Raw genomic sequence first — 114,246 nt, 5'->3', positions numbered from 1 at the left:
CGTAGAAAAGCACTATATAAGTATTCATCTAAACAGTTGTAAAGGCAAAGAGAGAAAACAAGAAAACATTTTAGTATTCACTCATTTGTACTGACTCACATGAATTGAAGTGCCATCCCATTCCTAACCCATATAGTTCAATATGATGTCGGTCCACCAGTGCAGCTGACCTACAGATTGGACATGCTTGAATCTTATGGTGAACACAGTCAAGCTAAAGAGGGAGTCCTTTTTAGTCTGGCTGGCTTGTGGGACTCCTGAGGAAGCTGTGGAGGCAAAAGGTCTGTTCTGGGAGGAGATTGATAAGGCTGTGGACAAGGACGATCAGCCAGCCTCAGACAATACATTGATTGTCCTTACGCGTATCTTTTACTTTAGTGATGGCCTCCTTTGTGTGTGTGGGTGTGCAAGCGTGCATGTGTTTTAGTGACGTACGGTGAGGTTCACGGCTGGTGAAGCACTGACGTCATTAGTCAGATTTACAATCATGAACCCTACAGAGTAGATTATTCACCATTTGATTGGCAACAGTTAAAGTACGTTGTTTGAAATATCATTTCAACATTTCCTTTTATTTACATACTGTGGCATTGAAAAAAAATCACCAAAATTGTCATTATTGACTTATTTTTACTTATAAATGAAGTCCATACACCGCTCCTTTTGAGGAAACACGTGGATAAGCGATTTGTAGACGTCATCCTTTTCTTTCTTCAGTTTTAATAATCTCTCCACTGCCAGAGACGCGTCTAAACAAATTCCTGAGTTTAGACACTAATCCTCCATTCAGAAAATGATGCTAAACAACATTAAAGAATAACTGGACGGCTGCATTTGACTATTACTGCTAGTACTGTTATTCTTTAGTGACGATGTCACAGTCTCTGGGATCACCACCGCCCTCTGCCTTTAGGTATGTGTTCTGCGGGTCTCACCTTGTGTATTTCTAATGCACATTTTTAGCAGATAAAAAAGACTCTGACTCAGTCTACCAGCTGTCCCCAACTTACCCCCTTCCTCATATAACCTCATATTAGGGTGAGGGGGTGGGGGGTCTAGCCTGCGATGCGCCTTGGGGGGGGGCTACTTGGGAGTGGCCCCCCTCCTATGGTTGCCGTATGGAGTGGGCCCCCCCTCTTTCGGTTTTATTTGCACCTTAGACATGTAGGGTCCTTGGTAGGGGGGGTGCTTGGACATCACTGCAAGCAAGCAGCAGATGTCCTCCTGGCACCCTACCCGCCAATTTTAACCGCACCTTAGACATTTAGGGCCCCTTGGTGTGGAGGGTGAGGGGACATCACTGTGAGTAATCAGGAGATGTCCCCTTAGTGCCCTACTCGCCAATTTTAACTGCACCCCCCTTAGTACACACACCCCTCCCCCTTCAATATATACATTCAAACATAAACACACACACATGCACACAAACACCCTCTCAAACACCCATACACGCACACACATTTTACAAGGAAGGTGGGACCTGGGTCCATCTGTCGCGCGCGCACCCCGAGTTGACGGGTGCGTGTTCTGCGGGGCGCGCACCCCGAGTTGACGGGTGCGTGTTCTGCGGGGCGCGCACCCCGAGTTGACGGGTGCGTGTTCTGCGGGGCGCGCACCCCGAGTTGACGGGTGCGTGTCTTGCGGGGCGCGCACCCCGAGTTGACGGGTGCGTGTCCTGCGGGGCGCGCACCCCGAGTTGACGGGTGCGTGTTCTGCGGGGCGCGCACCCCGAGTTGACGGGTGCGTGTTCTGCGGGGCGCGCACCCCGAGTTGACGGGTGCGTGTTCTGCGGGGCGCGCACCCCGAGTTGACGGGTGCGTGTCTTGCGGGGCGCGCACCCCGAGTTGACGGGTGCGTGTTCTGCGGGGTGCGCACTAGAGGGCTGCATTGGGATCGGGTCCCGCCGGGTCCCGCGGGACCCAACCCAAATCTCGCGGGATTGGGCGGTTTGAATTGTGCTGCGGGCGGGAGCGGGCGGCAAAAAATAAACCCCGCGGGATCAGTGCTGCCATGAATATCTCATGAATATATATTAGCAGACTACATTAGACTGTGCGGCTGTTGGATTCTTATGTACTGAAGCTCCGTGAAGGCACCAGGTAGAGACGCCCAAAGGCCTCTGTCATCTAACCTGTTGTTGGGGGTGCGCCCTGCCCCGCCTCTTACTAAGAGCGCGCTTCAGGCCGTCTGTCTGCGCGCGCACACACGCACACTTTTAACCGAACGGGATTTGTAAAAATATATTTAATATTTAAGTTGCACATTACAGTTTTTCTTTCTTTTTTTCTGGCGAAGACGTTGGCATTTGATGTTTGTGACCTGTTTGGCTGTGGAGGCCAATTGCATTTGCAAAGAGCAGTTGTTGTCTGAGCAGGAGTGCTCCAACCCTCAGGTAGACCTTGGCTGGAAACATGTTGGAGGTGGTGTAGGCGACGGTGTGGGAGTTGAAAGCTCCAGCATGTGTTGCCAATGCCACTAACCCGATCGGGCGGCAGCAGGCGCGTAAGTTCCTGCAGCCGTAACCGGTGACAGGGCAGACCCGACTCTTTTGCTCCAGACTGGGGTTGCCACAGAGGCCGTCTACTGCTCAATCAGTTTGTAAGTAAACAATTTCCTCTCATTTAAGTCACCAAATTGGAATAATTAACAGCACTTTTGAGTGCATTGTGGTTTCTTTGGTTTAGCCAAAATTTGTGAGGTTGGTGCATTAAGCACATTAATAACATTTTGTGGGACAAGAAAACTGTTAACCAAACTTGCGTTAAATTTTGTTTGCAACACATTCGTTTTGTATGGCTAATTTTGAGTTGGTGACTAGTGAGACTAGTCTTGACGGGTGCGTGTTCTGCAGGGGGCGCACCCCGAGTTGACGGGTGCGTGTTCTGCGGGGCGCGCACCCCGAGTTGACGGGTGCGTGTCTTAGGGGGCGCACACCCCGAGTTGACGGGTGCGTGTCTTAGGGGGCGCACACCCCGAGTTGACGGGTGCGTGTCTTGCGGGGCGCGCACCCCGAGTTGACGGGTGCGTGTCTTGCGGGGCGCGCACCCCGAGTTGACGGGTGCGTGTCTTGCGGGGCGCGCACCCCGAGTTGACGGGTGCGTGTCTTGCGGGGCGCGCACCCCGAGTTGACGGGTGCGTGTCTTGCGGGGCGCGCACCCCGAGTTGACGGGTGCGTGTCCTGCGGGGCGCGCACCCCGAGTTGACGGGTGCGTGTCCTGCGGGGCGCGCACCCCGAGTTGACGGGTGCGTGTTCTGCGGGGCGCGCACCCCGAGTTGACGGGTGCGTGTTCTGCGGGGCGCGCACCCCGAGTTGACGGGTGCGTGTTCTGCGGGGTGCGCACCCCGAATTGGACGGTCGCGTGCCCAGAGGGGTACGCGTCCCGAGTTGGACGGTCGCGTGCCCAGAGGGGTGCGTGTCCCGAGTTGGACGGTCGCGTGTCCTGCGGGGCGCGCACCCCGAGTTGACGGGTGCGTGTTCTGCGGGGCGCGCACCCCGAGTTGACGGGTGCGTGTTCTGCGGGGCGCGCACCCCGAGTTGACGGGTGCGTGTTCTGCGGGGCGCGCACCCCGAGTTGACGGGTGCGTGTCTTGCGGGGCGCGCACCCCGAGTTGACGGGTGCGTGTCCTGCGGGGCGCGCACCCCGAGTTGACGGGTGCGTGTTCTGCGGGGCGCGCACCCCGAGTTGACGGGTGCGTGTTCTGCGGGGCGCGCACCCCGAGTTGACGGGTGCGTGTTCTGCGGGGTGCGCACTAGAGGGCTGCATTGGGATCGGGTCCCGCCGGGTCCCGCGGGACCCAACCCAAATCTCGCGGGATTGGGCGGTTTGAATTGTGCTGCGGGCGGGAGCGGGCGGCAAAAAATAAACCCCGCGGGATCAGTGCTGCCATGAATATCTCATGAATATATATTAGCAGACTACATTAGACTGTGCGGCTGTTGGATTCTTATGTACTGAAGCTCCGTGAAGGCACCAGGTAGAGACGCCCAAAGGCCTCTGTCATCTAACCTGTTGTTGGGGGTGCGCCCTGCCCCGCCTCTTACTAAGAGCGCGCTTCAGGCCGTCTGTCTGCGCGCGCACACACGCACACTTTTAACCGAACGGGATTTGTAAAAATATATTTAATATTTAAGTTGCACATTACACAAGAGGAATGCATGAAAAGATGAGGCTGGAGGAGGGACATGAATCTCTTTAATAATATCAATAAAAATACGTGTTTTTTTTCCTGGGGGACGGGGGACGATACAAAATCAATGCATCTCTATTACTGTGCGGGACTAAATTCTCTGAGTTTTGCGGGTGCGGGCGGGAGTGGACATGCATATTGCGGGAGCGGGCGGGAGTGTAACGCATACGTTGCGGGAGCGGGCGGGATTGGTCAAAAATTCAGCGGGCGCGGGCGGGAGCGGGATGAAGAAAATAGTCCCGCGCAGGGCTCTAGTGCGCACCCCGAATTGGAGGGTGCGTGTCATGCGGGGTGCGCACCCCGAATTGGACGGTGCGTGTTCTGCGGGGTGCGCACCCCGAATTGGACGGTCGCGTGCCCAGAGGGGTACGCGTCCCGAGTTGGACGGTCGCGTGCCCAGAGGGGTGCGTGTCCCGAGTTGGACGGTCGCGTGCCCAGAGGGGTGCGTGTCCTGAGTTTCTGTGATGCTTTTTGTGTGGCCGGTTAGTTTGTGTTGCGCCTTAGGTTTGTGTTGTGCGTTAGCTTTGTGTGGTGTCCTGAGTTCGTGTGATTCATTCTGTGAGAGCTACCGCTTTGTGTGTGCTCCACTTTGGGTAAAATCTTCTTTTGGAAAGAAGTTTTATCTTGGGTAGGGGGGTGTTACGGCGGTGGCCGTATTAGGTTTTATTTGGTTTTGTTTGGTTCTGTTTGCTCTGTGTTTTGTGTTATTTTTATATCAGAGTGGGACTTCTGTGTTTTTTGTGGATCTTTGTTTGTATGTCTGTGATTATTTTCAGGTGTGCTGGCAAGGGTGTGGCCTCAATTTGGACAAGCTGGTGGAGGCAGCCTTTAAAGCCACCACTTGGACCTCCAGCTGGTGAGAAGGGTGCCTTGCAGCAAAAGCCTCCACTGCAGCTTGGCCCTCTTCTCCATTTTGTTTTGTTCTCCATTTTGTTTATGTCTTCTCCACTTGTTTTAGTTTGTGTTGCACTTTGTAGTTCTTTGTAGTTTGTAGTTTTGTCTGTGCCCACTCTGTTTAGTCCTTTGGTTTATGATTTTGTTTAAGTGAAGCTGTAGGGGTGAACCGCCATTTTGTTTAGTACATGTTTTCTCCTGGTTTTGTTAGGTTAGGGAGGTTAGCGTTCTGTCTTTAATTTCCCTTTTCTTTCTTTGCAGGTAAGATTACATGTTGCAGTTGGGGTTTTGTTTGTTGTTTTGGCCTGGGTTCACCCTGAAGCCTTTTAGTTTCACTTTTAGTTATTGTTGGATTGTTTGTTTATTTGTAAATAAATTTGTCATATTTTATGGAGACATTCGTTTGGTGCTTTTTGTTACACTTAAATTCAGTAGCCAAAACTTTAGTTTTTTATGTTATGCCCCCCCTAGCACCCCTAGACACACAAGGGGGCGTAACAAAGAGCCATACAATAATGTAGTGTCCCTTTCCCACACTGAGGCACTGAGACTTAACCTCTTTTAAGGTTCTTTATTCTGGTTACTGCAGACCTCAACAAACGCCGCACAATTAATTCAGCAACTTCTGAATCTCTCCAGCGAGATAAAAGCGCTTCTCCCAAATTTATATTCCCCTGCTCCCACTCCAGCCCTCCCATTTCCCTTATTCGGCCCATACCTGAACTCCATTGGTCCAAATCACCTAAGAACAGGTGGAGCGACAGAACTAAGGGCAAATCAGATCTCTGCTTGATGCGTTCATTGAATTCCAGAACTTTTAACGTGGCCCAACAGCCACCCAGTCCAAGTCAGTAGCCAACGATATGTTTAAAACTAAATATACAAGTGAATGTGTGCATTTGATGTAATTTCAACATTTTTAAAGTACAATAAGTCTGTGGATTCTTTTTAATAACATTGTTATGCTGTTGCTGATAAATGAGGCGTTGAGTCTTTAAACGTGATCGTAGGTTGGTCTGAATGTTCTTTTTTATGTGAGAGACTGCTCACATGCAGACGCGGAGCCAAACACATACTCACACGCTGTAGTGAGTGACGGGCAGCGGGTTTTACGTTTTTACAATCCCTGCGCGATTCACCTGCTACCTGTGCCCACAACTCCACCCCCCACCTCCACCCTCAGCTTTCTCCCTCACACATCCCGTCCCCGCAACTGCGCGCTCTTTCTCAGAGACGGGAGCGCGCAGTTTCACAGGTTTCCAGCTGGTACAAACTCTGTGAAATAATAGATAATAGTAAAGTGATAATGCTGGCGCAGATTTTTCTCTCCAAGCACCGCTACTACTGCGCGCCTCTGGCATCGCATCGCGCCCGAGAAGGACTGGTCTAATGAAAAAAAAGTATAATTAAAGATTTGTCTGCGAGCCACATGTGACCATCAAAAGAGCCATATATGGCTCGCGAGCCATAGGTTCCCGACCCCTGGTGTAGAGGATGGGACTGAGAACACAGCCCTACCAATGTTCGAGATGATGCTGGCTGAAGTCCTGTTCCCTATTCTGACAGACTGAGGCCTTCCATGTCAGAGAGTCCAGGAGCCAGTCACAGATAATGGGGTGAAGTCCAAGGGAGAACAATTTGTGGGTGAACTTGTGGGGAACAACTGTGTTGAACGCAGAACTGCAGTCAATAAAGAGCATCCTGATGTAGCAGTCTTTATTCTGCAGATGTGAGAGGGAGGTGTGCAGTGCTGCGGCAATGGCATCTGAGGTGGACCTGTTGGGCCGGTATGCGTACTGCAGGGGGTCTAGTGTATCTGGAATGCTGCTCGGAATGTGGGTCAGCATCACTCTCTCAAAACCCTTCATAATGATTGGAGTGAGTGCTACTGGTCTGTAGTCATTCAGGCAGGTGGGAGGGCTCTTCTTGGGGAGGGGGACAATGGTAGTGGTCTTGAAGCAGGAAGGGACGGTTTTCTGGCTGAGGGAGAGGTTGAATATGGAGGTGAGGACGTCTGTCAGCTTGCTGGCACATGTTCTGCTGTCCTGCTGCCGTGGGGGATTGATCCTCCTCAGGGTTTTGCTTACCTTGGCTGACGAGACGACTGGTGGGGGTGAGGGGGGTTTGGTGGTCCAAGAGTGTATTAGTGCCTCTGTGTGGGCACTACACACAGAGCCAAATGCACCCAGAGTCAGCAGTGGAATAGAAGCCATCCAGCTTCTCTCTGTACTGCCTCTTTGCTGCTGTGATGGACTTTCTCAAGCCGTACAACAAGCTTAGTACTCAGTCTCATTGCCAGATGTAAATGCAGTGGAGCGAGCATGCAGCATGTGACGTACATGGCTGTTTATCCGGGGCTCCTGGTTAGGAAACGTCCTGACTTGGATGGTGGACACGATGTTCTCCACATAAGTGCTGATGTACCCAGTCTCATTGTCAGCATAATCCTGTACGCTGACAGAAGAGTCCTTCAGAGTGGCTGCAGCTTTAACCCTTGTGCTATCCTAGGCACTTTAACATTGGGAGTTGGGTCATCTAGACCCACTAGACAGTGCTCTGAACCTTTTTTCTTCAATGATTTGTGATCTTCACTGGTGTCCATGGATTACATGAAATCTTTATCCACTTTTGTCATGGTAGGGAGAACACGTCAATGTAAGGGTGGGGTCATCTAAGATAGCACAAGGGTTAAAAACATCCCAGTCTGTAGTCATGAAGCAGTCCTGCAAAGCGCTCTCAGTCTCAGGTGTCCAGAGCTGAACCTGTTTGGTGACTGGATTAGATCGTTTGAGTTTTTGTCTGTAGGCTGGGCACAGAAGCAAAGACATTTGTTTCTGTACCTTTTTCTTTATAGTCAAATCTCTAGTTGTTCATTATGGAACATTTACTTCCACCCAGTGTTGTTGGTTAGCTTGCTGGTTTCATCGTGGTAAATATAGTTTATGTAAGGAACATTCACTCTGAGGCTCTGTCCAAATTCATCCACTAACCTGCAAAAGCTTTTATAGTGCAGGACTGGGTTTTAATGCTGTTTGAACACTTGCTCACTACTCCATTATATATTTTTTTTAATGAAAAATCATTCAAACACAGATTTGGTTTATATTCACCAATTCACACTGGTTTTCACAGAGACTTTAGGAAATTTCCAGGGCACAGGATTTTTGAATTGTGGGTTGTGTCTGAATTCCTCCCCTACTCAATATAGTGGAATCAAAGAGAAATTGTCAGCAGCTACCTTCATTCTCTGTCTCTTAAACCCTCAAATCAAGTCAGATATCTAGGGGTAATCATGGACTCTGACCTGAACTTTAACAGCCATTTCAAGTCAGTAACATCAGCGGCATTTTACCATCTGAAAAACATTGCCAAAATCAAAAACATAGTGTCAATGCCAGACCTAGAGATACTTTTTCATGCATTTGTCTCCAGTAGGTTAGACTACTGTGACGGCCTGCTCACCGGCCTCTCCAAACGAGCTGTAAAACAGCTTCAGTACATCCAGAATGCTGCTGCTGGAGTCCTGACCAGAACCAGGAAGTATGATCACATTAGTCCTGTGCTCAGGTCTCTGCACTGGCTCCCTGTACCTCAAAGAATAGACTTCAAAGCAGCTCTGCTTGTGTACAAGTTTCTCCATGGCCGAGCACCAAAGTACATCTCTGACATGTTAGTGCCATATGAACCATCTCGTACTCTGAGGACCTCAGGGGCCGGCCTCCTGTTGGTTCCCAGAGTCAGAACTAAACAAGGGGAATCAGCGTTTCAATATTCTGCAGCTAAAATCTGGAACAGCCTCCCTGAAGTCGTAAGACAGGCTTCTTCTGTGTTCATGTTCAAATCTAGACTTAAAACATTTCTGTTTAGCCGTGTATATGACTGAAAGGTCCTATCTGCACTTTTCTTTCCTTTCCTTCCTTTATTTTTAAATCAATTTTCAAATTTTTTCTTTTCTTTTAAAGTAAATTTTACGTTGATTATTTCTATGATGTATTGTGATTTTAATGCATTTTTCTGTTTTGTGAAGCACCTTGAATTACTTTGTGTACGAATTGTGCTATACAAATAAACTTGCCTTGCCCTGCCTTGCCTATATAGTGCGTTCACCCTTTTGTAGTGCTGTCCGAGTCTACCATTCCAAAATCCAGTGCCCTACAAATCAGAAACTAGAAGTCTCTGCGAAAAACCAGTGTACATCAATGCTCACTAGAATGGCAAATATAGACCACAACGCATTGCGTCAGAACAATTTTTGCAAAAGAAATTAGTTAAATGTATTTCTTTAATAAACCATCAACAATTTTATCTTCAGAAAAACAGTGGACTCATAATCGTCGCAAAAAGCTCATATCAAGTAGATCTTAACTACCTGAAATCGATGACGTTGTATCCGCCGTTTAAAAAGAAATGGGAGCATGGTGTCCGAATTGCTTTTAAAATTCATGTCACTATAGTGCTGCATTATATTGTTTTTTGGTAGTTAGGGCTTAAGGTGGGAATTCCGACACAGCTGTAGATTCCAACACCGTTACAAAATGGTGAACAGCTTTTACAGTGCACTAACCATGGTGCAGTGAGGGAATTCGGGTTGACGGGTCGGGGTCTCCGCTGAGGCCATCGGCGGTTTCCCCGGCCGGTTGGCTGCCTCGGTCCCGTCGAGGCCTGACCAGGGCTCTTCTAGGGCCGGCGTTTGGGGGTGGGGGCCTGGGCTTGCTCCGGGGGGGCGACGCTTTCTGGCTCCTCTCTCTCTGTGTGGGGTGGGTGGTGCTGGGCCTGGGGTGTCGGCGCCTCCGGGGGTGGGGCCCCTGGGTTGGGTGGCCCTGGCGCCTTTGCTGGAGGGGGGGCTGGGGGACAGCTGTTTGACCACCGGGGGACAGTCTACCAGCTGTCCCCAACTTACCCCCTTCCTCATATAACCTCATATTAGGGTGAGGGGGTGGGGGGTCTAGCCTGCGATGTGCCTTGGGGGGGGGGCTACTTGGCAGTGGCCCCCCTCCTATGGTTGCCGTATGGAGTGGGCCCCCCCTCTTTCGGTTTTATTTGCACCTTAGACATGTAGGGTCCTTGGTAGGGGGGGTGCTTGGACATCACTGCCAGCAAGCAGCAGATGTCCTCCTGGCACCCTAACCGCCAATTTTAACCGCACCTTAGACATTTAGGGCCCCTTGGTGGGGAGGGTGAGGGGACATCACTGTGAGTAATCAGGAGATGTCCCCTTAGTGCCCTACTCGCCAATTTTAACTGCACCCCCCTTAGTACACACACCCCTCCCCCTTCAATATATACATTCCAACATAAACACACACACATGCACACACACCCTTTCAAACACACATACACGCACACACATTTTGCAAGGAAGGTGGGACCTGGGTCCATCTGTCCCCTACCCCTTCCCTGGTGGGGGGTGCGGGCCCCTTGGCGATGGCGGCCGTGTCCCTTGGGTGCTGGCTCCCTGGGCCCGGCGGTGCTCTCTCCGCGCGGTGGGGGGGTTCATATTACACCTGAGCCGGGGGTGTTCGTGTCCCTGGGGGGTGGGTCCTGGTCCTTGCCCCTGAGCGCTGGGCCCCGCCAAACTTCCAACATGGCCGAGCCTGGTCGGGCCATATTTATAACACCCCTTGTGGGCCCTCTTTTTTTCCCCGGGGTTCCCCCCTCCTGGGCGGGGGCGGCGGGCCCCTGCCTTGCTCCTCCCTGGACCAACCGTGGGCCGGGCGGATGGCTGCCTGGAGTGCGGAGCGGGTCTCCCTTGGGGGGTCCTGGCTGGTACCTGGGGTAGGGGCGGGGGGATGCCCGGAACTCCTGGGTGGTGGTGGGGCGCTCGTCTGGGGCTGTGGGCGTCCTTCTCCGGTGGGGCCCTGCGTTGGGCGCTCCCGGCGCGGCGGGGGGGCTGCTCTCCTGGTTGGGCTGGGGTGGCGCTCTCTTTCCCTCCGTGCCTCCCTGCTCTCTGGCTCTGGGGGCCTTGCGGCGGTCCTGCTGGCCCTGGCCTGGGTGGCGGGCTTGGTCGCCCGGGCGGCGGTTGTTCCCTGCCTGTTCCCGTGTGGCGTTGGGGGGATTTCGGCTGCCGCTGCTGCTGCGGTGGGGGTCTTGGGGTGGGGATGGCTGGGCACTCTCCCTCCTTCTTGTCACGTTCCACCATCCATTTTAGAAGAACATAAACACTCACCTGAGCACAGGTGTTAGCTCACCTTTGCACTAATAGTTTGCATGATTGAATGACTGAAATATTTCACACTAGTTGGTTTTAAGGCATAAGTATGCGTGTGAACACTATCTGTTTTGTGTACATGTCGACAGGTGGACATTTTTGCAGCTAGCAGGTGTGTTTATAACATTTGAATGTGTGTGTGGATAGGCCCCGCCCTTTTTGTACTACATTTGAACCTTACCATAATGATTAACAACCAGTAAACTTGTTGCTTTATGCTGCTTCATGGTCTTACCCCCCTTCCCCTCCTATTATCACCCTCCTACCCCCCCCTCTCTAACGTCCCTCTCTCTTCTTCCCCTCTTTCCTTTTCCGTCCGGTCCAACACCAAAGATTTTCAAACATGATTGAAATTAATAAAGTTTGGCCTCAATTACAAAAGGGGTTTATTCAGACATACCTTTGGTTTGTCTGAAGATTAATAACCCCTCTTGTTAAAGTAAAATATGTCCAACACAAGAGGCCCTCAGCTCTCATCTGTCTGCCTAGCTGTTGGACAGGACAAGTTAAAAAAAAAAAAAAAAGATTTTTAATTTTTTCATCATTCATTTTCTACTGTTATGTCCCTTTTGGGGTCACAGGGCTGCTGGAGCCTATCCCAGCCACTTATGGGCAAAGGCAGGGGGCACCCTGGACTGTTCACCACTTTTGCAGGGCCACGATCAAACACACATTTCCTCTCACATGTAGGGACAATTTAGAGTTTCCAATTGACCTATGGACAGTGGGAGGAAGCCAGAGACCAATGAGTTCAATGTACAATGTACAATGAGTTCTATCGCTACAGGAGACATCCATTGATTCCTCATGGGAGGAGAGCACCGCCATCTTGGTGAGGTCAAGTCACTGCTGCAGTGCATTCATGTCAACACATTTTTTGCAAAATGCCAATTCATTGTGCAGATTTCATCTGCCTTAATCGTAGAAATTAGTCCACGAAGGAGGAAGGCATAACATTTCACAGGTAAGTATTATAATTTTTTCTTTTAATGTTGCAGGGGCTTCATTAATAGTACACATGTTGACATGCATGATGCTGCAGGGCTATTACCAACATGCTGCATGAGGTACGTATAATTTGATGTCGACATAAATGTATATTTTATTTTGTTAAACCTGTATACAGTATACCAATATAAATATAACATTTTGTAAAAAATATTACAAAAAATATAAAAATATGAATATATATAAACATAAATATATATAAATTATATAAATGCTACTTAGATGCCAGCAAAGGCTATAGAAATCATTGTCATGTGGGCGTCGTCGACCTCACCAAGATGGCGTCGCGCTCCGCCACCGCCCGCCAGGCTTCCCAAGCGGCCGTGTCTCCTCTAGCGATAGAACTCAGTGGATATGCCTCTCTCATAGGCTACTGAGGTAACGCGTCATCAGCACGCGACCGACCGATTGACTGTAAGGCGGGAGTTGTTGTCAACAGCTTACAGGTTTATTTGATTCATTTTTCGTTTGGTTTTTCCTTCTGGATTTCCACAAAGTAAACTAATACAAATGTCTTAGTTTGGAGTGGGAGGAGCCTAACCGAGCTGCTGCAGCCATGACTCAGTCAGTTGTTGTACAAGGTGACGTGCAGTAGATCTGTTTGTTTACTGAGCCTCATGTTTCTCTGACGCTGGTGATGATGTGGTTTCCAGTTGGGCAGTGTGGAAACCAGGTGGGCTACAGGTTCTGGGATCTGGCCTTGAGAGAGTACGCCTCCGTCAACAAGGTAAAAGATGATCATGAGTAATCCGATTACTGCTACATTTGGAACTGAAATGATCAATAACCCAATGAGAAACGTTTGCAGCTCATGTAAAAACACCTCATTCATTTTGTTTAACTTTTAAAGATGTAAAAAGTTGAAAAAACATAAAGAAAGTGCGTATTGTTGGTGAATAATCTGGTAGATTGAATGAGATTATGAATATACACAAATGTAATCAGAAACCTCCAGAAATGCTAGGAATAATGTTTCTGTAAGAAAAGGGACATGTCATATTAATGAACATGTAAAATCAAATGTAAATATGCCAGATTTTAGCCACAGACTCATTTTCTCCTGCAGTCCTCTGGCACTTCAATGTCAGATTACAGAAATAAAATAAATGTTTAATAAGAAGAAGAAACGACACAATGAGAATCAAAGGTCAAAGACGATATGCTCTACAAAAACCTTTGTTTAGGTGCAGAAAATTGTTCTGCCTTCATGTGGGGTTAGAAGATTTGCTGTTTTTCTGACATTGATGTGTATTTTCTAAGTCGGATTGACATTTTTCTGACCGTTCCAACACCCCATGAATGCAGCATTTCTGTAAGTTTGCAATTTCCCTGAAGGTCATGAACGTATCGGTGGAACTGACACTAAAAGGAGAAGAAAAGCCACAGTTTTCAAAGAAAAACTACAATGTTCCAAACACTCTGGCCCTTCTGATACATCTTAAGTTTGAACCATTGCATGTCGACATGTGTGTGCTGCTCTATCTGTCAGGAACAGAACCAGGCTCAACCTGTTCTCTGGTTGTTCTCATCATCCTGTTGGTTCATTCTAGCAGCACAAATGATCCATAAGGGACATATCCAACAGCTGCCGGGTTCAGATCCAACGGACCTAATGATACTTTGAAGCATTGCCTTTCTACAGCCAGATTTTAAATGGTCACTTTGTCTTTCAAGAAATGAAGCCTTGAAGAAAAGTACATTTTAGCCAACGCTGCAAAAAAACCAACAATTTTTAGATTAAGCTAATTGACTTTTCTTAAAACATTTTTTGAAAGGAGTGTTTTACTGTTTCAATTTTTGGTTTCAGCTGATGTGTATGCTCAACAAACACATGCATCTGTTGGTGTGCATGTGAATACATTTTTATGCAGCTGTAGAGCTGCATAAAAATGTATTCACATGCACACCAACAGATGCATGTGTTTGTTGAGCATACACATCAGCTGTGTATGCTCAAGAGCTTGTTGCCATTAAGATTTTAAATGAGTTTGACCAAATACAGTCATACTCTTCAAAAAATAGTTTGCTCCTATAGAAAGAGATGCTCCCCACTCCACAAATGACTGACAACGTCTACTGAGAACTTTATCAAAACCACACACATCATAAAAAGCAGCTGCACATTATTCTTTCAGTCTCTGAAGCTCTGAGCTTGTTCTTAGAAACATTTAAAGAAACCAGTTGCTGGTGTTTTCCAGTCCGCTCTGCTTTTCAACCACTGAAGACCATATAGACACTTTTGACTCTTAAGGCCTCCAGAACTTCCTCAAATCATCTGGGTAGCTCGGTTGGTAAGGTGGGAAGCTACCATGCAGGAAACCAGGGTTCGATTCCCGGAGGGGAATGAGCAATGGTACTTGGGGCAATTACCATATCAATGGCGAGCAGTTAACATCACCCAGTGAGGGTCCTTAGGCAAGACCCTTAACGCTACTGCCTCCCGAGCGCGGTTTCGGCTGCAGCTCACCGCTCCCCAGGGGGATGGGTCAAATGCGGAGAAAGAATTTCCCTTCGTGGGATAAAATACAGTGTATAAAAAAAAAAAAATGTACTTTGGTTTCTGGAACAATGAAAGAATTCAACACTTGACCGTGATGTTTAGTTGCATATCTGGATTTATAATGCAACTAAATGGGAGCAAATGTTCTTTAATTGTAAGATGTATTCTTAGTTCTGAACAAGCTTGAAGTTTATTTAGAATGATTGCTTGAATTCTATAAAGCATTCAACCAACAGACAATGTCTGACCAGCCTTCAACTCTTTGTGTTCCTGTTTCTCTTTCTTTATTCTAGCATCTTCCTCCATTTTTGCTGCTAAACTCCTTTTATAATTTTTCAGCTATTTCAACTTTTCAACTATTCAAATGTTCAGCTTTTTCAGCTTTTTCCAGCTGAGACTTTTGGTCCTTCAAATCCTTGAACTTTTCAAAATATTCCAGGATGTTTGCCTCCATTGAAATACATGGGGATTCCTTGGTGTATGAGGTCGCTGGCTCTGGCATTTTTTTCACAAACATCTTTTTTGTTATTTTGCTGTTTTCACTTTACTTATTGTCAACTTTGATCATTTCTCTATTTAATTTTTTTTTTGCCAATTATTAGCCTTTAAATCTAATTTTCACTCAGAAATACAGCATCCAACCCTGCTCTTTCTTCTGGAAACGCGGCTCCTTGTAGTTTCTTTTAAATGTTTGTATGTAAATGTAGAACAGCTATGACATCACAGCTGATGGGAGTCCTGTTGTTCTGCATGGTTGTTTTCAGAGGGGTCTGTACGATGACGCCACCAGCAGTTTCTTTCGAAACGTGGACTGGAGGTGGGATGTTTGTTCTGAAGGTGATCATGGAGTCAGTCAGATGTTGTCTCTTTGTATAATCTACGGTCCATCGCTGTAGGAAAGGTGCTGCCTGCAGCGTCGGAGGCCAAATCCAGCATTTGAAAGCCAGAGTAAGTTCCCCTAACGGAGTCAGGTTGTGTCCGAATTCCCCCACTACGCCATGGTTAGTGCACTGGTTCGCCATTTTGTCGGGCAGGATTTACAAAAATTTCCTTAAGTGTCTGCGAAAACCAGTGTGAATTGGTGAATATAAACCAAATCTCTGTTTCAATGATTTTTCTTTTTTTTTTAAAACGTGTCCATGTATTTATTCATAAATCCTCCAAGTTTCATCATCAGAACACAGTGGAATTTAAAAAGTCTTTGTAAGTTGTTTATATTAATTGATTTCTGCTTGAATAACTTCATATTTGGTGTTTATTAGACAATAATGGAGTAGTGAGCAAGTGTTCAAACAGCATTAAAATCCAGTCCTGCACTATAAAAGCTTTTGCAGGTTAGTGGATGAATTTGGACAGAGCCTCAGACTGATGGTTCCTTACATAAACTATATTTACCACGATGAAACCAGCAAGCCAACCAACAACACTGGGTGGAAGGAAATGTTCCATAATGAACAACTAGAGATTTGAATATAAAGAAAAAGGTTTGAACAATAGAATCAGAAAAGATTTCTAAAAATTTCAGATTTTGTTTGAAAATTGAATTTGGATCAAGAAACTTCTTTACGTTTCGAGATGGATTGTCACCATCTGTGGTGATGAGCTGTAGTCAGAGTACAGTTCCTGCTTCTTTTTTTATTTATTTGTTTAACTCCACCCAGTGTACCAAACGTCTGGAATGCAGGTGGCGCTTTGAGGTTTTAACACCAAAGATAGGAGACTGGAATGCAAAATGCTCTCAATTTATAGTTGTGGTTGGGTAATGTGCAGCCGCAGTTTAAAGGCAGCAACGCTCGGGCCTCCAGAAAACGTGTCAAAAGAAGGAATGTGCTGGCCTCACTCTGGCATATGTGAATCCACAGGCGGTCCTGGTTGACATGGAGGAGGGGGTGATCAGCCAGATCCTGCAGGGCCCCCTGCGGGAGCTGTTTGACAGCGCTCAGCTTCTTACGGACGTGTCGGGTTCAGGGAACAACTGGTAAGAGAAGAGAGCTGCAGCCATGGCACGCCACCTTTTCAGCTCCTTGCAGCTGAACTGGAGTCTTCAGTGTACCTGAAAGCCACTCAACGTCTGATGGTGTGATGCCAGAAACTCTACCTCTTCTCATCTCCAGACCCAATGAGTCAACCACTTCCTTTTCTTGGCATACCTAATACAAAGTTGTCCAGTAGTATAAACTGTCCTGAAACATAAAGTGGTATTCCCTAATTTAACTTTAACAGCATACGACCAAAACTGAAGCTCAAAAAAGTGGATCTTTGATAGAGAATCAATGGAAACGCAGCAGTAAATCTGCACCACAGTGATGTTAAAGTCCCACTCTGATCATCTATTGTAAAATGGTTTCCAGTGGTCTTTTAATTCCAGTGTCACCTCGCTGTCACGGTTCACCGTCTCCATGTCTGCTGTGCAGCTTTCCAGACTTTATTTTCCTCCTACAAAATGCTGAACTCACTTTTCTATGAAGGTTTGCACTTTGAGAGTAATGTGTGGAAATGCTCCTGCCTGTCTGAGCAAATGGTCTAAAAACAGGTAGTGAGGGGTTGTGTGTGGAACGTGTCCCCCACGATAAACCAGGGAACTCCTGTGTCGTTTTCTAGGACTTAGTTTCTGCAGAGCAGCAGGAGTTCATCATACATTCACCTCTGACAAAATTATTTATGAAACTAAATCAATATTAGTGAATGAAAGCATCAACTCTTTGGCTAAAATGGAGATGATTTAAAAATGCGACACATGTTTGACTGTTTTGTTGTGGGGGCTGCACTAACTGTCCCTGCCTTTCCTGTTTCATGGTGAAGGTTCACTCTGCATGAATGCAGTGTTCAGTTTTACAAGCATTATTTTCTGCTTGTGTTAACACATTAGATTCATGTGGGGAAAAAACACTTTTTATGTGGTTGAGCGTGATTTTGCTACCCAAAAAACATGAATGAATGTTTCAAAGATGCATCTGTTTGGATGTTTTTCTGCTGATATTGGTCAGTTTGGAAAAGTCCATTGCTTTCAGCTTGATGGTGAATCACTGCAGGGTTGTGCTCTCACAGCTTCCTGCGCTCATGTCTGTTTGTCTGTAAGTGTGTGAGCCGTCATCAGTAGAAATGGGTCGGGTGTATTTGAACCCTGTGTTCTGTGTGAATTCATTTTATGAACACAGGCCTCCAGCTCTTCTGTGTTTGATGGCAGCTCCACTTTCAGGGCCACCGGACACATGACATACGGATCAGTCTACAGGGAGCTAATTGTAGACAAGCTGAGGAAAGCCGCAGAACTCTGTGACTGTTTGCAGTGCTTCTTCCTCATTCACTCTCTGGGAGGGGGTAAGTCTCAAACGCCACCCAGACTTGCTACTTTCATCATTTAATGCCCAGTGGGCAGGTAGGTAGTTAGAGCTAGAGTTTTAGCCCATAAAACAAAAACAATGAATGACCATAATCTTCATAAATCAGATAACATAGGTCATGTAATCATGACACTCTATGAAGAGTCCCTGTCGTCCTCATAGCATTAAATGATAGTCATATGGTTATAACTGACACACTCGTATGCAGCGTTTGTGAGTCTCTGTTCTAGCTGCACCAACAAAGACTCAGGAGGATCCTCACATAGTTAGGAAACCTTCTGTGATTTTGAGAGAATTGAGTTTATTATCTAGAAAACAGAATCTATTTACACGCCGTCCAGGCACAGACAAATCTATTTCAATGTTTGCAGCTGTAGTAGTAGACATCAATTCATGGAGGTTTATTGCACATTGCTGTTCAGATCTCTCATAGACGACTTTCCCACAGCCAATCGTCCCATCATGCTTTGTAAACAAGCCATTTGGGTTTTCTTACCACCAGGTACAAGACGTCTGTTAGATAATTAATATACATTGTAGATGTCTACCGTACACCTCAGACAACTCCATTACGGTACTCTATTAGAGCTCTCCCAATAGGGTTCTGCTAGATATCTGCACATAGACGTCTCCTACTCGTCTACCTGTAGACATTTTTAGATGTCTACTAGAGGACAATTTTACATCCATCCATTTATCTTCAGTTCCCACTGAATCTCCTTTTGGGATCACAGGATTGCTGGTTCCAACCCAGCTACTGTTGGGCAAAGGCGAGGAACACTCAGAACAAGTCGCCAGTCTGTTGCAGCCTGTTTCTGTTCATATCTGAAAGACCATTTGAGAGCCTCAAAGTTCCACTTCCCTGTTTAGAAAAGCATTTCATTTGTTTCTGTGGTCATTAATCCATTCATTTATAAAAGGTAGCTTTCATATATTTACAATAATAGAAGCATAAAGTGTCTTTTTTTCTCTAAACATAGCAATTTGTACTTATTTACCAGTTTATGTCAAAATGAAATAAACCCAAATATGCATGAAAAATAAGGTCCTCCTGCTGCAGCAGATTTACTTGAAATAAAATAGCTAAAAAAGCCAAATCAAACACATTTCTATCATTGTGACTTTGGTGAGCCATCATCCTTTTTCTCTGTTTACTGTCAAATTTAAGCTTCTAGAATCTTTTACTGTCATTATAGTTCTTTACTGGCATTCACACACATTCATACTGATGGTGGCAGAGCTGTTGTGCCGGGAGCAATGTGCGGTTCAGTGCCTGGCCCAAGAACACTTCAACATCAGGACAGGCAGAGGGGAACTGAACCTGCAACTTGGCAATCTTCTGACCTGCTGATGGGTCACCACAGCCGCCATTAGTCTGAGTGTTAGTCAACAGCGAGTGGCTGCATGCTGTACCAACGACATGATGGTCTCACTTCAATAATGTTGCAGTGAATCAGGGAGAATATCCTAAAACCTCACTGACTCTACGAAGGTTTGAAGCCTGGTTCCGAGTCCTCCTGCTGGTGACACAAACTAAGCTGACCGTCTGTTTCCCCGCTCAGGGACCGGTTCTGGTCTGGGAACCAGAGTGCTCGGCCTGCTGGAGGAAGAATTCCCAGGGGTGTCCCGGATTGTCACTTCCATGTACCCGTCAGCAGAGGATGATGTCATCACGTCTCCCTACAACAGCGTGTTGGCCATGAGAGAGCTGACGGAGCACGCTCACTGTGTGCTGCCTGTGGAGAACCAGGTCTGTGCAGCGGTTCTCACATGATCCACCATCACACCATTGGATGAGCACAACTCAACTACTTCACATTTCTAACACTTCATAAAATAATGAAGCTAAAACTATGATTAGGAGGGACAAATAAACACATCTACATGTTCTACCTGCAGAATCATTTATGAGGATTCAGCATTGATCACTCATGGATGTTTCCATTCCTGTGTGAGACTTAATCTGCTTGAGTTTGAGAAGCTTGGCTCACCTGAGACAACTGGCTGAGTTCATAAAATGCGAAGAGCTTGCAATGTGTTAATCCAAAAAGTCTAAAGTCTCTTTGTCTTCCTCTCAGGAAACAATCATGTCTCAGCAGCAGACTATCTCCCCGTCTCTCATGTTTATAAGTCACAAAAAGAAAATATCTCCAATCTTGGATAAAGAGGGCAGGTTCTTTCCATAGGATTCTGCCAACATCTCCTCTGTAGGCTAGATTAGAGGGGGGGGGGGGCCTGACCAAGGATCTTTCTGCTATTTGCTCTGCACTCTAGGAAAAAGCAATGATTAGAAAGTTTAAAATCCACAAAGTGACTGGAAGCAACAGTGATAAAAACTTGTAAATACAGCAGTGGAAGGACATTTTATTGGACGGGCATGAGCTGGTGCACCCCCCAGCTTTGACGGAAGGAACTAATCTTTAAGAAAATTATGAAAATCAGGATTAAGACTGTTTCTGAGTATTTCTTTTTACAAATCATTATGAATCAGGAGCAAAGATCCCATTTGAAAACGCTAGTGGGAGTGAAGTAGGTGCTACAATCGGCAGTCCACTGCTCCATTCCCAGGCATCAACTTGCCCAAAACTAGATCATCTGCGTCTTTGAGCCAGATACCGAGTCGGCTACCTCGGCCTCCGCACCAACAGTCACAGAGGTGAATTTCTCATAAACTGCCGCTCTGCAGAAACTATGTCCCAGAAAAGGGCACAGGTTTTAAGATTTTGTCCTAAAACAGCATAACCATCATTAAAAGACCACTTGGAACACTTATAATAGAAAATGGAGCCAAAGATGACTGAGGAGGGACTTTAATCCTGTATACACAACATGTAAGCATACGGGGGCGATGACTCTGTCGATAACGCTTCGTTTTCTGTGTTTGGCTGCTTCTTCCAGTCTTTGATGGACATTGTGCAGAAGATTCAGATGGTTGCTCATGGAGCTAAGCCAGAGTTGATGGTCAGAAGGAACGCCACGCTTTCTTCTGGACAGGGTGGAGTTCATGAGGTGGAGAAGCCGTTTGATGCCATGAATAATATTGTGGCTAACCTGCTGCTCAATATGACCAGGTATGGGTTTGTGGTTTCATCTCTAACAAGTGGCTCAGTTGTGCAGAGAACTAATGAGTATTCACTGTTTCTGGCCTTCAGAAAGGTCTCAAATATGTCCTGTGTTTTCTTAGAGGTGATCCATCCATAGAGTTTCAGCATGTTATACATAACTGAGGAGTACAGGATCGTTCAGGTGTCATCACTCATAACCAGGACTGCAGCTTCTGTTTGGTGTCAAATTCAATGTTTACTTACCTCCGGCTGTAAATGCTGTGGCTCCTCTGTGTACTTAAGTCTGCCACAATCGCAGGGCGGTCGACCTCTGATCAGAAAATTTCAGGTTCGATTCTCACCCTGCGTTGAAGTTTCCTTGGGCAAGACACTGAACCTCAGTTTACCGCTGGTGGTTGGCGCCAGAGTTCAGCAGCATAGCCGCTGAATGTGTGTGTGAATGTGTGTGTGAATAGGTGAATGAGAACAGGACTCCAAAGCAAAGACTCTAAAAGCACTATCCATGGTATTTTAATGTTTCTGGGGGAAAAACCCCACCATAATAAATGAGTTTGGTCAAGGTAGATCATTTCCTAAAAGAGCAGATAAAGTACGACTGATGGCTGTGTCCATTATCTGAACCATCACCGTTCCTGTCAGTCTTCTCAGGGCTGCTGTCCAAAAACTTGCTGGAACTGTAGCAGATTCTATTCTGACTAAGCTCACTGAAAATGTGTGAACATTTGGTTCTATGTTTAAAGTGAGAACAAATTAGCCTTAATTTTCTGGTTGATTTTCTTTTTCTTAGTTTCTACACTGAGTATGTCAAGTTATTGTTAGGTTTGCAGAACTTTTCAAAAAGATGTAAACTTACTTAAAAACAAAAAACTCAGCTCTTTGCAGAGCATCACTCAACACACAACTTTCTGTTAAAATGCAGAGGTTTTTTGAGGGTGAGCACTGTGTTTCCATGCATCTGTGTAGCGACTGGGCCTCTGCTTTGCAGTTTCTGTCCAGACAGATCTGCTTTACCAGCTCTAATCAGCAGCTCTCTTCCAAACACACAGGCTGTGCTGCTGGAGCTCCTGCTGCTAACATAGAACAGTTGCAATTCTGTCTCACATTTTGATCAATGTGTTTGCCTGACCCATTTATTTCTGTTTACTCCTCCCAGTGTTTGACATATTCAGCCAAAAACACCCAGATGTTAAATTCATCAAAGGAAAACATACTTCTTCTTTTCCTTTTGTCTATTTCCTTCAGGGCTAGCCACAGCCAGCTTCCTCCATCTAACCCTGTCTTCTGCATCCTCTCCTCTAACATCAGCTACCTTCATGTCCTCCTTCACTGTATCCAGAAACCTCCTCTGGTCTTCCTCTAGACCTCATACCTGGCAGATCTAGACTCAGCAGCCTTCTACCAATATATTCACCGTCTCTCCTCTGGACATGTCTGAACCATCTCAGTCTGACTTTATCTCCAAAACCTCTAACGTGTCCCTCTGATGTCCTCATTCCTGATCCATCCTGGTCCCTTCCAAAGAGAACCTCAGCATCTTTCTCTCTGCTGCCTCCAGCTCTGCTTCCTGTCTTTTCCTCAGTACCACTGTCTCCAGGCTGAATAACATGGCTGCTCTCACCACAGTTTTCTACACCTTTCCTTTCATTTGAGCTGAAACTCTTCATCACACCTGACACTTTTCTCCACCCATTCCAACCTGCCTGCACTCACTTCTTCCCTTCTTTTCTACGCTCTCCAAAGCTGTTCATACTTTTGGCCACTTCTTCCAAACTGTGTTATTTTGGCATTCTTACACAGTTTAACATTCAGATAGTTACTCAGTTTGCTTGAGCAACTATTCAGCTGTAAATCACAATTGAAACTCAATATTTAGTACCAGGAAATGTGTCCTTTTCTGCTCCGTTTTTGAAAGGAGCAGTTTTTCTTTGCTCTTGTTTGGGTTGCAGCTCTGCACGGTTTGAGGGCAGCCTAAATGTGGATCTTAACGAGATCGCCATGAACCTGGTTCCTTTCCCACGCCTTCACTACCTGGTGCCCAGTCTAACACCTCTGTACACGCTGGCAGACGTCAACGCCGTCCCCAGAAGGTCAGCTGTTATTGTCTGTTCGTCGTTTATATGGGATATAAATATCAAATCTTCCTGGTGGAATTCTGCAGCAGGTTCTGCCGACATCATTCTGTCTCCTTATAAAATGTCTTTATACAATTGGTTCCATATCAATCAATTCAACATAAAGCAAAACCATAATGTTTGACCTAGAAGAAAGATTTGAGGATTTTCGTTTCCCTCTCACAGTTGAATGAGAATAGCCTTGATAATATTAGGAAATGCAAGTTAATGTGTTACTGTAGATACTTTTTAAACATAATTTTTACTGAAAACTGCCTTTGATTCTTCTTTTTCTTCTCCAGGCTGGATCAGATGTTCAGCGATGCCTTCAGTAAGGACCATCAGCTTATCCACGCCAACCCAAAGCAAAGCATGTACTTAGCATGTGCTCTCATGGTCAGAGGGAACGTACACGTGTCGGATCTCCGCAGAAACATCGAGAGGTCAGTGCCAGCCGCCCAAACACCTGGACACAACCTGCAGCCTGAGCCTGGTGATAATCCCACGTCCAGCAGCTGGAAGCACATGTCACTGCATCATCCTGCTCCACTGGAACACCACCCAGCCTCTCGTTCACACCCATGTCCTGCTCTGCTCTGACAAGAAGCATCAGATAATGAGATAGCCTATTAGTGCACATTAGCTGCGTTATCATAAAAGGAAATCGATCCATGGAGGACATGTAAGAAATCCATTTTCAATGTAAAAATCTAATATATTGGTCTATTTTCAGTCTCCCTCTGTGAACCGCCACCGTAATGTGGTGTAGTGGTTTAAGGGCTCAAGCTGTCCAGGCCTAACCCTCCTGGTAGGCTCTCCCCTGATAGAGGTCCTAGGTGATGAGCCAGACCGTCCTGCTGGCCCTGGCCTGGGTGGCGGATGTGGTCGCCGGGGGGGCGGTTGTTCTCTGCCTGCTGCCGGTTGGCGTTGGGGGGTTCCGGCTGCCGCTGCTGCTGCGGCGGGGGTCTTGGGGTGGGGATGGCTGGTCACTCTCCCTCCTTCTTGTCACGCTCCACCACCCATTTTAGAAGAACATAAACACTCACCTGAGCACTGGTGTTAGCTCACCTTTGCACTAACAGTTTGCATGATTGAATGACTGAAATATTTCACACTAGTTGGTTTTAAGGCATAAGTATGTGTGTGAACACTATCTGTATTGTGTACATGTTGACATGTGGACATTTTTGCAGCTAACAGGTGTGTTTATAACATTTGAGTGTGTGTGTGGATAGGCCCCGCCCTTTTTTTTACTACATTTGAACCTTACCATAATGATTAACAACCAGTAAACTTGTCTGCTCTATGCTGCTTCATGGTCTTATCCCCCCCCCCTCCTTTTATCACCCTCTTACCCCCCCCCCCAACATCCCTCTCTCTTCTTCCCTTCTTTCCTTTTCCATCCGGTCCAACACAAAAGATTTACAAACATGATTGAAATGAATAAAGTTTGGCCTCAATTACAAAAGGGGTTTATTCAGACATACCTTTGGTTTGTCAGAAGATTAATAACCCCTGTTGTTAAAGTAAAATATGTCCAACACAAGAGGCCCTCAGTTCTCATCTGTCTGCTTAGCTGTTGGACAGGACAATTAAAAAAAAAAAAAAAGAGCGGTTCAGAACCCCTTCATGAGAATAAATAACCATGGTCCAGGTACATCGCCTGGACCCCGCTCTGGACCAAGGTCTTGGTTTGAGGCTCACAGGTGAGTGCCCTGGCAGCTGGGAAATCCCCACAGGCCCAGAATGATGATTTGGGATCACCCCTCCGTGGGCCCATCCCTCTATGGGACCACTACCTACATTAAAGTGGCCGGTGCAATGTGGTTCGGGTGGCAGGCAGGTGCTTTGGCAGCCTAAACCTCAGTTATGGAATTCAGCTTTTAGGGCTTGGAAGGTCACCTCTCTAGGTGAGGGGGAGCCTGAGCTCATGTAGCAGGTTGAAAGGTACCAGCTAAAAACAGCCAGGCTGATCTCAATTTGCAGCCTGGGCTCTGAAACTCAGTTCCTTGTAGCGGTTGGAGTCTCTACCATTGTTACGTTGGTCATGGTGAAAGGCACTGAGCAGGTGTGGGTTAACTCATGAGCCCACAGCTCAACTGCCAAGTGTTGGAGTTTACCCTGATGGACATAAGGGTCCTGTCCCTTTCCCCCTTAGATGGGGCATAGGTCTGTGACTGGTTTCAGTCTACGGGCTGAAAAGCAGCTCCTGGTGTCTCTTGGAGGGGTACCGGAAAGTCCCCTAACATGGGACTCCATTGTTCACCTGGGGGACTTCAGTGCCCATGTGGTCTAGGAGTGTGGAACCCGGGAAGGGCATGGAAGGAATGGCCTCCCTGATCTGAATTGGAGTGGTGTTCAGTTGGTGCTTGTCAAAGTCTGTCTGTAAATAATGTCCAACATCCGGTATAACTTCAAACGGGTAGAGAGGGAGGCTGAAGAGATTGAGTCTGTGGAACCATGTTCTACATTTCAATTGTCTCTGCTGCTCTTAGGAGTTCTGGTCACAAGGTCTCTGGGGCCGGCCACAGTGACAATCCCTGAAGTAAAGGATAGTGTCAACCTGGGGATGGAGTCCTGCCAAGCCCGGCTCACCTGTGAGATTCCTGAGTCTAAGGTAGCTCAGCAGAGATGCTTAGCATTGAGGTCCCGGGACCTGGACAGGTTTAAAAGGTAAAAAATGTCTTGGGCAGACTTTGACTTGGACATGGAGAGAGAGTATCAGTCAACCTCAAAGACACTGGTAATTTGCCTGGCGCCTCAGGAGGAGGAAGCAGTTTTTCATTAGCTCTGTCTTTGGTGGCTAACACAAAATCCCTGCAGCTTCATGTGACAGTCAGGAACCGGACCACTGGACTGGCGGACTGGGGTGGTGATTCCCCTTTTTTTCTTTGAAGGGGGACCTGAGGGTGTGTACCAACTACCGAGAAATCACACTCCTCAGCCTCCCTGGGAAGCTGTATGCTGGAGAGGAGGGTTTGGCCGATAGTTAAACACAGATCCAATTGGGAACAGACCTTGGGGAAGACCCAGGACACGCGGGAGAGACTGCGCCTTCTAGCTGGCCCCAGAATGGATGGACGGATATTTTCTGTCTTTCTCTAAAGTGCCTGTAAAACCTGTTTCTGGTCCTGTTTGCTCCAGACTGAGGCCATCGCTGTCGTTCGTGTCGTGGAACCAGGAAGGCTGGAAAACGGGTCTGTGTTCGGTGCCACCTGTTGGCCACTCCCACTCCCTCCTGGCTCTGGCTAACAACACCTGCATGAAGCTCAACTTCATGGAGCTGAAAGAGCGTTTCACCAAGCTCTACAGGAAGAAGGTGTGTTCATCACTGTCTGACCTGCTGCCTCTTTGTTCTGCCAAGAAAAACGGATTCTTACAGTTGAGTGGTTTGATTGTGTTGCGTGTAAATATTGATGGGTCAGACATGTAAGCTTATAGATACCAGCCTCCTATTCTTTTCAATTTAAAGACTAAATGTCTGATTGTGTTGAAGGATAGCATGGACAAATGTCTCACTCGGAGAAAAGCTTTCTATACACTGAGCTGCTGGTTTGTTTGTTTTTAGGCTCACTTGCATCACTTCCTACACGTGGAGGGGATGGACCTGGGCTGCTTTACGGAGGCCACGTCCTCCCTGGACTCTCTGATCGAGGAGTATGATAGTCTGGACGCCACCAGAGCCCAAGCCACGCCTGACCCTCCCAGACTTAGGATTGCCACTTGAAGGTCTGGAAGACTAAAGACTTTAAAGAAAAAATGGAATCTTTTAAGTAAAAACCAAACATTTTGCTTGTGATCAGGCCAACCACATCTGCTCCAGGAAGCTTTTATTTATTAGTTATTAGGATTTTCCCTCCAAATTCTGTCTGGTCAAGTTAGATGTTTGTCCTTAACTGTTGGTCCAAAGCTCAAAGGGGGTTTGGGGGTCTGGCGTTCCCACGGCTGGCCTCCGTCGCTTTCTTCTTAAAGTAACTGCAAGTCAGAGAACATGTCTCCGGGGTTGGAGCACTTCCTCTGGCACACACAGGAAGTGATCCACTGCATCTTCCATTGTGTGTCGGAGCCCCCCCTGCAGCTGAAGTCCACCCTGATCATGCTGGACTTGTTGGGCACACAGCAGCGCTGGTCTGTGCAGATGCCGCAGTAGGTTGGTCGGAACTTCTTGGTGCTGGTGCAGCCGGAGAGGCTCAGTTTCTCTGCCACTTTGGCCTGGAACTTGGGCTGACACGTCTTTCCTTTGGGCATCTGAAATTCCAAACACACTGGTTTCATCATCCGCTGGCGTCACTTTTGAGAGGAAACACTTGTGGATCAAAGAGTTTCAACCTTCACGCTCTTCAGCAGTCCTTTGTCGCACGGCCGCAGAAGACACAGGCGGCTGTCCTTCCTCATCTCGCACTTCCCGTTGTCGTTAGTGATGCGCACAGAGATGCCCATGCCGCAGGTCTTGGAGCAGGGGCTCCAGGGGGTGGTCTGGATCAAGCAGTTCCTTTTCCAGGTCAAAGGAGGATCCCTGTAAACTTCAAGTGTTAAAGATGTCAGCACAAGTCCTGAAGCTGCTGAGAATCACAGAGCAATCAATCTTTTTTTCATTTTGGATCTGGCAGCATCCTCCAGAAGTCCTGCTCCTGTAGGAGGTTCAGAGAACTTCACCTGAATACTGGTCAGTCGTGTTCCTCTGAAACAGTCTGATCACCGCCTGCGAAGCCTCAAGTGTGTTGTGGCAGCAGTTCAGATGGAGGATTCTGAATGTCCCCATCAAATACTCCAATTCTGGGTTTTTAACACTGAAGAATGTATTTAGACTTTTGGAAAGAGAACCTGAGTTTATTTATTCACAAAATCATCTCTAAATTTCAGCTTAATGATTGTTTTTATTGTAACTTGGTTCTTATAACATGTTGAAGCTTAAGAAGTGATCAAATCAATCATGCAGTAAGTCAATAAAATGCATGGCAGCAGTCAGATGCTTTCATTTACAGCAAAACGAGCAATAAGTTGGGAAGGGAAGATCTAATTCTGCTTTTAATTACAGAATTTGGAATATTTATTAGGAGTTAAAAAGAGAAAAACTTCAAGTAAAAACAGGAATCCGTCAGCTGGTTTCTCTGTTTTAAGTGAGCCTTCTAACATCTATGATAAAAGATCAAATCAGTCCAGCTGACGGCTGTCCTACCCGCTACTTTGATGGAATTTACCAGGATCTACATAGAAGGATTTTACTTTTCTTTTCTTTTTTGATTTTTAGAATTCAGCTGAATGAAAAAATTCTTTGTTTCCATAATTTGAGGATTGTGAAGTATTCTGTATCCGTCAGGCTTGTGGGTGACGGTTATCTATATCAGTGTTTTTCAACCTTTTTTGAGCCAAGCTACATGTTTTCCTTGACAAAAAAATCCCAAAATGTAAAAAACAAAAAGGAGAAACTATAGTCTATATGATCTTGCGTTCATTTTTTGTAATAATTGAGGCAGAAAAAGCTGGAGGTTGCAGCGTTTTTTCTTAAACGTCAAATAAAAGTTGTAATACCGTTAATTAATAATTTTCAAATAAATTAGATATAAATTTGCCCGTGTCGTTGTTTTTCTCTCCAGTTTATTAAAATGCACTTTTATGTTACTTTACAAACACCACATAAAACAATAATATATTCTTTCTAAACAATGATTTACTTATAATTATATGATCACAACATTTTGTAAGCACTCCTGCTGACATCACACTGAATCCAGAGGCATTGAGAGCTTCATTCCTCCAAAATGCTCATGTTGGATAACTAAGCTCAATGATGGAAAAGGGTTTGATGTTTTGTCACAGTGGTTTATGATCAGAATAAGTTCAAACTCATTTGCATTTCATCTTGAGTTTCTGTTCAGAGACAAAGTCTACTGCTGCAGGATCTTTTTTGACACAGGATGCATTTTATTTTGAAAGGAACATGTATGTGCTACTGTCAAAAGGTAGACAATAGCAGAATAACATTGTCATCATTTCATTATTGTAGATATTTAAATACTGCATTTGACAAAGGAACGGTCAAGTGGCCACAAAAATATGAAAGTGTGTTCGTCTAAACGGTGAGGTGGGACTTTGCATTTTTCATTGGGTCTAAATCTGTAAGAAACTGGATCAAATGGCTCTTTTAGTGTTAAAGGTTACAAACCTCAAAGAATAAAGTAACTACGAAACTTCAAACTGTAATCCCTAAATATTAGTATTTATCCTCAGTAAATAGTATTGTTGATAGTAAACTGTAATTAATACCAAATAGTTTTTTGAAAATCCAGTTTATTTAGTGAGCTAAATTTCATAGATTTTTAAAAAAGACACCCAGGCTTGTGTGACAAAAAAGGGGAAAAGAGAAACACTCCAGTCAATGGATCACAGTCAAAGACCAATAAATGGATGTCAAGTTAAGTACAACTTAACCTTAAGCAACAAAAACTAAACGGGTTATTTAACAACAAAAAGCATAAACTGCTTAAAGAAATTAACAGATTTTTGTTGCAGAGTTTAAAGAAATGTTTGGAAAACTGAGCAAAGGACCAAACTTTGACCTTGGGGAATTCAGTGGAGAAATTGAATTGGTTAGTTCAAAAGGGGCCCAAGTCCAAGAGGTTTGTTTTTCCAGGAAATGATTTTAATTGCATAGCTTAAAGGGAGGCTACACCAAATGATTCATACTTTACCCAGATTTAGCACCAGTTCATAGCTTAAAAATGCTATAATATGAAGCACCTCACTTTTATCATTTCAGAGGACTAGCAAACTAAAGTCTCTGGACTTGTGCCCTTCTTGAATTGAACTGGGGTGCTGCCATATTGGATAACTAGTGCTGCCATCTATGGGATAAAGCTAAACCCGTGCAAGAGAGGCCCAAGTCCAGGAATTTTGCACTTAATGCATTTAAATGTCAAGCATTGTCAGTACATTACAACAGACTTGGGACTTTTTTGCACATAAACAGATAGCTTTTCCCTTGAAGACCATAGAACACATAATATCTCTATTTTGAACAATTGTGGACTTGGGCCCTTTATGAACTAAGTGTGTTAGTTCTAAGTTGTGAGCTTCATAGAACACATAGTAATTGATGATCCACTGATGGACTGAAATAACTTTAGTGTGCTTCCCACTGGCTTTATTCATGGTACTCTATGTCCAGAACACATCTGTGGTGACTTAAAGGTGATATTTCAAACATCCTCAGCTGTTTGTGGGAATGAGGACCCAACGAATGCTCAAACCTGGTCTTAAGGTCACACTCTTACTGGAGGATTTCATGTTGTGCTCCAGAGAAATGTCTGCTTCTCAGTCCAGTTAGCCTGGTCACATTTGCAGGATGTGCATTTGGTAAATCATTTCCTTCCTGGATCTTTTTGAAAGCTTGAGAAGCTGTCAGTGTTGGACAGTGATGCTAAAATGTTGTAGTTCTGGTTTAGCTTGTTTCCCCTTTTGGCCGATTTAAAAGTTCAGAAAAACGTCTGGATAGATGAACACTGCTCTCACTTTTTGAAATAAACACCAGATGACTGCAGGCTGTCAGAACAGTAGTTTCCAAATAGATGTGGGGAGTGTAGCTCCGCCCACCAGCTTCCCCAAACACTCACCTGACATGTAGGTGGTGTCCTGCAGGTGCTTTCTGCCCGTCAGAGGACTGGCTCCTAAAATCCCTGCAGGCTTCTGGATGAAGACGGGCATACAGCCAATGGCTCCAGCGATGCAGGTGCAGTTGTAGAGGGGGCTGGGCTGGAACACCTCCCCGTTGTTGTAATGGATGCCGTTCAAGTCACAGCCCACCCCCATCATGTCTGCAGGACCAGGAAGAACATTCTGTGCATGACGTTCATCTGACTGCTGTTCCAAAATGACTCAGACTTTTCCTTTCTTAAAGACTATAATCATAGTTGGGGTTCGTGTCTTCTTCAACTGTCTAACAAGAATGACGGTGAGTAAGACAGGCGTGAAGCTGGGAAGCAGGCCTAAGATGTTTCTCTGCCTAAGTGGACTATAAAGTCTAAACTGTAAAAGGAAAACTTCTCACTTCCATGAACTCGGATCGTTTAGTGGCCAAGCCGGTTTAGAGCAGGTTCTTTTCCCAGATCAGTGGAAACAGTTTCATTCTTGTGAAAAAAAGGTGGGGTTGCTGTCTTCAAAGACCACGTCTGACAACGTTTCAGTGGGTTCAGCTGGACTCTTACATGCACACTTTCCAACCTGGTATCTGGGCTTGTCAGCAGAGAAGTCACAGTACAGGCCTCTGTGGGGGTCGCACACATCCCTCTCGTTGCACGGCTCCCCGAACTGGCGGGCGCAGCTCTTGCAGCAGCCGCAGCCGTCCAGAACAGAGCTCACCCCGGGGGCGCACGCACTCCACTCCGGACAGCTGCAGGGCCACCGGCAGAACTGCAGCCTCTGCTTCTGAGCTCTGCTTATGGGCTGGATTTAAAAAAAAAAAAAAAGGTGCATCACATTGTTGGTTGCAGACATGCATTAGGTTTAAAAATGTCTAAATTGGTCAAACATTTGAAGAGCTTTGATGGTTTTGGCTTCCATAGCACTCCAATCTTTGGTGTTTTAGACCTGCAAAGCTGGATTCATGCTGCTCTGTGCTCTCACTTACAGATAACCAGTTTATGTTCTCATGAATGAACGCAGAAGACGTGCAGACCGTCCAGAAGTGTCATCTGCATCAAACGACCATGATGGAATGGATAGGGACCGTCTCAAAAGTCCTCTTTGCTTAAAAAAGCTCCTCAGAGTGAGAAGAGCTGGAAGCAGTAAAGTTAGGTCCCAGTGGCAAAGGTTTGTTTTAAACCTGAAAAACGAGCTTCCAGTTAAATTTATTGCAGCTTCCTTTGTAAGAACTTCTCCGAGTTCCACTGAAGGAACTCAACAACTTGGAGAACCTCCCTGGCATCTGTGGATTGGATCAGATTGTCCAGCACATCCCACGGATTGTCGATTAGATTGGGACGAGGTCAGCATTGGGACTTGTTGCTCTCTACTGATTTGATTTGATTTGAGCCGGTGTGCTTTATCTGCTGAAGGAGCCATTGAGGAGCAGCGTTTCCACAAATAAGTGTATTTAACAATAATAAAAAAACAGTCTTTAGACGTGAACCTCCTTACTCTGACAAAACAGACATTTTGTCGTGGCATTTTTTTAACAAGCGCAGAGCAGAACATTTACCTCCAGAGGAGGTTCTGCTGTGGTCAGACCTAGAACATGTTCATCAATCCCCCTTTGTTCTGACACCAAAGCTTTAACATGCTCCTGCTGTACATGCATAGTCCCGCAGAAAGGAAATTAAATGAACTTTGGTTCAGACTGTAAGAACCTTAAGGAACCTTTAGCCAAAACATCATGAGGATCAAAGCCTGAAATTCATGAAGCTTTGCTGTCTCAAAGGTCTAAAATACCATGAGCTGTAGTGTCCCTTAAATTGTTTTCTGTACGTTTGAGAAAATATTCTATTGTTAAAGTTGATGTTCAGTCACTCATCTTTATGTAGGGTTTCACACTGACTCTAAAATATGAGTTATCTGAATCATAGGAATGGAAAATTAGGTCCAAACTAACCTAATTTTACAATGAGAATATATGTATATCTCTATATATATGTATATATATATATAGATATAGATATATTTCTATATATATATATATATGAGAATATATAAATGGTGTTTTCTGCTTTCTTTAAAGTAAATAATTTATAACTGTCTTATGTTTTAATGTAGCTGAAAATAAGTATTTGGTCAATAACAAAAGTTCACTTCAATACTTTGTGATGTAACCCTGGCTTCACTGACAAAGGTTTCCTGTAGGTCTTCAGCATGTTTGAACATACTGTTTCAATCCTGTCTTCCATGGAGAAGCTGGGATGCTTTGAAGCTGCTGCTGGAAAACACAGACTTTCAATTCCCTGCATAGATTCTCTTTTGAGGTCCATAGACTGAATGGAACTCTCCAGAACCTTGAAGTGAAGCTTTGGTGCATTTTCAAAAAGGAAGATCTACTTCATCTTCAGGTATGCTGGGTTGCTCATTCATCTCTCCACCTGGCTCATCATTTGGTTCTCACTCAGCCAATAGCTAAAGTACTCACTTTCCTCACAGCCAATCACAATCAAATTCCTGTCTTTCAATTCGTAGAAGTTTGTTTATCGGCATTCCAGACATTTCGTCGGCCCACCTCCGCCCCGTGCTCCTCCTGGCCTTATCCACCATCAGCGTCTGGCCTCTGGGTTCTCTTATTGGTCCAAACATGCAAGATGTCTCAGACCCAGAGCCCAACCGCCGAAGACTACTGACCAGTCATGCTTCTGTTTTGGTTTTATCTGATCATGTGATCTTCTCCTAATCCTCCTTTGGATCATCTAGATGGTCTTGGAGAACTTTAGATGGACTCGTTTAAAGTGCCTATAACATGCAATGTCAGCTTTTTGAGCTTTTAAGTGTATTATAATGTTTATTTCTAATTTAAAAAACAACCCCAAAAGTAGTATTTTGATTCCTTTCTGAGTATTCCTCTAATTACCTGCTCTATGAGCACCAGCTCTTCCCAATCCACGAAAACACCCCCCTACACATATTTGTAAAGTATTCTATGTATGTTATGAGGATATTCATACCTTTTGGTTTCATGGGGGAGGCAGGCTACACTCATCTTACAGTGAGTGTACTTATGAAGCATGTTTTTGGAATGTTGGAAGAAGTCGTCACACCTGGAGAAATGCACGGGATCTAGCTGGGATTTGAACCAGGACTCTCACTGTGAGGCAAGAGTGCTAACCACTGTACCACTGGTGTAATTTCCAGGATACTGTTTTACCTTCTGGGTCTCACAGTAGAAGTGTATTACAGGCCAAACTCACCTTTTTCAGTGGGACAAACTGCAGAATCTGTGACTGATGGATCCTTTTTACCTCACTTTACAAATGCACTTTAAATAAATATCTGCCACGTGTCTAAAGTTAACAGAAGCCCCGTTGTAACGGTAAAAGGACGAGAGGCTCTCAGCGTCTGTTTGCTCAGCTGCTAGAGAGGACAAGTCAAATGAAATAAATATATAGTAGAAGTGTGAGTGTAAAAAGGAGCTGGATCAGTCAGAATGTTCAGATCAGACATTTGTGTAGCAACAAATGAGGTTTGAACAAATGTGTCGTCATTGTTTGATAAATCAAAGCAGTCAATTCAGATTGATGTGTGTAAAACTCAATGCAGGTTTAAGTTTCAGCTCTGTGTCCACAAACCAACAAGCTCTGGTGGATGCACAGATGGACAAAAACAAGCAAACTTTACTGATTACAGAGAAGTGAAAACATCATTTAATGCTGATCCTTTTTCTAACATATCCTCTGAATACTTTGGCCTGTGAACAGACGGTTAAAAATCTCCAACGTTTGGATTTTTTGCCTTCTCTTGACAGATGACAGCCTGTGAACTGAAACTTCATATAAAAATAAAATAAAAGTTCAGTTTTCTATTTAGGGAGTCCCTGGATGTCTGGTCCTAGAAAACCTTCTCAAAGCAACAAAAACGCTTCAGAGCTTCATCTGCATATTCTGTACTCTGATATCTGCCATAGGTTTGGTGCTATAAAACCTGAATATGTAGCTGTTTGTGCTCCAGTTTGCAAAGGTCACTGAAGGTTGTGTCAAAAATGTGAACCCCACCAGTCACTTTTACTGAAAGAGCTCATCTCGTGGTGGGAAAACAGGCCTCCAGCAGCTCCACCAGCTCACAGTTTGGTTGCTCTTTTCACCAGTACAACAAAAAAGCTGAACCAGAATCAATACTGTGCTAGAATCCACAGCGGCAACGGGTTTCTCGCTACAAGCTCTTGCTTGTCCTGCAGCGTTAGAGACAAAACTCCTCTTACCTGATGAGCCAGAATGAGAAGAAGAGTGAGACTGAGGAGCGACAGCATCTCTGCAATCTGGAGGCTTGCTGGAGCTCCAGGAGCCAGAGGGTTGGTTTGCCTGGGAGGGGGAGACAGGAATGAGGTGGGACAGGGTGGGGAGAGACTCCAGGGCTGACCCAGTGGAGAGGGGGACAAAGCAGCTCTGTCTTTTCAGCAAACACAGCTTTCCTTGCCTCACTGATGTAAAGGGGAAATATTTGTCTTCATAAATGCTGGGTGGCTCCGAGAACTTTGAGTCGTGCCCACTTGTTTATTCTCAGCCTGTGAACCTTAGTTTCACCTATTTTTGTGTGACTGAATATAAAATCTATCCTTATTTCTATTTGCTGTTACTAAGGGTTCTTTTAGCAGAAAGCCTCGATTTAGGTGGAAATCATTGACCATAAAGATTCACAATAAGTACGTAGATTTTCATGCTTGGGCTGCATGGGGGTGTGAAGTGGTTGGCAGTCTACAAGATCTCACTAATGGAACCTTACAAGGCTAGAAATGATCAGTAAAAACAAAGATGTCACCTCTGCATGGTGATATACAGAATGTAATGAGAAATACGCACACCATCAGGTGTTGTAAAAAAGGGGTGGGATCTCTTCAACCCACTCCTTTTCAAGCACACGGTCTTGTTTTATGTCTGTTTTAAACTCTTGTGTTTATTTTCATTTGTGTTTTAAATAAAGAAATTGAATTGAAAATTGAACTGTAATGAGGTTGTGGTCCAATGGGTCCTTTTTGTGTAAAGTTTACGTGTTCTTGTCATGCACGTGTGGTTTTTCTCCAGGCACTTAAGCTTCCTCCAACAGTCCAAAACCCGCTGCATACATGAGTTGGGGCTCTAAGATGTCCTAGCAGTGGATGTGAGTGTGTGGCCCTAGAACAGACTGGTCCTCTGTCACCTGTCCAGGGTGTATCCTGGCTTTGCAACACACATGTGATGTCATCAAACACGGATCAGTCCATCAATGTGTGAACAGACTTTGAATAAAGTCATGTGACCATCCAGTGTCTAGAATGTTCTAAGAATGTTCCCTTTGGATTCTTTGGATGTGGAAAAACAACAGTGGTGAACTTTAGGAAACTAACATGTGAATGGATTTGACATTCATTCTAGTTTACTTGTTGGTTTGGACACAGATTTTTCCACCTGATGATCTGGAAGAAATCCAAGAATCTGGAAAACTTATCTGTTGTGTAGCAGGAATTTCTGTCTGAGTCTCACTGCTGGAAGTTTGGATGAAGATGATCTGGATCCATTCTAGGTCAGTGAATCGGATTAAATCAGGTTGTTCAAAATGAACCAGTATTGGCCATGAATCGTATCAGCAAACACAAATCATGATAGGAATCAAATTGTTGGTAAAATGAATCATTATATCCCTCGTCTTAAACCTTCATTCTTTTTCTAAAACTGGTTTTATACCCAGCAGCCCTTACAGCAGAACTTAACCAACCCCTCCATTAACCCTTTTCAGTTTGACTCTATCACTGCTTTAGTTCTGAGGTCATTGTCAGTTTTGGCAGAGTTGTCGCCATAGAGAATTTCACACTGATGTGATCCTCACACAGAAACTGAGTACATTAAACCACATTCTGTCTGTTTTCTGTTTACAGCCACAGCTTTAGCATCTGAAGAATGCATGAGTGAATCCACTCTAACCACAAATAGTTTCTTACTTAAGGATGTTTTGTAAGGAGAGACGAGCCCTGCACATGTCTTTTGTGAAAGTAAACGTTAGGTTTTGTCGGCTTCATCTTTTCACTTTCTTCCACTTAGTTTATGCCTAAGGCGTTTTCTCATCCGCTTTTGTTGAAGTTGGACTGGACTAGTGTTCCTGCACGTGATGTTACGTAGACTCTTTTTCTGTAACTGCCATCTGATGACGCATCCCTGGCTCAGTCTAAGTCTTGGTCTGAGAATCCCTGAACAGTAGCTGCCAAAGCCCTAATGAGAGGAATTCCTCATGTGTGATGTACACTGTACTATGTGGATTCCCAAAACCCGTCAATCATCCTAATTTTCCTGTATTTTTCATCTGTCTGTGTGCAGGTAGATGTTCTGAGCCAGCTGCTGCCTCTTCTCATGCTCCAGGGTTTTTCACACCTTTAAAGATCATAATCGCTCTGTTTTGTGTGATCTTTCATGCTGCCATTTCAGAAGGAGTGTTAAAGGTACATTCCAGCGTAATGAGCCACTTCATGAGCCATGTGAAAGACCATCACATTGACAGCACACGTGTAACCGCCGGCTGTCAGCTGCTTCACTGTGCTCTACGTTGCCATCAATTTTTAATCATTTATTTATCTGAAAAAGGTTCTTTTCTGACTCAGAAAAGCATTCTGGAGTGAGGAAACTGTCTTAAGATGAAATGAGTAAAAAGCCAGCACCTTGTGTTTCTAGGTGAGGTCCTTTTCATATAAGCTAACTGAAAACTTGTGTAATGTGTTACATGAATTTCCGTTAAATAATGGTTTCATAAAGGTGGAGTTAAATAACCTGTACGGTCCGGTCTGAAAGGTAGAAGACTACCGTCCTCCAGATGTAAGCAAAACCTGGTTTCCTCCTCTATTGTGAGATTCGGAGACCTTCTCAAATGACAGTGGAAACAAAAAATTGGATTCTATTGATTTCAGATATAGCCTTAGATTTAAAGTTCCACTGAATCTCAAGGGCGGTTCGATTCTGCAGACTCGGATGGTTTCAGTCCGTCTGGTTTTGTTTTTGTTTAATGTTTGTTTATTAAATTGATTTTATGACTCTGGGGCGAGATGGAGCGTTCCAGAATGATTTTCTGATCATCGCTTTTGGAAATCAAAACGTTTTTATTGTGACTATTCTGCTACGTTTTGATGCAGACAGACTCTGACTGAAGTGATGTGTTTGCAGCGGGACCTTAGTCTTCTTTTAGGGTGGATCTAAAACAAATAGCTGTCAGGACATTTTTGGAATCTATTTATCAACATGAAGGAGCTTTTTTCAACCCCTAAGAAGAAAATGTGTCAAAGTTCCTCAAACAAAGACGTTTTGTAAAGAAAAGACAAAAGCTGATCTTCTGCTGAGACAGCTGAAGTTTGTCTCTGTGGATTATCGTGACCCACCTTCTGTTTATCAGAGCAACAGTCCTCTGGTCTTTTTGTGACCCTTCTCAGACCTTTGACACGTTTGTCACTGAATTTGGGCCTGTTGCTTCAACCAAAGCCTATATTTTAAGTCAACCAGAAAGCACCAAAGTTGCTGTTCCTCAAATGACCCCTGAAGGCTGGCTTCAGAAAAGAGCAACATGCCACTCACTCACGTGGTAAAAGGTCACACAAATTTTACATGTGACCCAGTCTTCTAAAAATGCCCCCCTCCCCCCAATTTTTACAAATAGTTTTGATTTTAAATACTAAATTGACATTAAAATACAAAATGTTTTTCAGGCTAAAAGGTGTATGTATGAGTCTTCTGTTAAATTAGGGGTCAGTGGGATTATGGGTCCACCTACCAAAACCTAACACGTCTTCTATCCCTCCTGCTTATATTCAGAACCACAGAGTTGGGTAGAATAAACTCCAATTCGTAATTCTGTTCCTCTACTGGCTGTTTCTATCACCTTGAGTTGGTGTTAAGAGAATCTCGTTGCTCTTTCCCATCATCTCCAGCACACCTACAGCATCCCAGACAATCTCTCATTAACTAACTGTCAGAGGTCAGAACTCTGTCCCCCCCTCTGGTCATTGACGGGAGCCGTCCCCAGAGTTATAGCCACACTACATCTCCCAGCCACACCTGACTCATTCGTTCATCACAGCAGACTTAAGCACTGAGCTTTACTCAGTGCTAAGTGTTGTTCCCCACTCATCTGGATGAAGCTCATCTGATTGGACTATTTAAACATGTAGTTGTAGAGTTAGATAAGCTAATTCTCTCTAAGAGTTCTGGTAAATCACCTGTCCGTCCTGGGGGAGGATCCCTCCTTCATGTGGGCACCCCTGTTGTGTCTTCTTTTTTTTCTGACATGTTTTTTTAGGAGTTTTTCCTTCTCTAAGGGCAAGGTTGCCCAGTTTAGTTTAGTCTGTTTATTTTGGTTTAGAATTTACCTATTGATTTCTATGACTTCATGTTCTTTATGATTTCATGTTTATTATACAATTACTGGTATGAAGCCCATTGAGACGACTGTTGTTGTAATGTTGGGCCATAGAAATCAAATTAAATTGAATTGTGCCCTTCTGCCTTCCTTACCAAGCGGTGTATTTGGACCTGATCTTCTATTTCCTGACCCTCTATCTGTCTCTGTTTGCCTGCCGCCTGCCCCGACTCTCGCCTGTATTTTGACCATCCTGTCTCTCCTCTGTTGATCTTATGCCTGTTATTGACCCCTGCCTGCCTGGCCCTGATTTAGCTTTGTGGAATTTTTGCTGATGTAATAAACCTGCTGCATTTGGCTGTTCTAGTGACACTAACATGGGGAAAAGTCATGTGTGCTCAGCTTGTATGTAAATGTGGTCAAGGGAACAATAAGGCCAGGATTTTTTTAATGTCATTTTTGACAAAGATTAAAAAAAAGTTGATTCTGTTGGGATCTTCTACACTATTCCACCACATTTTCTTCAATCGGATCTGGAGCACAGTTAATCAAAATTAGGAAGTAGGAATAAAAGAAAGAACCATCCCTGATCTCTCTAGAGAACTCTCACATAAAATGGCAAAGTGAGGGTGTTCAAACATGAACAAGAACTGTTTAAGTGCAAAAAAGATGAGTGGAAGACATCTGTCCATCAATACACTGTGGGTTAGGAGGAGGGATGAAGCAGACAGGGAGCAGTGTGCACGTCCACGTGCACGTGGGGGTGGAGATACATGCATGCTGCCGAAATGAACCGTGAGTTCATAAAAGGGACCAGATCCTCCCCAACCCGACCAGCCAGACCTGGAGAGGGGGGGAGAGACCCCAAGCCAGGAGCACCCCCGGCGACGGGACCCAAACAGCCCAGGAGGGGGGACCACCCACCCAACCCGGCGCCGGGAGGCATAGGCAAACCCGGCATTTGGGCCCTCAGGTCACAGGACAGCTCTACTGCTGCAGGTAAAATACGAGGGGTCCAGTGTGGGGGGGGCCCACCGCTGCCAAGCAGTAGAGCCCCCCCACCCCGGGGTCTCTCTGTGAGTGGTGAGTATTTGTTGTGTGTGTGCTGCTAACATGCAGTGTGTGTGTCTAAAGTGGAAGCTAAAATTGTGGGGGGGACCAGTGAAAGATGAGCACGGATGTTTCACCGTGCCCCCCTCCACCAGACCATCCCCACAAGGCCCTAGATGAATCAGGGTGTCTGATATGCGAGTAAAAGTGTAATGGAGGGCGGGTGCCGACGCGGCCCCAAAGAGAGACACCCCCAGTGAGCCCCGCCAGCATAACCCACCCATCCAGTTCCCGGGGCCCTATGTGCCTGTGTGCAACGTTTGTTTGGGTGGGAGCGGGGAGGGGCAGGTGGACGGGCACAACAAAAAGGATCTCTGTGATCTCTGTCAATTGTAAAAACATGGACAGTTGTCGGGGTGTGAAGTGTTTCCACAGAAGGACCTGTAGCCATTCTTGACATCCTTGGGTTAGAAGTTGACTCAATTGTTTTAAGCAGATACAAACATGACCAGAGGAGCTCGGTTCATTCAAATCTGCTGCACCACAAGTTAAACTGATATTAATGATCAACTGAATGTCCAAGCAAATCATTTTCTATACTTTCTGAAAATATGAGAAGTTGATCAGGCTAAGTCTTTCATTAGGTAACAAAATATTCGCTGCTTGTTAGGAGGAGAGCTCTGCTGGCCAGGCCTGTCTGCACATTTTACATTTAACCCTTGTGCTATCTTAGATGACCCCACCCTTCCATTGAGGTGTTCTCCCTACCATGACAAAGGTGGATAAAGGTGGAAAGATTTCATGTAATCCATGGACACCAGTGAAGATCACAAATCATTGAAGAAAAAAGGTACAGAGCACTGTCTAGTGGGTCTAGATGACCCAACTCCCAACGTTAAAGTGCCTAAGATAGCACAAGGGTTAAGGGACTCGTTCAGTGTGAGCGCTGAAAACATTTGCACCACGCCATCTTGCGTTGGCGTAATTTATAATCCAACTTTTCTGTTAAACAAGACCAGACATCTATAGTTTCGAGACGTTTGACCTTATTAAAGACATGTCTAGAGTTAAACTGTCTGGATCTAAGTGGAAGGAGGCACAGAAACACTGAAAACATCTGCTAGAAGTGCCTGAAGGATGTCCACACAAACTACACTCAGGCTGCACGATAGCAGCCTGCACTCATCACGTGAACAGCACTAATGAGTCCATTGCACAGGTTCAAAGAAATGACCCATTCAACATGCCTGCATCTCACCTCAGCTTACTTACCTGCAGCATGCCTGTAGAAAAAAACGTGCATGGACATTTTTGCTTAATGGGTTTACTGAGGTCTACAACCTTGATATTTGGTATACAGGTTTGCCCATTTGTCACCCCCAGACACCCCATATCCACCCTTAAGGGCAGTTGGGACTGCCATGAAAACAGCTAAACTCCAAATCCCTGGAACATCTGTTCTGGAAGAGAAAAAAGTTTGAGACAGCAGCAGACGAGGATGAAACCACAGGAACATCTGCTCTGAACAACATAGAAATGTTCCTCTGTACTGCCTTTTTGAGATTTTGGCTGAAAGGCTTCAAATTCAGAAGAACCTGTGCATGTTGAAACGACCTACAGGGTGTACCAGGAACTCTAAATACTTTAAAAAAACACACAAAGAGGAGGAGACTAGCAGGTTGGATGAGTATTGTCGTTTTTGGACAATGCTTGATGGCTCATCAGTGGTCCAAATATCAACCAAAGAAGGAACTTGTGTTTTCTTAGGGCATTTCTCTGCATACAGGTCTGAATTACATTCACTTTGAGGTGATCATGTTTTAAACATTTCATACAACGGTTCAAGAGGTTTCTCAAGACGTGTGCCAACCATCAGCCCTTTCAGGTAAAGATGATCACCGGGGTAGCAATGATTTCAGAGAATTGTTCTGAGGTTGTTGTTTTTTATCCATTCCGATGAGAAGGTTGTTCAGAAAAGACCCGGTCCAGATTCTTTCCGTGCATGCTGAGGACCTGGGAGCATCCTGCTCCTTCCTGTGGGGACTCTAACTCGGGTTTTCTTCCTGACCTTTTGTCTGTGAAGATTCTCAATCATCCAGGAGTTTTGACTCTTTGAAAGGTGCTTTTAAATGTTGACATCTGGTCTTCATGCTTTTCAAAATGTTGTGATGTAATCATAACATGAAGCTCCAAATGAAAAAAAAAAAAAAAAAAAAAAAAAAAAAAAAAAAAAAAAAAGAAGCTCCAAATGATCAAATGGCTGCCTGATTCTGACCCCCCTCTAAAAAAAGAAACCAGGCAGTGATCCGACAGAACCCGGTTTGGAGAATCTCCTGGGACACGTTTCGGTGAGCTGTTATGTGAGCTGTGGTCTAACATTCACCAGGAAATTGGGTTTGCAACCTGCACTGCTCCTTCCTGTATTTCTTGTTCTGGACTTAGTGGTGATGAGTTCGCTTGGTTTGTTTTTTGTGATGTTCCTTCAGTTTTGAGCCATTTAAAGCTATCTACGTTTAGGAATTACCTCTCAGACAAAGGGAGACTGACACCCTGTGCTAGATGAAAGAATGCCACAGCTCTCAGATTACATCCTGAGGCTCTGGTGGAAGCCTTGGCTGTCAGACCGGCTGCCATTATCCACTAACAGAAAGGAAGGCTTTCCTGCTCAGATGAGCAGCAAAGCCCAGCAGCCAGAAGATGGCCTGATAAGGTCAAAAAAGAGGATTGGTGACAAAAGTGAACTCATTGTGTCAGCACACTCAGTCCGGACTCTTCAGGGCTGGTTGGGGTCTGCACATCCTTCAGCTGTGCAGGGATGACACTGACAGGGGTTTGGGTTGTGGAGTGACTCCGCCCATTCATCCACCTCTCCATCCACACCCATGGCATCTAACCACCAAATGTCATCACGGGGAGTAAAAAAAAAAGTTATCTAATTTACTCTTACGAAACTTTGGAGCGGGGTGGGGAGATGAAGGAGCCCCTCCTCCTCCCGAGCAGCAGACACCTCCCACCTCAGTTATATGAACTCCCATCATCAGCCGGAGGTCAGACGCGCACCAGCACACTCCAGCTGCAGAGTTGCAGGTAGATCTCAGGTCCATCAGCTGTGAAGCCCCCCCCGCACACACGCACAGACATGCACTTTGATGACATTCTGCGGACCATCGGGGGCTTCGGCAGGTTCCAGAAGCTCCTGTACGTGTGGATCTGCGTGCCTCAGATCTTCCTGGCGTTCCACATGCTGGTGTCGGTGTTCACGGGGGCCGTTCCTCCTCATCTCTGCCGCTCCTCCTGGTCTTCGGAGGGGCCCCCGGTCCCTGCGAACTTCAGCTCTCTGAGCGGCCGTCCCGAGCTGGCCTGCTTCGGCCCCGGGAACCGCAGCAGCCCCGGTGGCCCCGCAGATGATGGACAGCTGAGCGGGACCTGCCAAGGGGGCTGGGAGTACAGCACGGAGACCTTCCAGAGCACCACCGTCACTGAGGTGAGTCCACAGGACCTCCCGTGACGACGCGGCTCCGCGCTGCGCCGCGTGCGCTCAGGAACGGGGCGGGTGTGTGAGACGTGCACGCGCTCAGCTTGTGCGTGACTCTGGCTGACCTGAAGTCTCAGCAGGTGAGAGGAAAGAGATGTGGAGGTGATGAGGAGGAGCTGCAGACACCAGCAGGAAGGTCTGACATCTCCATGGCTTTGGTGAAAGAACAGCAGAGTGTGAGGGAACATGGGAAACACGCTTTGACCACCAACAGGTACAGACGCTCCACCAAAGCAAACCCTTGAAGTCCCTGCCCAGCAAAACTTCAGGAGACCTTCAGCAGGTTCTGTGGAGGGTTTGGCCTCAGATCATTGCTCCAGAGAGGAGGTCAGGAGGTCATAAACATCAAACAGTTCAGCTCTGAGCGTGCACATTTTATGGTTATAGCTGGTTGACCTTCTTTGTCAAGTTGATCATGTTTGTGTGTGTGAAGGGGGAGGGGGTCTTCACACCACTTGTGGTTTTTGGAATTTCTTGGCTCTTTCTCAGTGAACTTGTGTTAAACATAAACCTGCTCGCAGCAGCAGCTCACCTCCATCAGTGCAGGATCAATGGGGTTTATGGCAGCACCAAAGTCCAGATGTGAACTGGATGTTCCAGGAGAAAATGTGTAGCCTTCATTCACACTCCCCTAACCGGATTGGAGTGGAGCAGCCTGGGGTTACCATGTTAGAATGCAAGCCGGTTTACTCAAGACAACCTTTCTGAACTGTAGATCAGTTTTTGGTGGTGTAGTGGTTAGCACCTTTTCTACACAGTGAGAGGATCCTGGTTCAAATCCCAGCTGGGACATTTCTGTGTGGAGTTTGCTTGCTCTCCTCGTGCTTATGTGGGCTTTTACTGGCTCCCTCCCACAGTCTAAAAATATGATTTAAAGGTTATTTGTAGATTTTAAATTGTCTCTAGGTAATTATGTGTTTATGCTTGTTTGGGCCTGCAACAGACTGGTAACCTGCCTGGGATGTACCTTGCCCAAGGGTAACTATGCGCCTGTGACCCCAAAATGGATTGAGTTTTAATGAATTGTTTTCAGGTATCCCCCTACTTTATTTTAAACTGACTTGTTAACAACAACTGCTAAATGTAAGGGTGCAGCAGCTTCCTCTGAACATCTGTCCATGACTTCAGAACATTCTCTGCTCCTGCTTGCAGTGGGACCTGGTTTGTGAGAATGCCAGCATGAACAATCTGGGCTCCTCCGTCTACATGTTTGGTCTCTTGGTTGGAGCTTTGGTGTTTGGAAACCTGGCTGATAAGTAAGATTTGTTCATCTATATTATGTTCCTCACTCTCTGATTTTTGTTTAGGTCAGTTTTAATGGTTGTAATATTAAGAAGACACCTTTTTTTCTTTCTCCAGATATGGTCGCAGAATCATCATTCTCATCAGTTTGGCTATCCAAGCCGTGTTTGGAACCGCTGCAGCTTTTGCGCCTAATTTCTACGTCTACACCGCTCTCCGGTTCATGGTTGGAACATCCATCTCTGGTGTGATCATGAACGCCTTTGTACTTGGTGAGCAGCACGCAGAGACCTCGGGGGAGATGGCAGGGATGAAAGATCACATAAAAACCTGACCACAAAAGCCGAGAAATGACATTACCAAGATGAAAAGAATAACAAGAATTTGTGAATTGTAGACGAGGTCAGGTCATGATTAGATAATCCACAGTGATGATGCTTTCTCTGTAAACTTAAGATATAGAGAATAGAAGCTCTGTGATGCTTTAGGTCAAACATCCTTGGTATAATCAACCAAGACTGATAGATTTCTAAATAACTGTGAATAACAACTGCATTTATTCTTTTTTGTATGATATCATATCTTAACACGCCTACATACCAATACAAGGTCATGTAAAAGCTAGAACAGTTTGATTATAGGTCATCTGACCCGTCTGCATCTCAGTACCAGAAAACCAAACAGCTGTTGTGTTTTTTTGACTCTCTAATTATCAAGCAAACATAAACGGTATTAGAGAATAATGTGTCCGCACCACTATCAGAACTGGTGATGTTTGCTTCACGGTCTCCCTCATGGCTGTGGGGAAATTTAGCTCCACTTTTCCTTACTGCGTTTCTGCAGCTGATTGAGGTTTGATCTGATGTTTTGACCCTAGAAAGCTTGGGAATGCAGAAAAGCTTCTGATCAGTTCAACTACTGCAAAGTGCGAAAAACAAGCCCACATCATTAGCCCTCCACCACCGAGCTTACAGGTGCTGTGGAACAGTTTTTCTGTGCTTTCTACGCAATTTGCGTTTTATGCCATTTCCCCCTGCGTTAGATAAAGTATTTTGATTCTAACCGTATCACTCCACTTTCTGTGGAAGTCATCGAACAATTAGGTTTTGTTATTCAGTCATTCCAACCAACTGTACCTGTTAAATGGAGACTAAAACACACCTGCAACACACAAGTAACTATCAATTAATAGCCATTCCAGCCAAGAATGTTAGGTTTCACCAGAATGTTGTTATAGGAGCATGCTGTTAATAGCAGACATGTTCTCAGCTGTGTCAGAGCAAACATTTCTGTATTTTCCTGTCATCCAGGCACCGAGTGGACGGGCTTAAAGCAGCGAATGCTGGCTGGTATAATCACAGACTACTTCTTCGGCTTTGGATACATCCTACTGGCTGGTTTAGCGTACCTCATCAGAGACTGGCGAAAGCTGCAGTTAGCCATTTCAGCACCTGGGTTCCTCTTCATCATTTACATCTGGTAAGCAACGGCGACTTGGTCCACCTGAGACCGCAGAACCACAAAGCAGTGTCCTCCTGGATAACAGTAATTTAAAAAAGAAATCAGCACAAAGTAGCCAAAATGCTGAACTGGAAAACAGAGTTCCTGCCATGCTTTTGGCGTCTCAATGCAGGAGAGCATTCCAACCAACAGGTTTACTACTGTGGCAGGTTATTTATGATCTTCAAAGACACATTCTGTTAAAGTCTTTGGTTCTGAAAGCATTGGATTTAGCAGAATGTTCCCACTCTTGCAGGATGAAATGAACACATGTCCATCCTCCAAAACCCTGGATCATGTTCTTTTTCGAAGGTTGTCATCTTAACAATGTGTCCTCTGGCTTCCAGGGTTTTACCAAAGTCGGCTCGCTGGCTAATGGCAAACAACAGAGTGGAAGAAGCTCTGGAAGTGATTGAAAAAGCGGCGCAGATGAATGGGAAGCCCATCAGTAAAGACATAGAGATGTGTCAGGTAAACATCTGTGGCTCATCCTCTTGGTGTTTTTCTTCATCACCAGCAATATTCACAAACGTCATTCTAGTCCTGAAGCAGGTGTAAGTAAGAAGACACCAAACCCAGCAGAAAGTAGGAATGCTGCTTTGACAGATTGTAAATCACTGCACGATTCTGTGCTGCTCTAAATCTTCTGTTTGTCAGGTTGGGATGGGTCATTCTTTCTGAATGTAGAAAACAGTGTGTGGGGGGAGGAGCTGAGAACTCTGTGTGTATTTCACATTCATTAAGGCTTCTGACTGAAAAAAGAAGTGAAACTGTCTTTGTTTTTGTTATTTCTGTGATGTTGAGCAATGGAGAGCGTGCAGATGCAGTTCTACTTTTCTTTTCTTAAGGAGGAAGTTTTTCTGCTTGTCTCTGGCTAAACCCAACTGTAGCCGGTCTGGGTTCATGTGATGTTGGTAGCTTCTTCCTTCTTTGCTAACGTGGTCTTTATGACTGTGTAGTTTGCAGTTTCCTCTCTGATTGGGTTTTCTGAAGCCCTAGCAGCCCAGACTTTGTGTCCTCATCCGTGCAGCAGTTGCTGTTTATGTTCTGCAGATGTTGGCTGAGGGATGAATTCATGCTTTTACGCTCAGCGGAAGCTGAGTGTTGCCCGACTGCACTGGGACTGCAGATTGTTGCTCCTGTGCAGACAATCTTCATCTTCGTCTCCATCTGCCAACATTCAGGAAATTGAAAGTATTTGCACCACAGAGCTTTCCACCTAACAGCTGTCTCAGCAGACTCCAGGTCATACTTGGACTCATCATGTGCATTTCCATTAAAGGTCTTAGGTTGATACTTCAGTAGAACCTAACTTTGATGAGTACAGCTCATAACATGGGGTCCCTTCAGGCGTCCCATTAGTTGTCTGTTGTTTTTTCTACTCCCCAGTTCTAGTTTGTACAGATCTGTCGGTCCTGTCAGGAGCTGTGGCTCCAAGATCCACTTGATTGACTCGCCTACTGACCTTTAGGTGTCCAGGTCCTGCATCCGCTCACATCATTGGACACCTACCATGGACTCAAGAGTTTCAGCAGCAAAAAGGGATCTTTGAGTCCTGAGATGTCTGCACGTTTGCTTTTCTGAGACTTCCGTGTTCCCGTCCCCCTAAGACATCCACTCCTGAGCTTTAAACATTCAGCTCCACACAATGCTCTTATGTCTTTACAGGCTCCTGTGCTGAAACCGATTCTTCTCAGGAAAAACGCTGGGATGCTTCCTCTCTGAATTGTCTGGATTATAGTTGCAGAACTTGTTTGGAGATCAGTTGTTGATACAGTAAATGGTTTTGCTGCATATCTTTCTAAAAATCTAAATTGATGGAACCTAAAGTAATGGCTGTAAAGCATTATTAGATTGTAGATGTGTCCATGATTTGGTCACATTATTTTTTTGGTTCATAAGCAGGACAAACAAGTTGCCACTGTCATGTGTGTACGTACTTCACAGGGACAGAGGAGGCCACTATTAGTTTGCATTCATGCTGTGATAGCGGCTTGTCATTTGTATTTCAAACAGCCCTGTTCTGCATTTGCCTTATCACATAACTGCAGTCTTCCTCTAACTGGCCTGCTCATATGTCAGCAGGTATACAAAGCTGATCAGAACTCTGTGCTGAAGAAAAAACACTCCTTCATCGACCTGGTTCGAACCCCAACCATGAGGAAAAACTCCCTGATCGTCTTCTACCTGTGGTGAGTAAAGCAGAACACTGGCTGGGATTTTTCAGATTTCAACAGATAATCAGGAGGTTCCACAATGTCTTTATGTTACAAATTAAAAAATGCCCCGTTCCAGCATATGTGGTGTGTATTTATTATGATACCATGGTCCGGGTGAATACTCCATTCTGATTGGCTGCTGGGTGTGCATTAAAAAGTGATATACCACAGGATAACACACCTAAAAAGAAATAGCATAAATGTTCTATATCACTGCGCTGGCCTCTTTAAAACAAACTTTACTTTCATCATCTGGACAAAAACAAGCGTTAAGAGGAGAACTTCATCTCTGAACTGATGCTTTTTTAATCACGACGACCAGCATATATATATATCTCTTTCCTTTGCCGCTGCAGCCGAGTGGCGCGTCGTGAAGGTATCCTGACAACACGCCACACCACGTGACACATAGTCTGCTTTTTGTGAAAAAAGCTATCTAAACCAAAAAAATAACAAGCATAAAGAACTAAAATATGATTGAATGTTTATTTGTTTTGTTGGTGACCATGGTATAAGCGGGTTACTGGCCTTCATCGTTCATTAATTTCCGATAATGCACACTTTGTCGGCCATTTACCTGTGCGTATTTGTCAGAGGTTACACTTACTTTTTATGATCCCAAAACTGACATATTATCCTCTGAACTGTTTACGCTGAAGCAGGAATAAACTGGTTTCAGTTTTACTGTAGGCTTTTTTAAAGTTCAGGTTGAAACAGGTGATGCAGCCAAGCGTCATCAGAGCGGTTTGTTGGTGCTGTTGGGGTTTATCTCTGAGAAGTCCAACCCTAAGCTCAATGCTGCTTTGGTTGGATGTCGCTGAATGGTGAAGGGGTCCTGCAGTAGAGCATGGAGGTGGAGGCATCGTGCTGTGGGCTTGTTGTTGTTTTGCTTTTTAAGCAACTGGAATTTTGTACTTTGGGATTATTAAAAAAAGAGCTTTTGAACTAAAGCAAAACTAAAAATATGGAACGAACAATTTCTTCAAGTTGGTAATTCTTTGAAAGTTTTTCTGGAAAAACTTAACTCAGTCATAAAATGTTCTCCTATATGTTTAATCCTGTGATAAAAACCACTGGCTGGGATTATCTCCTGTAACCTGAGATGGGGGCAGATCTAGCCTTTTTTCTCGTAGCCTGCTGTGAATCCCCTCTCACCCCCCCCCCCCCCACACACACACACCTAGCTCAGGATCACATTAACAAGCCGTCCATTCACTGAATGCCAGCCACGCCTCAGCGCTCTGAGCTGCAGGGCTGCTAGAGGAAGCAAGCGCCATATTTCAATGACAGCTGCACATTTTATGATTTTGATGATTTAAGCGGTCGCTCATTTCTGCTGCAAGTCTGGATTTGCAGCTTCCAAGACCTCGACACGTTTCCCTTGAAGAGCCTCATCTGTTATTGTGAGGTGAAGCCCTGGGGCAACTTCTTAGTGATTCCATGTCTGCATATGTGTTAAGACGACACTTATCCTTGCTTATCAGAGTGACCGTGCAGATGGAGGGGCTGAGGTTACAATAACAGCTGTCGACCTTGGATGGTCCGCTGGGCTGCACTGAGCATTTCCTGCTGCCAGTTTTATGGCTGTGACCTTGTTCTCTGTCTCCTCCTCCTTTCAGTAAGACACCCCAACAGCAGCATGTCTTTGGCTGGCCTACTTTTGAAGAGAGAAAAAGCCCTGGCAGCCTCGAACAAGTTCACCTCAATCTTGAGTCAAGCAGAAAAAAGTGGCTCAACTGGAATGTTTGAAAAGCTCTCAGTTCTCCTGCACAGATGAAACTTCCTGGGGGGGGGTCACTCCTATTCTGACTTGGATCAGTCTTCCTAACAACATTTCTAAAGCATGGCTCATGATGGTCATGATCAGGGCTGCCCTGATGCTAGTTCTCCAGATCTACCCCCCTGCCTGCGCTTCTTGCTGCTCCTTACCTGGATCAGGTGTGTTCAGTCAATCAGCAGTCAGCGGGGGGGGGGGCAGGTCATGATGATGTTATCATAAAACCTTGAATGAAACTTGAAACTTTTTCCAGAGAGTAAGGAAGCAGATATTGATCTTGATATTCAAGCTAACATGAGCTATGGTGGAACAAAAATGGCAGCAATATCTGAATATCTGATCTATCCAGCCGAACAGTTTAGATCCAGAGACCAGCCCAGAAAACAAAGACGTTCGTGGATCTATTTGTCTGCAGGTGGATGATCAGAATAGAGCGGAGCAGGAAGACTTTGGCTCCCCCAGGGTATTTTCTGCATTACATATAAGCTCTTCTTCAAGCTGCATTTTTTCATCTGCTTCTGATTTACAACAATTTGAATGAAGAAATACTTAGAACTGCGACAGACTGGTGACCTGTGTCCAGGATAGGCCCCAGCAGCCCCGTGACCCCAAAAGGAAAAAAATGGACAAAATGCTACTAGAACATGTTAAAAACACAATTTTCATCAAATGGGTCATTAAGGTTTGGACATTAAAGTGAACTTAAAATAGAATCCAGATGAATCCTAAAATTAGGCTTCAGAATTTGGTTTGTAGTTCTAAATCACTGCTGTTCCTACTTCTGCAGAACATTCTATTCATTTATTTTTGTCTGAAGTGAACCATTCCCATCAGAGTTACTGATCCATTCACCTCATGGTTAATGTCGTGATGGTACCGGGCAATCCAGAACAACCAGAGAGCCAAGGGGACCAGGAGGTTCTGATGGAGTTCATCCAGCAGAGATCAGAACTTGGACAGTGATCATCAGCATGAGACAAAGACCCTTGAAGCCAACCCTAACCTTCACATTTCACCAATAAACTGTAGACGTTCCTCAGGACAGGCAGACTTGAAAGAGGAACAGACATCGTGTGAAAATGTGACCCAGAGGACTGACAACTTTCTAAACTTTCCTCGGTTGTGTAGTTTGCGAATTCTTGATTGCAGCTGACAGAATATGTGAAATATTCTGCTTTAGATCACAAACAAACTAAACAATAAATGAACAGATGAGGCTAACAAACTGTTTGAGCAGTTAAGCCCTTGTCATCATCACCCCAATAGCTGCATTGTTGGGGTTTCAGCACCACTTAGTGGTTTGTAGATGAACATGACAAGTGTCTTCAGTTTCAGTCAGAAGGAAGTCTTGCAGGAACGAGATTTTTATGTCTTTTTCCCTTAAACAGGCACATCTGATGTCTCCATGTTGAGCAGGAGTCCTGAAAGGCTGCCTTTTCTGTCTTTCAGGTTTGTCAACGTCCTCGTCTACTACGGCCTGTCCCTCAACATCTCTGACTTTGGAATGAACATCTACTTGACGCAGATGATCTTCGGTCTGGTGGAGATGCCCGCTCGCACCATCACCCTGTTCACTCTCAACCGCTCTCGCAAAATCTCGCAGCTGGCGTTCCTGGCAGTGGGTGGCTCTGCGTGCCTGCTCACCATCTTCATCCCCAGCAGTCAGTGTGCACCAGTCTTCCTCTTGGGTTTCTGTGGGCTCTTCCTCCGTTTCTCATCGTCTTTCATATTCCCCCAGGACTCTTCATAGTGAAAACAGTCCTTGCCATGATTGGAAAGTTTGGGATCACGGCTTCTCTGTCCATCATTTACGTCTACTCAGCGGAGGTCTTTCCAACAGTGATCAGGTGAGACTCAGGTGCTTGGATTTAAGGAAGCCCTGTAGATAAAGGAACTACCACTGAAACCGATGAACACAGCAGCTGATCATCAATCAGTGATCCGGACACCTGTAAGCCTCTGCACACAAGAACTGTAATGGCATTAAGGCCAATACTTTTCTGAACATCAATCAATAGTGACTATCTTTACAAAAAGAACAAAAAAATCCATTTGAAATCAAAGCCTATCAAACTTTATTTATAAAATGTTCTTCTTGTGCTTTTCACTTCTCAAAGTGCTTTACAATAAAAAACAAAAGCACAGACATTCAAATAATAGTCCAACCCACCCTTTACCAACCCCCCCTGTTAACAGTAACACCCCATGATCCCAAAACACAATCAATGTTTCTTTTAACACAAGCTTAAGGACTGGCTTTGCTGAGTGGAAACAGTATACTGCCACCCCATAGCTGCCATCCGTAACCCTTTACCATCTACTGAATACATTATTCAGTTCAAAGGAAAATGCCTCCTGCCAGTGCTAACAGAGAAGAGGATGGACTTTATTGCCTCCTCCCAGATTTATGTGCATCAATACTCTGCTTAGATGTCGTTTTTTTTTTCTATAGGGAGGTTTGTATTTATTCCCCTAAAACCATTCTAGGATTAAATCATTTTCTATTCTAGTTTTGTAAAAAAAATCTTTGACTTGAAGCAGATCTTAAAACTTGTGTCTTCTTTGAACTTGCAGACAGAACGGGATTGGGATAGGATCCATGTGTGCACGGACGGGGGGGGTCTTGGCCCCCATGATGTATCTTCTAAGGAACATTAGCCCTCATGCACCCATGGTTCTTAGCGGCCTCTGCCCGCTGCTGGGCGCCGGCCTCACCCTGCTGCTGCCCGAGACAGCCAACAAGCCCCTCCCTGACACGATTGAAGATGTGGAGGGGGTGATCGCCAGGTGAGATTCCCGTCTGACAGCATCAGCAAGACCCGACTGATGCTGTCACCGACCCGTCTTTGAGGGTCAGAGCAGCTGTGGTTTCTCAGGGGGGAGCCAGAAACACTTTTGGATCAAACCATTCAACAAGGATGAAGGCAGGGTTATACCATAAAGTGAGGGTTGAGATAACAACCCCCTGGTCTTGATTTCCATGAGGTTCCTGTCATTTCAGTAACTGATTAGGCCACACTGATCAGACTTTGTCATTGAGAGCTGTGACTGACTTTAGATCCAAACTCTTTTATCTTTTAATGTAACTTCTCAGGACTCAGACTTCCTTCTAATCTGTCAAAGTGCTCACAAAAGGAGTTCTTCTCTGGAGGCCGGTGCTTTTTCAGTCATTTGTTCGGTTTGTTCAACTGTTTTTTTAGCACTTTTCCAGGATTTCAATGTAATTTTTCTTTTTTTTCTGTCTTTACAGTGATGGCGACGATGCTGTGAAAACAGTCCTGTTTGACTTGCCTTTGCCAAAGACGGCTGAAGAAAGCACCAGGACAGAGTAGAATGCAGCCACCGGGTGGCGCTGCTTCTTTTCAGTATTCTTGACTTTTTTTGCTTATTTTTGTCAAAGACAGAGAAGTCTCTTCTTCCAGTGGAAGTGTCTGTTAGACTTGTTTTTCATAAATCTTTGCAGATGAGCCATTCTACAGAAACTGGATCAATAACAAGAAAGTGTTTTTACTTTCTTTTTTTTTATTTTTTGTATGAGTTTTGTATATGTCACTGTAGAGTATCCTTACATCTTCCTGTGACCCGCCCTTTCAACGCGCACAGAAGCTGACATCGCCTGTTTGTTCAGGGGCTCCAGATGATGACCTGTGGTTATTCTATGGACTTTATGCCCTCTCCAGACTACAGGACAACCTCTCACATCTGAGACACCATTGTTTTCTCCAGAGGACAACCTACAGGAGGATTTGTTTGCTGCTTGTTGGTTTTATTTTTGTGTACTATGAAGACTCTGCTGCATATGCTGGATCAGAACATGGGAAGGTTTGAGTCTTCTAGCATCATGATTCATGAAGAAATGGATTTCAAACCTTGTTGTGAAGGATCTTGTTGGCTTGCCAAAGGCCTGCTGGGAGCCAGCAGTTCTAGCTGTTAACCTGACTGGAACATGTAGAACACATTTCTGATCAACTACCTTCTCCTCAGGTGAAGTGAAGTCTTGTTTTGCTTCATGTACTGATGTTAAATCTTCTCATATGCACACCTATCTTTGCAAGAACAACGTTTCACAAAAAACTGAACAAACCAGACTGACAAAAATGCTGAGAAACTCACACCATGACACACATTCAAAGATGAACTCCCATAACGTGTCCCACAGACTGCTTGCATTCCAGTGAGTGGAGTCATTTTAATATTCAAAATAAAGGTCAAATGTTGCACTCATCCGCACAGGTCTTTATTTTTCTAAACTGCATTTCTTCCCTGAGTTACGATGAATGTCACTGCGGTACAGTTTTTCTGTGCTTCACCTCCATCTGCAGCCTGTTGTCTGTTGATGTCAAATGACGCCGAACAGAAGCAGAGATTGTCACAGGTAGAAGGGACAGAGCAAAATGCTGTGCCACAGTCTGATCAATGCTAGAAGTATTCCTCTGCTATCATTCTAACTATAGGAGGCTAACGTGTCCAGTTCACTGTCAGTCTGATTGCCTACTGCAGCTGTCTGCTTCTGCCGCTGCAAAGGCTGGTGGATTCTGAAGGCAGATTCGATTGAATCTGAAAATGCAACCTAGAGAAAATGGGGTTAGATCAAAACTCTTTTGATGATCAAAACTGTCAGCAAAGTAGAAATATGACAGCATGAATATAGAAGACTAGAAAGAGTTCTTTTTTATGTAAAGTAAATCTTCAACATGTTTATAAAACAGGCTGCACGGTGGTGCAGCGGTTAGTGCTCTTATCTTACTGCGAGAAGCCCCCGGTTCAAGTCCTGGCTGGGGGACCTGAACCCGAATATCAATGGGGGGGCCCTTCTGTGGGGAGTTAGCATGTTCTCCCCGTGCATGTGTGGGTTCTCTCCGGGGTCTCCAGCTTCCTCCCACCATCCAAAAACATGCTTCTAGTAATTGGTTACTCTAAATTGTCCCTAGGTGTGAGTGTGAGTGTATGGGTGTGTGATTGTGGCCCTGTGACAGACTGGTGTCCCCTGCCTTCACCCACAAGTGGCCAGGATAGGCTCCAGCAGCCCCGTGACCCCAAAAGGGTTAAAACGGCAGAAGATGAATGAAGGAAATGTTTATTAAAAAAAGAACAAAGAAATATTTTCACTTAAACAAGCATATTCCAGCCAAGAACACCTTGCAGGCTTTAACAGCCCAACATGGAGAAAAATGTTAAATCAGATGGAGGTCTTACCAAGAAAAAATGAATAATTGTAGTTAGGAGTTATTAAATGATTTGGGAATATAACAAGATAATACAAGTTGAAATGTTTTACCAAGAAATCATTGAATCTATTTGCTTAGGGCTAAAATAACAGAAGTTAAAGTATACCAAAAACCTGGAAAAAAAGACTTCATAAAATGTTGACACCCGCATCATAATGAACCAGCTAAAAATACGAAATGATCCTTAACAGCAGATCATTTCAAATTCCGTCACCAAAAAGTATGAGCAGTCAACGTGATTAGTTTAACCCGTGTGCTATCTTAGATGACCCCCCTTCCATTGACATGTTCTCCCTACCATGACAAAGGTGGATAATGGTGGAAAGATTTCATGTAATCCATGGACACCAGTGAAGATCACAAATCATTGAAGAAAAAAGGTTCAGAGCACTGTCTAGTGGGTCTAGATGACCCAACTCCCAATGTTAAAGTGCCTAAGATAGAACAAGGGTTAAACACAAGCTTGCACCAGGGTGTTCCCTGAATGCTCACAATTTATGGGTTAATAAAAAATTACAACCTTCTTATGGCCTTGGATGGTGCAAAATTATTACCTGCAAAGATTGCAAAACAACCCCCCCCCTGCATAGTTTAAAGCTTGTTGACTCCTGCCTCTTTGAACAATCAACTGAAAAGCATTGAACATGTTTTGATTGGGACAGGTTTCTTTGGAAGTGTTTCCAATGTCATGTAAAGTGACGACAGCATTATAAGTCATGTATGGCATTTTCTAAACTAGAATTCATTTAGATCAGGACACTGAATGAGCTCGTCCACCCCTTCTAGGTTGTCAATCTTTTTTGTTGTACAGATAAAAACAAGTATAAACAAAATGAATTTTTATAATACAATAATACAATACACCCCTTTGTGATTACTACAGCACACTATGCCACACCAACTCTGAGCCATGGTTGTAGTATATTGAAAGTCTACAACTAATTAGTCTATTGAGGTTCACCTGAGAAAAGTTATTTATGAACATTTTCATAGAGGCAAAATATTTTAATCTGATTTCACAAAATGTTTGACATGTTCAACAAATTTTTTAGCAATGATGTAAGAAACGAAAGGAAGAGGAATAGTTGTATGAACAATAAAAATTCAGTCTGAAAGAATAGTTCATTTAGACAGACATGATAAAAACACACGTGGAATGATCATAGCCAGTCTAAATGATTTTGCAGAGATTTCTACTTATTCAGTTCTCCAAAGGCATAAATTACTGAATGAGGTGAAAATCCAACTGACACTCGGTTGCACCCAAAACGACCACATATTTGTGGAGGTCACACTAACTGTTGTTTAATTCTGTTGTGAGAAAAAACTGTAAACATTGCTATTTGTCAATATGTTTCATAAAGTATATAAGAAAAACAATTCAAAGTAGAGAAGTTTGTGGTTAAAACTGTCTATCCTTCAGCTAAGCTAATGATAGCATTCAGGTAGAATCTCTTTGATTTTCTGTCTTCATTGAGGTCATCTGTGAAAACAGAACTCTTGTTGTGTAGAGACCTATTACAACGTTCTCACTCTCCTGCTAAACAAAACACAAAACAAAGAAGTACAACTTCTGCTTTGGAGAACAATAACTTTGGCTTCTGGCATGGAGTGGTGTCAGGATGCTGGTAAATGAATCCAGAGATGCACAGAACTAAAGCAAAAACGGTTTAAATTAAATTACAGATGTTCCATGAGTACTCCATGCTCCACCAGGGGTGTCAGGCAGACTGAGAATTGAGAATGGTTATTTCCATGTAGCGAGATTGATTGATTGATTGATTGATTGATTGATTGATTGATTGATTGGTTGATTGATTGATTGATTGATTGATTGATTGATTGATTGATTGATTGATTGATTGATTGATTGATTGATTGATTGATTGATTGATTGATTGGTTGATTGAGTTTACCGCCCCATAGCGTAATACCCTTATATGCCGGTGGGAGGCAGCAGATGACTGATTGATCCTAACAGGCTGTAATTTACACTGATGGAGAACCAGACAAAAATAAATGAGAGCTGTCATCGCTAAATGAAACATTAATGCTGCCTGTAAAGAAGTTGCAAAGGAGATGCTCGGCCCTGACAGCTTAGTTCTCTCTCAGATAGCTCCAGTTTTATGACAGGTTCATGTCATGTCTGCAAACATCAACTCTTGTTTTGGAGAAGTTTCACAATAGTCAAAAATTTGCATTGCAGTTAGATGAATCTGGTACATGAGACGGTGGGAAGGCCCTGGTTCAAATCCTATCTGGGTTCTTCCTGTGTGGAGTTTGCATGTTCTCCATGTGCGTGGATGGGTTTTCTCCAAGTACCCTGGCGTCCTCCTACAGTCCAAACCCCTGCTTTATAGGTTCAATGGGTTATAGGTTACTCCAAGGTGTCCCTGTGTGTGGGAGTGCCTGTGTGCCCTGCGACAGACAGGGTGTGCCGCCCCCTTTCCCAACAGCAGCCAGGACTTCCTCCTGCAACCTTGTGACCCCAGGGATACAGTGGATTGAGATACAGTGCGGATACAAGGGATACCGTGGATTAAGAAGATGGGTGGATGGAAGATCTGATATGATGTTTGTTGAGCAGTGAGGTACTGGCTCATCCGTATGACGCACAGGGAACTGGAAAGTATTTCTAACAAATGAGAGGTCTGATTACTCACAGTATAGCTGTATAGTATAGTATAGTATAGTATAGCTGATGAGTGCTGTACAAAGCAGGCCAAAGTTTCACACTAATTGTTATTCGACATTTAGAAAGTATAATTTTTGTACACACTCGGTTCGGCCCTAGAGTGTTATTATGTGTGATTTTAGTCTGTGGTGTGCTCCAGTAGTTTATCAGCGTAAAAACGGTGCCTTGGCTGAACAAAAGTTATAAAACACTGCCTTAGTGATTCTCTACTGACTTCACTTCAAGTTTGAATAGGAGTTCAGAAATCCTGGAGCTCCTGAAGGCAGCAGCAGCCTCATTATGCGGGTCTCGTCACACCGTCACGCAGAGCGCCGCGCGCCTCTTAGTTCCGCGCAGCAGCATCTTCTCGGCGCGTGGGACCCAGAGCCGCGCCCACCGGTAAGTGTCTCCGTCCTCTGCCGCCGTCACGCCCGCCGCTTGTTGCACGTGCTGCTGCTGCGCTCCGGGGTTTTAACGCATGCGCCTTTGAGCTGGTTCCCGTGATGTTCAGCGGAGTCAGATGCGTCCAGAGGAGCCTGGCAGTGCGTCTGCGCCTCTGGAGGACTCTGCTGCCGCGCTACAGGAAGGATCGGCTGGGGGTTCGACCTCGGAGCCTTGAACGCATCATCCCATTAGTTTTGTGTTGAATCATTGCAGACCTTTCATCAGAAACTGTCAGATCTGAACTGGTTCGGTAAGACTTCCAGCTTTTGCATCATGGGACAGGCTGGGGGAAAGTCTCAGTTTTACTAAACTCAGTCTGCAGCAAACTTCAAGCTTTCAGCAAAGTCTGAAGGATGTGGTTCACATAGTTGTTGTTGGTTCATGCTGAGAGCACCAGCTCTGAGCTCTGAGAGCCATGGTGGTCCAGCTGGTCCAGAGAAAACTCAGAAGTAGAACCTGCTGCTGAAACTTGAACTGAAGTCAGACTTCAAGCATACTCTGCATCTTCTGTCATCTGGTTTCCTCTGCTCACAGTTCACCACAGCTGTCAAATTCTGTTATTGCGGGGGAAACGGCTCTAGGTAATGAATTGTTGGCCAGTTTTTTTTTATCTTGAACTGTGAGTAAATTCATTTGAACTCACATGAACTGAAACTCACAAAGGTTACACTAAGCATCTTCCTGTACGAGAAAATCAAAATAAGAGAGACTTGGGTAACTATTGGATATGGGTCTTTGGATGAATTTACAATTAGTATTAATATTGACTTCTTTCAAAACACTCAAAAACTGTTCACAGAATGGATAATAATTGAAACGTATAAACCTTGTGCTATCCTAGGCACTTTAACATTGGGAGTTGGGTCATCTAGACCCACTAGACAGTGCTCTGAACCTTTTTTCTTCAATGATTTGTGATATTCACTGGTGTCCATGGATTACATGAAATCTTTCCACCTTTATCCACCTTTGTCATGGTAGGGAGAACACCTCAATGGAAGGGTGGGGTCACCGGGACCCCATAGGATAGCACATGGGTCAAAGGGGACGAGGAAGCAGATGTCAGCGTTTTATAAAGTTTACCCCAGAAATCAATGAATCACAAAAACATACTTTAACTTGTTGCTAAAGGCAAAGCGCAGCAGAGCATGGCTGCAGGGAAGAGTGGCGTCCCTCCATAACCAGACATTTAAATAGGCTGAGGACAATTAACAGAAATGAAAACTTACTAACATGAACCTGGAGTGACTGAAAACATGATCACATTATTTTCTTTTGTACCCAGATTCTTGTATTACAGGGGTTCTGATCTGCCGCTTTTGTCTTTGCGGTTTCAACAGTAGTCAAGGAGTCTGTTTTTGTTGTTGCTTTTTGTCAGACGTCTGAGCACGGCGCATCAATTCAACACAGCAGATCGTTCAGGGAGTTTGGTACTAAGCACAGAATTAAACACCAGCTGGATTTTCTACAAGTGGGTTGATTGTTGCTTTAGTTTACTCAGCAGTGGCCAATAAAGTAATGCTTTAATAATTTTTTTACACGTCCTTGACGTTTATTTATTACATGTCCTCACTTTCCATTCGATAGGCAATGTAGGACGGTTATGGTGCATCGGAAAATCGCAGGTTGGGTTTCCGCTCTGCCCGTCCAAGTGTCCTTGGGCAAGACACTGAACCACATGTTGCTCCTGGTGGTTACAGGTTGACACCAGTGTTAGGCAGTGGAGCCGCCATCATTGTGTGTTCATGGGTGAATGGGACTGAGACTGTACAGCACTTTGGGCCTTTAAGAGGGCAGTACAGGGCTGTATAAGTATTTACCATTTACTTTGTGTTTGTGTGTCATTTATTCAGTGTTCAGTTCTGACATAAAGCTGTGCTCAAAACACAGAATAAGGAAGGAAATCTGTGCTTTTTGTGATCTTGATGTAAAACCAACAGATTATTCATTTTATGAATGCATATATACATTTTTGTTGGTGTTGAATATAATTTCCTTTTAATACTGTTAATGTTGTTTCTGAAAACACAAGACAGTATTAAAAAAACAGACACAAGAGCCCAAACAGTCAACAGTCCAACAGCTCTGGGGATGCCTGTCCAACCTCCGATTTTATTTAGAATTGGTTGCCTTGGTTACAAAAAAGAATAATGAATCTAAGAGATGCAAGGTCAGTAGTTAACAAAACACTCGTATAAACTTCTTACTGCAGACATGGGAGTGCTGGTTCACAGGTCTTGCTTATCAGTTTGAATCCCAAACTACCTCTTTTTTCTTAAACATCTTCCTCCTTCCTCCAGATTATTCAACTCATTTTTATTTAAATAGCCCAAAATCACAACAACAGTCGTCTCAATGGGCCTCGTACCGGTAATTGTAAAGTAAACATAAAATCAAAAGGATCATGAAGTCATAGAATTCAATAGGAAAATACTAAACTGAACTAACTAAACCGACTAAACTAAACTGGCATCCCTGCCCTTAGACCCCCCTTCGCGGTAAGGAAAAACTCCTAAAAAAACGGTTTCCGGAAAAATAGAAGAAACCTCAGGGGTGTCCACATGGAGGAGGGATCCTCCCCCAGGACGGACAGGTGATGTACCAGAACTCATAGAGAAGAATTAGCTTATCTTAGCTCATCACTGCCAGCAAGCAGCTGATGTCCAAGCACACCGCCCCCCCAGCATTCTAGCCTCCCAAGCGCAGGGGTCCCAAGAAAGAGGCAGTCCCAGGAGCAAGCCCAGGCCCCCGCCTCCAAGTGTTGCCCCTGGGAGAGCTCTGATTAGGCACCCATGGGACCGAGGCAGCCGACCAGCTAGGGCAACCACCGATTGCCTCAGTGGAGAACCGCCAAACCTCCAAGATCCCCTTCGACACCACTGAATGTTGCGTTATTCACTGAGACATTTACACACTGAAATGACATAAGGCACAATTAAAGGTTTTGCTGATCCCGAGGGAACCGTTCTCTGTTGTCTCATGCTTTTCTCTGCTGTCAGTGATTTTCTGAAGTTCGATCTTTTGAGTCAACCAACAGGAAGTGAGAACAATTAACAGAAATGAAAACAGGGGGTGATTACCAACATGATGCTGATGGGGGGCAAACTAAGAACCAAACATGACCAAAAACAGCAGAGAGAAACAACTAAACTAAACTGCATCATCTAATGTAGACGAGCCTTCCAACAACTTTTGATAAACTATAAATAATTCAAACTTTAAGTCAAGTGCTCGGAAGTGAATATTTAGATCTTCAAAAAAAGTTTATCAAAGTGTTCAGCCATTGGATGTGGAAATCTTTCCTAATGCCGTTTGTTATGAACACTGATTCCCTTTTTCCCCTCATAGAAAACTAGAAATACTCCACTGACCAGACTGATCACAGACTTTATCCATTTACCAGATGCCTTTTTTTGTAATTAATTATTTGCTGTTACACATGTGGAAGGAACAAACATTTTAAACTAACAAATAATTTGTTACACAAAATATTCTCATTGTTAAATTTCAGTGATCTTAATTCAAACTTTAAGCATTCTTCAAGCCCACTTGAGAATTAAAATTCATCATGTTTAGTGAATCAGCAAAGATTTTGGAACTTGAAATGTATCACTGAGACAGTAAAGTGAAAAGACAAAAAGGCACAAATAAAAGTTTTGCTCAACCTTTCTTTTCTGCTGTCAGTGATTTTCTGAAGTTTGATTGTTTGCATCAACTAACAGGAAGTCCTTGAACCCCAGCCCCCCCACAAGAAAACCAGCACAGTTTTTGCAACAGTAGCCTCTCACCCTAGCCTGCACAGGTGTGAACATCACACAGTTGTGTCACGTCTGCAGGAAGCCATGTATATATTGCTGCCTTTCTGTGGAGGCAGAGAAAGTTAGATCAACGGCCCTCCATGTAGATAAAGGGCATTTCAGGGAGTGTGGGGGGTGTAGCTGCTGCCATACAAAGAGCTGGCTGTAGTTCTGCTGTCAGAGAGCTGCCTCCCCCTGCAGGATTCGTCTACGCCTGGTGGACATTCATCCCGCAAACAAAGGAGGAGAAACTGCTTCTGTATGTGACTCCGCTGCAGAACATACAGCTGCGAGAACCGCAGAACACAATGAGACTTCGGTGAGGAGGACTCAGACTTCCTGACGCAAAAGTACTCATTAGTCAGCAAACATAGAAAGGGAACCTGCCATCACCAGTGAGAACTGAAGAAGCTACTCAGATCAACAGTGAAGCATCTTCTAGATCCAGCTTTGACGTCCAGCTACCATGAAGAGCAGAACTCTGCTGTCTGCTCTCTAATGCTGCTGGAACCAGTGGAATATGGATTAGTGGAAAACATGAATCACACGTTCCCCCTGAACTGGATTAACAGCGCTTTTACACTGGTAAAGTCTGTGGCCTCAATGTGATTGGACATCCAAAACAATTCTTCAGCTTGGTTTGGATTTCAGTTCTCTTGGAAGGTAACCAAAGACTGAATTAGATCAAAGCTAGAAGAATCAGGCAGTTCTAACAGCTGATCAGTGGGAGGCTGGTATATCCTCACCACAACAGGAAAACCAGAATGAAAGCAACCAGCTGCTCCTTGGTTCTCTGGCTATGACGCTTTCTGCACATCCTCACCGGGAGACATCTCCCAACTTCATGTTTCAAGTCTCAAGATTTTTGCTGTTATGTTTTACTTTAGTTCTTTTTTTTCAACGTATTTGTGATACACATGCTCTTCATCTCCCTGAGCCATCTGTCTGAAGGGAAGTGAATCGCACCTTTGATCAACTAAGATCCACAAATTCCAGAGGATCCATGTTTGCTCTTTGGTCAGAACTATAACTCAGGTGAGCTTTACACCTGCTAAGCAGAGCAGACAATTTCAAAACCAAATGAAGAGCAGATTTGCATTTTTTTGTTTGGATTAAAACCACCAGGCCTATTTTTCTGTTGTTGGGTTATCTTTATGTGAATGAGGCTGGATTTCTTTGGAGCTTCAACTCAAACACTTGTTTTATCTTTTTGAGCTTTTATTCTGTGTTCTCTCATATCCAAGAATGAAACACAAAACACTCATGAATGAACTGATTACATGTAATAATTTCATTATTTAAAGTAAACTATATAACTTGCACACAAAAATTTAGCATTTTTATAGCCCTTGATTTAAAAAAAAACTACTGATCTTATAGTTTACAAACGTTTAAGTGCCCAAAACAACATTTTAAGATAAAGATATTTTAAGTATAAAGGAAAACTAAACCACAGAGAGGAGATGTGCTGATGGACAGGCTGACAAATGAGGTTAGACAGGAAGCTCTGTAGATCATGATGTTTGCAGATGACATAGTGATCTATAATGAGAGCAGGAAGCAGGTGGAGGATCATCTAGAGAGGTGGAGGTTTGCTCTGGAAAAAGAATTAGCTGGTAAAAGAGCTGGTTGATATGTGTTCATGGGGGAGGAGTCAGACCTGAAACTGGATGGTATTGTCAACTTAGGCTACATTGAGGTGAAAGAGAGAGGTGAAACGTCTTCAACTTTAAAAAACTAAGTCCAGATGACAACCTTTAATCCTACAACTATGAAGGATTGTTATTATAATTTATTCTAGTTTGGTGGGACAGATTAATTACTTTATGGCACCTGGGCTGTGCTTTGTCCACCAGCTCAGTGGCCTTGTGGAAGAGTGTCCGCCCAGGCCAAGTCATGCCAAAGACTCTAAAAATAGGACGCCACTGGACTAGACTAGAGCAGTGGCCTCAGATGCAGTGGTGGAAAACACAGCAGTGTGCTTTCCACCACTGCATCAACGCTTTGCATTGCACTTGGTGATGTGTGTTTGGATGCAGCTGCTCGGCCATAGAAACCGTTCCATGAAGCTCTCTGCATGCTGGACTTGGACTAATCTGAAGGTCTGTTTGGAGTTCTGTAGCAATTGACTGCAGAAAGTCCTCGACCTCTTTATGCTTCAGCATCCTGACCCCTCTCCATCAGTTTATGTGGTCTACCACTTGGTGGCTGAGTTGCTGTTGTTCCCAAACTCTTCCATTTTTTTCTGATAGAACTGACAGTTGACGGTGGAAGATTTAGGAGAGAGGACATTTCACCACTGGATCTGTTGTACAGGTGGTGTCCTATGACAGTTCCACGCTGGAATTCACTGAACTCCTGAGAGCACAAACATTTGTGAAAACAGTCTGTATGCCTGAGTGATGATTTGATACACCTGTGGCCAGGCCAAGTGACTAGGACACCTGATTCTGATCATCTGGATGGGTGAGACAATGCTATTGGTATTGTGTATTTCACTACGAACTACTCACATACATATCAATATACTCGCTTATATACTGTACATACACTTTCAGTTATATGTAAAAGAGGTTTGCTGTATATGTATGTAAGAGAAGCATATATGGACGTGTAAGGAAGAGTTTACTTGAAACAGAAGGCCGTTTAGTGAAAATGAAAGGCAGATAATTTGTCCTGCGTTGATTATCTGAGAGGCTAAATGACCTTAACGTGAATGAACAAGTAAACCACACTTAAAAAGAGCTCTAGAGAAGATGATGTCATTATTTTAGAAACATTGAACCTTTGGTTAAGTATCTTCTGTTTCCATAATAAAAGTGAGAATATTGGTCTTTGAGTGGTTAAGAATGAAATAAGTCTTGTATGGCCCCTCACAGACGTATCATTCCTTCTAGTTTACTTGTTTGTTTGGACACAGATTTCATTTACACTTGATGATCTTGAAGAAATCCAAGGAATATGGAAAACTTCACTGTTCAGTTCCATGAATTTCTCTCTGAGTGTCACTGCTGGAAGTTTGGGATAAAGATGACCTGGATCCATTTTAGGTCAGTGAACTGGATCCAATTGGATTTTTAGAAATGAACCAAAATTGACTATAACTTGAATCAGTAACCACAAATTCTGATATAAATCAAATTATTGTTAAAATGAATCGTAACCCCCGAAGGTGTGGACTTGAGTCACATGACTTACACTTGAGTCAGGCTTGACCCATGAATTTAATTACTTAAGACTTTACTCGGACTTTAACAGCAGTGACTTGTGACTTGACTCGAACTTAAGCCTTCTGACCCAGAAAGGCCCAAAGATTAAAAAGTGTCTTGACATTTCTCTGTTTCTGTTTGTTTGCATCTGTGTTCTCTGTCAGCACAACATCCAAGCAATTTAAGTTGGTTTGATCCGACACCATCCAACCAATCAAATTGATCTGTCAATCAAAGCGCCAGTTTCTATTGGCTAGCGTTATTAGTTCTGGTATAATAGTTGTGAGTTTTTTTTCTTTACAAAAGACAGTTTGCAGTTTACAAAAAAACATGCGGTTTGAAGATACTCGACTAGGACTCAACAACTATGTCCACCCATTGAAGTTGCATAAAGACTGGTAAGTTCTGAATGCTGCCATTAGATTATTCGCTAAGCAGCTGATCTACACATTCAGCACCTGCAGATAGTTTCATACCCACAAGTGGTGGAAATGTTTCCAAAATAGAGCAGCAGGTATGCCACTACACTTATTATAGGCATGTGTGCATGACCTAGCTTAGCCGCCAGGCTTTTCTGCCAGACCAGCTGTTAAGACCTGTGCGTGAGGCTGCAGTGTTCTCTCCTATTTAGAATGAGCGTCAGTAGATCCATGGGTATAGTTGTGGCCAAAGTTTTGAGAATGACATAAATATTGGAAATTGGAAAAGCTGCTGATTATGTTTTTATATTAGCAATTTGCATATAGTGCAGAATGTTATGAAGAGTATTCAGGGGAATTGCATAGTCCTTCTTTGTCATGAAAATTAACTTAATTCCACCGAACTGCATTTCTGCGTATTTCTTTATTCCAGTGGCGGACCGTGCATCACACACCTGGGCCTTCAGTTGTGCTACGTCTGAATCACTCAACCCCTCATGAACCATTTTACGATGCAGAAACCAGCTTTGCATTGCATGTTGAAAATTCCTGTAGCCATAATAAATGCCTCTAAATAAACTGAATAAACAAAACAGTAAACAAATGTCATTATGCAACTACATCCAGCAAAAAAACACTGAAAATAATCACATACATTTGGAATACTATTTATTAAATTTACCATTTCACTCATCAAAAAATCAGATTATTAATTATTAAAACAAAATCCATCTTCCTCTCTTTCCTCACAAACAGTACCATTATTATAGATTATCGCGTTCCATCATGTAGATTATGGTCTTCAGTTCTGCCAAGAACTCCTTTTCTATTCCATCAAGGCCAGTACTGAGACCCCAGTCTGTCCAGTTGTGTTTCTGCGTGGGTTTAAATTCACTTTAGAGCCAAAAATGTCCGCTCCACAAACACAGTGGACACGGGGACGGTCAGCGCCAAACACACAAATCTGTACGGCTGCTTCATGATTCACTCAGATTTTTTCTAATGAAGGAAGTCAAAGACATCAATGGGAGATGTTCCTGCTGAATCATTCATGGATACATTACAGTCAGACTGTTTTGAACTGAGACAGATCACAAAGTGCTCCGTGGCTGTGTGTCAACTGGACAAGGCTGCATGTGACTTCCTGAAACTTCTGTCCAATCAGAAGGTCTGAATACTGTGATGTTGTCTAAGCCTGCTAGAAGGCCCTGCTGACACCAACTCAAAATCGGATTGGTTGAAGGAAATGAATGTCTGACATTGATGTTGCATTAGAGAGCCTGCAGAACTAATAGTGAAAGGGTCTTTAGCACTGACCCTACCTGGCAACCATGCACAGCTGAAATGCAATTGGTTAAATGGCAAAGAAATTATTATAAAGATCCTCTAGTTTAATTCTTGATTTTATTTTCCCCCATTTTCCCCATATTTTCTCCTGAACTATTGTGAACTGTGTAGCGTCACAAAGCTGTTTTTACAGAGGGAGTGGAGCTAATACCGGGAGAGACTGAATGAACTAATAAACGTGAATACCAAAGCTTTTGTAAACTATTTAAAATAAATAAATTTGATCTCTAAACATCCTCCATGTCTTTCATGGATTGTTAAGAGAAACACACAGACAGAAATTTGAAAGTATCTGCTGTAAATCAAAGTATTGTTCCATCCACGTTTTTGAATGACATATTGCTGAAGTTGGTTTATGTTTATTCAAATAATTATGATTTAATGAAAACAGCAACATTGTTTTTTCGACATTTCTAGAATTTCCATAAATTTTTATTTATTGTTTATTGGAAACACAGACCGAATTGGTCAGATATTAACTTGAATAACTTAAAAAATATATCTTTGAGGATTAGAAAAAAGATGTTGAGAAAAAGGTATCAGAGCAAGAATGGTCGTTCTGACCAATAGAATGACTGAGTAATAACTGTCTACGTCATGGCTAGCAGGCTGTGGCAGACCCAGATGCTGGAACCCGGAAGGATACTCGGCAGACAGAATGGTAAGTATAAATAGATTTAATTCTGGAAAACAGAATTTGCAGGGCAGAATACGTAGGAGATGGTTGGAGGTTCTTGAGGGCGAACACCGTGGTCCAGAGGGAAGCCAGAGAGCCGCCGAGACAGGAAGCAGCGAGAGGTGAGTGCGGCCTTAGAGTTCCAGACGAGGGCAGAATCCTGGGCAGTAGACAAAGCAAGGGGTTAGTCAAGGAAGCGAGAACCAGAGCGAGACAATACATGAAGTGGCCAGTGAAGCACCGTGGAGTACAACGAACTAGCGTCGAGGACAGGTCCTGGTTCTCCTTAAGAGCCTGGGTCCTGATGAGGCTGACTAAGGGGGAAGCTGTTGTCAGCAGGTGGACCTGATGGAGAGGGCCCGGCCGGGGGCACCGTGACAGTCTATTTCTCAATAGACGTCTATGGGATTTTGGCTTCTTGAAACCACCAGATATTTCCTATTTAGGAACACGAGGGGTTGAGCTGTCCATTGTTATGTTGGCGACAGTAGTTGCCATAGATACGATCACTCAGAACGACTCGGACCAATCACTGTTGAGCAATGGTACTTCCTATTTGGGAACACAAGAGGGGAGGGGTTGAGCTGTCCATTGTTTTTACAGTCTATTTGAAAATAGATCAAAAGATGATTGGACTCCAAAAAAAATTGGTTCTCTCTTCATTTTTGTGTTTTTACTATGATTTGCAATCATTTTTTCCATTAAATACATAATTTACATGGCGTTTCTCTGAGTTGATCCAAGTTACTTTCTTTAATTTCTCTTACAGCCTGCCTTAGAGAACCTGCATAGGTCCTCTTCCTGCTTCTTGGCTGGAACCCTCTGAAACATTTTGACTCTCCATTTAAACTACAGATTGTTTCTCTTCATTTCAGAGTCAAATTTATTTTTTACTTTAGTGCTCTCGTGTGCTTATTGGAAACTTCACCCACTGGAGGCGTCTGAAGGTTTAAACCACATCCTGCTGTCAGTCATGCAGAAATATTGCAGGGAGATTCTGCTGCACCTTCTATTCAGTCTAACAGGAAGACGCATCCCCCACGAGCTGAAAAACACTTCATTCGAAGACTTTGAGCGGACCGAATTTTTGTTCTTTCTAGGGAGGGCTGCCTTCTTTGCATTTTATCGTACAATTCATGTTTTTTTTTAGTTTCAAATGTTGTGTAGGGGGATCTGGTTCTTCTAAGGTTGTTGCCACATTGAGCTCAGATCCCACATGGACCTTCACAGGTGGGAGGACAAGCCTTAGAACTTCTTTGATCATCTGGTGGTAAGCACATGCTGTCATTCATGTGAGACCAGAGGTTATGTTCTAAAGGACGTATGTCTGGTTCAGCTACACTTGTTAAACTGGAAATTATTATAAAAATAAATAATCTGATTCTTTCAAACCCCAAAATAGGGAAAATGTTACCTATAAGTTATTATCAGTCTTTTACGGTTACGTTGATGCTGGAACAATCATATGTGTTCTACCATGAATAGCAGGTACTTCGTCCTTTTCAATGGCCAGTTGGCTGATCTAATTACCCGCCTTCAAAGGAAAAGAGGGAAGTTAAATTTATATCATTTTACTCTACAGTTTTAACTTTTCTAATGATGAATTATTTGTGTAAGCATCACAGTGTACCAGAAATACTTGCTTGATATTGTTGATCACATCTATGGTCTTCATTGTAGTATAGTAAAGACATTCTGGGCCATTTTGACAATTTACAGAATAATATAAACTGAATTAACATATAATAATCTTGATTGTTTGGAGCGAGTTGCATTAATATAATGTTTCTTGTGTGTTGGCATTTATAAAAAACTGAATTTAATTAAACTTCTGGTTCAGTTTGTAGTGTCTGTTCTAAGGTCCAACACCCCAGCCATGCAGGAACAGACTTGTTATTGGACTGTGACTGTAAGCCGTCATAAAGTATGCAGCTAAAACTTAAACTTTATTAAAGTAACAGAACCGGTTCGACTACAAAAAATGTCCTTTGTGTTTGAGATTTTTGCTACTACATCTCAGGTCTAATGAATTGTGTAGATGCTTGAGTGGTAGAAAGGTGGAAGTGGGAGAATCTCACCTCGACCTTTAGGGCTGAGGCAGAAAGAGACCTTTCCATCGTGGAGGAAAGGTCAAATTCATGACTTGTCTGGGTCATAAGAGAAGACAGCTGTCTGCTCAGATCTACAGGCTCATGTCAAGCTGTTCTGCTCTGTAACACCTGACCAGAAGTTAGGCTCCTGATTTGCTGAGTAAGAGGAACAAAATATTATCTTGATCTTCTCTATTCTTCATAACAGACTATGTTTTTGCAATGAAATGGTAAATGGTGTGTACTCATTTAGAGCTTTACAACTTCTATCCTTGGTTGGTTAGTTTGCACTGGGGCAATAAAAACAAGAAATGATTTCTACACTATTGTGATTGATAATTCAAGATTAAACCTAATAAAATAAATAAAACATAAATTTATATTTGAAGAAGTCATTGAAAAAAGAAAAATGCTGGAAGATTGTTCAAGAGGAAGATTAATAGTGAGGATGAAGATGAGGCTGAAATTGGTAGAGGAGAAGAAGAAAAGGAGAAAGGAGGAGGTGCATTTTCTGCATTGATCTAGTTGTTTAGTATAATAATCAATTCAAATATTTTTCCACAAAGCCCCATCCACATTGTTTTTACAGTCAAGATTTATTCTCTGAAGCGTTTCTCTATATATAGCGGCCACCAGTGTGTGAATGTGTGTGTGACTGGGTGAATGGGTCTGTGACTGTAAAGCGCTTTGTCCTTGTGGGAAGAAAGGCGCTATATAAGTATACGCCATTTACCATTTACCATTCTATACTAGTGTTGTAGCAATTCATTTTGACAACAACTTGATTCCTATCATAGTTTGTGTTTGCTGATACGATTCATAGCCAATATTGGCTCATTTTAAACGATCCGATTCACTGATCTAGAATGGATCCAGATCATCTTCATCCAAATTTCCAGCAGTGAGACTCAGACAGAAATTCCTGCTACTGAACAGATAAGTTTTCCAGATTCTTGGATTTCTTCCAGATCATCAAGTGGAAATGAAATCTGTGTCCAAACCAACAAGTAAACTAGAATGAATGTCAAATCCATTCACATGTTAGTTTCCTAAAGTTCACCACTGTTGTTTTTCCACATCCAAAGAATCCAAAGGGAACATTCTTAGAACATTCTAGACACTGGATGCTGCTATGGTGCACTTGGTCGTTTTTATGTTATTGTAAAGATAAACCTACTGTTTATTTTATCTTATTAATCCAAATGTTATTTTCCAAAATCGATTGTTATCAATTTCATTTTTAAAAAGTTTTATTAGTATTGTTTTAGTCTGACCAGAACTCTCGCAGGGGCAGCGCTTGGGTGCAGGGGCCAGGGCTTGCCCCTGGGGCCGGCTGTCTCTTGGCTTTTTTCTCTTTGTGTGGGGTGGGGGGTGTTAGGCCTGATTTGATTCAATTTGATTAAGAACGTGAATCAGACAGCTCAATCTGGTTGGATAAATCAATTAATTGATTACTCATTACACCCTTAATCTACCTTTGCTGCTATTAAAAAGATTTACGTCGACGTAATTTGTTATAGTTAACAGAAACCTTTTTTCATCCCTGATTATAACATATAGATAATGAATTTTCAAAATGTAGAATTTTAACACTGTTAAAAAGTATATTATTGGAAAAGTTTCCTTTGCCTTTAAATGAGATCCAGTCTTTGATTCCCCCTCTCTGTGTCTTGCATGACTAAAGAACAAACACCAACTGACAGTCTCTATTCTTAAAAGTTTCTCTTTAGCAATAAAGAAATGGTGAAAAGTGACAAATTTGTGGTTCTAAACTGTAATGATTCAGAGGCGAGACAGACCCAGATACTCAAACCCGGAAGGAGGACACAGGTAAGGAGTAGATAAGTAATAAGGTTTATTCTTTGGTCCGACGTGGTTGGGACTCTTGGCGTGGCTGGAGGTCCTGGCGAAGTTAGTGATCGTGGCGAGACTTGAGGTTCCGATGTAATTGGGATTCAAGGCGTGGCTGGAGATCTTGGCGAGCTCGGAATCCGTGGCGTGTCGGAAGGCTATGACAAAGGTTGGTTCTCTCAGGAGATTCAGGAATGTAGTGGCTGATTGTGGAAGCGTCTGGCTCAGGTGACTCTCCTGGCATGAAGTCCTGAGGCAGAAAAAACAAGATTTAGCAATAGAACAAGACAAGGGAGCCAGACTTGAGTCTAAGGTTAGACTGAACACCATCAGGGGCAACGAACTGGCGATGAATGCTGGAGCTGTGTCTCCTAAAGTAGAGCAGAGTCTTGATGAGGTGAGTAGTCACAGCTGGTGGAGTCAGGAGCAGAGCAGAAGGGGAGATGGAGGAGAACTGACAGAGGCACCATGACAACCCCCCCCTCAACGACCGCCGCCTGGCGGTCCTGGACGTTGATCCGGGTGGGGTCAATAGAAGTCGCTGATGAGGGTAAGGTCCAGAATGAAGGAACGGGAGACCCTGGAGCGACACAAACACTTTGACACAAACACTTTTTGAACAATGTGTGAAATGACAAAACGAATGTCACACACAGCAAATGAAATGAAATGCCAGAAAGAAAGTGACTATTCGCAGTTTCGATGTTAGGTCAATGTACAGACGCAATCTGAGGTCCAGCGGCGAAATTTGAGTGACGGGTGCAGCACGAAGCTCCTGCAGAAGGTGGATAAACCCTGCACAGTCTGTCGTATGGCCAATGGACCTGGAGCGATGCTGATCACTATACCAGTTCCCAGAAGTCAAGCTGTCTGCCAGGCCCGCTGCGGGATGGGAACTTGTGCAATGCACATGCACTACTGGGCCGTTGTGACATCACAAAAGCTCATGAATTCAAACCAAGCATCTTTGCGACAGTTTGATTAACAGCGACTTAAAAGGAGAAATACTCAGAAATGCAAAATGAAATGATTTTTTGTTACAGTGGATCAGTGGATAAAAGGAAAAAATGTAGAAAAAGGTGCACAAACAGACAACTTCAGCTCTGAGGACATTTATAAAAAAAGGCCTTTAAAAAGATTTGTATAAATAAGTTTACTGCTGGAGTCTGAACTTTAGGAGCCGTCACAACATCTTCCACAACATGGCCTTCAACTGTCACATTTCCTTTGTTAAAGACCCACTTCAATGAAAATAGTGTTTTTGGTGTTTTGAATTTGTTCTTGTAACATTTTTCTGATGATGGCGGGCATATATAAAGAAAATTAGGCTTTAAAATGGCATTTCTCAGTATTTCTTTGTTTAAATTGTTGTGTCTGCTCCGTTCTGATTCATCTACCTGCAGACAAATAGATCCATGTCCGTCTTTGTTTTCCTAGTCTGAGCTGGAATCTGGATCCAAACAGTACGGATGGATGGATTTGATATTGCTCGCCATTTCTGTTGCACGGGTAATGTTAGGTTGGGGTTGTGAGGAGCTGTAAGCTAGCAGGAGAGACTGTAAACAAAGGGGTGATGGGAAAAGAGCGCAGGCTTGCTCCATGTCAAAGGTCCACAAATCAGAGGAATGCAGTGAGCTTCTTATGCCAGTAGGCATGTATCATGTCAGGACCCGGTGCTGTCCAGTTCTTCGTACCTGAGATGTCTGCCACTGTGATGGTTACTGGATTCTGTTCAGGGAGGTCGCTATGTTCTTTTCTCAATGCCCAACAGTCATTGGGCATTGCTGTGATGTGTTGTCTCTTTCTCCCATAAACTTTCCAGTACTGTTCAGTTTACAGCCTTTGTGGGTCTGCTCTGCTGTTTTGACCCTGCCACTGAGCGTACACTTTAGCAGGTTGAGCTGCGAACAGCCTGTTTATCCGTCTGGCTTCATTGTACTTCTTTAACCCTTGTGCTATCCTAGGCACTTTAACATTGGGAGTTGGGTCATCTAGACCCACTAGACAGAGCTCTGAACCTTTTTTCTTCAATGATTTGTGATCTTCACTGGTGTCCATGGATTACATGAAATCTTTCCACCTTTATCCACCTTTGTCATGGTAGGGAGAACACGTCAATGTAAGGGGGGGGTCATCTAAGATAGTACAAGGGTTAAGCGGCTGCTCAAGGCTAGGAGCCTTTGTTTGGCAGTTTCCAGTGCTTTAGGTATGGGCTTCTGGCTGTTAGGGTTGGGCGATGTCCCTTAAATTGGCCGTTGACGATGTTTGCTGTCAACCATCGGGATGGACGATGACATCGTCGGGGGGGTTGGGGGGTATTTTTACATTTTTCGTTCTTATATAACTGCTATTCGTTTTTTTGCTTTTTCATTTTATTTCCCAACTAATGACTAATCCGCGATGATCCAGTATAAACTGAGGGAAGTGACTTTAACAAAAAAAGTAACAAACAAAATAGAAAAGAAGTAGTCCGCTCCCGCACTTCATTAGTGAAGTGGACCGGCGGAGTGCGGACTTAAAGCTTTGTGTTTGATGGGGGGGTACATGAGCGGTATGTGAGGGAGATTTAAGACTGCGATCCGTCCCGCAGCTCTAGGGGTACAAGCAACCGAACTCAGAACCGGGTCTAAAAGTGTGTGTCTGAGCACAGATCGTCAGCACACACAGCGGTTTGAGCTTCAAAGCAGAAATGTCGCTCAGTCCTTAGAAAACATTCAAACAATCACGCGGATTTGTGTTTCCAGTCGTGTCCCGACTAAATAAAGGCTGATGTTATTCTTACATGTTTACGTGCAGCCAGCATGCAGCACCACCCAAAGCTAATGTTGTTAGCCCGTATTAGCATACTGCTAATCCTGGCTTCGTTCAGAAAAAGCACTGACCACACGGATTAAAATTCAAATGATGAGCGAACAGGTGTTTCATAATAACCGTAACATTATTAAAAGCACGTTTAGAAGATCATCTCGTATTTTACCGAGCTGACATGTCAATGTATAGCCGCTCGGCGCTGTTTAACATTGTTTTGTATTGAATTGTTACATTCAATAAAGTTTGAAAAAAAAGCCGCTCGGCAGAATTTATATCCTTCCGGTTTTCGAACCCTACTGCGCATGTGCGAATGATTTATTCCAACGGAAAGTGTGACCTTAGTGAACGTTTTTATATTCTGAAAACATTTTTCTGGGCCCATGTACACGGTTGGATTCTAATCCGACCATTGATCCCATCAAGATATTTTGTACATGTAACCGCGGCTTATGGTGTCGACGCGCAACGTGGAGGGGGCGTGGCATCACGATGGTGGTCTCTCCATCGGGATGTCAGTCACCCATCACGATGGACGATGATATCGTCCATCGGCACAACCCTACTGGCTGTGTATTAATTAATTCATTTATTCATTCATTCATTTTCTTCCGTTTATATATCCCATATATTATTCCATATACATAACTAGAGAAATACCAGGGACTCAGAGAAGAACTGGAGAAAGCCTGGAAAGTGAAGGTGACAGTGGTGCCTGTGGTAATTGGAGCACTCGGGGCAGTAACCCCCAAGCTAGCGGAGTGGCTACAACAGATACCTGGAAAGACCTCAGACCTCTCAGTCCAGAATAGAACAGTGCTAGGAAACGCTAAGATACTGCAGGACCCTCAAGCTCCCAGGCTTCTGGTAGAGGACCCGAGCTTGGAGGAGAAACCACCCGCGGAGGGTGAGAGGGGCGTTTTTTCTTTTCCTTTTTTATATACATACATGTATATGTATATACACAATGTTCCCTCTCTGAGTAACATTTCTTCAAGAAGAAGAAGTGTTTATTGCCATATTCAGTGAAGTTTTACAGAAATGGAATTTAGCTTCGGTGCCGTACAATGCCCCTCCTCAGGTATCATATTCTTTGTGCAGTATACCTGTTCTTTGGGTCCACTTGAACTCCGCTCACTCATTAAACTGTCTAAACAGTTTTTTTGCTGTCTAAACTCGCTGTTGGAAATGTCTGCATGTCCATTTTTTCTTTCTGTAACTGCTAAAATGTCAATGTTTTGCTATCTTTATAAATATTTTCTAGGCATCATTGACCAATCTGATCTTTAGCTTCTTTGCCTTTTTTAGACAGACCAAATATAATGGGCTGTGTGCAATCCAAGGACAAGGAGGCAACCAAAATCACCGATGACTGGGACACCCCTGGAGCTGGGTATCGCTATGAAGCTGACCCAACTCCGCGGCAGAACCTCAACTTCTCCATTCCAAACTACAATGTTGACACCCCTGTTGGACAGTGCTTGACTGTCTTTGGAGGTGTCACTTCCTGTCAAACTGGAACCCTCAGGACTCGTGGTGGAACAGGTAATGGATCTGTGAAAATGGACCAACGGTCTCATCTTCATCATGAACCCTTTCAGCTGCAAGAGACTAATTGTACTAATGCGATGCATAAACTGGTATTGGATGGCTATCTGTGTGCTTATTTGGACTAACTGAGACCAGACTTTTATCATTTGTTGGGTTAGGGATCTCTTTGGACTTCCATGAATCCCATGGATTTCTCTGAGCTCCTCTCTTTGGCCAGAACAGCCCCTGTAACACACAACTGACTATTTTAGGAGCCACGCCTTTGTGGTGAAAAAAATCAGTCACTATCTGCAACTAAGCAAGTAACAGGACCCAATCCTTGTGCCCCCATCGCAGGATGTGGATTATTTGATGTTCTCTATAATCCCAATCGGCAGTGTAAGGGGGACTTTAGCTACTGAACCTCCTCCTGGTGGGAGAAATATTGATGAATCTGTCTGTGCTGTAATGCTAGTCATACTGTAGTGGAAGCTAAAGCCGTAGTAGTCACATGCACCTAAGGGAGGTGGCCCGTACGGGTGCTTCAGATGTTTGGGTTTTCTGGACCCGTGGAGGGTCAAAGAGAAGGGTGGCTAAGTCTTAAAGGTGTGTCTTACAGTTCCCTTGAGGCTCATGCAACCACCTTGAGGGACGTCATGAAAACACCTGACCCTCTGAAAACCACTTTGAAACTTGTTGTGCTGTAGAACACTGACTTGTTCCTGTTGCTTATTGCAGGAGTCACCCTCTTTATAGCACTTTATGACTACGAGGCTCGCACAGAAGATGACCTGAGCTTCAAGAAAGGAGACAAGCTCCAAATCCTCAACAGCACGTAAGTCTCTCCAAGAGCTCCCCCTGCTGGAGGAAAGCAGCTTAAACATCTTGCCAAACTGGAATAAGCTGCTGATAATCGGGGAAAAACGGAACCTGAAAATAGATAGTCAGCTCTTTCTGCCTGTGTTTTCTTATCCACAAAAGTCAAGTTCAGCTCCCAAATGTATTTCCAGCAATAACAATGTTTGTCTCTTGTTCCTGACATCCATAAATGCAGTATTTTTTATAGGTGGTGGGGTGGAAGATGGGGTGGTGAAGCTAACATGTTATGTATTGTAATTAAATGACTATACCTGGGGCCTACAGTAACAAGTCAATGCCTCATCTGTCATCATCCTGCCCTGCCATCATAGGATGAATAATAGTGATTAAATAAATATGCACTGATCTGTACTTTAACAGCAATTTCTGCATGATTTAAATCATTGTAATCATTTTTGTCATCAAATAACTGCATTTGGGGTGTTCCTTGTTCAGTTACATGGTGTTGCATCAAAGTGAAGCAGCACCGAGCTCTGTATAGTCTTCCTCATGTTAGATTGTGCAATTCCTTCAAACTGGTTTAGCGCATGCCTTTAGCGATGCTACCAAAAGAAGAGGTGAAACAGAGAAAAACAGTCCTGCCACACAGATATCAACACACTTTTACACAAATACTATTATTATAGTCATTTATAAATACTGGTAAACACGTTTATACACCCAGTTTGTAATCCCATGCAACCCAGTTTGCATGGAGTTTCCTCCAACATGAGGAAGATCTTGGTGCTTCCTCACCCGTAACCAGGAAATACATATAAATATAACGATTATGATTCTAAAATGATAAGACTCATACATATAAATTGCATTTAAATCCCAGATTAGTGGAGACATGTTTATTTTGATATTAGGATGAGGATGACAAGAGAGGCACTGCTTCCCCTGACCTCATATCCCTGGTTTACTCTTCTTCCCCTCCTATGGTAAATTAATGTTTAAACCAGGGCTGAATGTAAAGCTTTTGGGGGAAGACTGGCTTGGGTATGATGATGTTTGTGAGAGACTGTAATGGTTTAGTAATGCATTACCATGATAGTGTTTGGACATGAGTATCAACAACTAGCATCTGTCAGATTCCACCTAAAAGATACACTGACAGATGTGGTACGTCAGCGTGTAACGTCTGCTCCTGTATGCTTTCTGCCTATTTTCAGTGAAGGAGACTGGTGGGATGCTCGGTCGCTTACCACCGGCTGCAGTGGCTACATTCCCAGCAATTACGTGGCTCCGGTGGACTCGGTCCAAGCTGAAGAGTAAGTGGCGACAGGGACATCCAAAGGGGATCTTCAGACTGAAGGGAAAACCCTCACAATCTGTGTTCATCTGCACGCAAAGAATGTTTATGTTTTATGTTACTGAAGAACTGAGATCAGGCTGACTGAGGGTCAGAACATTTCTCAGATCTCACTACATTTATACTTGTTTAAGTCCAATGATTTGGTAAAATGCGCTGCTCTTTATTTGAACAGGAACATGTAAAGACAATGGAGCCTTGTGTAGTGACAGGCATCACACTCTTCCATTATTGTTTATTTTAGTTGCAGTCTTACTCAGGTGGAAAATATGCTAATATTGTTGGTCAGAAACAACTTTTGAATTAGACAACATTTGAGAAGATTATTAATTTTCAGGGATCTCCAATGATAAAACATTTTTTCTCTTTTCTTGTGATAACAACTTAAATGTCTATCTCGAGAAAACAGTGATCTCATGATAACCTGTTAAGTCATTAGCCTAGGATAGAAAAAATAACAGATAACAGCTACCATTTTCTCAAGAACAAGACAATTCTCGTCTTCTGTACAGCTGAGGTCAAACGTAGAAGGATGTTGATGTGTTTTTGAGCCCTTTTTGTGTCTTTGCTCCACTGCAGCTGGTATTTTGGCAAACTTGGCCGTAAGGATGCAGAGAGACAGCTGCTGTCCGCCGGCAACGCTCGCGGCGCTTACCTTATCAGAGAGAGTGAAACCACGATGGGTAAGAGCCGCTGACACACAAACCTCCAAGAGTGGGAGTGGATTTCTGACATGTGCCATTGACCATAAAGTCTTCACATTACTGACATTTGACCTGCCACACAGGGGCCTTTTCCCTGTCCATACGGGACTGGGACAGTGTGAAAGGTGACCACGTCAAACATTATAAGATCCGCAAGCTGGACAGTGGTGGGTATTACATCACCACCAGGGCCCAGTTTGACAAGCTTCAGCAGCTGGTTCAGCATTACTCAGGTAAAACACGCTCCTCACTCAAAGACGCAGACGTTTACTCGGTTCAAAGTCAGTCACTTTTAGTCTATTTTGGGACAGCGTCTTATACCATGAAGTCACTTTATTTTGTTACATTTTGCTTTGTAAGTATAGCGAGGCGTAAAAGAAATTTGTCACAGATTCTACAAGTTGTTCCACTAAGTTGTTCCCAGAGAGAAGTCTGTAATATTATAGAGAAACATCTCTTTATTGTATAAGAAAGATTTCAATGATAGAAGGTCTCCTGCAGGTTTTCACCATGTTTGCAGACACTGCAGCTCCTGTTTTTGCCCATTCCTTATAGTGGAACTCCTCTAGAGCTGGGTGTTTTGGGGCTGTTGGGAAACAGACTTTCATCTCCCCCCACAGATTCTCGATTGCAATGAGGTCCAGAGACTGAACGGAACACTCCAGAACCTTGAAATAATTTTTACATTGCCACTCCTTTGTTGCCTGGGCGATATGGATTTTTTTATATCATTTATATCATCAGCAGGTTTTTGGATTTTACTATTAATTTCCTCTCATCCTCTAAACATAACAGATGCACTGAAAGACAACTAAGAAAAGGCATTTATATTACAAACTAAGCTTAAAATTAAATCAAAAAGCTTTCAAGTTTGAAAGAGAGCATAAATAAAACAGAAAGCTAAAGTGTTTGAACAGTTCCATTAAAAACATTAATTCTACAAATGAATTCTAGTAAGAAAAACATAAAACTGACAAACATCCTGGGAATAATCTAGGAACTAAAAGCAAATAGTCAGAGTTTCTTCTGGTAGTTACGTCTTTAGGATAAAAGTAATTTATAAATTGTCAAAACACGTCTTTATTGTCTTTTAACTGTCAACTGAAACTCACTGGTGTCTGGTGTTTTCTTTCACTGGTGAGTTGATGATGATGCTCCCGGCGCTCTGTGGTGTATTAATTGTAAATCCTTTAGTCAGCAGAAGTGATCACTTGCATGTTTCATATCAATACTAGATGTGGCTCAGGACATTTTAAAATAACTTTCTTTGTTGTGTCTTTGCTACTTGCTGCATCTGAAAGCTGTAACTTTATTTTTTAAAGATTGGGATTGAAATGACATCTTTATATGCTGAAGCATTTTATTTCTGAAAAATAAGATGACATATTTTTAGAACTCTTCAAGGGTAAAACATTATTAATATACAAAGATTTTGTCACCTCTAATGGCCAAATGCAGGTTACTTAAAGAGCTGATAGCTATTTCTTATGTACAGTATATAGACCTATATATTATATACATAAATGATCACATTCCATAAATAGCCTGTTTTAGGTGTAATCTGTGAAGGAGGATTACAGATGTTTTAACTCCTCACTACACACTTTTTACATTATTCTCAGAAAGACATGAACATTTTCAGACCTTTCTGTGTAGTTTAAACTCTGAGTTCAAACCTTTATAAAAAATAAGTCCAGTACTATAAAGATCTGAGCGCAGTGAAGATTTATGTGACTGTAGCAAGCTGTACGTATCTGTACAAGAGACACAGCAGAGAGGAGATTGACTGACAAGACCAACAGCCAATCAAGTCGCAGAATAGAGTGCATGGTTCAGAAAAAGCATCCAAAGTTGTACTGAAGAAAATCCATGAAACAGTGAGACTGCAAAAGGTGAACCAAAATATGGCAAAGGAATATTGTACACATTTTTTTACTGTTTTTATTTTTTAATACATAATTGTCACTAAGCATGTTTCAGCACTTCCTAAAAGTAGAGCTTCCTTCTCCTGTCATAGACATTCTTTAGCTAGAGTTACTTGCAGCATTTGAGTATTTTTGTTTCTTGTACTTAATCCTTTTTCTGTTTTACTCATTTTATATTTGATCTGTCTTACTTTCCTCAGCTTGTGCAGACTTTTGAACAGCATTATTTCATAATTATACTTGCCTAATTTAGTACTTTGCAAATAATATGCAAAGTACTAAATTAGCAGTGCATATCATTTGCAGCATGTGATGGAACATTTTTCTTTGGCTTCTTTCAGTCGCCTGAAGGTTTTAGCTTGCAGCTTTCTGTTTTTCCATTTCCTTCCTGCTTGTTTTCTCTTGTGGTTCCTGCCAGACCATCTATGAGCTCTGCACTAATCTTCGGAAGTTTCCCTTTGTGTGTTGCTTTGTGTGGTGTGCAGACCGAGCTGCAGGTCTCTGCTGTCGCTTGGTGGTTCCCTGCCACAAAGGCATTCCTTGCCTCGCTGACCTGTCCATCAAAACCAGAGACGTGTGGGAGATCCCACGGGAGTCGCTGAAGCTGATCAGGCGTCTTGGAAATGGGCAGTTTGGGGAGGTCTGGATGGGTATGGATTCAGCCAACTAGAAGTTGAGGCTTCAAGGACGGGGATCACCAGACATGTTTAGGGTCAGGGGACAATTTGGAAAAACGTCTTTAAAAACTTTCTGGAGCAGATCTATTACCTTCAAGTCTCCTCATAATTTGCATCAAATGTCCTCCTCCACATGAGCCTCACTGCATGACCCTCCAGTTAACCCTGTGTGCCTTCCCTCCCCCTGTAGAGAGTGCGGATGGTTTGTGCCATAACTTAACAGGCGTGTGTGTGAACTCCATCCCCGACACTGTGGGCTTGAGTCACGATGCCTGGGAGATCAGCAGAGACACTCTTGAGTTGGAAGTGAAGTTGGGGACAGGATGTTTTGCTGATGTGTTTTATGGTAAGAAAATCAAAAACTAAGAAATTCCTGTCTCCTGACACCATCACTGCCTGACTTTTACCTCCGTTAGCCTTTACTGAGGTTTTCAGTCAGCAGGCCTCCAAGAGCCTCTTCTTTCTGTTGATGGTCCCAATGTCAGACTGTATGAACATGAGCCACTACTGACTATTGAGGTGTTCTCCCTACCATGACAAAGGTGGATAAAGGTGGAAAGATTTCATGTAATCCATGGACACCAGTGAAGATCACAAATCATTGAAGAAAAAAGGTTCAGAGCACTGTCTAGTGGGTCTAGATGACCCAACTCCCAATGGTAAAGTGCCTAGGATAGTACAAGCGTTACGATAAAGCCCTTCACACCATCCAACATAATTAGCCTCCATGTCATCTGATTGGCTTTTTTCATCACTAATTTCGCTGCATTAATTACAAATATAATTACTCATTTCCATTTTGTTATTGTTTTGAGACTAAATGCAGATTTACCAGAACAACACAGTGTTTAAAGTCTCACTCTGATCATCTTTTGATTTCCAGTGGTCTTTCAAATCTTTTAAATATGATTATGCCATTTTAGCCCTAATCAAAAACCTGAGTCATTTTCTAGCACATGTCTTGGACATAGAGATGTGGGCGGGAAAGTTGACACGGAGCAACCCCGCCCCCATCCCTGTTGCTAAGAACTCAGAGCAGGGAGCTTGTGGCCCACCCACAGTATTTTCGGTATCACAAATACGAGCTTTTACCAGAGGCATTTTTTTCATCTGCTTCTGATTCACAATGATTTTAACAAAGACATATTCAGAAATGCACATTTCAGCTTAATTTTCTTAATATATATCCTCAATCGTTAGAAAAAATGTTACCAGAACGTGTTCAGAACACTATTTTCATCAGAGTGGGTCTTTATTTCACAACAGAGGTGCCGGTCAGACTTTGAGACGGCCCCATCCCTGTATAAGTGATCCAGCTGCTGACAAAAGTGTTTGTGTTCCTGCACCAGGAACGTGGAATGGTACAACTAAAGTGGCAGTGAAGACGCTAAAGCCTGGCACCATGTCTCCTGAATCCTTCCTGGAAGAGGCTCAGATCATGAAAAACCTTCACCATGATAAGCTGGTTCAGCTCTACGCTGTGGTTTCTGAGGAGCCCATTTACATTGTGACTGAGTATATGGGCAAAGGTACACACACACACACACACACACATTTCTCTGCAAAGGCACCCTGCTAAATGTTATGCCTCACAGATTTAGGACTTTCGAGTCAAACAGACTTCTATATTTAAATAAACAACTCAAACAACCAGTAACAGCTGGACTGCATTGGTCATTAAATCACTAACCACAAAGTGTTTGAGCTGAACATACATTTCCTGAAGTTTTCCTGTTTAGATCGAGTTAAGTTGAAATATGAACCTGAAGCAGACATGGAGCTTTACCATCATAAAAGTTCTGCATCAGACAGTAAAATGTGATGCCAGGTTGTGTTCGAGCCTCTTGGTTCTTCAAGACTATCATTGGGATTTTTAAAGCCCACAGAATGTGATCTCAATAATAAAATACCACCTAGAAAGACGACAGGGTTCATGTATGGTTGCTGAAAATGACGTAGTTTGGAAAGACTGCTCTTCATCTGGTTTCCTCAGATATGTTCTTGTGTCATGGAAAACATCACGTGTGCTTCTGTACTGCAGGAAGCCTTCTGGACTTCCTGAAGACTGGAGAAGGACGAGACTTAAAGCTTCCCGACCTGGTGGACATGGCAGCACAGGTACATCTCCTGTGGAGATATCACGAGTTTCTCTGCAACAACAACTCTAAGAATCATTTGTAAAGAAACCCTTGTTAGAGCTTTGTTGATGTGAGTTTCGAGTTGGGCCAGAGTTAAGAAACTATAGTCTTTCTCAAGATGAGACCAGTTTTTTTGTTTTTCAATACCAGTGTTTCATGAAAGACAAAGGCTGAATCCTAATTCTTCCCCTACCCCTACGGCTTCTCCCTACCCCTCCAGATGTTGTGGCATTTGGAGGGGTAGGGTTGTCCGAAATAGTTTTTTAAGTGGTAGCTCTCGCGGCGGAGGGATGCTGAGCCCTCTGCTACGAGGCTGTTCTGCATCACGCTATGCCGTGTAGGAGAAGTGCATTGCTTCACCTGGGTTTGCTCTGATGCTCTGATGCACAGAAGTTTACATTTAAAGGAAGTCATGACTTTTTGTTTTAGCCTGACCTTTTTAAAGTTATAAAACCGATGCACCAGCAGCTCGGCGCTAACGTAGCTGACCGGCACCTATCGATGTCGTCATCGAGTCTGAATTCGTCTGAATTCAAAGACACTATTTTTCCATAACTCTCCATTTGGAGGGCTAAATGTAGGGGTGGGGAGAAGCCGTTGGGGTAGTGGAAGAATTCAGAGTCAGCCGTAGATTTTATGAAGTTCCTTATTTTTGTTATGCTCTGTTCAAGCCAAATGTTATGGTCAGATTAGTTTGAAGGACTTTGAACTGCTCTACTTAGTCACATAATTTCCAAATTGGTCTGATTTGATTGGTTCCATTTCCATGCTGCCCTACAGGTGTCAGCAGGCATGGCTTACATCGAGAGGATGAATTACATCCACAGAGACTTGCGCTCTGCCAACATCCTGGTTGGGGACAACATGGGGTGTAAGATCGCAGACTTTGGCCTAGCAAGACTGATTGAAGATAACGAGTACAACGCGCGGCAAGGTAGGGCTCCATGCTTCTTCCAGCATGAATACATGTCTCCAGGTATAGGCAGAGTCATCCTTTAATGACCCCCTCATTAAACACTAGAATAAAATAAGACTTGCATAAGTAATGTTGACTAAAAATCACAAGAAAATCAGCCGCTAAATTCAAAAACTGCTTCAGAAGTCATGTTTAATCATTGGAAAATTAAAAAGGAGCCTGGACAAAACGAGGATATCATTAGAAATGTTTGAAGATGATGTGGCTAAAGTGAAATATTTGTTCTCTTACTGGCATCACTGATCACTTATATAGTTGTTTAAATAGATAGTCTGTGTTACACCCCTGTCTAGGAGTTTGTAAACGGGAGTAACATAAAGGTAAAAAGAAAAACCAAATTCACCAATGACTCGAAACTCTCACCAGACCCAGACTGAAATTAAGCTGGGAATTTATTTACAATGACAACTCAAAATCATACAAAAATAACCAACCCAAATTACCAGGACCAAAAAGCTCTAACAATGTTTGATCTAATGCTCTGCTGCTGCCAGCTGGAGGGGGAGGCCACACCCTTTCCACCACACCTGAAAATAATCACAAACAAAGACATACAAACCCAAAGATCCACAAAACACAGAACAGAACAAACCAAAACCAAATACGGCCACAGCCGTAACACCCCCCTACCCAAGATAAAACTTCTTTTCAAAAGAAGATTTTACCCCAAGTGGAGCACACACAAAGTGGAAGCTCTCCAGCACACCACACAAACTGAAGATCCGTCACAAAAATTGCATCCCAACCTCAGGACGCCACACAAACTCTAACCGGCCACACAAAACGCATCACACAAACTCGGGACGCGCACCCCTCGAGGCACGCGACCGTCAAACTCGGGACGCATACCACTCCGGGAATGCGGCCGTCAAACTCGGGACGCATACCCCTCTGGGCACGCGACCGTCCACTCGGGGTGCGCGCCCCACAAGACACGCACCCGTCAACTCGGGGTGCGCGCCCCGCAAGACACGCACCCGTCAACTCGGGGTGCGCGCCCCACAAGACACGCACCCGTCAACTCGGGGTGCGCGCCCCACAAGACACGCGCCCGTCAACTCGGGGTGCGCGCCCCGCAGGACACGCGCCCGTCAACTCGGGGTGCGCGCCCCGCAGAACACGCACCCGTCATGACTAGTCACCAAAGACTAGTCACACAAAACCAACTCCAAATTAAACAAACAAATGTGTTGCACAGAAGTAAACAAGTTTGGTTAACAGTTTTCTAGAGTCTACAGAATGGTGGTCAATGTGCTTAAAGCACCAATTTCACATTTGTCAGGACAAAGAGGCCACAGTGCACTCAAACCAAGAGCGATGTTTATACTCACAAACTTTAGGAGCAGCGGACGTTCTGTCTGGCAACCCCGTCTGGAACAATGCAGTTGGGTCTGCCCTTGCACCAGCTATGGCAGCAGGAACTTACGCACCTGCTGCCGCCCGTTCGGGCTTGTGGCATTGGCAACACCTGCAGCAGCCTGCACTCCCACACCATCGCCTACACCACCTCCAACTGATGCCTCCAGCCAAAATCTGCCTGAGGGTTGGAGCACTCCTGCTCAGACAACAACTGCTCTTTAAAAATGCTCTGGTTCCCAAAGCCAACAGAACACCAACTACAAAGGCCAATGTTATGGTCCACAAAGATAAACGGCCAACCAAGTCTAAAAAGTGAAGCAAAAACTGTTAACCAATCTGAAAAAACCCACATATAAATTAACAAATTAGAGAAACCCAAATGGTTTCAAATATCCCGGACAAGCCCCCAATTATGTTACGTCCCCTTGTGTGTCTAAGGGCAACGAGGGCATAGCATAAACATAAACATAAACAGGTTAAGTTTTGGCTAACAAATTAACTGTAACAAATACACCAAACGAATGTCTCCATAAAAATATAACAACTTTATTTACAAATTAACAAACAACGACCAGCAATAACTAAAAGTGAAGCTAAAAGGCTTCAGGGTGAACCAAGGCCAAAATAACAAACAAAACCCCAACTAACTGAAATATGTAATCTTACCTGTGAAATACAAACCAAAATGGGGAAGGGAGCCTTGCTGCAACAGTCTCCACTGCAGCTTGGCCCTCTTCTCCATTTTGGTTTTGATTTCACCTCTTGTTTAGTTGTGTGTTGCACTTTAGTATTTTGTATTCATAGTTCTTCATAGTTTGTATTTTTGTGCCCACTCTGATTAGTCTTTTGGTTTATAGTTATTTAAGTGAAGCTGTAGGGGTGAACCGCCATTTTCTTTAGTACATGTTTTCTCCTGTTTTTGTTAGGTTTGGGAGGTTAGAGTTTTGTCATTTATTTCCCTTTCCTTTCATTTACAGGTAAGATTACATATTTCAGTTAGTTGGGGTTTTGTTTGTTATTTTGGCCTTGGTTCACCCTGAAGCCTTTTAGCTTCACTTTTAGTTATTGCTGGTCGTTGTTTGTTAATTTGTAAATAAAGTTGTTATATTTTTATGGAGACATTCGTTTGGTGTATTTGTTACAGTTAATTTGTTAGCCAAAACTTTTCTTTTTTATGTTATGCCCTCGTTGCCCTTAGACACACAAGGGGACGTAACAGTCTGTCTATTTAACCCTTGTGCTATCCTATGAGGTCAAGGTGACCATTGACGTGTTCTCTCTACCATGACAAAAGGTGGATAAAGGTGGAAAGATTTCATGTAATCCATGGACACCAGTGAAGATCACAAATCATTGAAGAAAAAAGGTTCAGAGCACTGTCTAGTGGGTCTAGATGACCCAACTCCCAATGGTAAAGTGCCTGGGATAGCACAAGGGTTAAAGGGTGACAGTAGTCACTGTGCTGTTTAGTGACCTGGTGGGTCCCACATGGAGCATGGCTTCACAAAATTAAAAAACATCGTAGGCAAAGGCTGCAAGTCAATGTCCAAGCAACTTGATGTTCCTTAAATAAGAGTTGCACATTTCTTTTTCTGAAGTTTAAGCTCTACAAGACTGTAGACATCCTCCTATGAATGGATGCAAGAGGAAAACTGATGACAAGCTGAAGAGATAGTTACTAAAGAGCACAGAACATCCTTCAAGGACAGTAAAGGTTATCTCCAGTGACATCATTATCAGACTGCAACATCCATCAACTGATCCACAATGGACCTGAGAAGAAGAGTGGAGATGATTGATGAGGATACTACTGTTGAATGTAAATCATAAAAAGGGAGACTGGTATTTACCAAAATGTGTACTGACAAAGCAAAAATTCGGTGAGAACATTTTTTCAGACAGATAAGACAAAAATTGAGAGTTTTGGCAAAATATATATAAAAATGAAGCAAATAAAGAAAAGTGTAGAGCTGGTCCACTGTTCCACAACCAGGACAGAGACCACACTGTCGTTCCTGAATCTAAGGTTCGACTTTCAGCTAAACTCTCCTCTTCAGTACCCTGACACAGACTTTCCAAGAAGGCTACGGAGTGTGATTTCCCGGTAGTTGGAACACACCATCTGGTTCCTCTTCTAGAAAAGGGTAGCCATCACCCCTTTCTGCCAGTCCAGTGGTGCAGTCCCTGACTACCATGTGATTCTGCAAAGACGTGTCAGCCAAGACAGTCCCAAAGCATCCAGATTTGAAACTCTCAACTTCATCCAACACTGATGCCTTGAGCCCTGAGGAGCTTTTCAATTACCTACCTTGGTAATTGACAGTGGATGAGAAGATCGTGTCCCTCAGTGTATGACTTTGATTTTAGCCCACAGGCCAAACCACAGCTGGAAGGGCATGGTTGCAAGGAGTGGCCTCTCGGATCGGATACCGAGTCCTGTTTTGTTGTTGGACCTCTATGCTTGTCTGAAGCTGCTGTTCGACCAGTAGGCCATAATCCCAAATTCCACTTGCCTGTAGAATGCCAAACAAACTGCACTCTGATTTTCTAATTTCCTAATGCAAGGAGTCTGTGAATGCCACTTATGGGCTCAAGAAACAAAGAAAAATCTGTACAACACACCTCTGTCTCACCTTCTGCTGCGTGTTGTATAAGTGTTCCTCACAACTTGCAGCGTAGAAAAATGTGCATGAACATTTCCACTCTACATGTTATGGGTTCAGGGTGTCATCCTTTTAGTCCAAGTCTGTTTTCTTAGTTTATCCCTTAACCGTTTAAACAACCATTGAAAATAATGTCTTCCCAGTTTGGTGGTTGTTCATTATTTTAATGACCATTGGGCATTTTCTTTCATTGACAGAGCCACCAGCTATTTTGTTTTGACAGCAATGCTTTTTTTATTTTTTCACGGCTGACCGCTCAAAGTTTAAGGATTTATGTTTGTAAACAAAGGTTTATGAAACACTTGAGGAAGTACAAAAACACGGTAGTGATTTTTCTAAACTAAGCTGTCATGAGGGGGAAATCACAATTTTCTGACTATTTAACCACCCTTGGGTATTTCACAAAATACTCCTAGATACTTCAGTTTAATCTGCCACATACTAATTAGTACAGTTTGCTTTTTCTGACCTTTACCATTTTAAGTCACCAAAAAGAAAAATCTCACTATCTAATTTAAAAGGTTCTGATCAGTTTAAAACTTCCAGAATGATATGAAGTATCAATTTCTTCATTCTAACAAGCCAGTAACTCCACAATTAAAAGCTAAGCCAATGTCTACCGCAGGTGCAAAGTTCCCCATCAAGTGGACCGCCCCCGAGGCTGCGTTGTATGGGAAGTTCACCATCAAGTCTGATGTGTGGTCATTTGGGGTCTTTTTAACAGAGCTTGTCACCAAAGGCCGAGTCCCATACCCAGGTAAGAAATGTCCTTGCAGTGAAGCAAAAAAGATTGATTCTCTTTTTAACTTGTCCTGTCCAACAGCTGAGCAGACCCATCAGAGCTGAAGGCCTCTTGTGTTGAACAGGTTTTTCTGTTACAACAGCGGTTATGAATACTCTGACACACAAGGTGTATATTTGCATAAACCCCTTTTGTATTTGAGAATAAACTTTCTTCATATTAATTATATTGGTATACATAATTTGTGTCATCAGTTTTCCCATTGACCACTCCTTCCATCACAATTGACAACTCATGTATATTAGCATAACAAATGCAGCTTAAAGAATAAGAACATCAGTCTGTTATACTTTAGTTTAAATTCAGAGGATTCTGATCAAAGTTAGAGTTGTCAAATTATCACATTCATCAAGAAAATTTAACTACTGTACAGACAAATTGGCGCGTTATTCTAATTTTTAATCATTAACTAATGTCCTCTACTGAAATATATTAAAACAACGGGCCAACTGTTCAACCCTTGGATTGAACATTTTATTTGAACTCAGCTAAAAAACGCCTCTTGCATTGGTCCCGGTACACATCTTGGTGTCTGTGTACAGCTGTAGACGCGGCGCATTGCTGCTGTCACTACGTGAATTTGTGACTTTGTAGTTCTTGACAGAAGTAACACAAAAAAAAGCGACAATGCCACAACTATTATGTTATATATGTTATGTAAAGGGATAAAGCCTGACGAGGTGATTGTTGTTCGTGGAGGACTGATCATATCAGACAGTAAACTGTGGAATAAGGTATGTTAACAGATATTATGGTACTAATAAGAAGTTTGTGGTCAGTATTTGTTGGATTGCTCAGAAAAATGTTTCTGCTGTTTTTCTCTGTTAAATTTGAGAATTCTGTACCAGATGTTTGGTTCTTGAGTTTTTGTTAATCGTTGGAGATTGAAAAAATCCCCCATGTTGGTTTCAAAGTAAAGGTTGGAAGTCTGTTGGATCAGGAAAACTTCAAAAAGACAGATTTTTAGTTGTTAATTTGATCTTTTAGCACAATATCATGAATTTAAAGTATAATATCTCAAAATGAGACTTTTTACAGTAAGAGTTAGGTTTAAAATAATTTAGATTGAACATAGATTCATTAGATGAACTAATTACAGGTAACAATTAGTCTATCATGTGAAAAAGATGAGCTGCATGACAGCTCTAATCAAAGTATGGAGCATCCTCGTTCAGGGATTTAGCTACAGGACTAATTGTATTGTGCAGCACTTTTCATCAACTGCGATGTTTCGCATGTCTTTCCAAAAAAGTGTCAACATTGTAGCTAAAACCCTGCTGTCAAAGGTCACAGAGTTGCTGGAGCCTATCCCAACCCTGTTGGGTCAAGACAGGGTACGCCCTGGACAGCATGTCAGGCCATTGCAGGGCTGTCCCACAGCAATGGTACAGACATTTTTGAACATGTGGAGTATTGGTCTTCACATGAAACTTTGGTTTACTAGCTTGAAGTTCTGATGTGTTACGGAAGCACTGAAGTATATTACATCTAAGGTTGTCTCACGGATGGAACATTTAACTAACGGGAAAATGTTACTAACATTTCCAGTTATGGTTGAGATGAGCTTGAACTACAGCAGTTTAGTTTTTGTTCAGTCAATTGCAGCAGAGTAGAAAAAGTCTTTGCCTCCGCCCTGATTCCTTTTTAGTTTACATGTAGGTTTTTTTTCCCTCAAGGTCAAAAACGTGAATTTTAAAACTGCACCTTACATAATTACTTTTAAAACTTTTTTTAAAGTAACAAACATACAAACTAATGAGGAATTAGAGTAAGTGAAAATTGCATCATGTGTCCACTATATGAGACCTGAGCTGTGTACAGTATTCCCCCCTTTATCCGCGGGGGTTAGGGACCAGAGACCCCCGCAAATACGCAGTATCCACAAATACAGAGAACCTCCCCCCACCGCCAGTGGCGGAAGAATCTCCGTCAGTGATCCTTACTCGTCAAAAACCCTTCTGAAACATGCTTAGTCAAACATTTCTTAGAGAACAATGGAATATTGCTCAACATAAGAAGTTTGTTTCATTCAGAGCAATAGACTGTACTGTAGAGGACTGTATAACGCATTAGGAGGGTCTCTGTGCCTTAAAACCAGGAGCTGTGTTTCCTCCTTCATCAACTAAGTGTGACGGTTTCATTCATGATAATTATTCTCCACGATGATCTTTCTCAGCGTATGAGGATATATTCCGGCCGTTTCTGAGTCAGCTGATGCCATTTCTCCATTCAGGGGCGCAAACTTTGTGTTGTGGTGCAGGGCGAAGCAGGCGGACACATGTAGCAGACACAAGTGAAGAGAATTGAGTTTGAGTTTATTACTGGGAAGGTGTGAGAGTCCAGGGGGAAGGCTTGGCTGGGAGCTGGAGCAGACAGGCTAACAGCTTTTAGAAAAACAAACATCAAATGAGTTTAGCGGTTAGTGTGAAACATACTTTAATATTCTTTAGCAGCCGGCGAGGAAGCCGACGTGCCGGCGTGCTCTTCATCTCCACTCCAGTTCTCAGAAATTCCCGCTGCACCTTCCTCAGATGCAAAAGTCTCACATACAGTACAGAGCAAACGTTTAGACACACCTTCCCATTCATTTGAATGAGAAGGTGTGTCCAGACTTTGACTCTGTACTGTAAGCATCTTGAATATTTGGAGTTTTTGAGATGAACTTGAGGAGTCACGTGACTGAAATAAAATCAGCGAATACTTGAAACCGTAAATATTGACAGATGAATAATTGGGGAAACACGGTACTCCCAAAACTCATAAAACACAACTTTATGGAGAATTATTGGTTCAAATGTCTCAGTATAATTGGAATTATCCAGATACAGCTGGTCTTCTTCAATGTCTTCCTGTGTTGTGTTTTAGGCATGAATAACAGAGAGGTGCTGGAGCAGGTGGAGCAGGGCTACCGGATGCCATGCCCCCAGGACTGCCCCACCTCCATGCATGAGCTCATGCTACAATGCTGGAAGCAGGAAGCAGAGGGGAGGCCCACCTTCGAATACCTACAGTTCTTCCTGGAGGACTACTTCACTGCTACTGAGCCTCAGTACCAGCCTGGAGAAAACCTCTGAAGTCAGTGGGAAGAGATCAGCAGGCCAGGCAGCGCTGACTCTGAACACAAAAGGGAGAAACTGTGGAGAAGTGAGGAGCTGCTGGCGTTCCTGAGGGAACATCAGCTTCAGGTGTTTTTCCTCTGCAAACAAGAGGAAGAAGAGGTCTCCAGCTTCATGCAGCATCAGAGCAGATTTTTTGACAACTTTGTTTTTACTCCTAATTTCTAGAAGTGACATTGAAGGCCTCAGTAGTTCCTCATTTTCTTTCATCGGTTTCTCTGCTGTTGTTGCCATCCACCCTCATCTCCCCTCAGTTCCCTGAAAGGTTTTCTTGTCAAACTGCAGCTTCTTTCATAGACTTCAGCTAATCCAGAAACTCAATCTGGATTTTCCACATCATCCTCACTTAACTTACTTCTCTAAAATATAGATTTTTAACAAAACTTTTAAACTCATCCTTATATTGGTCTGCATGCATGCGTTCCAAAAGCAGCTGAGTTTTCCTCCTTTTGCAGATCCAATGAGAAAAGTCAAACTTGTTTAAGGCTATGTTTTGTGTTCAGTTCACAGCATTTAACCCTTGTGCTGTTTTAGATGACCCCACCCCCTTCTATTGACATGTTCTCTCTACCATGACAAAGGTGGATAAAGGTGGAAAGATTTCATGTTATCCATGGACACCAGTGAAAATCATAAATCATTGAAGAAAAAAGGTTCAGAGCACTGTCTAGTGGGTCTAGATGACCCAACTCCCAATGTTAAAGTGCTTAGGATAGCACAAGGGTTAAATCAAGCAGGTAAATCTAAATTGCAGCAATGAAAGAAACTAGATAAATGATTAGTAGACTAGTCTAGTAGACTAAACAATTACTGAAAAGAGGCGTTAGGAGAGTCAGCCTTTGGTCAAATGTACTCAGACCTAGAGCCATTCTGCTTATAGTACCGGCACTGTTGGCAGAAGGGATGTATATATATTTATAAGTATACCATTCCACCAGCATCATATGAAAATACCTGTGAAGCCTTGAACTGTTAGCATTTGTGTGCACAGCAATCAGAACGTGCATCCATCCATCCATCCATTTTCTGAACCCCTTTTGGGGTCACAGAGTCCCCGGAGCTGGTCTTAGCTACTGGTGGTACACCCTGGACAGGTCGCCAGTCTGTCGCAGGACACACAACCACTCCCACACACACTCACACGTGCACTAAAGAGACCATTTATTGAGCTCCGGTTCCCAAAGCAGAAACTGCAACGTCTCTGCAGAATGTGGATGTTTAGACTCATGAAGCTGTTTGTTCTCACAGAATCTGCTTCTTCAGCTCTGCCTGATCTTTGTGACAGCCACAGGTATTGTGGGACAGTCAGTGTCCCGGAACAACAGCACACATTCAAAAGGACTCATGTGGACCAAGCATCACCCGTGCTGCGCTTTAAGGGTTTCATGTTTCATACAAACTTAGAAATGCTATAAATGCACAGGGACCCGTGGTCCTTGATATTTTGCACTTCCAAATCAGGAAAAGGGATTACATTTTTACTCTTTCTGCAGTAAAACCTGGTTCAGTATTTCACTGTCAAAATATTTTTTAAATAAACTTAGAATGTTTAAGATTCTTAGATATAACTTTAATTTTTTAGGATTTTTCTTTTGTTGCCTTCAAATAGGAAAGACAAATGATTTTTTTGAAAACTATCTTAGGTTTTGTCATGTGTCAAGTCATTTCAGATGCATATGAGAAAAGTTTCAAATTCAGATTTCGTTATGATTGTGAACATATTCTTGACCCTTAAACATTTTCGCCAGTTAGATTGGAGTAATGAAGTAAGTCATGACATGCAGACCGTCAATAATACTTAGAATCAAATGTTCTGTCATTTTAGGTCCAAAGGAGTGCAGACAGGAAGACAGAACCCTACTGTTCTCTGATGTGTCATCAGCATATGCAAACACTTCTGTCCTTATCTCTGCCTGTCTTGCAGCTTTTTTGTCAACTGTTGTTTTTGTGAGCACGAAGGGTTCTTTTTATCAAATACATTTGTTTTGAAGTAGTAATAATTTTCACAGAAAGGATCCATAAGTAAAGATGAACCAGTGTGTCCAGGTAAAGGACTGATGCTGTAACTGCAGCCTCTGAACTGAAGAGAGTGACACAGTAAATGATGAACTTGGTAATAAAGTTGCAGAACCAGAATCAGGTCAGTGCTTAAACCAATAGCTAATGATAGCTGTTGTTGTTGTTTTATTTATTTTTCCACAATAACAAAACCACAGGATGAGTTTGATTTTTAATTCAACGTTTTTGCAAAGCATAAATGTGACTCAACAACTCACACCCAGACAGCAGCTTTGGCAGATGAAGAAAAACAGACAGTAGAGGGCAGCAGAGAGCAGAAACTGACCACTCATGACACGTGGAGTTGACCAATGCCACTTCACTGAATTGGAAAGAAGCCAGTGGATACAGGTTTGGAAAAGGTAGAAAGCATCTGCTGTTGAGGACAGGAACTAAAAACATCAGTGGAGATCAGGAACGACCTCCAGACTGGAGCAGTACAGGCATCACAGTTGTGCTAAATGACCCCCCCTTCCATTGACGCGTTCTCCCTACCATGACAAAGGTGGATAAAGGTGGAAAGATTTCATGTAATCCATGGACACCAGTGAAGATCACAAATCATTGAAGAAAAAGGTTCAGAGCACTGTCTAGTGGGTCTAGATGACCCAACTCCCAATGGTAAAGTGCCTAGGATAGCACAAGGGTTAATTCTTGTGAGATCAGGTTCTACATACAAAGATGAGCTTTGACCAAAGAAAGGCTGTGAAACACAGAGGAGGGAGTGTCATGATTTTCCTTACATGGCTTCTTCTGGGATGGGCTCATCTATATTTATGGATGATGTCACACATAAAATAAATCAAATAAGGACATTTCTATTTGTCTGCTAATAAAATCAAACTAATTGTGGATCTTTTATCATGCAGCAAAATAATCATCCAAAACACTCTGCCAAAGCAAAAAGAGCTTTTCCGGGCCAAAGAATATGTAGACAGGTCACGTCAATCTGTAGTTTGAAACCATGTAGAGCCAGTCTTTACCTGTTAAAGAGAAAATCTAAGGGGATAGCCCCCCCCCCCCAATGAACTGAAAACAAGACAATTTGCCCCAAAATATCAACCTTGATCCACTTAATCAATTATTTATATCTTTTTCAACAGTTTGTATCCATTAAAAATTGAGCGAGATCAAACAAACAGTGACATCTTTGAAGGGGTTTGTAAGATTTAGATGTAATAACCTGAGAATAGAAAGCAGACAAATACAAAAACTTGGCTTCACTGTTCCAACACTTTTGGAGGCGACTGGATTCCATCAAGTGAAAGTTGAACAGCCGGAAGAATCAGGACCACCTGCATCACAGAAACACTGACGGCTGCGTCATTCATCGTCATTCAGACGTGCTTCCCAAAACATCTGAGCAGTTTTGGTCTATTTTCAGAAACACATTCTATGATGTTGCTGAATCCAAACGTTAAAATTATTTATGCTACAATAATGCCATACTGCAGCAGCGTTTACCAACCTGACGGTTTAAGTCAAGAAAGCCGACCCAGCTGCAGAAACAAATGATGGGGGGGGGGGGTGGCATACATTCAGTGGGTCATTTTTAGCCCCTGTGTTTGCTGCTTCTCCTGGTGTTCCGTTACTGGTGTCTTCCAAGCTAGCATCATTGTTGGGGCTCCAAAAATCAATCTGCCAATCAGCGGGTGAGATGTGTGTGCAGTAAAAGCATCATCATGGGTGGAGGTTTATGAAAAGGAACATCCATCTGTGTCGCAGCCAGGAGAACTGTGTGTAATCAGCTGCAGAAACACACTTTAAACTGCAATGGATACAATTATAGAGCTGTTTCATGGCTGCTCCATAAGACACAAACAGCAATCAAAGCAAATAAGTGAGATGGTGTTCATCATTAGAAGCCATTATGAAGGCTGTTCCCACCTGGAACTGCACCTTAACCCTTGTGCTATCTTAGATGACACCCCCCCCCCCCCCCCTTTACATTGGGATACAACAGGATTTCAAAAATTTGAATACTCTGGAATATTCTAATTTTATAGAGAATAACAGAGAGGTAGCCATTTACTTCACGATTTTTTAACGAGAACTTTTTTTTATCAGAGCAGGTCTTTAAACAGTGGACCCTGCATCTATTTTATGTAAAAGTTTAATTCCTGTAACCCTTGTGCTATCCTATAGGCACTTTACCATTGGGAGTTGGGTCATCTAGACCCACTAGACAGTGCTCTGAACCTTTTTTCTTCAATGATTTGTGATCTTCACTGGTGTCCATGGATTACATGAAATTTTTCCACCTTTATCCACCTTTGTCATGGTAGGGAGAACACCTCAATGGAAGGGGGGGTCATCTAAGATAGCACAAGGGTTAATGGAATTATAAAAAATAAATACAATTTTCCATGACTTACATTTTTTGAAGGGGTCTGTATATTTACATGAAATAAACAATAAATATGTGTGGTTAAATATTAAAGCTGTTGTATACAGTTAAGTAGAATAGGATGCTGGTTCAGATTTTATGGACTGCCGGGTGAAAAAGTGCAGTCACAAAGGTTTATTATAGAGTCTGACAGGAAGCACAGACCTGCGAAGTCTCTCCTTCACACAGCCAGGGAGGATCAATCTGTGACTGAAGCTGCTCTCCAGGGAAGACACACATGCTCCAACATGGACGTTAGTTTAGCTGGGACCCTTCTGTCTCCTACTTCCTTGAATGATTCCAGGGGGCAGCCTTGGACAGAGCATGACTTCTTGAACCTTTTGTCCCGCTTTTTCCCCTTCTCTGTCTGTGATGCTGCTGCTCCAGCAGGTGGCACCGAACAGACTTGATGAAGCCACAGCGGAGTCATACAAAGTCCTCAGCAATGGCCTCTTACACTCCAAAAGACCACAGTCTCCTCTGCAGATTCAGCCTGCTTTGGGCCTTCCCGCACAGCAGGCATGTCCAAAGTCCAACCCCTGCGCCAAAGTTGGCCGTTAATTTGCTTTTAATGTTATCAAAATAGTTTCAAGAATGTCAGGCTGAGTGGTTGGCCCTCAAATATTTTCACCTCACCAAACCTGACCCTCTTTGCAAAAGGTTGGGACAACACCTGTTGTGCTGTCCGCTGGTGCTGATGGACCGGTCCAGTTTGCTGCTGATATTGTGCTTGTAAGGGTCCACTCATCCCTTCCCTGGATGTTCACCATTGAGGGGGTAGGAGGCTGTGGTAGAGTGTCTGCCCTGAGACTGAAGCCGTTGATTCAAATCCATGGTCAGGTCATACTAAAGACTCTAAAAATGGAAGACAGTGTCTCCCTGCTGGACTCTCAACATTGAGCGGATGGATATGAGAGACCCTGAGAGTAGACGGTGATGGGGTGGGGGTATAATTGCTTCATACACGATATGTAACATTTAAGAGACATTAAGCTCAGCCCAGTTTGACTGGATCTGAAAGCAGGATGGCAAGGCTGGTTCACACACAGCTGAGTATCTGTGTTTATGTTTCACACCCCCATGAGGGAGAGCGTGACACACGCAGCAACAAGAGGAGGCAGCTTCTTTTTAGTCATAACAAAGCATGAACTGAGGAAAAAAGCCAAGCGCCACCAACCAGACTAAACACGTAAGCAGAAAGTCAGCTGTAGGCTGAGCAGCAGCACAAGATGAGGCACGTTTGAAGGCTGGTTGTTACGTTGCCTGTATCTGATGCTGTTGGTGCTTTTAAAACTCACCACCCATGTGGTTTCATGTCCAGAGGTTTTCTTCCTGCTGGAGCCTCATTTTAGAAAAAGTGGGCGCATCGCTCTGCACTGAAAAACCATGAAAACAGTTGGACGTGCTCCTGACACGTTCGATGTCACTGTTTGTGCTCCGTCCGGTGGCGGTGCTGTGGTCTAGTGAGCCACTGTGATGTTACAGCTACTCAGAAATGCTATTATAGTTGTGCAAATACAAAGCAAAACAAAAGAAAACATCCGTTCATGTGCACATTTAGAAATATTTACTGATTAAATGGATCATAAAAACACAAAAGATCGCTTTTCCAAATTATGAAGTGTCACTCCAATCAGTAGATCACCGTTTCACTACAGTACTACAGTAATGCACAATAGTACAGTACTTTACAATACTTAGTACTTCATAGAATAGGCTATAACCATGCAAAATATGAATTGATTTATATTGACTTCAGATAGACTTTGACTCAAAGAAAACTTGTTCTGTCAATTCCTTTATAGTACTAGTTATAGTACCATTTATCATTTCACAAAGTACTTCCACGCAAAGTATTGACTCATATTTCTCTTTAGTTTCTGAGTAATCCATCAGGGAAACGTCATAGGAAGAAGAACACTGACACTTTCCTTCTTGGTGGTGGTCAGTTGTTGGCTGGTTAATCTGGATTCTTTTGGGGATGATGGGACATGTGAAGTGGGCGGGGTCAGCCGAATGATTGACAGTTCGTGTAATGAGCGCAGTGGTGTTGTATATATGTGGGAGGAGACACGCGTCTGTTCATTCAGTTGTAACCAGAAGAAAGATGAGCGTGCGCTGCGCTCTGACGCACCGAGTTTAGCGGCGACACGAGCCTTTAGCCGCGCGCGCTCGGCTGTGGAGTACTGTGCGATGAGAGAGGAGGACGCACGCGGACTGAAGGACGCACAGCTCTGGATCCTGGTCCCCCCGTCTGTAGGTAACTTTGGGGTTCCTCTGAAGTGGTCGCCTGTGACGCACCGCAGCGCAGGGCTGCTGGGGGACCTCAGAGCAGAGGATTTATAGGACCCCCTACCCACTCCCACCCCCCCGGCCAGAGACGTCTCCTGTTTGCTTCCTTCGGTGGAAATCCTCCAGAATCAGAGGGTTTGTGTCTCACTGGCTGCCCTGGAGAAACAAGAAGGATGGCAGCTTGGTTCACCTTCACCATCGCAGTCAGCACTGCGTTGATATCACAGGTATGAAGGAAGGTCTTCATCTCCACGGTGGTCTTCAGAGCTTTGGCTAAAACAAGTCGAAGAGCCAAGGTTCTTTTATTTCTTTTTATTTTCTTTACTCAAGTCCCTTTAAGATACAAGTCTATCTTAAATCCTATGTCCCTGTTTTAGGTCTCTGGATCTGGAATCTTTGAGCTTCATCTCCACGAATTTCAAAACCACCAAGGATTGCTGTCAGATGGACGCGCGTGCGCTCCCAGCTGCAGGACTTATTTTCGGGTTTGCTTGAAGAACTATCAGACTGTCATCTCACCAGGTGACTGCATCTTTGGAAGCACAGTCACGCCCGTGCTCGGGGCAAACTCTTTCCAAGCCAAAGACACCGGGACTTTACCGGGACCCATCCAGATCCCCTTCAAGTTCGGATGGCCGGTAAGGGCGTGGAGCTCCACACGACACGCGCGCTTCTCTGTGTGCTGGCAGCAGCCGCGCGCGGGTGGCTTGCTCTCGGCCAGCACAGCGGTTGTTGTTGTGGTTGAGCTCATCTAATCCCTGTCATTAGGTAATGCTCAGGTGACAAACAGATTTATCACTTCAGATTCCACGCGCCGTGGATGTCCCTGACACTCAAACTGAAGCAGCAATCGATCTAAGTCCATCAAAGGAAACCGTGTTTAGTGCATTGTGGGAAATGTCCCAACATTCATTGTGTGTGATCATCTGTCTGCAGGGATCGTTTTCATTAATCATTGAGGCCTGGCATTCATCCTATGGAAACAAGCGCCCTGCAGGTAAGAGCAACCCTTCCCGCCACAGGAGGGAGCTGTGTGTGTGTGGGGGGGAGGGGGGTGGACACCAGCTCCACTCTTTAACAAAACTCCATTCCATGTCAGCATGTAACCACTGTCTTCGCCTCCTGATAACTGCTCATCGTCTCAGAAACTCTTCCACCTTTCCGTGCCTTTAACACAAACTTGTAACCACATTCTCATTCTTACACTCAGTACAATTGAACTTCCTCTGATTTATTTTCGGCGTGGGAAAGGGCTGTGGGCTTTGGTGAGAATACACAGCGCTTGCCAAAAAAGCCCTCACTGCATCTTCCTGTATTTTACACCTCACTGTGTTCAGCTCACTGGACGGAGCCTGGGAATGTTTTGCTGGCGGAAACCGACAGGAAATTTCAACCTGGGTTTATCTTTCATCTGAGCTGTATGGGATTCAATAAGGGATGTGGTGTGGTTCTGGGCACAGTGATAAACCCAAAGTGGATGCATTCTGGAGCCCTAAACCAAAAGGATGCAGTTCTTCAGATAAAGTTGTTATTTGAAGACATGAACAGGTTTTATGCAATCATTCTAATGCAAAACTGTTTTTCCCCCAAGATTACAAGAGCCAAGACCTTCTGATTAGCTTCTTTGCTGTCCAGAGACATTTGAGCGCAGGAACTGACTGGTCTCAAGATACACAGACGGACAGGCTAACAGAACTGAAATACTCCTACCGCTTCGTCTGCAACCAGAGCTACTATGGAGAAAGCTGCTCCAAGAAATGCACCCCCAGAGACGATCGCTTTGGCCACTACAACTGCACCCAAGATGGGCAGTTAACCTGCTTACCTGGCTGGAAGGGAAAATACTGCGAAGAGCGTAAGTAACCCGTGGGAAAGGGTTGACCCTTGAAAGGCTGCAGGCTTCCTTTTTGTCAGTTTCGTCAAATGTTTGTGTTCTGATTGTGAGAAGGTGGTGGACGCTACAAACTTCACCCAAACACTTGGTTCTTGTTGCTGAAGTTCTCCCCTTCCAAACAGTTCGTGGTTCCTATAACTTATCAGTTTGATGTTTGGTTACAGAAAACGTTCAGATATTGGACATTTGTCATTGTTCAACAACAGAAAACCCTGGAAAACTAAATACCAGGTTTTTGTTTTTAAAAATTTAGCATTTAGTTTTCCAGCAGATTTCCTGCTTCTCGACTAATTGGTTAGCTAAATGTTAAGTTTCTGATTCTGAGTGATTTTGGCCTGCTGGTAGTGGGCGGGGAGATGCTCAGACAGGTGTTCAGCTAGCCAAAACCGAGGCGCATGTGCACGGTCGTCCTTCAGAATGAAGCACAACAGTCTAGCTTTAAGTTACCTTTGTTATTTATCACATGTTCCCAGCTGTCTGTCAGGAGGGCTGCAGTGAGAGGAATGGAAACTGCTCCAGGCCTGGGGAGTGTGTGTGAGTACTATCACCAGTTCTAAAAAGTGGGAATGTGTGCAGACTGTGTGCATGAAGAAAGTGTGGAGGTTTGTGGGAAACTTTGCTTTGTGTTTCTTCAAGCTTCACGTTAACTAGATAGTGTGTCTCCTGTAGAGCGTAGATGTGCAACTACTAGTTTTTATCAGCGACACAAAGTTCATCAAATCCTGCTGCATAGGAGTGCAGGTTTCTGTGATCACCCTCTGCTGTCACTCAACATCCATGCCCTCCCACACCCCCAACACACACACTCAAAGACATTTCTTCTCTGATCCAATTTGCCCATTTTTGTCATTTAAATCCATTATTTACAAAATCCAAATTTGGGACATCAAGCACTGTGCACTTTGTTCCTGCAGCATCATGCTTCCAACATCCTTCACGCATATATTCTGACAAATTTAGCCTGTTGATAGTGAATATCTTTGGAATAACAATCAAATATCTGCTAGTTATAAATACCAGCAACTGTTGATTTTAAGTTTTTGCAGCAGATTATCATCCAACATTATGGAGTTGTGGTTCAAAAATGTCACATTCTTTAATCCGTTTTTGAAGAGCTTCAGATAAATGAGAAAAAGAAGTCATTTTGTGTGCTTTCTTACCATAAAATAACAAGGTTTGTGTGGTCACGTTTCAGATGCAGAAAAGGTTGGACAGGAATGTTCTGTGATGAGTGTGAGACGTACCCTGCCTGTAACCACGGTACCTGCCAGCTGCCATGGCAGTGTAATTGCCAGGAGGGCTGGGGAGGCCTATTATGTGACCAAGGTATGTCTCCTGACTTGCAGCACTGGTGCTTTTCTTTCTCCAAAGACCTTCTCCTGTTACGTGTGCAGGGTTTTGAATTATACGAATGTCAAGGCATTAGTAAATTAAGTTTCCACTGAAGTGCATTCGTGGCTTTACACATCTGTGTCAGAAGGTTTTTGGACCTGACATCAAACTTCTATCTCTTTATCCAGATCTGAACTTCTGCACCCATCATCGTCCCTGTGTGAACGGCGCCACCTGCATGAACACAGGCCAGGGAAGCTATACCTGCACTTGCTTACCTGGATTTACTGGAGCTAACTGTGAGCTTGTGATGAAGGAGTGTGACAGTAACCCTTGCAGGAATTCAGGCAAATGCACAGTAAGAAAATGCTGCATGTGCACTTGTTCTCTCCTTTTTCCTTTAGACATGCTTGATCACATTTTCTTTCCATTTCTCTTGGAAGAGTCTTGAGGGCTCCTACAAGTGCATGTGTCCCCAGGGCTTTGAGGGCTTGCACTGCGAGCAAAGCACGCTGACCTGTGCCGACTCCCCCTGCTTCCATGGTGGCGAATGCAGGGAGAGACGCAACGGCCACGGCTACATGTGCAAGTGTCCCCGAGGATACACCGGGCTCAACTGTGAGAGAAGAGTGGACAAGTGCACACTGCTTCCCTGTGCTAATGGTACAACCTTCCTGCCATGCAGCCACCTCCCAATCCTTCCCAAGCTTCCCCGTCATCCCTCTTTAAATTCCTGCAGCTGGAAGTAGAGTGGAACAACAGGAATTGCTGGGAACCCCATGTCTATTGTCTTCCATGTAAACAGTCAGCAGCTCAATGTAAATGTCACCACAGCTTGTTGCAGTTGTTGAGAAAAGCATAGAAATTTCCAAGTGCAGTTCACATGATGTCTGCTTGTAAACATGGAGGAATCTGGGATTGTTCAGTGGCTGGAGAACAATACTTGGTGCTGCGCTCACACTGCTCTTCATGAAGATGCATGAACTCAAATGCCCTCCTGGGGGGCAGCAAGAGTCTGTGCACCTACTCGTTTAGAAAAAGTCTGTCGGCAAATTGTTCCTTACTTTCCATTTGTGTTCTTGCTGATTGTCCACTCCCTGTCTTTGCAGGTGGTCTGTGTCTGCTCCAGGGGGGCATGAGTGTGTGCAGCTGCCGTGCAGGATTCACCGGCCAGCGCTGCGAAATCAATATTAATGATTGTTCCGGCAGTCCTTGCCTTAACGGAGGTACCTGCAAAGACAGGATCAACGACTACACCTGCAGCTGCCCCACAGGCTTCACTGGGCGCAACTGCCAAAGAGTCCTGGATGAGTGCACCCTCCACCCTTGCCTCAATGGAGGCTTGTGCACTGAAAGTGGTGCATCTGGGGAGCCAGCAGTGGCCTGCATCTGCCCTTCCGGTTTCACTGGACCTCAATGTGAATCTTTTGTGTTATTATCATCTGGGGTGGCCAGCGGCGATGGCTTCCAGTGGGCAGCGGTCTTTCTGGCTGTAGGCCTGGTGGCGCTGCTCATGCTCCTGTGCATGGTGGCCTTGGCTTTGAGGCACATCCACTGGCAAGCGTGCAGGCGGGAAGCTGAAACTGAGACCATAAACAACCTCCCCAGCGTTCCAAAGGACAACCTGATCCCAACGTCGCAGCTGAAGAAAATTAACCAGAAAGTCAGCCTGGAGGTGGACTGTGACTCGGACAAATCAAACTTTTTCTATAAAAATTATCACATGGACTCTTACAAGTTCAAGGATGAAAAGTTACAAGAGGAAAGAAGCTTAATTTATGACAAAAGTTTAGTTGATAAAACACCCTTCAATAGAAAGTACAGGTAACATTTTCACTCTTCTTTCATCTTCATACTTGGAAACACTTCATTTCAATTCTTCCATTCCCAAAACATTGTGTACATTGGCATTTGTTTGTATCCTGTGTATCTTTGTACACTCATTGCATAATCTTGCGATGTGCCTTCAGTTGACTTTTTTTTTTTTTGCAGGGAAAAGCCTGAGCGTTTGCCGCCAGCACCATTGTCTTCACGAGACTCCAGGCATCGGTCGGTGTATGTCATAGGGGAGGAGCCAGAAGAGTGTATTATCGCAACAGAGGTATTCTGAAAAAAATGCAACAACACCTCCATTTCCTGTCAGTAGCTTGATAGCATTACCGTCTTGTGTGCAGTATTAAGGCTGGTTTATCCTGCTTAGCGATCGGCCATCGCATCCGTCATATTTCGTCCCCTACCTCAATCGTGTGGTCTTGGCCAGTTTCACTCCCAACTGTACGCGATAAAATAACGGCAACACACGTCTCAAAACTTTACTTTTCAAACATGATGACGCAATAGTCGACAGCGTTTCAGTGGTTTAGTACACTCTAAAAAGAGTATTTGGGCTGTAGTTGCAAATTTTTACTAATTTAATTATTTAGTTTGGTGAAAAGAAATCATTTTTTTGAGTTAATTCAACTTAAAAATACCACGTAGTTGTCTGACATAGTTATTTTATTTTCAATCGACTTAATTAAATTAAGTTGGTGTAACTTTGGTGTGAAGCTGTCAATGCGTCATAACGTCATAACCTAAGGCAGGGCAAGGAATTATGGGATACCTTTTTCTTTGCCTATCTGAGCAGATTGGGGTTTAAGTGTGAGTTTTTGTCCAGGGGTTTGTTGTCTAGCTGTTTTACTCAGTTTGAAGTAGTCATTTAAACTGTTATGTTTATTTATTTCTGCACCATGAGTTAGAGTTTGGTAGAGGAGGATGATTACCAACCCCCTTGTGCGGCAAAACACTGTATGTTCCAATTTTAAAGACTGAGTTCACGACAAGTGAGCTTCTACCTTGTAATGCAAGACATTGCCGGGTCATTCGTGTCTTTGATATGAAAATTACAAGGCCCATTGGTTAAAACCTTAGAAAAACGTGTCAATTTAAATTATACAAACAAAATTGATTTTTTTTAAGTTAGATTAACTTATCAAATTAAGTTGGATAAACCTAATTCAATTTGGTGATACCAACTGAAGTGATTCAATCCAGTTGGATCAACTTTTTTCTTTTTAGAGTGTTTTTTCATTTCTATTTTATTTATATAAAGTTTGTTTTGTTTGTATGCAAAGATTTTCTGAAGATGTTTCCATCTACATAAATAGATTTGTTGTTAACTAATGCTGCAGACAAGACAAGGTTTTTCTTTTCTTTTAAAAGCCTCAACAAACCAAATAACTATACTCAAAAAATGACATTGGAAATACAGTTGATATCACTGAAGTTATAGTTGCATTAGAAAGTATTTAAGCAGTGAAAATGTTGTGTTTTTTTATCTAGTCAGAATGAAATACTGTTTAACCCTTCTTGTATGTAGTAGATAGTAATACGTGAAAACTGCAATTTTCTGCATCGAGTTTGCTCCGGCATTGCGTCTTCAATCCACTTGGCATAAGTTCCGGTTAAACAGCAAAGTGTGCATGCCATTGTACTACAGGCATAACATTCCAATCATGGATGATGTCATCAGCTGTGTCACATTTCTCAACAATTGGGGCGGTTCCCTTCCAATGGCCTTGCAACCAATGTGACTCTCAAGAATACAAGATCGTGAAAAAGATCAATGTCTATTACATAAGTGAAACTCGTAAAATGTATAAAATCAGTCATGAATGGTTATGCCCTGTAGAAAATGAAAACTTTATCTGTCTCAGAATAGGAGAACTTCTGAAAATTGGTTGACCCTCATTCCTGCAGAAATGACTGCTTGGATTTACCGTTTCCATGTCGGCACGTGTGACTCTGCGCAGGTATCTTAGACAGCCCATAATCATTCTGTCAGTTTCAAGTCATGCCAGTTTGCAGGCCAATCAAGCACAGCAACACCATGGGCATTGTAGCAGCTTTAAGTACCTTTGACAGTTTGGGCAGATACCAAAGAAAATCAGCTCATCGGCAGACGGCTGCATGAAGTGCTCTAGAGTTTCCTGGTAGACGTTTGCTTTGACGGTGGACCAACAGCAGCAGATGGCATGAAACCAAACCATCAGTGACACTTCATGCTTCAAGCAATAGAGATCCAGTGTTTCTCCAATCATCCTGCAGACTCTGGGACCTTGACTTGCAAATGAAATACCAAATTTACCCTTGACTCAAAAGAGGACTTTGGACCAGTGAGCGAGATTACGTTTTTTCTCCTTAGCTCAGGTAAGATGCTTCTGACAGTCTGTGGTTCAGAAGAGGTTTGACATAAAAATGGAACATTTGTGGTCCATGTCTGGAGCTTCTTGATGCTCTGGCTCCAGACTCTGCCCACTACCGGTGATGCTTCTCCATATTCTTCAGTAGATTTCCCTTGTCGACCCTCTGAATGCTGCAGTACTCTCTGTTGCTGTTGCACGGGTTCCCAACACGTTTCCCTTTCACTCAATCTTCTGTGACATTGCAGCTTGTCTTGCAAAAGCTTGGCTCTCTCTTCCTTGTGAGGGTGTCCATGACTGTCCTCTGTTAGGTCTTCCTCGCGATTGGGCCGTCTGCTGAGGAAAAACCAAGAGAACGTTTAAAAGCTCAGGGAACCTCTGCAGGTTTTTTACAGGATTAGGATTCAACACCGCCACTCTCCAAAACTACTCTAATATTTTACAATATTCACATGTTTTGATACATAAATTTTACATGTTAATCACAATGATTCAATGAGAAATATGACTTTTCTGGATTGATTAATAGTCATAACAGGTGTTATTTATTACATTTTACTCCAAATATTCCTGTTTTTTCTTCAGGTTTAAACTGTAAGTGAGCGACAAAAGCAGACAGAGGAAGACAGAGACACAATCAAGGCGGATAATTTTGCTCTGGGATTTTTACAAATGCGCAGAGGCTGGAAACCGTTTTGAAAATCCACTGCTGCTCTGGGACACAGAAGAACTGGAGAACAGAAAGCTCTGCCAAAATGAAAATATCTTCTGAACAAAAGGACCAAGTTTTTGTATCCAAAACGTGTACAGTGAAGGAAAATCCTCAGTTTAGACCAAAGGAAAACAGACTGAGTCCATGAAGTTACAACTGTCAAAGGCTGATTCAGCTGAATCCTCCTCCCTTCATCATGGAACTGGCCTTTTTTTATTACTAATCAGCCAACAAATCCGTACAAAAAGTGCCTAAGATCGGACGACCCCATCACCTTTACTCCAGCACTGATTTTAGCCAGCTATGCAAGACGTATGGGAGAAGTTTCCTGCTGACACAATTCAAGCCCATCATCACAGAAAGCTAACAGCTCGTCTTCCACTGTTCTTCATGCAAAAAGCGAAGCGAATGGTTGTGTCTGTCAGCGCAGGCAGGGACTGTTTATAGAAGCATTATCTTATGTGAGATGGTTCTGTTCTGAGATCATTTGCACTACAGAGGGACAAAGAAAAGCAGCAGAAAACTCTTCTCCACTGAAGTGACGTTTAAAGAATCACAGGAATCAGAGTGAGGCCAGCACAACCCAACAGGAAGCTGCAGAGGAACGACAGCTTCAACACTGACAACAGCAGCTGCCTGTATATTTTACACTCATAGAATGTACTTTTTGAAACACCTTGCAGAGTTAAACCTAAATATAAACCATTGGTCTTTGTATTTTTTGTAATATTTTGTATATGTTGCATATTTATAAAGGACCAAACTTCTGAAGGAAAAAATAAATAAATCTCAAACATTTGACAGCAAATAAAAATAAATTATTTTTTGTTGTTTTATGGTCAATTGTGGTTTAAATCTTAAAGTTTTCTTTCCACACTTTGAATGGTGAGAACCTTCAGATCAAACTGCTTGATAAAGCGCATGGAGACAGATGCGTTCTCTGAATCATTCATTGAAAATAGTTTATTTTAAATGCCTCACTAACCCAGCTCTTATAAACCCTTTGGCCCTAAATTGGCTTGAAACGAATCCATTTCCATGGAAACCCCGCTCTAGCCGAATTTGGTGAAACAAAGCCAGCCCCCCACCCATTTTAATGCTCATACACGCATCCGTGCACACAGTTAGCCAAACAGATGCCTTGGGGGTGCAAACAGCGAGTTGGTGGTGCCATAAAAATAGCAGCATATGCCAGGCCACTCAACCCATGAGCATGACCCACAAAAGTAATCAGACCTCATGTGACATCTCACCCTCCTGCAGGCTCCCCAACTGCCTGCCTTCCCCTCAGGGTGAACAGTCATATTTCAGTTCCTGGTTGTGTTCCCCCACTCTGGCATACAAAGCTGGGGAGAGAAGCTGCCATATATTGATTACAAGAGATCCACTGGATCTGTGGACACCAGAGAATGTAGTTGGAACCAAGAAGGTTCTTTTTATTTGTTCTAGATTTGGTTTCATGAATTCTACATGACCATAATATCCTCCGACTTCATTAGGGAGAATTTCTGCAATCAGAAGCTAGCACAGTTCAGCAGAAAATCTGGATTTCTTTTCCTCAAACATAGCTTGTTACGGCAACAACAAGCAAACCTGCCACAGTGAAGGGGAGATGATCCCAAATGGGCGTAAAGACGAGGATCATAGTTTGGAGAAAGAAAAAGAAAACCGCTGAGTCCTGTAAAGCAAGAACACAAATTAAACTACTGTGCTGGTTCCAACAAAAGACAAAACAGAGGGATTGGAACCTTGGCCAAACATAAAATAAGTCAGGGAGACAGCTGACCCAGCCATGTTGACCATCGGAATCAGCTCCCTGTCTGCCTAACAATGTCTAACCGAAGAATGGAAACAAAAAAAAGCCTGAAAATAAAGACTGCCGAGGTCCAACCCCAAACTAAAATAAAAAAAAACCTAACAATACAAGACTGCTGAGGACCAAGAGGGGACAAAAGAGAACTAAACCAACCAGCACAGCTCCCACTTAAAACCCAAATACTCCTCAGACTCCTGCTTTGCATGCCTTCCTTGGTTGAGGCCCCCCCTGACCTAACCCTTGTGCTATCCAAGGCACTTTAACATTGGGAGTTGGGTCATCTAGACCCACTAGACAGTGCTCTGAACCTTTTTTCTTCAATGATTTGTGATCTTCACTGGTGTCCATGGATTACATGAAATCTTTCCACCTTTATCCACCTTTGTCACGGTAGGGAGAACACCTCAATGTAAGGGGGGGTCATAGGACAGCACAAGGGTTAAATACCTGGTGCTGATCAAGATCATTGGCCACACCTGCCAGGTGAGCAGAGGGACAGGCCGGACAGTAGCAAGACATAACACAACCGATTGACCTTTGGCATCTTCATTATACGGGTGTGATTGGGTGTGGAGCTGCATATCACATGTGTGCTCTCTTGTGATTTATTTTTAATCCTGTTAGGGCTGTTTCTTAGCCTTTTTAGGGACCAGCAGGTTTTGTTGGGACGTTTGACCTCTAATGATCCAGAAGTTCTCGGCTCCTGTGTAGGATTAAAACTTTGGTGGGACTTAAGGTTAGTGTTGAGATCAGAATGAAAGTCAAATCAGTGAGTTTCTGGCTTTTCAGAAACCTTATGGCTGTGATAATCCATCCAGCTCCAAATGATTGGCTCTGTCATCTGGACTGCAGATGAAACCAGGTGAGACATTTATTCAGAAAAACAAGGCTGAAAACAGAACTGAAAAACAGAGCCAACCAAAGCGCACGGTCCAACAAACTCAGCCAGTGCTCTTCAGCCTTTCTGTGTCCAGAACTCAGGCAAGAGTCCTCATGGTGTTACAATCACTGCATCCTGTTTGTGACCTTGTGGCACCACTTCCTGTTTCCTCTGATTAGAAAATGCAGAAGCTGCTGAAGCAAGAATTCTCAGGCATCAGACATTAATGACCATGTGAAATGAATATACAAAACAACCGGAACTCTCCTATAAGTTAAATGTAGAACTGCCTGGTTCTGTTCCTGCTGAGAAACGTCATCATTTTCTGTCAGAGATGATTTTCATGCAGCCTTTCCATCCAGTTTCACACATTTGTACCTTTATCTGGTTCTCTACTTGTGTTTTTGTTTGCTCAAACTTAGTTAAGATTCCTGAAGTGCTTTGAATGCTGAATGCTTTGTGTTCTTATTTCACGTCAGTGAGGTATGGTCTTTAAAAGAAAATAAATAAAAAGTAGCACATGTAAAATAATTAAAACCCTAAATAACATTTGAAATGAGCAGCAACATCCAAGAGAAAAGCATTTCAGAAAATCCCATGCATAATAAAACCCATGAAAAAAATGCAACAAGAAAAGAAAAGCCAAGTTCTGCACTGACAGTCGACTGATTGTCCACTCATGGAGCTTTTAAACTACAAATTGCATACAAGACTACATGACTGATGGCTCAGTTTGAGATTTTGCAAACAACATATAAAGAAATGTGCTGAAACTGACGAGGAGCTGGACGGTGAGCCAATCAGGAGCCAGCATGTGGTGCAGCTGTAAAAGACTCCAAACTGCAGACATTGGTCTCAGAGAAGCTTGTCCTCTGCTCTTTTAAGTCTGTTTGTTGTGGCATGTTGTTATTTCCTGCTTCATTGTTGGAATTTCTGGCATGAAAAAAACCTTTTAACGTTGTGTGTGTTCATGCATGCAAGTGTGTTAAACTACTACAGAGGTAGATAACATCAGCAGCAGCAGTAGACCGTCAGACATTTCACATGTAGTCCTCTCATTAATTAACACTAGGTGTCAGTAAGAAACCTCGAGACAGGAAGTGGGGGAGTTGGCGTCAACATCCATTGGATAAAAGGGGAAAAGTGTGGTCAGAAGGACAGCTGTAGACTGTTCTTACACTGCCAAGACCATGTGTTGAGGTACAAGCTTCATCTGCAGCCATCATCTATGAATGACCAAGATAGATTCAAGATTCAAGATTCAAAGGGTTTATTATCATGTGCACAGTAAAGGAACGGGTTTCCCTGCACAATGAAATTATTTCTTTGCTGTCTGCTCCAAATGCCAAAAGTATAGAGGAAACAAAACAATTTACTCACATCATACACACAAAAACACAAGATGTCGAGTGGCAGTTCTAAAAGTGCAAATGTGCAAAAGTGACAATGACAATAGCAAGAATTAGGACGAGCAAAGGTGCAGTTTGTTTTTCCAGACTCCAGTCAGCTGTTAAGGAGTCTGATGGCAGAGGGAAAGAAAGAGTTCCTAAATCTGGTGGTCCTGCACCAAGATAAGCTGTTACCACAAAGCTAAAAGGGGTTTATTAAGTAATTTGCAGATCTCTGTGGGTCATCCAGCATTGTCCAGTTCTGTCAGGGATACTGGAGCCTGTCCCGGGTACTGTTAGGCAAAGGCGAGGGACACCCAGTCAAGTCATTGGCAATGTCTAAGTCATTGTACAATATTAAAGTACCCACAACAAACTCGTAGCCAATTCATGTCATTCTTAAACAAACATTTATCCTATTGAATCAGAATCCTAAACCCAAATGGTAGGTAGAAAATGAAAGAATAATGAAAAGGAAGAAGGTTGGGCGTTCTGATAGTTATTAAACTTACTTATTCACACTGAGGCTTCATCTCACCATCACTAGATCAGGGTCAACAGTCTAGACTGCAGGGTTGTCAGACTCCAGGCCTTGAAGGAAGGTATCTCTCTGGTTTTCAAGAAACCCTTTCTCATTTGCTGCTGATTACCTGGATCAGGTGTGTTTGAGGAGCTTCAATGGCAGGTTAGTTGGAAAACATGTAGGACACCGGCCCTCGAGGCCTGGAGTTTGAGCCCTGTGGTCTAGAGCAACAGAGTCTGGGAAAGAAGTGAAGAGGCATGTGGTGAGTTTGGGACACACTAATGTGGGACATTCCTAATAATCACAACAGTAAAATAGTCAGTTGTACTGCAGTAGCACGTTTTTATGAGAGCCGGTGCTCCTAGAGGAGAGGTATGGAGCTCTGAAGAACAAGTGTGTCAACAGAATAAAGGAATTGGAGTTGTTGAAACACTTCTTGCTTCAGTACAAATGTTGAGTTGCTTACCAAAACTGCTAGGTCCAGCTATTTATAGATATCTATTGAGCACAGAGGAGCACACTTTACTGCACACACTAAGGACAACTTTAATTTTGGTTTGTTGTCTGTACACCACAGCTGGCCATGGTACAGGAGTAGAGCGGTCAGCATGTGAGTGGAAGATATGTTTCCACCCTTCTCAGCCATGTTTCAAAGACAAGACCCTGAAGCCCACATTGCTCCTGACGGTTAGAGGTTGGTGCCAGTCTACAGCAGTGGAGTGTGTGAGACCTGTAAAGGCCTTCTAAGAAGGCAGAAAAAAAAGTACAATATGTGGTTAAATATTTTTGCATTTCCTATTTCATTCATTTTTTCAAATCAAATTGTTAAAAACTGACACCGGTTTGGTCACAGCTATGTTGTTTGGAGTAAAAAGAAAAGTATAAAGCAGATTGCAGCAATAAAGAAAACGCTTGTATATTAGGAGTGTGTATTGGCAAGAGTCTGGCGATACACGTCGCACGATACAATACGTATCCCAATATTGTACCGGAAAACTTTTCTTTTTTTTAACCCTTGTGCTATCCTAGGCACTTTACCATTGGGAGTTGGGTCATCTAGACCCACTAGACAGTGCTCTGAACCTTTTTTCTTCAATGATTTGTGATCTTCACTGGTGTCCATGGATTACATGAAATCTTTCCACCTTATCCACCTTTGTCATGGTAGGGAGAACACGTCAATGGAAGGGGGGGTCATCTAAGATAGCACAAGGGTTATGAGTATGACTTAGAAAAAAACTCTACCTGAATATTAATACCCCTTTCATTGTAATAAAATGGTTTACTTAATAATCACAATGTTAAGCACTGCAACTGTATCTCATATACATTAGTTGCTTTTACCCAAGCAAAATCATAGTGCTTTTATTTTGGTAACTTAAAATATACAGTGGTGGAAAAAATTGTTGGTACCCCTCAGTTAAAGAAAGAAAGTCCACAATGCTCACTGAAATGACTTGAAACGTTCAAAAGTAACTATAAATTAAAATTTATTGAAAATTAAATATTCAAAATCAGCCATTACTTTTGAGTTGTTG

At 43.5% G+C, this 114,246-nt stretch overlaps 5 protein-coding genes across 16 annotated transcripts; 4 read left to right on the top strand and 1 right to left on the bottom strand.

Moving 5' to 3' along the window:
* The first annotated feature begins 12,622 nt into the window (after nucleotides 1-12,622).
* tube1 (tubulin, epsilon 1) lies at nucleotides 12,623-32,071 on the top strand. Of its 4 annotated transcripts, none has more exons than XM_023953176.2 (13): nucleotides 12,623-12,744; nucleotides 12,818-12,879; nucleotides 12,952-13,025; nucleotides 15,563-15,615; nucleotides 15,695-15,746; nucleotides 16,661-16,776; nucleotides 17,998-18,119; nucleotides 19,705-19,892; nucleotides 21,041-21,213; nucleotides 23,154-23,294; nucleotides 23,621-23,761; nucleotides 26,463-26,637; nucleotides 26,887-28,890. In XM_023953176.2, the coding sequence occupies exons 2-13, from the start codon at nucleotides 12,855-12,857 to the stop codon at nucleotides 27,043-27,045; spliced, it is 1,419 nt and encodes a 472-aa protein (XP_023808944.1). In that variant the 5' UTR covers nucleotides 12,623-12,744; nucleotides 12,818-12,854; the 3' UTR covers nucleotides 27,046-28,890. The 4 variants fall into 4 exon arrangements, with proteins under 4 accessions (XP_023808944.1, XP_078799260.1, XP_011490363.1 ...); XM_078943134.1 differs by adding an exon at nucleotides 31,947-32,071 and having other exon boundaries at nucleotides 12,714-12,879; nucleotides 26,887-27,047; XM_011492061.4 differs by having other exon boundaries at nucleotides 12,714-12,879.
* ccn6 (cellular communication network factor 6) lies at nucleotides 27,134-35,389 on the bottom strand. Its single transcript, XM_004083918.4, has 5 exons — nucleotides 35,209-35,389; nucleotides 31,523-31,760; nucleotides 30,932-31,132; nucleotides 27,648-27,841; nucleotides 27,134-27,566 (listed from the first exon to the last, which is right to left on the bottom strand). Exons 1-5 carry the CDS (start codon nucleotides 35,254-35,256, stop codon nucleotides 27,285-27,287), a joined length of 963 nt encoding a protein of 320 aa, XP_004083966.1. The 5' UTR covers nucleotides 35,257-35,389; the 3' UTR covers nucleotides 27,134-27,284.
* An 8,007-nt stretch (nucleotides 35,390-43,396) lies between these two features.
* Nucleotides 43,397-54,864, top strand: si:dkey-119m7.4 (solute carrier family 22 member 6). Of its 2 annotated transcripts, none has more exons than XM_004083919.5 (10): nucleotides 43,397-43,851; nucleotides 45,055-45,158; nucleotides 45,262-45,416; nucleotides 46,455-46,623; nucleotides 46,992-47,115; nucleotides 48,730-48,836; nucleotides 52,090-52,301; nucleotides 52,379-52,487; nucleotides 53,215-53,427; nucleotides 53,891-54,864. In XM_004083919.5, exons 1-10 carry the CDS (start codon nucleotides 43,507-43,509, stop codon nucleotides 53,970-53,972), a joined length of 1,620 nt encoding a protein of 539 aa, XP_004083967.1. In that variant the 5' UTR covers nucleotides 43,397-43,506; the 3' UTR covers nucleotides 53,973-54,864. The 2 variants fall into 2 exon arrangements, with proteins under 2 accessions (XP_004083967.1, XP_011490366.1); XM_011492064.3 differs by having other exon boundaries at nucleotides 48,727-48,836.
* Nucleotides 54,865-58,815: 3,951 nt separating this feature from the next.
* On the top strand, nucleotides 58,816-95,386 carry fynb (FYN proto-oncogene, Src family tyrosine kinase b). Of its 8 annotated transcripts, none has more exons than XM_078943128.1 (13): nucleotides 58,816-58,941; nucleotides 76,492-76,728; nucleotides 77,452-77,548; nucleotides 78,747-78,845; nucleotides 79,466-79,569; nucleotides 79,674-79,823; nucleotides 82,001-82,165; nucleotides 82,383-82,538; nucleotides 83,542-83,721; nucleotides 84,234-84,310; nucleotides 85,111-85,264; nucleotides 89,954-90,085; nucleotides 92,996-95,386. In XM_078943128.1, exons 2-13 carry the CDS (start codon nucleotides 76,506-76,508, stop codon nucleotides 93,202-93,204), a joined length of 1,746 nt encoding a protein of 581 aa, XP_078799254.1. In that variant the 5' UTR covers nucleotides 58,816-58,941; nucleotides 76,492-76,505; the 3' UTR covers nucleotides 93,205-95,386. The 8 variants fall into 8 exon arrangements, with proteins under 8 accessions (XP_078799254.1, XP_078799257.1, XP_078799259.1 ...); XM_078943129.1 differs by lacking the exon at nucleotides 58,816-58,941 and adding an exon at nucleotides 59,120-59,236; XM_078943127.1 differs by lacking the exon at nucleotides 58,816-58,941 and adding an exon at nucleotides 69,534-69,704.
* A 4,385-nt stretch (nucleotides 95,387-99,771) lies between these two features.
* On the top strand, nucleotides 99,772-108,927 carry dll4 (delta-like 4 (Drosophila)). Its single transcript, XM_004083989.5, has 11 exons — nucleotides 99,772-100,209; nucleotides 100,360-100,620; nucleotides 100,919-100,979; nucleotides 101,574-101,837; nucleotides 102,350-102,410; nucleotides 103,072-103,202; nucleotides 103,397-103,566; nucleotides 103,652-103,871; nucleotides 104,318-105,032; nucleotides 105,201-105,309; nucleotides 107,975-108,927. The coding sequence occupies exons 1-11, from the start codon at nucleotides 100,156-100,158 to the stop codon at nucleotides 107,978-107,980; spliced, it is 2,052 nt and encodes a 683-aa protein (XP_004084037.2). The 5' UTR covers nucleotides 99,772-100,155; the 3' UTR covers nucleotides 107,981-108,927.
* The last annotated feature ends 5,319 nt before the right edge of the window (nucleotides 108,928-114,246 follow it).

The sequence above is a fragment of the Oryzias latipes genome, chromosome 24 (assembly GCF_053564925.1).
Source record: "Oryzias latipes strain Hd-rR chromosome 24, Olatipes_Hd-rR_3.1".
NCBI lineage: Eukaryota > Metazoa > Chordata > Actinopteri > Beloniformes > Adrianichthyidae > Oryzias > Oryzias latipes.
The sequence above is the reverse complement of the archived record's forward strand: the minus strand, read 5'-3'. Positions and strand labels throughout refer to the sequence as shown.

Bases quoted from the DNA above. Each gene is read 5' to 3' on its own strand.
- tube1 (XM_078943134.1), top strand. From the start codon at position 12,855: ATGACTCAGTCAGTTGTTGTACAAG. The intron at 15,747-16,660 runs GTAAGTTCCCCT...GTGAATCCACAG, and splicing joins TCCAGCATTTGAAAGCCAGA to GCGGTCCTGGTTGACATGGA. The intron at 18,120-19,704 runs GTAAGTCTCAAA...TTCCCCGCTCAG, and splicing joins CATTCACTCTCTGGGAGGGG to GGACCGGTTCTGGTCTGGGA.
- ccn6 (XM_004083918.4), bottom strand. From the start codon at position 35,256: ATGCTGTCGCTCCTCAGTCTCACTCTTCTTCTCATTCTGGCTCATCAG. The intron at 31,133-31,522 runs GTAAGAGTCCAG...CTGGTCCTGCAG, and splicing joins CCAGGTTGGAAAGTGTGCAT to ACATGATGGGGGTGGGCTGT. The intron at 27,567-27,647 runs GTTGAAACTCTT...TTGGAATTTCAG, and splicing joins GACTGCTGAAGAGCGTGAAG to ATGCCCAAAGGAAAGACGTG.
- si:dkey-119m7.4 (XM_011492064.3), top strand. From the start codon at position 43,507: ATGCACTTTGATGACATTCTGCGGACCATCGGGGGCTTCGGCAGGTTC. The intron at 45,159-45,261 runs GTAAGATTTGTT...TTCTTTCTCCAG, and splicing joins TTTGGAAACCTGGCTGATAA to ATATGGTCGCAGAATCATCA. The intron at 45,417-46,454 runs GTGAGCAGCACG...CCTGTCATCCAG, and splicing joins CATGAACGCCTTTGTACTTG to GCACCGAGTGGACGGGCTTA.
- fynb (XM_078943128.1), top strand. From the start codon at position 76,506: ATGGGCTGTGTGCAATCCAAGGACAAGGAGGCAACCAAAATCACCGAT. The intron at 78,846-79,465 runs GTAAGTGGCGAC...GCTCCACTGCAG, and splicing joins GACTCGGTCCAAGCTGAAGA to CTGGTATTTTGGCAAACTTG. The intron at 79,824-82,000 runs GTAAAACACGCT...TGTGGTGTGCAG, and splicing joins GCTGGTTCAGCATTACTCAG to ACCGAGCTGCAGGTCTCTGC.
- dll4 (XM_004083989.5), top strand. From the start codon at position 100,156: ATGGCAGCTTGGTTCACCTTCACCATCGCAGTCAGCACTGCGTTGATA. The intron at 102,411-103,071 runs GTGAGTACTATC...GTCACGTTTCAG, and splicing joins TCCAGGCCTGGGGAGTGTGT to ATGCAGAAAAGGTTGGACAG. The intron at 103,203-103,396 runs GTATGTCTCCTG...CTCTTTATCCAG, and splicing joins AGGCCTATTATGTGACCAAG to ATCTGAACTTCTGCACCCAT.